Below are 144,179 nucleotides of genomic sequence, written 5' to 3'. Positions count from 1 at the left end.
TTCTAATCATTTTTTTAAATTCAAATAATATGGGACCTTAATGGAAAAAAAGAGAAAAATCCAGCCTTCAATACAAGTGTATTCATTCAGCGGGGAAAAAATCCCACAAAGAAAAAATTATTTGACATCAAATAATGTGTGTCACAATTATTAGCACCCCTTGTGTTAATACTTTGTACAACCCCTTTTTACCAACAAAACAAGGTCTGGGGACTGAGATGGCCATGGGAGGAGCTTGATTTTGTGTCTGGTGAACCATTTCTGTGTAGATTTGGCCATATGTTTAGGGTCATTGTCTTGCTGAAAGACCCAGTGACGACCCATCTTCAGCTTTCGGGCAAAGGGCAACAGATTTTGATTGAAAATGTCCTGGTATTTCAAAGCATTCATGATGCCATGCACCCTAACAAGGTTCCCAGGGTCTTTGGAAGCGAAACAGCCCCACAGCATTACTGACCCACCCCATACTTCACAGTGGGTATGAGGTGCTTTTCATCATGTGCATCTTTCGTGGCACGCCAGACCGACTTAGAGTGTTTGTTGCCAAAAAGCTCAATCTTGGTCTCATCTGACCAAAGCACACGGTCCCAGTTGAAGCCTGGGACCGTGTGTATTTTTGTGTGAAAAGTCACATCTGTTTTGTTTTCTCCTGGATTCTGGTAAGTTGGAGTTGTCAAATCATATTATTACCGTACCTATTGTCAGTTTACGGAAATGTTTTGAACTACCAATGTGCTATGCTTGTGCTGTGTTTCACCAGTCAGTAAAATGACATTTCTGTCATCTATACACGAGCTCTGTTTTCTTGTATTCTTCTATTTATTGGTGCTAAAATTAGGGTGCGCATTATACACGGGTACAATAATTTCCTCTAGATTTTACAAGTAAATTTGGGGTGCGCGTTATACACGGGTGCACCTTATATTTGGGAAATTACGGTAATTTATGTCTGGAAATTTGTGCATGCATACAGCTTTAATAAATAAAGATGCCACAAATGCTCCTGCAAATGTGAAGCAATTTCATGATACAAATTTGTAGCACGTGAATGTTGTCATGTTTTTGAAGGTTCCAAGAAGCTTAGTCCAGGTGGTAAAAAAGGAAAAAGTTTACGCTTATCATTGAAATGAAGATGGAAATGATAGAAAATTATGAGCGTGGGCTGCGCATCCATTAACTGGCTCAACAATAAGGCCGTAGAATGTCTACGATCTCAACAGTCCTCCTGACCTCCGTTCGCCAGTGTTCATAAGTTAAGGTGACAATTATAATTGTGGGTACTTCGCCAAAGAAATCGCCAGCTTTGTCAGGTTTTTATCATTAATTTCAGAACTTTTGCAACACAACAGGCCTACTATCCGCCCCAGTTGACAGCAACAAATATTAAAGGGAAAGTAAAATCTCAACCACATCTTTCTGTCAGTGCGGTGCGTTCAGGTGCAACACGCAAAACCCGTCCGCCACATTAGAAACCAATTCGTTACATTATTACTAGGGGTGTAACGGTACACAAAAATCTCGGTTCGGTACGTACCTCGGTTTTGAGGTCACGGTTCGGTTCATTTTCGGTACAGTAAGAAAACAAAATGCAAAAATATGCTAGTTGTTTATTACACACCTTTGTGCTTTCAACAATAGGAACATTAGCCTATACAAAGCTAGACTTCTGCTCAAAAAGTAGCGGGTATTTAAAGATAATCCAACAACAATTTGCCTTTCAGACCCCTCGTATTGGTCAGCTTTCTTTCTGAAAGAAAGAACAAAAAAGAATGAAAGGGATGCAGAAAGGACCCAAATGCTCGATAGTTGTGCTCAAACAAAAGTGTTTATTCTCCAGTTAGTAAAGTTCAAAAAATGTTAACAAAAATTCACAGCAACAGCTGGACATCAATCAACAAAAATTCACAGCAACAGCTGGACATCAATCAACTGAGTTACTTCCTCAAGAAACAAAAAGGAATGGGTTCAAAAACATGAATCGTGGTCAAAAAAAAAGAGCTTACACAAGGCTGTGGCGTAGGACGTGGCAGAATAGCAGACAAACCGACACTGGGCAAGTTTAGAAGCAGGCTATTTATGCAGAGGATCATAGGTGGACGCGATCAGCCTGATTGGCAAGGGCAGGAAGTAAAGTTAACTCTAGGAGGCACACAAAACATTAACAACTTCTGACTTCCGAAACATGACAAAGAAGTCCTGTGCTAAAGAGAAAAGCCATCCCAATGACAAAGATTTTAACATGTATTTTACAAATGAAATGCCTCAATGAATCATTTTTTTTCATATGAAATGGTTTTCAAAAGCTTTATTGGTGGCTTTTCTCAGGTTAAAGCGCCACACAGAAATTAATAAATGTAATTGTGTAAGCTGGATCTGTATTATTCTTATTATTTAATTACAGGTGTTTTAGCTCATTTCAATTTATTTTATTTAAATGGGCTATTATTTATATTATCATGTGTTTATATTTTACAAATGTGATGTAGTATTCATTTATATTGTATATTTTATGTTGTAAAACTTTAGTTGCTATGAGAATATTAGTTCCTTTTTGTTTTGTTGTGGTAGGAGGGTTTTGTATTGAACACAGGGCCGTGTTGGTTATTATTATAGCAGAGAAGACAGCAGTAAATCAACAAATACAAGTCAACTGTGCCCCGATCTACCACTCAAGAGATCTGATGGACTCAAAAAGTGGGTTACGATTGCATATTAGTTTGAAAATTGACCGGATCCACCATATTTTTACACGAGTGACTTCCGGTCTACCCGATCCTAGCTACCGGTAGTAGTATTGACGCAGGAGGGTCACGTCTTGCGTAGGGTGACCATATTTTGATTTCCAAAAAAGAGGATACACAGTCAATACACATACACACAGTAGGCAATGTGCCAACTAAACATTTTTATAAATTACTATCACGACAATTGTCCTTGACAAATTGTTATTCCCATTCAATTGATATTCTCTTTCAATGTTCTAGATTGCACACAAACAAAAACCAAAATAAACTGACAAACTATTCAACCAACATGTTTCCAAACGTAGCAGTTAAAAACTGCGTTTCCCATAATGCCTAGCGCGGTTTAGCTTACTGATAGCTAGCTGAGGCAAAAATCAAACTTTGCTATAAAAGTTTACAATCATCGGTAGTGCAACGATGCGACACCAAACGGGATTTTACAGTCAAAGCTCCGACAGAAGTCAATAATTGCCATTATATACGTATTTATCGTAAAAAACTTCAGGCGTTGTGGCCAAATCGTCAACCCAGTAGATGGCGGTAATGCCTCATGATAGGGGTAAACTGCCAACAAAAACAAGAACAACTCCTTCCCTCCCTACTACTAGGAGCCATGTCATCGCAGGCAGGCGCTGCCACCCAGCGGCCGGAGGGATTCTCTTCAAATCCCATGAAAAATCATAAAAACCGGACATTTTTATGAATTTATAAAACCCGCCCGGACCACGAGGATACTACGTGAAAGTAGGACTTGTCCGAGCAAAAGAGGACGTTTGGTCACCCTAGTCTTGCGTAAAATAATAAACTCTGCCGTTCTTTTCGCGTGCGTCGTGTTGAGCCGCTTCTGGGACGCATCTAACACGCGGCCGCACTGCGACTGGTGTGCATTGGCTGATTGACTTTAACGCCCGCGTTTCACTGTGTTCTCGCCACATTGTCGTGCCGTTGACGTTTCTGGATTATACTGTCCTACCATGTTGGTCCTCATTAGAGTAGAGAAGACGGAGTAAATATAATCTACACAAAGAAACTGTAACTTGATCGACTCACAGCCAAGTAAGGGTTACATTACGTCAGATACTCGTTCGGTACGCCTCCGTTCCGAACCAAGCACCACGTACCGAAACGGTTCAATACAAATTCATGTACCGTTACACCCTTAATTATTACAGGAATTATTATTATTGTTATTTTATTATTCCAGTTTTTATTAATAATTTATTTGTTTTGCTATGTGTACTTGCCTTTTGTAATAGTACCAGCAGTATTTATTAAAGATTTAATTTAGATGTTCAGGCTGTGGAACGAATTAATGGAATTATAATTATTTTTATGGGAAAATCCTACTCGACATATGACCATTACGACTTACAAACAAGGTCCTGGAACGAATTAACTTCATCTCTAGAGGTACCACTGTATATTGTAAGACAAGGGTCCTCTACAGGGCACAACTGGAGAATTTAGAGTCCCCTGTGCCAAACCAGCAAAAATACAGTAGCCGAGTTAAAGCAGTGTAACTAAAGATGAGAAATGGCCTTCTGAATGCAGAACAACTAGTCAAGCCATTATCCAGGTGAAAGTTTATGCACACAGTAAAAGACACATTAATATACTACTCATTAATTTGGGGTTTTATCACTTCCCAACTCTCTCTCTGAGATAGTGCTGAGGGAGAAAAGGGGTTTGGCGCAGTAGTGATAAACAAATGTCTGCACTAAAAAAGCAATAATATCACAGCCATACACCAGATGCTGTCACGGCGACAGTGATGGGTTTACATCTTCCACCTTCTTCAAAGTTGTCCATGTCTAATAACTTTTGAAATTGTTTTGTGCATCATAGTTTTGGCATTCAAACACATGTACACATTTCAATTTGCTTACCATGTCAAAATAAATGATGAGGATGCTATTCTCTGTATACCCTGAATGTGTTCACGCTGAGAAAATGCCGATAGCACTGTCAGGTTGTTGTTTTGATGTAGCTTGTGATTTTACCACCATCCAGACCAACGGTTTTCTGAACTCTGCACACGAGGCACTGGCAGATAGATACGCAGCTCAGCTGCGTGATGTCCATATCATAAATAAGTGAACGGTTTGCATTAGGAGTGGGAACCTCTTGGTATCTCACGATACGATACGATACGATTTGCGATACAAAGCTCACGATAACAATGATCTGACGATATGGCGATACAACGATTATCGATACATTGGTCAGGAACTCATTCTAGGATATTCTACAGACAACTAATAAACAGAAAAACAAGCTTCTGCTGTGAATTGGAATGAGTTTATCAGTAGTACGTCTATGGTCGTCAGTGGCAGCCAATGCCAGGCAATGAGGTCATTTTGGGCCATTTAAGGTCATTTACCTGTTGATGTTCAGTTGCTTCCTGTTGATTTTGGGGTATTTTATGGGTCACTTCTTGTTTATTTTGAGTTACAGAACAGGAAATGACCTGGGAATCACCCAAATGGATAGGCAGTGACTCAAACTCAACCGGAAATGACCTGTAAATGCCCTAAAATGAACCGAAAGTAACCTGTAAATGCCCTGAAAATCGAACAGAATGACTGTGAATGCGCTGGTTTTGAATGAATGAACGTTCCCAGTCTAAATGGATAGGGCGTTGTGCACCTTCAATGCTGCCTTAGAGTTAACTGAGACACTATTATGGTGGAAGATTTTGTTAGCAACCTGTTGGTTCCTTTTTATTTTTTTAGACATTGACACCTTTTTAAAACGATATCTCGATTCCCTTGTGGGATAAAAAGTATCACGATATATCACCATTTCGATATTTTGTCACACCCCTAGTTTGCATGGGAAACTAAATCGTTTTAGAAATCTGCTAATTTAACACCCATTTATTTTCATCAATATTATATTACATGGTGGTATGTTACTTGACTGGTTAGACCGCCACCGCACATATTTGAGATCAAGGGTTCAATACTATTATTTGGAGTACCATTTTGGTAACGCTCAGTTCAAATTGTTCTTGGAACAGTGCCATCCTTACCAAGTTTTATAATGTACAGTAATAGTGTATGTATTATTTTGTATTGGAAATGTATCCTTGGGGTTAAATTGCCTGACTTTCTCATAGGTCATTCAGTGGAATCGGAACAGTATTGTTCATAACGGCGTTAGAGTATAACAGTGTTATTTTTCTCAGATGGAAGCCGTGCTCTTAATCTTACTTTTAAAAAGTAATTAATTAGTTACAAATTACTCCTCCCAAAAAGTAATTAATTTAGTAACTCAGTTACCTCATTGTAAAAGTAATTAGTTACTCGGCAAAGTAACTGATGTTACTTTTCATGTTTTACATCAAACATGTTTATATTAACTGATTGGAGAATAAAAACACTATATACAGTATCTTAGAATATTTGGTATTTATTTGGAACTGAAACTGTAAGCAGATGAATAACAGAACACTATCCTGAAATATAGTAAATTGTTAAATTAACAATATTAATTATTGATTAATTATTGCTGTCACACCCATGAAACTTGTTATGGGCTGTCCAGATATTTGCTGTGGTTGAAATGTACTCCAGTTTCTTAAAAAACTTTTTAAGCTCAATCTTCATTTTTTTGTATTCACTGTCTATGAATTTTGCAAAGGTTTGTCAGCAAGGGACAATACCCCTTTCTCCTACACATATTGGTATTTTAGCGATTATGCACCGAATGTCTCAGATTCCACAGTCGACAGGGGTAACATGTTTTCAACTGTGTACCTGGCAATCAGTGTGTTCAGGTCAGCCTTGGCGATCATCTGTTGCTGACATGAAAAATCGAGCATTACTTGTTTCAACACAGTGGCTCCATCTCCTTCGCTGGCTGCATTTGGACTTGGGGCTGGCAACAGCGACAGATTTGGTGTTGGCGTGTTTTAATGTGAGGTGCTTCATAAGGTTAAAGTTGCATTAGAAAGACATGGATAAAGTCTTTTTTCCAAGACACAGCGTGCATGTTACATAAACATTCTTGCGTTTACTTTCTAAGTGCGAGAAGTAGTGTCGGTACTCCCAGTCTGAGATACCTGGCTCATTGCCATTACCGCTGTTTTGTTTTGTTGCCACAGCATGCAGTGAGACAACATTAGCCAGTCATCATCATGTTTGTAATCACGTCAATACTCCCTTCCCTCCCTCCTCCTTTTACCGCTGTGCTCTGTTCAGTCTCTATTATTCAACCAAATTGTGGTAACGGAAGGCTTCATATCCTCAGTAACAGTAACGGTGTTGCAAAGATGGGAAAAGTAATTAATTCGATTACTCACTCCCAGTGTTGTTAATAACGTCGTCAGAATATAACGACGTTACTAACGGCGTTATTTTCTTCAGTAGTGAGGAATCTAATCAATTATTTTTCTCATCATGGCAACACCGTTACCGTTACTGAGGCGGGAAAGGCGTGCGTTACTATGCGTTACGATGTTGGTTGACTGACATGAGAAAAATCTGAAAAAGACGGACTCACGGAGACAAGAGAGCAGAGCAGGAGTGGGGAGGAGGCAAGGAAGTGTGACGCCGTAGCAAACGCAATGCTACTATGCAAGGTGGCTCCAATAATACCTGACTGTAGCCGATAGCCTACAAACTACGCCCACATGATGCTTCGGTAGATATCACATATATACAGATCTAGATGCAAATGAGAGACACGGCCGCATTAGCAACATGTATAATAAAGAACTAGATGCGTTAGTAAACAGCCGCCATCTTAAAGCAGTAGATTTCTCTGGAAGGCTCTGTTGTAGAGAACCTTCCTAGCGAACCTATGTAACTTTTTATCTAAAATGCTCCTAAATTGGCAAAACCTAACTTAAATCTATCTTTAAATGATGAAACAGTTTTAAAATAGACAGAAGGGAACTAATGCAATAACGGGAGCAATTTTAACAACTTTAACGGTTGATTCACAACATTAAATGACTTCCACACATATCAAAGGTTACTATCTAGTTATCACAATATCCGCAATGCCCCTGTGTCTAGTTAAGTTTACGGTAAAGAAATGGGCTTGGGCCAATTGTCCCAAAACCCTTTTAAACTTCACATTGTGTGACCTGTTGTTTTTTTCTCAAAAAAAAAAAAAAAAATTAAATTAAAAAAATTAAAATGATCACCAATTACTTTTCCAAGTAACTAATTACGTTTACATTCAGGTAACTGAGTTACTAACGCAATTACTTTTTGGGAGAAGTCATTTGTAACTGTAATTAATTACTTTTTTAAAGTACGATTAACAACACTGCTCACTACTGACAAAAGTAACGCCATTATACTCTAACACTGTTATTAACGACACTGGTAGTAAGTAATCTAATTAATTACTTTTCCCATCTTTGCAATGCCGTTACCGCCACTCAGGGTGAAGGCGCACGTTACTACAATTTGGTTGAATGACAAGGGAGACATGGAAAGAGCAGAGCAGGGGGAGCAAAGGGGGTCGTGACACCGTTGCAAACATAATGCTAGGTGGCTCGGAGCGTTAGCATAGCATTCGCGTTCTCGCCAACATTAGCCTTTAGCGTGGCGAGCGTCATCTTCTACAGTTTGTGGCATTCAGGTGGGTACAATTAATTGAAAATAATGGACTTTTTACCTGTTGAGTATGCATTATCGTCACCAAGTGGGTGTTGTACTTGTAGATGCTACAATATAAAAATATATGTATATATTTTTCATTACCAAAAATAGTCACTTGCCCTAAACTTTTCTTGAATGACGTATCCATACACCTTACATAGGAGAGGGAAGAGATTCCGAGCCTCACCTGCATATTGAATTATATATCTACAGTATATATATTAGGGGTGTGACGGTACACACAAGTCACGGTTCAGTACATACCTCGGTAAGGGAGTCACACTTTGGTGCGGGTTCAGTACAACAGGAAAAACAAAAAGGTTTCTTTCTCACATCATTTGCAAGTTTAAGTTTGTACAACATTACACTCTTATATAGGTGGAATTTTAAAAATGTAAAAAGTGTGACCTTATATAAAAGACATTTCAATTCAATCAGTTAATATAAACATATCTGATGTGAAAGACTTTATGAATGGATCATGTAATAAAGTGCAGAAAATGAAAAGTAACGTCAGTGTCAAGACGTGGGAGCGTGGTGGACCCAAAAGCAGGGAAAATAACAAAGGAGGCAAGACAGGGCAGCGGTAAACACACAAACGATTTAATGTTAGTTGACCAAGAACCAAACAAACAAAAAAAGTGAGGATAAAAAAAAAAAAAAAAGACCAGGAATTGTAACTTACTTGGGAATATGAACACGAGGGCCTTAATAGGATATCGACAACACTGGGATAGACAGCACATGGGGAACTTAAATACAGACATGGGGTAAAGAGACAATGAGACAAAGGTGGTTGATACAAGAAGCAGCATATTGGTCAAGACCAGTGTTGGGAGTAACGCCATTATACATAACGCCGTTACGTAACGGCGTTATTTTTTCAGTAACGGGGTAATCTAACTAATTACTTTTTCCACCGTTACAACGCCGTTACTGTTACTGACGGTCAAAAGCGGTGCGTTACTTACTCTGAATAAATTAAAGAAACTACCAGCCGTGTTGAGTCGAGACTCTGCTCTGTTGATTTGTCATCCAAGACTTCGTTCAGGTTGGAGAATAGCGCACGTACTTCTGACTCCAAGCTGTTTGTCCCTGCTCATTCAATTAGACAATGCTTTCCAAAGTTTGGTAACGTTTCTGTGTTTGCTACAACTGATGCTAGCCTCGTTCCCATCTCCCACTGTCAGCCAGCAATAATTCTGCTTCCATCTTGAGGACGGCAGACGCTTTGAAGGTGACGTGAATTGTCGGGAAACGGGCCTACCTGAATGCAGCCCCTCGAGAGATGCGATGGAATTGATTGTGATTGGCTGAGGGTTAGAGTCATGTGTCTTGGTAAGCCAATCAGAGCCGGTGATTTCACAAGCAACCCGGAACAGCGCGTGCGGCAAACACACACACGCAAAACAGATGCACAGGGTCGGGATGGCAGAGCATTCAGAAGAAAAATTGTCCTTTAAGAGGTGGAGATATAGGCACTATTTCAAGTTTGTCGAAATTAAAAGAAAGAACCTGCATGTAATGTGTAATTTATGTCCCGGGGCAAAGCTTTTGTCGACATCTGTGGTAAGCAATTCAAATCTGCTGAAGCACCAAACAAGTTAACTACCTGTTTGTTCTTCTCTATTCCACTGACTCGAATACTGCTCAGAAAATTTAAAATTCTTTGACATACAACAAGTTCTTTTTAAAGTAACGGAAATAGTTACTTTCCTTGGTAACTAGTTACTTTTACTATAGAGTAATTCAGTTACTAACTCAGTTTATTTTTGGAAGAAGTAGTGAGTAATGTAACTAATTACTTTTTTAAAGTCACGTGCCCAACACTGGTCAAGACACAAGGAGCAGGCCACAAAAGGTAAAATCAATGGATAATCACATGACAAGATATACATAGGCACAAACCTAACATAACTCAAGGCAAATGGCAAGCAATTCGTTGGAGGAGATTGCTGAAAATACTGGCCTGAAAGTAAGCCAGCGATTGAATTTAATTAAAAAAAAAAGAAAAAAAAAAGGGAAGAACCACCGAGACAAGTATGTGTGTTCGGAATCGAATGGCCACACGAAGCGGTGACCCAGTACGCCAAAAACTGCCAGCTTTTTATCACTTTATGTCATATATTTGGTCGGTGCACTTCATCATTTATTGTGTACATATGTCTGCTGTGAGTCTGTGACTTATTTACGTGACACACTTCAAGCATATGAAGAATAAAGCACAGGTTTGGTGTCAAAAGAGTTGTTTTGATGTTTAATTTTGAACAACAGTTCACACTTAATACATCATCACTGATTGAGAGTGCCTCGGTGCTTTTATGATAACGTTAACATCAAGGCTTCCAATGCAGTTTGGGAAGTTCCATAGCCGCCAGAAATCTGCCATGGCTTCCCACTGACTGGTTGTAGGACACGTAAAACAAATCGGGCTGGAGGGCTTTACAGATCTCGGACAAAACGCTGGACGCAGTGCTCAACGCCAGTTTGAAGCTAGTCGCCACAGCTTGCTGGTTTCTACCCGAGGCTAGAACTCTCTGTACGGCATCAAAAGTCGGACAGACCACCTCGAAACCTTCTTCTGCATTGCCTGCGCCTCAACATTTGTATGATCAACATTTATTCAATGTTGATGAGCTGAAGATCCATATTCAAGCCTTGTTTCTTGCATTGTTTATTTATTTTTTCTCCGTTAAACTACACTAGAGGAAGTCAACAAGCATGCCCCAAAACCGTGCAAACATAAAGCCACACCCCTCTAGTGGCTTCGTGGTGAATTACAGAGCAACGCGTCCCCTTACCGCAGAACTATCGAATGCTCATTGACGCCGTAGTCACTTCCCCGTCACTGCAACGCAGGAGCATAACTCATGCTTAAGACAGAAAAAGAGAATATACAGCTAATCTAATTTGTCCATAAAAGTTGAGATGACAAATTATAAAAAAATATATTTAACAAATCTCCAATTTAAGCTCCAAACAAGCATTCTACATGCAATTGTAGGGCAAATATGGTAGATGTACAAGACAAATGAGACTTCAAACCTATCAGGGCAGAGAGGGTGACGAGACAAAAGTTGAACAAAAGATTGATGTGAGGTTGGAGGAGAAAAGAACAGGCGTTAGTTGGTTTCTGGTGGCTTTGGGGGAGAAAGTGTGAATCTATTGGATATCGGATGTCCTGGCCAAGCCAGTGTAGGGCACGAGGATGGATTGGCCACCACGGACCGACTTGGAAAGCCAGAACAAGAGAGGGAAAGATGGGATGATGGAGGTGTGGAGGAAAACAGGGGAGTAAAGAGAATATCAATGGCCAGACAGAGATGCGTATAGATTTCTCTTCAGTCTCCTCAGTGCAGAACTTTACAGCTGCACAGGAGTGGATCGAATTAGAAGGGAGAAAAAGACGGCCTCCTCATCCTCCTCTGAGAAATCAGCACTTATGCATGAAAAGCAGCTTTGACAGTTTAACTGAGTCCCCCTGCTTATTTTTTAATAGAAAATCACCCTGTCCCAATGTTTACAAGTCGACACAATAAAAGAATCTTTAGGTGGTGAGAAAATGATGACCATCACATATATTAAGCATTAAAAAGCACGATCATGTGTAGATTTGTTATCGTGATTTTAAAAAAAAAAGAAACATTTGAAGTACAAAGTATAGCCTTGTGACTATTTGCATAATTCCAATTATTCCACATTGCCACATTTCCTTCCTGACATGATTTGTGCTGAGTGTTAATACGATCAGCACAAACAAAATATTTCCCGTTGATTCTCTACCTGAGTCAATTTGCGTATATGTGCACTTTTTGGGGATAAAATAAATGATTCGGAAAGATAGCTTGAACAGGAAAGAAAGGAATCGTAGCTAATGAACAGATACAGGTAAAATTGAACTTTTATTGGTTGGTTCTGTGTTAAAGAGCCTGTGACAGCATTAAAAGAAATCTTAAATAGTATTATTATGTGAATTAAAATCAATATTTTGAGACGATTCGACTATATACAACAATATGGCAAAGCGCAGATGACAACAAATTAGTTTTTTAATCACGCCTGTCATTATAGCGCTCTAGCGTCCCCAGCTGGAGGATGACATCAGCAGAGTCACGATTTCATCTGATTTAGAATTCAGCCCATTGAGGGGGAATTATTCAGAACGAGGAAAATACAACGAAGTGAGCCGCAAAATGTCATTGTTTCAATCTCTCTCCTCCAATATTTTTACAGGATATTCTTTTTTATCTTTGAAATTTTATCTTTTATTCTTTTAGGTATTTTTCCACAATTGCTAAATAAATGGTATGGTCATGACAAATAAGTCTTATTCAGTACAACATGGCAAAATTATTCTATAATGGTCAAAACTGTCGACTTGTTGCACCTCCTGGACGATATATTATGCCACTGGAGATAGTCCGGCTTTTGTAATTTACCTGCCCTGGGTTCGGAGAGCGTAAACAAACCAGGAGACGTGACAGCTAGCCGACGTACGAACCCTAACCGAGCGGCGTTTCCAAGTCTTCTTGCCTTTCGAAGTGAAAATTCACACAAACTACACTGGCCATGTCAGATGGCGGCGGGGTTGTCGATTGTCTTCACCGATCGGAATCTCCCCCGGCGGCGAGCAAGTTACAGCTCGTCGTTCCCCTGCTGCGGGCACAAGTGCTGTTGCTGGGGAAGCAGCTGGAGAATGACCACCGGACAAACTGGCCAACGTCGGAGGAGCGCTTAGCTGCCCGAGCCCAACTAGTCCAACTAGTCTTTCGTGTGCCCCAATAGTGGTCTATTGCTGGGCACACGAAGAGAGAGAGGCAGAGGGGGCTGGTAGTCTGGACAATATGGAGAACCGCACGAGCATAAACCGAGTATAGCTCTCCCCCAAGAGGACTGAGTGGCGTGTGCGACAAAGCGCCGGTGGTCGGCCAAGTGGCATTCTCGGTGGACAAGGAGCATTGTCAGCCACAAAATGCAAGCCACCTCCATATTAAAACGTGTGCCATGATCCCAGTATTTGACATGCCGTAATCTCCCGAATATAAGGCGCACCCATGTATAATGCGCACCCTAACTTTACCTGTAAAATCTAGGGAAAATTCTTGTACCTGTGTATAAAGCGCACCCTAATTTTAGCACCAATTAATATGAGTCTCGTGTCTCGAACTTTTATAAAGTACGCGGTTGCAGCATTTTTTAATCCTTTTGTCAATTTTTTTTTTTTTTAAATAGAATATTAATTTTCTGTGGTAAAATTGCTCACAGTATACGATAATATTTTCACAACGTAAGGAGTTGTAGCGAGTTTTAACAGAATTCACCAGCGGAACTAATGTTGGCAAGTTGTGTAGTTCCCGGGGGGAAGAGTTTAGTTAAGGGAACAGCCGGAAGTAAACAAATGTCCCGCGATTTGCGTGCAAGACGTACGTTGTTACTTTGTGAGTTTCAATGTAAATAAAACAACGCGGCTTGGCTCAGTGGTTCGACACTCTTCCTCAGACTCCTGTCCTAGCTCGCCACACGGTCAATATTTATACGAAACGGATCGCCGTATACGTTCTCTTCAAGACAACGTCGCCGTATGCCGGCATGGTGCAGTAGTACAAAAAAAAAAACATTTTAATTTTATTAGATGTGAAAAATATCATGAAAACAATTATTTACCACATGAAACTTGATTATTATATCACTGTCATTCGGATTAGGTAATATTGTGCTGGTCCTTGCTTACAATGGAACATGAATCATGATGATTTTTTTCTGTCTCCGTCCCTGTACCCGTGAATAACGCGCACCCATGATTTTACGAGTAAATTTTGGGAAAAAAAGTGCGCGTTATATTCGGGAAATTACGGTAATAAAAAAAAAAAAAATGTTTACTCACTTCCTCGTAAGTCCAATGGTCCCACAGTTGCCGGACTTGTTTTGGCCAATCCCGGGGGGAGGGTTTTTAAAAACCTAAAAAGGCTCACACGGCTCTCCCTGGTGCAACAAAACCCTGCAGCACATTTGGCTGGCGTGGTGCGAAAAATAAACAATTTAATCCGCAAAATCAGCTGAATCCGCAGTCCATCCGCATACTTTAAAGCAATTCTGTACTTTGGGATCCTGACCCGGGTGACGTCACATTCATATTCCTCCTCAAAACAGGAAGTTATTGATTTTCATGGTGCGGGAAATGAAAATTAAAAAATAATAATAATAATTTAATGAATAAAACGATCGCCTCCACACACATCCAAGCGGTTCATTTCATTCAGGAGCATAAAATACCACGTGAAATATGAAATAAACATATTTGCTGTCATAGACACTTTAAGGAAGCCAAAGAACAATATTTTATGGACCTTGAACACAAGTGTCAAAATTGTCCAATGTAGCTGGTACCGAAGGGGTTGTCTTGTAAAAAATGGCTAGGACTGAATGAGTTGATTAGGTTTTATGTCATGCAATGTTGTGGCTTATTATTTCCAAAAAGAATGGATACAATTCTAACAAGTGAACAGTTTGTATGATAACAATACCAAAACAGGAGCCAGAGTTGGGGAAAAAAAAGCCAAGGCTGACTGGCAAGGATTTACACCATTCTCTGTAGTTTAGTACCATTTTCAGTGAGAATTGCTGACAAGCTCACAATTGGGAGGAAACTTTTTTTTTTTTTTTTTTTGCTGTGATGGAGCTTAACCACCCGCTGTCTTCCCTGTGGGCATTCACAAAACTAACCTATTTTGATTTTTAATTACTGAACACAAACAACAGGGCCAAATTCAAGAAGAAGTGTTTCCTTCTTCACTTTTGACTTTTCATTTTCACAGTCCAACATGAATGCACGATTGTGATCATGCTTTAACCGAGCTATGCGCGAGTGGGTGTGCTTTTATAAATTCACCATCAACAGCTTTTTATCAGTACAGTAAACCATTGAAAAAAAATAGCCTTACCAAAATTCACTTTGCCTTTTTCTTTGTCAACAATAATTTATCCATCATTGGTACTGTTGTAGCTCAAAATGAATGTTAAAATGTTCCTACTGAGAGTTGACATCACTCTTGCAGTGGCTTACATTGCACATGACATTATACAAATTGCACTTGCTGAGTTAATCTTTTCTACTCACTAAACATACACTTCATAATTGTATTGGCGGGTCACCTCCACTGCACAATGCCTTCAAGTAGGGGGCTGTCCTACAGTCTGCTTTAGTTATTCGCAGTCGGTCGCTAGTCAACACATGCAGGGATCCAACGCCGGATTAAGGTTGAAAAAGTATGAAAGCTGTACCGCATAGAAACAGAAAGGATTGTCTCAGGAGTGATTTGTTTGAGGATTCAAGGTAATATTATATTTTTCGTCCCATGCATGCATTTTGAAACATTGTGAAAAAAAAATCAATGGGAGAAATTGATCCGCTGATTGAGAAATTGAGCCGCTACAGCATTTACATTATACTTCGCAATATGTACGTAAAATAACAGCTAACTGTACGGTGTTTTTTTTGCTTTTAACCAAGAGTCGAGACTGTTTTACATCCATATCTATAAATAATTCAGGGATTTAAGCATTTTTTCACAAGAATTTTGAACGGAAAATGTTCTTTGTTTACATATGGCAGCCATTAATTTCCTTACTGACTAGCCTCATAGTTCGCAATAGTTCCGTAAAATACCAAGAGTCAAGACTGTTTTACATCCATATCTATAAATAATTCAGGGATTTAAGCATTTTTTCACAAGAATTTAGAACGGAAAATGTTCTTTGTTTACATATGGCAGCCGTTAATTTCCTTACTGTCTAGCCTCATAGTTCGCAATAGTTCCGTAAAATAAATACTACCTGCACGATTTTTTTGCTTTTAACCAAGAATCGAGACTGTTTTATGTCCATAGCTACAAAGAATTCAGGGATTTAAGCATTATTAACAAGAATCTTCAACGGAAAAAGCTCTTTATTTACACATGGCAGCCGCTTAATTCCTTACTGACTAGCCTCATAGTTCACAATATTTACGTAAAATAAATGCTACCTGCACGTTTTTTTTTTTACTTTTAACTAAGAATCGAAACTATTTTGGGTGGCGTGGCTCAGTGGTGGAGCAGTTGTCCTCCAAGATACAGGTTGTGGGTTCGATTCTCCACCCTGATGAACTCGTCTAAGTGTCCTTGAGCAAGATACTGAACCCCACGTTGCTCCTGGTGCTGCGTCACCAGTAGGTAGATGGCGAGATAGTGTAAAGCGCTTTGAGCGCCTTGAAAGGTGGAAAAGCGCTATATAAGTATAACACCATTTACCATTACCATTTTACATCCATATCTATAAAGAATTCAGGGATTTAAGAATTATTCACAAGAACTTTCAATGGAAAAAGCTCTTTGTTTACATATGGCAGCCGCTAATTTCCTTACTGGCTAGCCTCATAGTTCGCAATATTAACGTACGATAACTGGTACCTGCATTTTTTTTTTTTTTTTTTTTTTTTTTTTTGCTTTTAACCAAGAATCGAGACTGTTTTACAGCCATATAAAGAATTCAGGGATTTAAGCATTATTCACAATAATTTTCAACGGAAAAAGCTCTTTGTTTACCCATGGCGGCCACTAATTTCCTTACTGACTAGCCTCATAGTTCACATTATTTACACAAAATAATGCGAACTCTTTGTCTGTGTTTCCACTTGGTCAGCTTTGACGAAGATAGGTCCCCTATGAATCGGCCCCGCGCTCCGTGTCTCGTCAATGCATTATGAAGTATATGCACTAAACCTGAATTTTACAAGATTTGCAGAAGATTTTGATTCACTTGATTTTCTTTGCTTGATGTTGTCTCCTATTATTTCTTTAAGCATTTGAAGATTTTTTTTTTTTTTTTTGTGCATTTCAACTGAAAACTCAAAGGGAAACTCATTCAAGCACATAGAAATCAGCTACTACGAAAGATACAGATACTGAGGTAACAAATTATGATATTGAGTTCATCAAAAACATTTAAATACCACTTGCGAGCATGACAGCCAGTCATTATATTCATTTATGTTCATAGAAATGTTGTAACATGTCAAGTAGTACAAAGTAAATATGCTGTCAGCACAATTCAGATAATATTTTTTGTGATGTGATCCTTTGTAAGGTTTGCTGTGATCAAGAACTCTTTTGCAACAGAAGAGAAAGGAGTGGAGCGATGTCCTGTGATTCCCAACAGAAGGATCGCCTGTGAAGAAGATAATGAGTAAATCAATGAGACTGGTTGTAAGACTCAGGCGAAGTCATGCCTGCTCGGTTGGGGGTAAGCTGTGTCTTACTATCAGGCCTCCAGCATCATCTAAAACTAAATGTCTTCTATGCTTTAGAGTCTCGCACATGGAGTTTCTCAGCTTGTGTCGCCGTGTGCATCCAAATGTGTATATTTTCAGCAAGTGTTATCAAAGGCATTCAGATGAGAAGAATATTTATGGGTGAATGCTTCCTCTGCCATATTCTGGCTGAGAAACATAAAAGCCACTCAAGTGATAGCATAAAAATGGGTATTTTGTGTCATTCATATGTGGGAAATGTGTGTTTGAATAAGTCATATTTACACTCTTTTACTTTGTACCTGCATTGAGAAGAGTTTTTCTTTAATTTGCCAATAGCCAGGTGAGGATGTTTAGCATTATGTTCACTTTATTTGAATAAATTATTTTATTTTTATTATTTTTATTTTTTTTAAACTTTTTGGATGTATTATGCTCCAGCTTCTCCACCACCATGAAAATGTTCTAAACCCCACACAATGTCCAATTAGCAACACTATAATGTAGCAAACATACTGTGGAAAACCTATAATAATGTACTTTTTTTTAGTTGAGGTGAGAATAAAACCTACAACTTTTTCAAAAACCATAAAAGCTACATCTTTTCCCAAAATTCTATTACATGCACCGGTAAGCAATTTAATACCCTTTGTACAGAAGTATGCTATCGGTAACCATTTAGAGTTGCTTAATTTACACCAAAATGATCGATACGTTTCTTTTGTTGGTCCTGCAATTAATCTTTATACTATTATTGCAGACACAGCACGGACACTGTCTTGCCTTCTTGCGCTTGCCTTTACATTGTGTTGCCTTTAGGCTTTGCCTTCATCACAGCTCTGACATCTTGTCTGATGTGCTCAGGAGAGTTTGTCAAATACACCATTGAGCCCAGCTGTATTGTTTTCATCTGCTGTAGTAGCTGGAGCCCAGCTGTATTGTTTTCATCTGCTGTAGTAGCTGGTGGGTAACAACAGGCTGCCAAGGAGACTACACAATAGCATATTGAAGCTGGTTAACTCTCGTGATATTGTACTGGTTCTACGTGACACTGTCCTGACAAATGAGTGATTGGATTTGGTGTGTCGTCCATACATGACAGGGAGGAAATTACCGAAAGCTTTGTTGTGTGTGGCTGTGTCTGTATGGCAAAATATTTGAAATGTCATTGCTGCTTTGAGTGATAATCTTTGTGCTAATTCGTGTTTATGCAATGTCTCCCATTTATTGATGTAGTAGGGAATGCTTAAGTCAATAGCTCTGGCTACTTTTTCTTTTTAATTATTATTATTGATAATATTTTAACAAAATATGTTTATGTTGATATACAGTGTATCACAAAAGTGAGTACACCCCTTGCATTTCTGCAGATATTTAAGTATATCTCCTCATGGGACAACACTGACAAAATGACACTCTGACACAATGAAAAGTAGTCAGTGGTCAGGTCAGCTTATATAATGGAGTTGATTTATTTTCCCCTCAAAATAATTCAAAATACAGCCATTAATATCTAAACCCCTGGCAACAAAAGTGAGTACACTCCTTAGTGAAAGTTGTCAATATTAACATACAACATGTCAACTGTCAATATTTTGTGTGGCCACCACTATTATCCAGAACTGCCTTTACTCTCCTGAGCATGGACTTGACCAGAGCTTCACAGATTGCCAAAGGAATGCTCTTCCACTCCTCCATGACGACATTGCGGAGCTGCCGGATATTTGAGACTTTGCGCACCTCCACTTTCCGCTTGAGGATCCCCCAAAGATGTTCTATTGGGTTCAAGTCTGGAGACATGATTGGCCAGTCCATCACCTTTACCCCAAGCTGCTTCAGTAAAGCAGTGGTCATCTTGGAGGTGTGTTTGGGGTCATTGTAATGCCTGAACACTGCCCTTGACCCAGTTTCTGGAGGGAGGGGATCATGCTGTGCTGCAGTATTTCACATTACATGTTGGAGTTCATGTTTCCCTCAATGGAATGCAACTCTCCAACACCTGCAGCACTCATGCAGCCCCAGACCATGACATTTCCACCACCATGCTTGACTGTAGGCATGACACACTTATCTTTGTACTCCTCACTTGGTCGCCGCCACACATGCTTGAGGCCATCGGAACCAAACAAATTAATCTTCGTCTCATCAGAGCATAGGACATGGTTCCAGTAATCCATGTGCTTTGTTGACATGTCTTCAGCAAACTGTTTTCGGGCTTTCTTGTGTACCGTCTTGAGAAGAGGCTTCCTCCTGGGGTGACAGCCATGCAGACTGATTTGATGTAGAGTGCTGCGTATGGTCTGAGCACTAACAGGCTGACCCGCCACCTCTTGAATCTCTGCAGCAATGCTGACAGCACTCCTGCGACAATCTTTCAAAGAAAGCGTTTGGATGTGACGCTCAGCACATGCGCTCAGCTTCTTTGGACGACCAACCCGAGGCCTGTTCTGAGTGGACCCAGCTCTTTTAAAATGCTGGATGATCATTGCCACTGTCCTGCAGCTTAGTTTCAGGGTGTTGGCAATACGTATTTTAAGATCCTCAGAGAGTTCTTTGCCATGTGGTGCCATGTTGGAACTTTCAGTGAAGAGTATGAGAGAGTGTGAGAGCTACAAATTTGAACACACCTGCTCCCTATCCACACCTGGACGTAGTAACACTAATGAGTAAGGGTGTAACGGTACATGTATTGAGCCGTTTCGGTAAGTAGTGCTCGATTCGGAACGGACGCGTACCAAATGAGTTTTTGACGTAATATAACCCTTACTTTTCGAGGCTGTGAGTCGATCGGGTTAGAGTTTCTTTGTGTAGGTTATATTTACTCCGTCTTCTCTATTATAATGAGGACAAACACGGACAGTATAACCCAGAAACGTCAACGGCGCGACAACGTGGCGAGAACACAGTGAAATGCGCGCGTTAGAGTCAATCAGCCAATGCACACCAGTCGCAGTGCGGCCGCGTGTTAAATGCGTCCCAGAAGCGACTCAAAGTGACACACGCGAAAAGAACGGCAGAGTTTATTATTTAATGTGAGACTCTACTACCGGTAGCTAGGATCGGGCAGACCGGAAGTCCACCGTGTAAAAATACGGTGGATCCGGTCGATTTTCAAATTAATATGCAATCGTAACCTACTTTTTCAGTCCATCAGATCTCTTGAGTGGTGGATCGGGGCACAGTTGACTTGTCTTTGTTGATTTACTGCTGTCTTCTCTGCTATAATAATAACCAACACGGCCCCGTGTTCGATACAAAACCCTCCTTCCACAACAAAACAAGTAGGAACTAATATTCACATAGGAACTAAAGTTATACAATATAAAATATACAATATAAATGAATACTACATCACATTTGTAAAATATAAACACTTAAAAAAAAAAAAAAAACAATAGCCCATTTAAATAAAAGAAATTTAAATGAGCTAAAACACCTGTAATTAAATAATAAGAATAATACACACATCCTGCTTACACAATTAAATTTATTAATTTGTGTGTGGCGCTTTAACTTGAGAAAATCCACCAATATAGCTTCTGAAAACCGTTCCTAAGAAAAAAAGTTTCATTGAGGCATTTCATTTGTAAAACACATGTTAAAATCTTTGTCATTGGGATTGCTTTTCTCTTTAGCACACGATTTATTTTTTCTTCTTCTCTTTCAGAAAGAAAGCTGACCAATACGCGGGGTCTGAAAGGCAAATTGTTGTTGGATTATCTTCGTATAGGCTAATGTTTCTATTGTTAAAAGCACAAAAGTGTGTAATAAACAACTAGCACATTTATATTTTGCTTTTTTTTTCATACTGTTCTGAAAATGAACCGAACCGTGACCTCAAAACTGAGGTACGTACCGAATCGAGATTTTTGTGTCGCGTTACACCCCTACTAATGAGTCACATGACATTTTGGAGGGAAAATGACAAGCAATACTCAATTTGGACATTTAGGGATGTTGTTTCTAAGGGGTGTACTCACTTTTGTTGCCAGGGGTTTAGATATTAATGGCTATATTTTTAGTTATTTTGAGGGGGAAAACGAATTAACTCTATTATATAAGCTGCACACTGACTACTTTTCATTGTGTCCTTTGTCAGTGTTGCCCATGAAAAGATATTCTTAAATATCTGCAGAAATGCAAGGGGTGTACTCACTTTTGTGATACACTGTAAGTGGTGGACGTACTGTACCTGTACTTGTCAACAAGCATAGCCAAAAGGTACTTGAATTAAATCAGATTAATCCCTCTGTGTTTTGTACACAGTAGCTCAAACATTAGGCTGTTTCAATCTGGTTGAATGTGACATTAATTTAATTGGAACCTGCCAGTCCTCAAGTACGAAATCTATGTAATACATGATTGAGCTCATTTCAATTGAGTGGGCTAATTTCTGCAGAATTCATGTTAACCAAATATGTGTGTTTGGCACTTTAATCACGCGGCTGACAGAAAATTAGATGAAAATAAAAAAGTATTCATACACACAAATGAAAATGTAAATTAGGCAGATGTCTGTCTGAAATCAAAATCAACAATAACACATGTCAAACAAAGAACTAACAGGCACAATTAAGAATATTATACATTGTAAATTTGATGAATGTTTTATTTTCTAATCCATTACAAAAACCACAGTGAATGACAGTTTCTAATGAAGGTTAAATCAAAGTAGTTTTGCACCTGAACTAGTTCAATGAAATTTCTGAAAAAGCTCGTATTTTTGAACACAGTGCATCTTGGCTTTATAAATAAATGTGCTAATGCATTGATTCTGGTGCCAATGAAAGAATTTTGAACTGTAGTTTTTCTTGCTGATGTTTGTTTGAATTTTGGATTAAGTGCTGTTAAACAGCTACAAAAGGGAAATGAAAAATAATTATTTGCTGCTTCTGGAACTGCAGTACTCTAGCGATGAACGTATCACATGATGTCACCCATGAGGTTGGTTACGTGCCAAAATTCTGCACATTTTAAAAGGCATATTTAACCGGAAAAAAATTAATATGTTTGGCTTTTGGGGCAATTCACCCAACAAGTTCGACCCTCCTTAAGTTGATCTTATAATATATACCGTAATTTTCGGACTATAAACCGCTACTTTTTTCCCCCTCTGTTTTAATCCTGCGGCTTATTGTCCAGAGCGGCAACAGGAGAAAAAAAGTCCTAAATAGCATTATTATGAGAATTAGAATCATATTTTGAGACGATTCGACTACATACAACAATTTAGCAAAGCGCAGATAACGAGAAATTAGTCTTTTAATCTGCCGTTTAGCCACGCCTACTATTATAGGGCTCTAGCATCCCCAAAAAATGGATGATGTCAGCAGAGTAAGGATTTCATCTGATTTCGTATGCAGCCCATTGAGGGGGAATTATTCAGAACGAGGAAAACGCGACGAAGAGAGCCGTAAAATGTCATTGTTTCAGTCTCTCTACTCCAATATTTTTACAGGATATTCTTTTTACCCAAGTAATTTCCCCAATAGCTAAATAAATGGCATGGTCATGACAAATAACAGTCTTGTGCTAAATGGAATATGAAATAATAAAAATGCATTTATTCAGGACGACATGGCAAAATTACTCCATAATGGTCAAAACTGTCGACTTCACCTTTACTGTTGCACCTCCCTAACGATATTTTATGCCACCAAACTCGGGCTTATGTCATTTCCCTTCCCTGGCTTCGGAGAATGTAAACAAACCAAGAGGCGTGACAGCTAGCCGACATGCCATCCCGAATCGAGTGATGTTTCAAAGTCTTCGAAGCGGAAAATCACACATAACTAGCCCGGATCATTTCACATGACGGCTGGGTTGTTGATTGCTTCGCCGATCGGCAACCCAACCGGCGGCGAACAAGTTAGAGCTCATCGTTCCCCTGCTGAGGGCAGAGGGCTCGTTTGCGGGGAAGCAGCTGGACAATGACCGCCGGACAAACTGGCCGACGAATATGGCAAAATAATGCTTTACTACACAACGAAGTCGTAAACAGCGAGAGACTCATACGAGGGCGGCTGCAGTTGTAATGCAGCTAACATGCCCATCAATGGTCAAATGCAAGTAGTCCTTTGTTTAAAGAAGGTTTGTAGTGTTTACTTTGTAATCGCTGTATTGGCGGCTATTTTTAACACAAAATTGCAATTTCTGATCGGTTGGAAAATTTGACAGAACACCGGGCACATGAGGAGGGCAATAAGCCGAGTATCGTGCTCTCCCAGCAGGGGGGACGTGCGACAAGCCATCGGCCGAGGGGACAAGGAGCATGTCAGCCACAAAATGCAAGCCACCAACATATTAAAATGATCCCAGAATTTGACATAACACAATATACGATGTTTACTCACTTCCTCGTAAGTCCCATGGTCCCACAGTTGTCGGGCTTTTTTAGCCAATATCCACCGGTGAATGGGAACCTTTTGAAACCCCAAAAAGGCTCACACGTACTCTCAAGTACAGCAAGATTTTTCTGCAGCCGTTTGGCTGGTATGATGCGAAAAATAAACGAATTCATCGGCAAAATCAGCTGAATCCTTAGTCCTTCTCATACAAGAGTACGGCTGTATAGTGAAGAGGACTCCTTCCCCCGTACACGTCACAGCACCCTCTTCCTCAATGCAATACCGAAGCCGGAAGTCTGTCATTTTCGTTGCGGGGATTAAAAAATTTTAATAAATATATCGATCGCTTCTTCACACATCCAAGTGGTCCATACCATTCAGGAGCATAAAATACTATTATTATGAAATAAACATACTTTTTCGTGTCACATGCACTTTATTAATGTCCCATAATCCAATGAGGGCAGCTGTGGCTTATTGTCAGGTGCACCTTATAGTCCGAAAATTACGGTACATGTTTTTTGGCAATAGACAGAATTGTAAAAACTATTTTGCAGTATTCATTTTGATCCCTATTACTCATGTCAACTTAGTTCTCTACACATGCATGGCAAAGATTCTCTTTGTTAAGCTCCTAATTACCAGCAAACAAGAGGACCTATCGCATTAAAATTCATAGCATAAAAAAAGGCTTCAGATGATGAGAGGCACTGTGTTACTACAACATTGAAGAAATAAATTGATAGTACAATGTAAAATTCATTCCATCAGTATGATGATAACGTGATGCTGTTTGATCAACTGTTCTGTTTGATAATGTGTTCATTGCAAGTGTACGTATTTGATGCTACTGTATTCTTTGAATTAAAGAAGTATAGTAGGAAATGAGCTTTGAATGGATTCTCCTGGACATTTTTGACGCGTAAATATTATGTATGCTTTGACATAGATTATCTATTTCAATACACATAGCGCTAAAAAAGCCAAAGAGGTATCTATTTGAATTTGATGATTTTATTCTACCATTTTATTTCTTTTTGGTGTAGAGAAGATAGAAGAAGGGGACATTGGTTTGGTTATATATTCAGGACGGTGCTTTGGCCTAATCCACATACACTCCAGCTCGGTCCCCCTTGTGTGCCCTGCCCTTAAGAAGGCAAACAATGGATATTCTTCAGTCTCCTTCAGATCACCTCTTTCAACACATTACCCTTCATCAGTTGTGCCATAGTCAATCTTCTTCTCTCTCACACGCTCTCTCTCCTTCACTATTTAACTCTGAATTTTAATGTAAAGCAAAGCTATGCTAAAATTTGCCCTTTGCAAAACATTTCCACATATGATAGATTTTATGCACACAAAAAATGGATCACGTTCCATGTGTATCGAAAGGGATTTTTAGTTAAGCCCAATTTAACACTCAGTCAGTTTAAACAAGGTGCTCTACACTTTCTATTCTGCAGCATAAACACTCAATATATGCTAAGCCTCATTCTCTTGGTACGCATAATGTTGCCCAGATCTCTCCGAGCTCCCATGGACCCGCACACTGGGCCCCATCCTCCTTACTTCTTCTGCCAATAGCTGTCAAGGAAAATCAATAATGTCAATTCACATCGCAAATGTTGGGTCTTGACTTTGCAAGGTGATGTCTGCTTGTCTCTGCAATCTTGCTCTTAACTCAATTCAATTTGATTTATGCCGTACATTGTCACAAATCAAACACTTGTCTTGGTAGGTTTCATATTCTTTACAATTTACTATAAGACACCTATTAGAAATATGATTTCCTGAACGCAAACACATTAAAATCCTGAATGTTTAAATATCCCAAAAGTTGTGTACTTGTGAATGCAACTGTCAGACAGAAATTTGAACGGACATTGGCCTGCTGCACAATGACCAATATTTGCGATTTTATATGTCGAGGAGCTCATTATAAACAGAACTTTTACCCGGCAAGCGAATATGTTGCTAACACACTATTCCTATTGTTTGATGATTGTAAAATAGCAAAATAAGCATTCCTGTGACAAGGCAGAAGAAGCATTAGATCCAAGATGCCAGCAATTATACTTTCAGCAACTGCAGCGGCAATTAGCTGAACTTGAATGGGATATTATCAGCAGATTAATTGATGAAGAGCCTCACAAAGGTTGACCATTGTGTAATTGTGCATGACAATGTGCCTGGCATGGCTGCCAAATTGTCAAAACAAGGATTCAATTCAAGCCAGAAAGAAAAAAATGGCTTGAAGGGTCTTTGTACAGAAATTTGTATTTGCTTTTCAGTGTTTTAACAGCTTGAATAATTCCATAAGTATACTCATTATCATGTGTATGTTAGGGGTGTGCCATCTCAGGCACCCCACAATTTGATTCGATTACGATTCAGGGGGTTACGATTCGATTCTTGAACTTTGATCACGGTATTGACGATGATCACGGTTATCACGATTAGCTATGCATCATAAATTTCTAATTAATATAGTAGACAAACAAATTGTTGTCTATTATTTATTTAAAATATCCTAATAATTCAACAGGAACGATGGAAACATGCCCATACAACAAAAACCTGCCCTTAAGCTGCTTTTTAATTTATTTATTTTTACAATAAAGTGCCAAAACATTAACCATGTTAAAGGGAGTACTTATTTCACTCAACAGTAGGGTTGCCACCTGTCCCTTAAAATAAGGAATGATCCGAAATTCGGAATTAAATGCTGCCTTCCGTATTGAACTAATACGGAATATAAATGAATAGATACATTTCTATACATTTTAGGAGTTCTGGGGATATCTCTTTTTTTCTCTGCCTGTACAGCTTTGGGCGCGAGAGGGGCGTCCCATATTTCTTATTTCTGAAAGGTGGTAACCCTACTCAACAGTACAATAAAATTTACACAGGTGGAATGAATTCCACATTTTCTGGAAACAAAGTTTCTTTAGAAATAAGCCTTCTTTGAAACCAGTATACTTTGTTTTCACAGATTTCTGTACTATTTCGCATGTTTGTAGTGTTACCGCTGTACTTAATCATGGTGTACACGAATTAGCGAATTAGCTAATTAGCTTAGCGCTCGGCGCTAACTATTAAAAACAACAACAATTAAGGCTAAACAGTACAAGAGGGTTCGTGTACTCACCTCTTGTAGACGCACACGGGTCTTAGCAACACACTCAGGACATTTTTCAATTGACATGACTTGAAACTACAGATGGACATCTGAAAGACGAGGAGCAACGAACTATTTCCTTCCCCTCTTGCTCTGAAAAATAACGTGCTCACAGATGTGCCTGCCTGTCTCATACACAAATTTATTTTCCAGTCTTTTGAAAAAGAGTAAATCTCTCACTCAGTTACAGGCAGCATCCATTATAACGTGCGTGCGTCCGTTAAAGGTGTCGGGGCAACAGACGTGTCTTAAATTTCGTTCCGCTACTACTGTCATGAAGTTTTGGGAGAAAATCATTGTTTTTGAGCCTTTATGAATCGTAATCAAATCGTCACCTGTCGAATCGCGATGCATGTAATAATCGATTTTTTGGAACTCCTCTAGTGTATGTTGAACTTTTCCTCTGTGTTCTTTTTACCAGCCCAGAATGGTCTACACAAAAACTCCTTTATTTGCTTGATAAAACAGCAGGAAAAGAGAGGGAACTACAAGGACATTTTGTATCCATTCATCCAGCAAAAAGATTTTTGCAAAACTTTTGTGCGAACAGGGTTTGAGCCAGCTCTCATTTGGGATTTAAACCCAGAGATTTCATCTTCGTATCAAGGATTTATCTAAAGGCCCAACTGTATGCAAGTGTGGTGCTAAAAGGAATACAAGTAAAAGTCGGAGTAAGAAAACAGGGCTCAGCAAAATGAGCCTAGAGACCTCTCTCTCTCCAACAGATTGCTGCTACTCTAAAAACCCTCAGTTAATCCCGTCTGACGTCCATACATCCACATACGTACATGACAATGTACGTATGCAAACATAATGTAGCTTAAGTATGTATACTAGGGTGACCAAATGTCCTTTTTGCCTGGATATGTCCACTTTTCATCCTGTCCGTGGCGTCCGGCGATGTTTTTTAATTCATGAAAATGTCCGGTTTTCATTATTTTTCACAGGACCAATTAGCGTGTGTTGAAATTGATTGACACACTCTGGACAGAATACTATGGTACTGTGCTGCCTGTGACGTGTTCCCAGAGAGCCTGCCCAGTTGGTTAGACTTTTAAAATCAATAGGTATACTAGTCCTTCTCAAAAAATTAGCATATTGTGATAAAGTTCATTATTTTCTGTAATGTACTGATCAACATTAGACTTTTATATATTTTAGATACATTACACACAACTGAAGTAGTTCAAGCCTTTTATTGTTTTAATATTGATGATTTTGGCTAATAAGCCAAGAAAAACCAAAAATCCCTGTCTGAAAAAATGTGCATATCATGAAAAGGTACTCTAAAGAAGCTACTAACCTAATTATCTGAATAAACAAATTAACTCAAAACCCCTGCGAAAGATTCCTGAGGCTTTTAAAAACTCCCAGCCTGGTTCATTACTCAAAACCGCAATCATGGGCAAGACTGCCGACCTGATTGCTGTCTAGAAGGCCATCATTGACACCCTCAAGCAAGAGGCTAAGACACAGAAAGAAATTTCTGAGCGAATAGGCTGTTCCCAGAGTGCTGTATCAAGGCACCTCAGTGGGAAATCTTTGGGAAGGAAAAAGTGTGGCAGGAAACGCTGTACAACCAGAAGAGGTGACCGCACCCTGAGAAAGATTGTGGAGCAGGGCCAATTCCAGACCTTGGGGGATCTGCAGAAACAGTGGATTGAGTCTGGAGGAGAAACATCCAGAGCCACCATGCACAGGCGTGTGCTGGAAATGGGCTACAGGTGCCGCATTCTCCAGGTCAAGCCACTTTTGAACCTGAAACAGCGGCAGAAGCGCCTGAGCTTCAAAGAAGCAGCACTGGACTGTTGCTCAGTGGTCCAAAGTACTTTTTTCAGATGAAAGCAAATTGTGCATGTCATTCAGAAATCAAGGTGCCACAGTTTGGATAAGGACTGGGGAGAAGAAAATGCCATAATGCCTGAAGTCCAGTGTCAAGTACCCACAGTCAGTGATGGTCTGGGGTGCCATGTCAGCTGCTGGTGTTGGTCTCCTGTGTTTTATCAAGGGCAGGGTCAATGCAGCTAGCTATCAGGAGATTTTGGAGCACTTCATGCTTCCATCTGCTGAAAAGCTTTATGGAGATGAAGATTTCATTTTTCAGCACGACCTGGCACCTGCTCACAGTGCCAAAACCACTGGTAAATGGTTTACTGACCATGGCATTACTGTGCTCCATTGGCCTGCCAACTCTCCTGACCTGAACCCCATAGAGAATCTGTGGGATATTGCGAAGAGGAAGTTGAGAGACACCAGACCCAACACTGTGTGTGAGCTTAATGCTGCTGTCGAAGCATCCTGGGCATCCATAACACCTCAGCAGTGCCACAGGCTGATTGCCTCCATGCCACGCCGCATTGAAGAAGTCATTTCTGCAAAAGAATTCCCGACCAAGTATTGAGTGCATAGCTAAAATAATTAATTGAAGGTTGACTTTTTTTTGTATTAAAAAAAACACTTTTTTGTATTGGTCGGATGAAACATGGTAATTGTTTTGAGATAGGGATTTTTGTTTTTTTGTGACTTTTTTGCCAAAATCATGAATATTAAAACAATAAAAGGCTTGAACTACTTTAGTTGTGTGTAATGAATCTAAAATATATCAAAATCTAATGTTTATCAGTACATTACAGAAAATAATTAACTTTATCACAATATGCTTTTTTTTTAGAAGGACTAGGATAATCAAATGCTCATGTACCCAAAAGAGTAATTAAATTGAAAATATATTCTACTTCGGATGATTTATCATGGTGTCATTCCTAAACAAACCTTCATCACGCCAGGAGCTCACAGCTTATCGTTTTGTGCACTTGCTAAATTTACCGTTCGACAACTGTTGACTTCTGTTGAAGCCACTTACTGGTGTGATCTGTAAAATCCCGTTTGGTGTTGCATCATTGCGCTGCCAAAGATTGTAAACTTTTATAGCAATGTCCCATTTTTGCCTCAGCTACAGGTGCTCGCTAATAGGGTAGTTGTCCATGAGCAAAGCTGCGCTAGGCATTTGGGGAAATGTAGTTTTGAACTGCTGCATTTGGAAACATGCTGGTTAGATTGTTTGTAGATTATTTTGGCTATTGTTTGCGTGCAATCTAGAACATTTAATGAGGATAATTGAGTGGGAATAACAATTTGTCAACAACAAATGTATTGGTAGCAATTTCTAAAAATGTTTGGTTGTCACATAGCCTACTGCGTGTGTGTATTGACTGAACTACACTTCCATGGGTCTGCATTATATTCATCAAATATTTAGCTATGTTTTTTAACAACTTCTGTGAAATGATGACGTTGCTGACTGATTATATTAGGTAGATTTCTGTCTTTATTATTCAACCCCCCCCCCCCCCCCCCCAAAAAAAAAAAATTCAAAGAAAAAAAGAAAAAATAAAACAGAATTTTATTTACGGAGGAGGTACACTTTTAAATATATTAGTCTTAAGGCATCTTTGAGTGAATTTCAAGTAAAATTTAGATGTCTTGAGGCCGAGCAGAGTGTCCTCTATTTTTGGAAATCAAAATATGGTCACCCTAATATACACGCAACCAAAGAGTGACTATTGCATAAAATGACAGAATTTCCAGGAGCATGCTAACCTCCTATGGTAGAATTTGAGAGTTTTGAGGACGAAATCTGGAATAATGGATAATAATTGTCACACATTAGAGAATTTTCTTCGTATGCACAAGATCCCACAAGCATCTTGCGGCCGAGTAGGCGGAGGAGTCTATTAAAGCTCATGATGAAAAGAGGTGTCCCATTTTTTCATGGGAAAGTACCAGAAGCGGGATTTCTGCAATACAGTGTTGTAACTTTTTCATGTTCAGTCAATTTACTAGAAAATCTAAATATGGCTTCTTCTCTTTTTTTTTTTAATTAGCTTTCATTTGTGCATTTCAAATAGGTACATGCTGCCTCTGCAGTTATCTGCGCTCATGAATCTGACAATGAGCTCCTCACATAGACTTCCCAGAGCCTTCTCATATTTTATTTAGTTTTAATTTTCTATCATCAAGCAGAGGAGGCATGAAGGCTAGTTCCAGCTGTCATTTCTGAGAGTTTCATGAATAGAGATATACCAAAGAAGACACTAACAAAGTCTGAAGCCCGTCAAGGTTGCTGTCTCTCCAGGGAATGAGTCTCAGCCACTCTCACCAACTTGTTCTTCTTTGATCCAGTCTGAACCCTACAGATCAGTAATTTTGCTGCAATAGGTAACTCATGAAGAAAGAGATAGTGAATAAATGAGTTGATGCCATGTGAGTATCTTTATAGACGCAAGGGCTACAATATATATATATATATATATATATATATATATATATATAGTACAGTATAAAATTTGAAAAATAACATGTCATTTTGTCACTTGTCTCCAGTGTTGGGCACGTTACTAAAGTAATCAGTAAAGTAATTAGTTATAGTTACTCACTACTTCTTCCAAAAGTGAGTTAGTAACTGAATTACTCTATAGTAAAAGTAACTAGTTACCAGGGAAAGTAACTATTTCCGTTACTTTAAATAGAAGTTGTTGTAAGTCAAAGAATTTGAAATTTTCCGAGCAGTATTCGAGTCAGTTGAATAGAGAAGAACAGACAGGTAGTTGTGTTATAGAACCTTGTAATATTTATTGCACCTCACCAGCAACAGATTTATCCTACACTTGAAGTGCAACAAAAATAAACAGTAAACAATATAATAAAATAATCTGCAGTAAACAATATAAAGTGAGTTTAATAAATTAAATATAACTCTCACAACCTGAGACAACTAGTCAAGTAGACTTAGCCTACTGTACTTCAAGTATGTTGACTTGAAATAGTGTTTATATTTCCACCTCGTAAAGGACAAATTTTCCTCTGAATGCTCTGCCATCATATCCCTCTGCATCTGTTTTGCGTGTGTGTGTTTTTGCCGCACGTGCTGTTTCAGTTTGTGTGTGAAAACACCGGCTCTGATTGGCTTACCATGACACATGACTCTAACCCTCAGCCAATCACAATGGCTTCCATCGCATCTATCCAGGGGGTGCATTCAGGTAGCCTCGTCCCCCTACTCCTCCCGTCACCCTCAAAGCGTCTGCCGTCCTTAAGATGGAAGCAGCATTCTTACTGGCTGACAGTGGGGGATAGGAACGAGGCTAGCATTCAGGTGTAGCAAACAAAGAAACGTTAGCAAGCTTTGGAAAGCATTGTCTAACTGAATGAGCAAGGACAAACAGCCTGGAGTCATAAGAAGTACTTGTTGTAATATTCTGATACAGAATTATCCGAGGGACCCTAAAGTGCACACGGTGCCATTATTGTTTTGCTCACACGATGCGGGAGTGAGTTAGAGACACGGCCTGCTGAGAGCCGTACGTTTGTGTTAATGTTGAAGTTATATGTGCTATTAAAGAAACAGAGTGCCAGCACGTACTGTGTGGTATATCTTTGCTAAGAATAAACACAAAACAAAACACGTGCGCTATTCTCGAACCTGAACGCACCCCAAGTCTTGGATGAAAAATAAACAGAGCAGAGTAGACTCGCTGCGGCTGGTAGTTTCTTCAATGTATTCAGAGTAAGTAACGCACCGCTTTTGACCGTCAGTAGCGGTAACGGCATTGTAACGTTGGAAAAAAAATAATTAGTTAGATTACCTCGTTAGTTAGATTATCCCGTTATGTAACGGCGTTATTTATAACGGCGTTATTCCCAACCATGCTTGTCTCATCTTTTTAGTTATCTTGCCTATAATTCAATTACCTCTAAATAAAAATATTGGGAAAAGTTGGTTAATTACTGTGGAGTCTGACATGGTCACGCACTCGGTCATTTGAAAAGTAGCTCACAAAGAAAAAATTGTGGGCACCCCTCATCTATCATAGTCATCATTGTGTGTTCGGTGTGCAATGTTGTTGCTCGGCACTCATAATATATTGCTTACTGTACAGTGACACGTACAAATATACTGTATACCAGCCAGTCAGTGACCACAAACACAACGTTCTGTGCAGTTGCCATGGGGCAAACGGTGAGCAGTCAAAGATTGAGTGATATGGACCCAAATGCATGGAATAAGACAAAGCAGGTGAGCAGGATAGTTAAACAAAACCAGGAATGGAAGAAGAGGAAGGGAACAGAAAGAAAACATGTTGTGACATTGACAATGACCTGACAAGGACTGAACTGAAACAGGGAGCATAAATACACAGGTGGTGACACACAAAAAGTTAACGGGAAAGCTGAATGGTCAGACATAGGAGCAGGCAAACAACAGGTGACGTGAATGCGGCAATCACAAGGTCAAGACAACAAAACAAGGAACCAAACCAAAACCATACTAAACAAACAGACAGCGATAATAGTAGTAATGCAGTAACATCTACCGTTGTATTTTGTAATTTTAAAATAAAATCGTTTTTATACTGTAGCTGAAGAAGTATTCAGATAGGCTGCCCCCAAAAAATAAAGTCTTTATGCTGCAAATTTCCATTTGCGCGCCTCCCCCGACCATCTTACAATGTAATTTCCTGTTCCTGCCTTTTAATTCAGCCTTACCTTTCTCATCAGGAAACTATAGGATCCAATTTAACAGTATGGTTTGCTGGGGAAATGGGGAGTCGTGAATCAGCAAAGCATAGAATCTGTCTGTACGGGTGTTGAATGACATAAATAATGAATCTCGGAGCTTGTCTGTTTCAGGTCCAAACCATTTAAAAATAAAATTGCATTGCTAATATGTGATGATAATATCCAACATTAATTATCACAAATACTGAAGGATATAAAAATGGTAAAGACAAACAAAACGCTTGGGATCAAAATTTACTCTCACAGGAACAAGACAAGATGTGACAGTGGCAAAGAAAATGAACTGACAAGGACTGAAAGAAAGCAGAGAAAGAAATAAACATAACTAGACATCAAGAAAAACTAACACAGGACTCGAGTGGCTAAAGGAAGCTGATTGGATAAAACACAAGGAAGTAGATGACGAGCACACGTGGAAAAAGAAAACTGAATCAGCATCAGGCACGCAGTTTGGAAACAAGACCTACAACCCAGTTTTAGTTTAAAACAACACAGACGCACGCCGTGACTCTCCGCTAGAAGCAGGGGTCTATCAGTGCAAGTAATTGCAATGGGAAGGATAACAGCGCACTTTATTCATGGCCAATCAACGCAACTCTTCTCATTTCTTCTAAATGTGGTGCACTTGTCCCATAATGACAAAACAAAAACACCAACGGATGGAGCATATGAAGTTGGTATGGAAGGTAGGAACAGTCTTCATACAGCTCACATAGGGGCTGTTTACATGGCGACTGCGACACGAAGACGCAATGACTGAGTAGCGGAATAGCCTCACGTGCATATGGTGTCGGCGAAGACGAAAAATTCTGAATCCTGCCTCCAAAGTGGAAGAATTCGGTTACGGGGGTCGTAGCGCATTCAAATGAATGGAAACCGCCTTCGCTTCGATGACGTAAGCACTCGCGCACGTCACATGGGCGTGAGTCATATTAAACATTAAAACACATGGAACTCCTTCACCACAAGAGTAATATGTTACTTCAATTGGTTGTCTCTTTCATATGCTTTTCCTTAATTTTTCAACTCCAAAGTGCATCAGTGGGTTGAGCAATTATGGGAAGAAAACAAGGGAATTTAACTCATTTTAAGGAGGTGTATTCTTGCAGTGTACTCGAGTTTTGCAGGTTAACAAGTTCACAAAGTTTAATGCTATGCTAGCTTTAATGCAGGTCAGACTTTCAGTAGCAAAATTAAGGGCGTGTTTGCCACCATCCTCAATATTGACGTCTTTTTACATTACTTACAGTGGCTGCTGCTGCTAGTGGCCGAAAATGACTTCTAATATCTCTCCTTTTTGAAACGGGAGGAGGAGGCGGCATGTATTTCCGTCCAGGTTGGGTGTGTGCATTTGTGTTGGGAGGGGGAGTAAGGGGGGGTCTAGTCATCAGCCAATCAAACGTGTGTTTGATGGGGGGAAAATGGACCGGTACATTCAGCAAGAAAAATCTGAACATAATGAAAATAATTTATTTAATAATAGTCAATTCTATCCATACAAAATAGGAAAAGACAATCTAAATGACCTATATAACACATCAATATATCATGCAAATAAGATTGCTTAAAAGTTGGTAGGGACAATTTGAGCCTCCTGAAAAGTTGGTAGTGTTTTGTCCCTACCGTCCCTATGCAAACCTACGTCCTTGATCTATTTATACCATCCATCAATAGGCTCTCCATTTAATAAAATTCTCATCCTCATCTTTATTGCAATTAAGCAACCTGTAACACAATGTATTGTCCATGCAGGCATTGTCAAAACACAGATGACCATGACAATTCTCCTCTAAAAGACCCAGGTCTCTGAAATCCAACGGATTGACTTCAGCACCACTGTCACACTTAGTTGATGATTATATAATGATATATTGTCACAGTGAAGCCAACCTGACAACACACAAACATGCAATACGCAGTTTGGCCGTTGTACAGGCCGAGGATAAATCAACATTGAGTGTGCACCAACACTGTGAAAATATTTATCCCGGGGAACAAACAATGTGTGTGACAAAGCAGCCATATTTGGAGAAGCAAATAAGGCAGATTAACTGTTCTGGTGTTCTGGTGATCTTCTGTTCTCAGACTTGTTCTTCTGGGACAGATGGAGGCAATGAAACATGGAAACCTCATTGTTATCACAGAATGAGCATAGGCACATAAGGATTAATCAAACAAAGTAAGAGTGAAGATCATTACTCGACATGAGTGGTTTTTGCTCACAAGTGGGGTTGGATTCCACCCCTTATTTAACACAGATGAATGTTGTATATTTTACCACGGCATTTCGGAGGAACTGTATATCTAAGTTTGTGAGAATAACTTTGGCAAGGTTCTTTTATCTTTTAACGTAACTCTGCCTCATTGCACAAAGCAAGTCTTTTAAAACAATTCTTGGTGTCAAGGAACAAAAATGAGAGTCTTGACTTCAACTCCATTAATGATCTTTAGGGTGAACAAGAACAACATTTTTGAGCCAGGCGTCGTTGTGCAACTGTTCCAAAAAAAAAAAATCTGATATACTGTCATCCTGTACAAAGAGCATAAGCAGTTACAGCCACACAAGGATGATCAGCATCTACAGTACTTTCAATTCTGTAGCTGTAATAGCCATGTTTCCGCATACTTAAATTGAGCAACAATAATCACAGTTTTTTGATGTCAGACATTTAATTTCTTCACTCTTATTAAACTTTTTATTTATTGTTTAATATATTCCACAACCGATATTTAAACACTGCAATTACATGTACTTTACACTAAGGGGAAAAACACGTATACACCTTGTTATCAGAGTAAAAGACCGAAGGGATGTAAAGAGATGGCACAACAGTGTACAGTTTGCTCTAAAACTGTTATAATCACTATCTACCATTTTTACACCATTACATCCTATAATCTCCCTTACTTAGCACAAGTGAGGTAGGATTTTTGTATGGAGCTAGAGCAATGCTGTTGACCTTCTGCCCCTTGTCACTCAACCCACGGAATACGCCCAGAAACAAAGTGATCAATGATCTCCGCAAGGCTGTATTTGCATTCTGAAAGAGAGAACAAGTTTTGGAGTAGCATAAATCGATATTAGCAAGTATGAAATTAACTGTGCATGTGTCTGTCATCCATGACAGATTTCATGCTTCATGATGTCACAGCAAAACATTGCTGAAACCATAGACTTCATAATATTTTGACGGGACATGGGCGCAGGGTCGATTCATTGGTGGCCTATCTCAGTCGAAGCTTACCGAGTGGAAACACAGACAAAGAGCTTTTTACGTTGAAAATTCTTGTGAATAAATGGTTAATTCCCTGAATTCTTCTTAGATATTGATGTACAACAGTCTCGATTCTTGGTTAAAGGCGAAAAAAAAAAAAAAAAAACGCAATTGACATTTATTTTACATGAATATGTCGAATGTGCTGCTAGTCTTTCAGCCACTGTGGCGTCGCCTTGTCACCACAAAGAGCTTTTTAAGTTGAAAATTCATGTGAATAAATGCTTAAATCCATGAATTCTTTATAGATATGGACATAAAACAGTCTCTATTCTTGGTTAAAAGCAAAAAACTGAGCAGTTAGCATTTATTTAACCTAAATATTGCGAATTATAACGCCAATGATGTAGCTGGTAATTTCTTCCATTTATTTATTTTTTTTCACGTTTCAAAATGCATGCATGGTACGAAATAAATAATAATTACTTTGAATCCTCGAACAAATCACTCCTGAGACAATCCTTACTGTTTGTATGCGGTACAGCTTTCGTACTTTTTCAACCTAAATCCGGCGTTAGATCGCTGCGTGCGTGTGTTTGAGAATAACTCCTCTTGATGCTGGGTGTGGGCAGGCCCCCTACTTGAAGGTGTGATGCAATGTAATTATGAAATCAATAGCTAAAACAATCTGAAAAATAAGATGAACTATGTTTAAAGATACATATTAATTTATAGCACTTCATTATGCCAAAGCTCTTTCATTTGTTAAATATCAAACTTCATTTGCTGCAAACATATTAAGCTTTACATAACATCTTATCTGGGCATCATTAGTGTCTCATAGAGAAAATATTTGACTCTTTTGCAAATTTTATTTCTCTGATTAAAATCTGTCTTGGGACATGTCTTTCTCTCAGACCAAGGGTCTGCAACCTGTTACTCCGGAGTGCGGCTCTTTGAATCCTCTGATGTAGTTAAATAAATAAATGAATAGCTAATTAAAACTTATTCTGCCTCCAATAAGATTTCAAAAAGTAGTTTAACTTCCCTTTAGAATGCAGATCAGGTCAAAGCTCTCTGTGTTATGTGTTTGTTAACAGGACACTCATGCAGGTCATGAATTCACTAAAACTATGTAAAGTTATGGTTGCAACTTGGAAGGTTTACCCAGAAGTATTTGAGCCCTTCACAGGTGAAATTATGACCTGCAAGAGTGAAATATGTAAATAGTGTGTAGAATATGAGCACTTATTCTGCTTGCTAAACGGAGGTTAAATTCCTTCGTTAAGTCAAATATGCACCACTGGATATATATAGATGGTGGAAAACACTCAGGTGAGATGAAGTTCCGCTCTGAGACCCCCGATTTGACCAAATTTCAAAATTGTCCTAAATGCATGTGTGAAACACCATTGGAAAGCTTAAAACCTCTATTTTCTAGGGGAAGAAAAATTTTGAAAAGGAGGGCATTTAAATAATTTTTAAAAATGTTTTTTAAACAGTAAAACCCAATCTGGAGGTGAGAGCACGCGAGAGCAGAATTACAGACGCCATGACTTTACCGAGATATTATCGCGTACTTACCTATTTTTGATCCAAAAGCTCCATGTAGCCTGTATCACTGTGTGTCAAGACACAGCTGTGAATGGCCACAGCTGGATTTTGGGGGGATTTTATGGGGGAAACGTGGTAAAATAACAAGGGTCGCGATGCAGAAATCGCAGACATCAAGGAGTGGTGGAGATTTTCTTTTTCATATATTTACCCTTTTAAATGTTTTTTTTTCCCTTTTTTTTTTTTTTTTTTTATGTTTGGATCGATTGTTTATCATCTAACATATCGGAAAAATGCGACAGTAACAAAAAAAAATACAATTAAGCGATAGTTTTTTTTTTTTTTTTTTTTTTTTTAACAAGATATGCGACATCAATTAATGATTCTAAGCTAAAAACTACAGACATTTTGAAAATTTAATATAATTAATTACCTTCGTTTTATGGCTTGGTTAAAACAAAAGCGGTTGCGCGAAGTCTGAAAACGGGCGTTTTCAGGGTAAAACGGACAAATTAAAAATAGTTTGGGGGCTTAATGTGCCATGAATCTGCTATTGCAGCATATAGACATATTGTTCTATCAAACACAACAGTTATTTTGGCTTAAAATACAGCAGTTTCTTTTAAAGAGGAGTGCAAGAGCAGAAACTGCTTTTTCAGTCTTGTCTGTGTTTTCCGCCATATATATATATATATACAGTATATACACACACACACATACACACATATGTAGGTGACACAATCATTTCAAATATCGATATATGTGTGTGGCTCCCAATTTTGTCTTTTCTGTGGAAACTGGGCCGAAATGGCTCATTCAGTTATACAGGTTGCTGACCCCTGTCTTGGACTAAATAGTCAGTCACAAACGTCTAGCTGAGCAAAGGAAATAAAACATTTTCTGTATCCCTTTTGAAAGGCAAGCCACCCACATGTAACACTCTGAGCTACAATATCAATCGTGATGAAAAGCCAGATAGCGATATTTCATCTGAGAAAATATCATTCTTTCCCTCATGATGTTGACGCTTCTGTTCATCAATGTTGAGAGTCGTGTAGTGGTTTAAAAGGAATATTTTTGCTTTAAGAATTATCCAAATGAAAATGTTGGAAAGAAGAGGATGACATTTGCTTTTTAGATATTATTTTATTGACTCTTGCATAGCTTCAAAATATGACAAATAATAAAATGCCATATTATTTTCAGGGTGTGTATTCTATACTAGTATTCGAAAACAATGTTTGTAGCTAATCAGATCAGTGCCAGGGTCTGAGAATTCATTTCACTCTCAATATCAGTACGCTGACACCACATAGTTTACTTTTTCTGTCTATCTTCCGGCCTTGCTTATTTACACTGCATAATCAATGTGAGCAGACCAGGTGATGCAATTGCAATGATATTATTACCATAAAAACAATTCCTGTGTGTAGCCACATACCAGAGGGACCCATTTAATTGAATCTATTTCCTTTGCAAATGATGGATTCACCTCCTGTCATGGTGGATGTTGTCTGATTTCCACAGTCTCATTTTGTGGCTTATCTCTGCCGTTTTTACCTCATCTACCATCGGGTACCCTTCTATCTGTGTGATGCTCCAGCTAACGTGACCAACGCCAGCAGGAAAATGATGGTAATTGGCCATTTTTGGCTCAGACAGCTGCTAACATGAAGGTGACAGGCTTTAGCTTGGAGTGCTGAAAAATATTCTGCCACAATCTTTCCTCTAATAGTCACATTTTCTCTTTTCACCCATATACTGTATGTGAAGCTACACTCAGGGAATATGATTAAAAGGTGGAAACCTGAAGTATCACCTCAATGATGAGACCTTGTCTTGACTGATAGGAAAAGAGAGATGCGACAGATGTATGTCTCCCATATACACAGATTAAAAGAGGCTGTTATCTCTCCTCTTAAAGCCTTTAGCAGAGATGATATGCTTCACTGAAAAATAAATGAGAAAGTTCCACTTGACTTGTAGCTTTTAATTTAGACCAAGTCATTACCTTACTTGCATCAATTAACTATTATCAGATTTTGTTAGATTTGCCGGTAAAACTTTGAGATTAATACCCCTCTACCCCCCATTAAAAAAAAAAAAAAATCATTTTAGCAAATGTGCAAGGAAATGTATAATGAAAGACTGCGACAGTTAAAATAACAGGAGTAAACATCAGCAACAGCAGTTTTTTTTTTTTTTTTAAACAAATGGAGGTGCTATAATCAATGTCAGTGGCTTTCATCACATTTAATTTAAACAAAGACACATCCACTCGGTCCAATTATTTAATTAACTTACTTGTAACTACATTTCAGCTCAAGAAGTGTTTTGAACATACAGTACACACACACACACACATATATACACGCATACATGCTATGCTATTTCACAGTTTACAATATACAACAATCATAATCCACTGAATGATAGATAGGTCTCAGTGGAGAGCATTCCTATTCCCACATATGGTTAGCTGCCTAGAATTATTGCATATGTACCCATGCAACTACACCCTCATTACAAGGAGGTGATCCGGGATGTTCTTTCATTCATGTATGGCAGATTTCTGAAGCAGAATGGTGTGATGTTGACAATCCATGGCCTTTATCAAGTTTGGGGGCAGTGGCTTATTCGAATCCTGTAACACTAACCAATAATTTAATGAAAGAATGAACAGAATTTATTCAAGCAAGCAGTTAATTAAAATACAAAGCGCAAACTCGGCCTATATCATTTCATCATATTAGATTAATTCAGTGTATCTGTGCAAATCCCACAGAAACCAGAATGTGCCTTTGTTATGTGGCTTTTGAAAAAATAATATTCTCAAATCAAGTGTGGACTCTATCTGATTTGCAATAATGAATGATCGCATTGCAACACGGACAACTTTTATTCATATTGAAGACCTACAGCGCTACCATGTGGCGAGAACCTTTCACTACATCCATCTTTATTGTAGGACACGGCATAAAATGTTCAGGCTTTGTTGTAGATAGAGACGATAACGACGGTAAAACAGATGGATACAAAAGATACTTGTTATTTATTGTTTTTATTTATATCAACCTATTGCTCCCTACCCTTACATTATTTTTGTTTTGTCATTATGTTTTCATTAACATGGTGGTTCCAGTAGATACCTGTAGATGTCTCCCTCCATACATGTTTAATCTTTTAGCCTCTCCTAAAAGCTTTTCTGCGCGGTAATTTGCACCATAACAGTAAAGAAACACGCCGTCCTAATTTTGCGTCAATGAGAAGCTGCGTGCAGCCTGCGTATTGTGCAAATGTGACCACCAGGTCCTTGTTCATCACAAGACAGTTTAGATTACTAGTCTAGATATAGAGGATACTTAGTTTGAAGACATGTAATTTAAAACCATTTAGTAGTTTATACACCACAATCTTTTCAACTTCTTTATGGCACAATTAAATCAGGGTCACGACCCCAACGCCATTCCAACGTCCCAACCCCTCTTCTGTCCTTTCCTTCGTACTAAAAACAATGTATAAATAAATGTGATTGCAGCAAATGCATATTGCTCAAATTGTGTCATTGTAAAAGGAACACTGGATAAGAAAGGGATGGGATCACATCTCATTGTGATACAATAATGTCGCTTTGCCAACTGAACTAGAAAGTGGAGAGAAAAAATCCTGAGGTCAGAGGTCAGCATTCATCACAGAGATAAAACCGACATCTCTTAATAGGCATTCCTAACAATCACTGAAAGGAATGCAAGCAGGGGCGTTGGGGGGGGGGGGGGGGGGGTTTGCAGGTGTGGGCAGTGCCCACCCACGGACACGCTCTGCCCACCTAAAGAAAACTGGATGTAGTTATTAACGGCAGTCTGGCCACCGCGTATGGTATCCCATTCATATAGTACTGATGTGTTCTAAGTTTTAACCTTTGCATTGTTACCTCCTCTTTCACCCTAAAAAAAATTAAATGAAATGTTGGTTTTGTTCCTAGGAGTCGCTACACACATTCACGCAGATTTTTTGTTTTTTTTTTTTTTTTTTTTTTTGTTTTTGTTTTTTACATTTAATCAAATTATTCACCAGTGTTCACCTGGCTGTTGAGTTTGGTGAGTTTCGAAGCATTCTGAGGGGGTCAAAGTAGGGCTCAAAGCCCAAAGTGTATTTGGAATTTATCTTTACACAGTATCAAAAATTTGCAACTGCACCTGCCTGCCGATTTTGGTGCATTTTGAAGCATTCTAAGGGGGTCAATTTGAGCTCAAAGGGGCTGAGGAACAAAGAATAACTATAATAATCATAATAAAACTGAGGAACCACAATAGGTTACCTAAAAAAAACATTATCACTTGCATGTCCCTACTGTTCAGTTATGGATTAGCCTGGCACGGCCAGACTGTTCTACCTGTATTTTTCAAACACTGTGAGAATAGTCTGGGACCCAGCCCATTAATGGCCTCTCGGTACAAGAACAAAATCAACCGTCCAATCAGATTCGTTTATTTGCGTGACGTGTTCTTAATGAGCAATGTCACTCTTCCGTGTCGGAAGTCGTCTCCACAACACAGATGGCGAACAGGAGAGCCGAGAATATGTTCCAATCCAAGGTAAAATCAGTTTTAAATTACCAAAAACACATCGACACAAGTCATTGACAACAGTGTCTCGCACTAGCCATGTTGAATAAACTCCGCTCTCCTCGTATGTTTACTTTCGCGCGCAAGTCCCTCGTCGCTTTATTAACGTCACGTCCGCCCGTCACTGATTGGTCCACTCCGCTGTCTGTCTCGCTGGTGTGACCCCCCATCCCCCCAGCCACACTAAGCCACATGGTTGCTAACTGCATTCATAACCTTATTACTACTCATTATTCACACAGCCACTGGAAACAGAAATGTTGTTTAATCCATCTGCAGGCGATTGGATATTGATTTTTGATTAATTGATGATTTTATGACACTGTACGGGTGTAAGCTGGTCCTCATGTGAAACACAGTCTTCCTTCAGGCAAAACACTACCGCTTTTGTCCACCGGCATCGCTAAAATCGACCAAAACTGAAAAGTTACCAAGTGTTGCTTTAATAAATGGGTTTTAAGCACTGCAAATGTAATAATTATGACATAAATAAGATATATACAGAAGAAAACTATGATTTGTACATGTACACATGTATAAATGTTATCATTTTTAAATAAAATACTTTTAGTTTGAAGCGCGAAGTAGCGAGGGATCACTTTATTGTGTTACAGTATTAAGACAAGTTATTAATTTATTTTTCTTCTGCGTTACAGTAAGAAGCCCTGCTTTCCAAAGAATTGGATGTACTCCAAAGACCAGAACATTTTTTGTGCACCAGCCTGCCTTTCTGTCTTTACTTGTGACCCACAATTGAAGCCAAGGCCAGCTCAGCCCAAGGCTTCTGGAGGAACACCAGATAAACAAGAAACAGGTTGCGGTTTATGGGAAATCTGCTAAGCTTGAGTTCTGTTATGTAAATCCGAAAACATAAAAAGTCAACAAAGATCAAACATAAGAAGAGACAAATGGACAGAAAAAACAGACAAGTATGACTCATGAATGCTAATTATGGGCACAAGCACATTTTAACTGAGGAACATAGAGTTCAGATTTAAATTCCTAAAAAATCTGCTGTTTCCTTTCTTGCTCCTGAAACAGGAAGTAGTGCTGTGGTTGTCTTCCGTTCGCCTTGTTTATTGCAACCCGCCTTCCTGTTTTGATTCACCCTGATAAAGACTAAAAGTCCCCAGTTTAAGGCCCCCATGCTTTCAACACTTTTTTTTTGTTAACATCTTTTATATCTACAGTCTATTTTGTTTAATAACACTTTCCATCACTTAATGACTTAGAAACCTGTCCTCTTTGATATCCATTTTAATTTTACTTGGAGTGTCTCATATACTTTACTGTGGAAAAAGACTAGTATCCCATAAGGAGATGCATTTTCCCAACAAAAAAAAAAACAAAAAAAATGAGAAGAGTGACTCTGTGGGGGTCACAGAAAATCATGTGTGTGAGGGGATGGGGGTTTGAGAGTGTACATGTGTGGCAATGATAGTGCCATGTAATGACTGGTCAGGGTAGAATGCAGGTCAGCAGAGAGGGAATGTCTGGAATGTTAGGATCATTCAAACTCTTTTTGAAATCAGAAAAAAACTTCTACCTGTGCCTGTTTAATGCAAAAAACAAAAAATTGCCAGTGGTGTTAATCATTTCACACAAATATTTCAAATGAATTGGCTGTGCATTGAATACACGCACACAGCATTCTTTCTCCAGGCCTTTTCAACTCAGCTATCCAGGCTACTTAAAAATACATGTTCCCTGACAGCCATTCTGAAAAAAAAGTACGGAACTCCCAGCTGTTTTCACAAAAGATACACACCTCTTGAATCAAGTTCCCATGCTTTGATAAGCCTCCTATTTGATATCACCACATATCTAGCGCTATACACCCGCCACCATTGACCCAGTCTGGCCAGCTTTTTTCACGGCGGCCTGTTTTCACTCAACAGCTTTGACAAAGACTGGTGAAATAATTACAGCCGGGCTAAACTCAGTTAGTGTTTGTGTACCGTAATCTCCACCAGTGAGGACTGTGTCATAGGAAGAGGAGGAAGAGGTTGATTGTTCTGACAATGCGAAGTCAATGACATCATTTCTATGCGCTCTCTTAAACTATTCAGAGTGTTCAACACTTGTGATAAATTGGCTACTGGCAGTAATGTACACGACTAAAACATCAACACAACTTATCATTTCGATCACAAAACCAGCTGTCTAAAGGTCCATATACCTCTAATGCTTCTCTATCGTAATGCATTTCTATCAAAATACAGTACATTATGATTTAAAAACAAAACAAAACAAAACAAAAAAAACCACACGTCATTTTATACATTAATATATTTCAAATACTGGTTATTATTTTATGTGTGCATGTGCCAGTAAACTACTTAGGTCAGGATGTCTTATGAGGGGAGGGGACAGCAGGAAGACATCTTGGGGTTCAGAGGAAGTGACTGAGTTTGTGGAGAGAGGGAAGGGAGGGATTGGAAGCGAGTAATGAGAGGAAACTAACAGCACAAAGACGAAAACGACAAACATTAATGCTCAGCGTATGTACTGCATGAGAAGTGAAGGATTATCATTTATAGATAAGGCTGCTGTAATTCTGTGTGACCCTTGTTGGCTGGGTTATGACAGAGTATACCATGTAAATCACCATGTGCTCACAGCAATTTCAGAACCAGGGAGTAAAGTGCAGCTCCATGGGCAGCAAGGGAAGCATGGACACATAGAGATATTTACATACAGTCAGACAGACTTCCTGGCATTGTCAGCCTGAGAGCATTGATGTCAGATCCACTCCTTCCTGTGCAGAAGGGAGAACTCTGTGCAATGACAATGGGCCCAAAACAGGACAGAGAGGAAATGTTTAAATTTAGGTCCCTTCTTCCACCATCTCCTCTTTCTATCGGCTATGGAGCGGTGGAGCTGTTTAGGTTTTGTGAATTCCTTTAGTTCCCCGACCCCCCAAGCTCCCTCTCCCCATTGTGTCCTTTCAATGGAAGGATTTTCACATTCAAGGCAAATCCCAAAGGAGGATCAGCTAGTGAGACCAGAGTGCAGTCAATTACTTGTTTTCACTGGCAAATGTGCATTAGTGTACGTAAATCTGTCTCACAAATAGGCATAAAGACAATCTTGGTAGAAAAGTTGACTTAGGTGTTTTAAGATTAAAATAATAGAGGAAATGCTTTTAACAGATACATTGTTTGTTGCTGGGGGAAAAAACACACTAAATGGTATCTTACAGTGCTTTACTGTACATGTACCTGAACAATATCTATTATATTAACAAAAAATCCTTCTTTGTTAATATAATGTTTGTTTTTTGTTTGTTTACTCAAAAAAGAAAATAATAATAAAGTCTCTGATGGCTTGGTGGTACAGTACATTTGCCTGACATCACTGAATTGGTGCAGGCAGTCTCGCTCGGTTCAGTCCCCCCCTTGGCAACAGGGTAAAAGTGACTCTGAATGGCTGTCGCTACATATCCCTGCAAATGACTGATGGCCAATTCAGGGCAATGTCCGCCTTTTGCCCTAAATCAGTTGGGATAGGCTCTTGCACCCCATCACCTGTAATAGTACACAATGTGTTGAGAACGGTTGGATAGTATTACATGTTTAATATTCTATTATTTATCATACGTTATATTTTATTTCAAGCTGAAAAGAAAAGAAGAAGTTATTTGTTGCTTACGCCCCTCCAAAAGGAATATACTATAGTAATGCAAATTATTAATTTTAAAACATTATAGCAATATTTGCAATTTGAACAGTGAAAAAAGTAATTGTTGAATGTTTACTATTTTCCGGTGAATTCAAATGGAAATTTTCCGTTTCCTTTCAAAAATATGTAAGTGTGTACATTAATTGAGTCCACATAAAAGTATATTAAGATGCTTGATGGACAAATAGGCATGATTTAAAAACATAACAACAACAACAACTGTCATTTGCAACGTCATCCTAAACGTGGTCTTTCAGACATTACAAAGAAGTTGAAGATGACTGTATGTACAGAAATTAACATCTTGGCTTCGATCTCTCTCTTTATTTATTTATTTTTTTAAATACAGAATTAAACTATAGATACCGGTAGTCTGGCTCGTTTTTCAGGAAATCATGGTTCGGTAATTTTAAAATTTTATCTGCCTGTTTGCGTCCCATTTTTGGCTCCCAATCTGTCAGTTGAGCACTTCTGCTCAATAGCATATCAATTTAAGGCTTGTGTCTTTTCGAGTACTGCCATTGTCATGAACCCATTACTTTGATACCAAGAGGACTTGATTACCACCCTTTACAAACTAAAAACAAATGACTTGTGCGACTTGTAAACAGCGTGTCCGACTGTCTATTTTATGGGTTAAGAATGTGAAGGAGGCATTAAAGGGATCCACGGAGAGAGACTTGCAGTTCTTAAAAGATAAACGTTATTACGAGTTAAAATAATTTGGTATTGAAACGCCTCTTGATGTTCTTGTTTATATACAATTTGTAAAATAGTTTAACTAGTACATCGCCATTGTTGTTGATGTCGCAGGGTGGTTACGTCACATGGTTACGCTGCTGGTCTTCCAGAGTATGACATGAACATTAATGAGCATGACAGCACTGTCAATATTTCACAAGACGAGCAGCAAACGCAAAATGATCAGGAAAGACGGGATGAGGCGAGACTAGAGTAGGGAAAAAAACAGTGTGCTGCCAAAATGTTACACCGTTGAAATGTCCTACATACATGAGATGAATTTGGCACTCAAAAGTACTACCGTGCGCTATCAGCTTGTTTTGTTTAGATGCATACAGACAGAACATACTAAAGATGCCTTAAGAAAATACTTTAACTTAGTAATAACAAATAACGTTGGTTTAAATATGCTAGGTGACTAATGTGGTCAACAGATCAACAATCTGCTTTAAATCTACGACAACAAAACACAATGCTTAAAAGCATAAGAGGGAAACACATGCAAAAAATATTTTGAGGCAATGAAAAGGTAATAAAAGAGTCAATAAAAACACAAATAGTAAGTACTTGCCTTTTTGAACTGATGAGCGCATGTGTTGAGCGTCTCGCCGCGTTGAAGGAATGGCGTACTACAAGCAACACGTCACTTATGCTCATTAATATTCATGACGTTAGCAATTGTGGCTAGGCGGGTCAACCTCTCGTTTGTCCTTAATAGTAAATGAATGGAAATAGTGTACGAAGAAGATGTTTACTGAGCTAAACCTAGCATTTCTGTCTGAAAAGGATATCCCTGGTGCCAAATTCACTGCTAAAGATGTGGAAGAACATACAAATGTTCAGTTAAAGAGATGGCTTGAGTGTCGAGGGCTGAAAAAGACGGGAAAAAGAGCCGACCGGATCCACAGTTAGCTTTTTATTGACACCTTTTTCTTGTGTGCATTGCCTTACGCCACTGACAATGACATTCTCCTGTTTCAACAATTTATGCTTTACCACCATATGCCCTGTCTTTCTTATATATTATATCCTCTGGTTGTCCTACGTCTCTGACCGTTCTTGGGGGCAAATTACATTGCTATTTTTGTGTAGCGATCGCAAATGCTACTCAGTGACAGCCAACGAACACGTATAATTTTTTAATTAATAACAAATCTTAATTCTATGATTTATTTACACTTTCCCCTTACTAAAGTTTTTTTTTTTTTTTTTTTTTTTTACAACAGAAAAAGTAACAGTGGCAGTCAGATATCATTTTAATTTTTTTCAGGTCATTCATTCTCAGACAGACGCAGCACGGCAAAACGCCAGGCTAAAAAATAAGTAGAAATATCAAAATGGCTAACGTCTTCGTCCTCTGTTGGACCATGGCTCCCAACAGAATGTTTACTGCATATGAAATGTGAATGGCTTCACCTTGCTGGCGTTAAATTGTTTTTTTGGATGTCCGCGCAAGTTGATCCATTCTTAACATTTTTTCCTCCAGGTTTTTGGTTTCGGGAAACATATGAAGAAAACATCCTTCACATGTCGTAATGTCTAGAGTCGTTTCTACAAATTCCGTAGCAGCAGTGTTTGATCGGCATGTTCGTTTTTGAAAGATTACCGAAGAAAACAAGCAGAAATAACATGGTTTGTATGCGTGGGCGCGTCAATAATGTCCCACTTCCGCGTTACGATGGCGACGTCACGGTCTAAAAATAGCATTCGTGCAGTACGCTATTGTAATAACCCGGTAGTATTCGTCGAGTGACAGTGACAAACTACGTCATCACTCCCAGCGTCCATTGCAGGTATAAAAACATGGCGCCCTCCATAAGTCAAAACATGTTCTAAATATTATAGATTTTTAAATCAATGGCAACATTTTATGTGTTTTGAATAACATATTTCGGTAAAAGAGAACATTTGTGGCTTATTAGAGCCTACAAGTCTTTTAAGTCCGAGGTTCCCTTTAATATGAGTTTGCCAGTAGCCTACTGTGTAGTTCTCGTGTGCGCGCACAGTTCTGAAATCACTTTGTCGGTGGGTGCGCGTGCTCGCAGGCCAATAGTTCACCGGTGTGTGGTTTAACTTACACTGCTGCTTTGGTCAGACTACATCGGGCGAGGTTTTGTTGTGTAAACCGAGCAGGAAAGGATCTTGTGGGGGAATGTCCGTCCGCCCTCCCGCCGGACCGCCTCTGAACTGCTGCTTCGCTCATGGATGGCAGCTAAGCCTCCGGATAACGTTGAGCTTTTGTGTGAAAGTTTGGAGTTTTTGTGACTTAAGGACTCAAGTGACAATGGCATCTCCAACAGCGACTGGAAAGTAAGCTAACGACTTTATCGTCTACTTTTAAAACTCATTGTCCTTCATGTTTTGTTTGAGATGGCAGTGTTTAAGAACCTGCGTCTTTTAAGTAGTCGCCCATTGTCACATTTAATCCGGGGAGTGTCACGCGTTTGACAAGTTGCTCATATTGCTTAAATGACTGTATGTATGTTGAATGGAAGTAATGTGCAAAAGTTAAGTCATGATTTTTTTTTTTTTTTAAACAACAAAAAATAAACCGCACATAAAAATGGCCAACAAGATACTCAACAATAAATCAATAATTAAATGTGTACCTATAATGAATCCTAATTTATGTAAGGCTAACATTGCCTACATGATTAAATCAGGAACTTAATCAATTGGGAAAATTGCTCAAAACTACCTATGTTACACATGAGTCTCATTTCTTCAGTTCACTTGGTCAACATGTTATCTGAAGCAGTTTTATGATGTCTAGCTTCAAATAACAACACGGCTATCTTGAGGGTTTCCATGACAACACTGTCTCCTGGTTTAAGTGGATAAGTCTGGACAAGCACGAGAGACGCAAGTGTCAAATTCTTATAGTTATTAACATTTTGTTGTTGTTTATCCTTGTAGGTGTAGATGAGAGCGCCGACCAAGACATGATGGTTATTGGATCTAGCAGCTGACGTTGTGGAATGAGAGATGATGGAGCAAACAGAAAATTCTGTCCCCGAGAGTAACGACCCTAATGGGTTTGTCAACCGAGTGTTTAATGTTTCTCTGGATGTAGAGAATGAGACCAGCAGTGTTTGTATTGAGAGAGAGACAGTGTCAGGGCCTCTGGAATTGCAGGGTGATGGCCAGGCTTCATCGTTTCAGACCCCTGTCAAGGACAAGCAGGAGGTCAACCGAAGGCAGCGTGCCACCGGGGGCATCTGGAAGATCTTAAACCGGAAAAGAGCCGTCTCAGAACTGGAACGAAGGCCACACTCCATGATCCTCCTCGGGGAAGCGTCCATCCCTAAACTCTCATTTGCTGATAAGGTTCGCTCCTTTAAAAAACTTAAATCCCCGTCTGTGTTCAGAGGGAAGGCTGGAAAATTGTCTAGTACCAAGCTTAGCAGCTCATTGGTTGATGAGGGCTCTTTCTGCAGAGACATTGGCACTCCACAGCAATCCAGCAGGGGCACACTTAAACATCGTGGCAAAAGACATTCATATGCTGGCTACACAGCAGACTTTGACTGTTCATTCGAAGACATTGACCTCCCAGCTCCGGTGGACGACAATCAACCCACTGCGGTGCCAGAAATTTCTCTTCAGAATGGCTGTAAAACATCAGAAAAGGTTTCATACTCAAAAAAACCAAACAGCAATCCAACGAACTGTAACAAAACTATAGTTTGTGAGGAATCTTGTGCTAAAGCCAGCAAAAGTACCACACAGGGCGCAGGACGGCGACACAAAGACGTTTGGAGTTACCTAAGGAGGATCTCTCTTTTAGGAAAGGCCAATCCTGTCTATTCAGAGAGAAGTTTTGATTCTGAGCTTCACTCTCTTGACAAGACTATTGACTCTGATTATGGTTCTGTAGACCTTGAGAATGTCAAAGACTCCCAAACACCTCCTCAAAAAACTTCAGACATGAAAGGCCATTTTGGTGGACTGTTTAAATTTTTTAATAATGTAGCAGAAACAGCCAGAAAATGGCGGACAACATCCCGGTCCTTCTCCCCTCCCGAGGAAGAGAAGACCCCAATTAGCTCGCCTCAGGCTACTCAGCACACAGTACGCAAAGTTCACAGCATGTCTCTAACACTCCACAGTGGAGTACTTCCAGAAAGTCAGAATTCACCATCCTCATCACTGACCACTAAATCCTCAAAATCCAGTAGCTATGACCGTGAGGCCTCCGCACCTGTGACATGTGGGGCATTCCCTGAAGCTTTTCGGCCATCATCGTGCTCAGTGTCTGGAAGTCCCAATGGCTTTCTAAGTTCAGCGTGTACAGGTAAACATATATACACATCAACAAACGCATCCGCCGTTGTAGAGAATCATATTCCTCACTCGGTTACAAACACTGAGACTGGTGATGAGCATAAAATGGATCCTTTAAAACACCTGCACCTTGGAGAAATGGTAAAGGAAGACACAGGAAATGAGGAAGATTCCAAGGATGCTCCACCTGACTCAGAGCAGATACAGGAAGTGAATATTCAATTACAAAAAAATTTTAAACCGAGCATGACCCATAGCATACCATCGTCATCTGATTCCACAGAAGAGATATTTAAGGTAATGTATGCCATTTTAAAAGTATGTTCTTAACAATTATGTCCATGAACAACATTTCACTTACTGTGTAGTAAGTCAATAATGTTTCGCAGTGATGTCATAACCACATTCCATCGCAGACCTTTTCTCATCATTAACTCTGCCGAAGGCATGCCATGACTGTTTATGTTCAAAAGATGGTCCATGTAACATACATATTAACCAGTACATTTCCTGTAACAGCAAGAGAGTAAAAAAATAGGATCAATGATGTAATTTCCCTATGGTTTCGGTCATCTGTAGGAGTGGTATAAATATTGGGAATAATAATAATTAGGGGGGAAGCATATAGTTCACCCAAATTGGGCTGACATTAATATAGCACATATTGTAGAGTTGTCCTTTAGCACCATCTGTTGGTGAAGAGGCGGTAATAATAGCATTGGTAGACAACTTTAAACGAGGTTATTTTTCCACTTTCCTGCACTATCAGCCTCGCCTAGCTTTTAAGGACAGCTGTATTCCCGTGAAGCTTGTTGTATGAAAGACCAAAAAACACAGTAATATCGATGTTTTATGGTGGCTATCCTTTTTTTTTTTTTCTGGCACTCTCGTGAAAGTATTAGTCATGTCGCTGGCAGTCACACTGAGTCAAGACACCAAACCTATTGACAAAATGAGATATGACATTGCAGTACTCAGCACACAATCATAAGGCTTTGTTATGCAAAGGTATGTGCTGTGAATCTTCGTTGTTGCATTGCTAAAAGAGTTAAGTTAAAATAGGCACCCATACAAATGCTTCCAGTTGAATTTGCATGTGCAATTTCTCCTCTCCGATATGTCTGAGGGCAATTCCACCTAATGTATTTCCTGTTTCTCACAGTTCTTTGATTAAAAAAAGCTTTTTTAAAATGAAATGTTTTAATCTAATGCAATCTACTGTACAGTACTGTCCATTCATCAGTCACAAAATTAGATACTCCTGAGATCAGTTTGAACAAAAAAGTGTTTCTTTTGCAAAAAAAAAAAAAAAAAGGTAATTTTTTTATGCATAATTCTGATAATAGCATCCACATGAATGACAAACACAAGGATAATAGAAAAATAAAAAGCCACTCATCAATTGTCCTTTGCTTATCCCAGGGGTATCAGACTCTAGTTCACAGGTCACAGTTACCGTAATCTGATCTAAAAAAAAAAATGTTTTCATCATGTTAATCTAATGTAATCAAACCATACAAACTGAAGTTGGAACTTTTACTTGGTTTGTGTAAGACATGGTGCTAAAACTCTGAATAGATGAAATTAGTCCTAATAAGAATATTGAACTTATTATACTATACTTAACGGTACGTATAATTGATCCACAACTCATGTGACAGGCAGTACAATCCACAACCCTGAGAATGAAAGCCATGACAGGCTGGTTCTGGCCCTCAAATTGAACATTTGAGAGCCCTGTGTAGGTGACCATGATGAGCCTAACCTAGTTGACTGCAGGCAACAGACTAACCCCTTAAAGGTTGCCAGTCTAAGAAGGTGATTCTCATTAAAGCTATGCGTTATGGTAATGAAAGACATTTACCTATGCTAGCTTAAAATAGTAGAATGCAATGATAACTCAGTAATTTCTTTATAATCAAGTTTGAGCTTCCTAATATTTTATGTGCAGTAAAATATCTAATTGATGTCTAAAAACATGTAATATTATTATTATTAATATCAATTGGTAATGATTAGGGGGGAATATGTTGGTACCTCACGATACGATACAATTTGCGATACAAAGCTCACGATATTGATGATTGATGATCAACAATTATCCATACATTAGACAGGATATTCTACAAAACATCTAATGAACAGAGAAAAAAGCTACATTGAGCCTTCTGCTGTAAGTTTATCACTAGTAGATGTCCAATCCATTTGAACTGGGAGGGTGGCAGTGAATGAACATTTCCTACTTCAAATGTGCCCCGCCCACTTCTATGGCCATCAATAGCAGCCAATGCCAGGCAACAAGGTAGTTTTGGGCTATTTCTGGTCATTATCTATTGATTTTCAGTCACTTTCTCTTGATTTTGGAACTTTCTGTGGGTCACCTTCTGTTGATTTTGTGGTTACAGAACAGGAAGTGACCCGGGAATACCCCAAATAAATAGGCAGTGACTCAAACTCAAGAGGAAGTGATGTGTAAATGCCCTGAAATGAACAGAAAGTGACCTGTAACTGCCCCGAAAATCGGAATGAGTGACTGTGAATGGTCTGGTTTCGAATGAACGAGCGTTCATTCACCCTTTCCAGTCTTAATTAATTTGCCGTTGAGCGCCGTCAATGGCAGCCATAGAGTTGACTGAGACACTATTATGATGTTGCTAGAAACTTGTTGGTTCCTTTTTTTTGTTTATTTATTTATTTTTTTAAACATTGACACCTTTTCAAAACGATATCTTGATTCTAGGAATGAGCGTATTGTATAACCTTTTGGGATGCAAAATATCAGGATATATCACCATTTCGATATTTTGTCACACCCCTAGCTAGTAATGATCAGCTATGGTGGGGAAAGAGGCATATATTAAAAAAATCATACTTGACTATTAACAATATCAAAACAGGCCAAGCAATCTTACCTTCTATCTTTTGTGTAGCTTTCTTTGTGGTAAATTATGGATCAGAATAGCTTTTATTTATTTAAAAAAAAAAAAAAAAAAAACCTTATTGTGACGAAACCATGAACACAGAGCAACAGTAAAGAAAGCTGCATGCTTAGACACTAGAATTTTTCTTAAACATTTTATTATGAAAAGTAAGAAACCATTATGTTTTTCATAATTTGCTAAAATTTTATAGCTGTAAACTAATTTATATATGGTGGAAAACACTCTAAGACCCTCCAAATTGGCCAAATTTAAAAATTGTCACATGTGCACGTGTGGCACATCATTGGAAAACTTACAATCTCAATATTCTGTGGGAAGAAACATTTTGAACAGAGGTGCATTTAAAAAAGTGATAATTTTTTTACCTCCTAAACCCTACTCTTGGTGAGAGCATGAGAGAGCATAATTAAAGACACCATGATTTTAACGAGGTATTATCGCGTACTTACCTTGTTTCGATCCAGAAACTGTGTAGCATGTCTCACCGAGTATCAAGACACAGCTGTGCATGGCCACAGCCGGAATTTTGGGAGATTTAATGGGTGCAAAAAGCTAATATAACAAGGATCGCAATGAAGAAATCACAGACGTCAAGGAGTGGTTGAGATTTTCTTTTTTAAATTTAGCCTTTTTAAACGCTTTATTTATTTAGTTATTTATTTTTGGATTGATTATTTATCATCTAAAATATTAGGGAAAATGACACAGTAACAAAAAAATATACAACTTAGCAATAGGTATGAGGTAGATATCCGTGACCTATTTACAGACACTAATTTTTTCATTGTGACGTAATTTGTTTAAAAGTTTAAAATATGCCAGTGAATAATTTTATAAAGTCATTTTTTAAACTAAATATGAAACATCAATTAATGATTGTAAGCTAAAAATGATAGAAAGTTCGAATAATAAATATAACCGGTACTTTATTTCTTTTTCTGGCTGGGTTGAAACAAACGCTGTTGCGTGCTATCTGTAATCTCCAGGGTAAAACTGAGATTTAAAATAGTAAGGGGCCTTAATGCGCCATGAAAGTGCTATGGCAGCATATAGACATATTGTCCTATCAAACACAAGTTATTTTGGCTTAAAATACAGCAATTTATTTTAAAGAGGGTTTCAAGAGCAGAAACTGCTTTTTCAGCCTTGTCTGTGTTTTTCGCCATATTTCTTTTCAAGAAATTAAATATTTATGATGCTATATTGAGGTGAAAACATCAAAGCTTTTCTTTGACACATTACAATAATAAATTTTATACTTTAAAATCAGTTCAAAAACATACAAAATTCTATTTTTGTAACAAATAGTGTGGTGGGCCACACAATAAATAGAAATGAACTATTTCTGGTTTTCATGACTATATCTCTAAAATCGTCAAAGACATAGATGAGATTAGGTTAATGAGAGTCACCCAATAAGGCGCACAGAGAAATGTAACACTTGACGCCCATATTCACACCGACAGTCACTAAGCGGGAATCAATCCCATGCTGGCTGCACAAAAGTCAGTCGTGTGTACCGTTACACTACCATTGACCTGAACTAAATAGATTTGTTTATGGTCGAACCTACAGTACCTACCTTAATGTTTGCTGAAATCTAAACAATGTTGTTGTTGTTCACTAATGAGGTACAGATCCTTAAGATTGTTAAAATACTGTAATACAGTTTCTGCTCTCAATCGAAATGTTTGTTAAAAACTCGGTGTTGTTCTGGGCCTCATTTTATTTCAACCTGAAATTTTCAGGTGTAGGTATACCCAATGTAGTGTCCTGGAAGCATTTATTGTTGCACCGTGTGTCTGGGCCAAGCCTCTGAGAATCTTTGCCAATCCCAGCTGTGTGAGCAGATTGCAAGCCAGACAGGCTGCAGTGCAAGACTGCCAGGCCCAGCCTTAACCCACTCTAACACAGAGGGGACCTCTGTACCTCAAAAGCTGCTGCACCCTTGTCCTCGCCTGGTATCAGCTGGACTGGATCCGTGGAGGCCAAATCCAAATCGAGATCTCCACAACGATTATAGTGAGTTTGGCTCACTATGCCGACGGAGGCGCAGACCTAATATCGCTATGCAGCACTCACTGGGGCTGCCTGCTCGTCCCAGGCCCTGCTCTGTCATTGGAGCCGGTGTTATGAATGAGATGCAGTCCATGGAGTTGCACCGCAGAGTAAGATGTTAAATTACCACTAAGGCATTTTTGCATCCGTTAACGACTTCTGGTATCAATATTTCAATGTCTTATCAGTATTTCTCCCCTAAACACAGTAAAAATTGAAATAGCCCACATCCGAAAAGAGTCCTAATTGTGGTCTTCTCCACCTCACTCATAAGTTTAGCACATGGCCATAATGAATGAACCCACTCCAGATGCTGAAGGCCAACTTGTTCCTAACCCAATATTTATACACCACTCTGTGTTAGATTCAACAATGCAAGCATGCGCTTCCCCATTTATAAAGGAAGGCTTTTATTTTGACCAGCTCACATCCCATTTCACTCATGCCTTTGTCACTCATTTTTTTGTCTACAATCGTATCCAATTTTCTGCCTCATTGCTCCCATAAGTTCTTCTCCTTGGCCTAACTCAAAGTCAGTGTCTATTAACTTTTGAGGCTGCTTTACTTGCTTGATGTGCTGTATAGTCTGACAGTTTGCAGCCAGGCAAGCAACACTAACACACCACATTTGGCATGCTGGATGTGAAATACTTTGAATTCACTGAACAAACAGAGAAGCAGGATTTTTCCTTGATATGTGTACATTGAGTCTGACTATATATCAAAGCAGCCCTGTATGGAATATAAGAATTCCACTAACTCCTGGGTACCCTTTAGGCCTTGTCTCGCCCTGCGGGGGTGTCGCCATTAGAGCCGCCCCTAAGGGCTTCTCTGCAGCGTTGCCGCTCCCTACCTCTGCCCCCCAGCACTTTAACTGCCCTGGCTCTTCTCCTGCCCCATTCAGGTACTAGATTACGCATTTAATTTTCTATAATTAAATATTTTTGTTTGATTAAATCATGTCATCTGTTGCCCACCATTATACCTATACTTATTCAACAGATGCAGGTAAATCATCATCATCAGTACGTCTGCGGCCTGGAGGCAGTAGCTGCCGGAGAAAGAGACTGCTACGACCCGGGTCAGAACCATTGCAGGTCAACATTGTAAGTCGAGCGTTTTCTAGCATTGAAGCTCACAAGTTTCTTGTCTCCTAGCTTTTGAAGGGCCTTAGATATATAGAACACCTTTAGAGTGAAACTCCAAAAGCTAAGCACAAAGGCAGCTTATTTTATTTCAAATTGTTTTGCCATGGGAATAATTGAAGTGATCTCTCTTAAGTTTTGGATGAATACCCTTTCACCATCTTTTGTAATATGGAGTTGACACAGGTACAGTCAGTACATTATCATAAATATATGATATGATGCATGTGGATTGATTTACTTCAACCCCAAAGCCCTTGCTCATTTGGAACTAGATAAATGGAAAGATATTAAATGATAGCTTCACACTCACGTATGCATCTGCAAGAATGCACTTGAAATTTTCTGTTTTAACCTACTGTCGCTTTTTGAGTAATTTCAGTTTTCATGTAGGTAGATAAATGATGGAGCTTTTAAAAGTTCGTAAACAGCAACTACTCATTACTGACATGAAGAATGAATTATTAGTTCAATTTACTGAACCAAGTAGATAAAAGTTTTGAGCCTATAGACGAGTTTCCCGAGTGAAAATAGAGCTGCGCAATCTTTGACATTTTCTGCTACGGACTTCTGGTTTAGACAGAATGCCATGAATTGCGGTTGAAGTAGACAAAGTTTTAAACTGCCAAATCAAACCAGAGGGACCCACGGAATCTCCAAAAATGGATTCAGCACGACGTAGTTAAGACTCCAGGACCTTCTATGCTGTGCTTGGTTGTGGGAACTACTGGAAGCGCCTATATATATGTTTGGAAGTGGAATGTTTTGAACAGTGTCCAGCTTCAAAGCGCCAGTGTGGATCTACCTCGCCATACGCCTTAAGTCGAAACTTGCAGCTATAACCCTGAATGATCCACCTAAAAGATTGCATGTTTGTTTTTATTAATTCGTTGATCGTTCGTGGACAAAATTCTAACCATCTGTTCAGCCTGTGTTAACATGAGGTGTAGATTGATACGCTGGCCACTTGAGTGAACAAAATGAGATGAAAATACAAATAATTTAACAGCTGAATGCAGAAGGTCTGACATGGATTTTGTTGTTGCAAGGAAGTACTATAAGGTCCCACATGTACATATAAACACAAATAGTATGTCATTCTTTTTTTTATTGCAGATATTGATCACAATAAAACTTTCGGGCATGATTCTATTTCTTGTTTTATTTAAAACAATTGGTGAATCTGCAAAACAGATCAATAAATCACAATTTATGAAATTATTAGAAAAATATTAATGAAGGTGGCGCATAAATCAAGCGTTCCATCATCAAATTAGAATGTACGTATTCTCGATATATGTCCATCAACGTAAGTGTTGTTGTGAGGCACATCAAGTTCTCATCCCTTGTCTAACAGCGTTTCCATCCAGTGCCGTTAAATCAATAGATTACAAAACTATTTTGGTTGTGGCGACTCCTAGCCATTTCCTCATGTTGTCCTACCCTTTCGTTATGATGGCAGATGGATGCAGCATTTCCAAATTGTCTTTTATTAGGGATTTTGATGAGTAATGCCACTCCAGCTCCACCATGCGAAAGTAAAGCGGAAGTACCTCGGAAACTTGTCTATAGTTTTATGATTGATGTGAAATTATTGTATCACTTTGGCAATATTGTCCATCTCGCTAGTGATCTGCTCAAGTCTTTATTACTCTAATAGAATTACATTAGAGAAATACAATCAGATAGCATAATTATGAGAAAAGGTCTTTTGATGTGAAGGTGGCCTTGGTGGAATTCTTGATATAGTGGCTATATGGTACATAAGAGAGCGGGTGTGTTGTTAAAAATGATTTGCCATTATTTGTTCGGGAAGCCCTATCATTCAAATTCAGTGACCTAAATTTGATTTCTTTTAAGAAGTCTCTAGATAATTAAGCATTTGAAGCACTCCATGCTAAATGGTGTTTGCAAACCACTGCACGATGTTGCCATGACACTGGCTGTCTCGCGTTCGTCTACTTGTTTCTATCTTTAGGCAGCCTTTTTAAGCGATGGCTAAAAGAAGGCAGTGTGTGGGTGAGAGGAGAAAAGGGGGTGGAAGAGAAGAAGAGAGGGTGAGGGAATGAGACATGTTTCCTTTTTTTTGTGTGCATGTGTCTTAGGCTGCCTGCCTTAGGGTAGGGACAGGCACCGCTGGAAAGGTCGCTGAATGGTGAGAGACATTTATGTGAAGCATTCACAGATGTTACACATTTTTCTTGTCTTTTCATGCCAGTATGGTACATGGATTGGGGCTTTGGTGGAAATATTTGAGGTACACTGCAGTATGTGGTACTGTTCCTATTAGGATGACTACTCGCCTGTAGGCCGCAGGCAGAAAGAAGGCATTCTCACTGCAGTGGATTAACTGCTAATGCTGACGCCTCTCTTCTTCATTTCATTTAAATGGATTTCTCCTCCAGTCACTGCCCCCTCTCCTCTTCTCGCCTATGTTAATTCTTCTGAGATTGAGGGGACATTTTGCTGTGGTTTGACACTGTTGCTGTGATAACATCTGTACTGACTAGTTGCGAGAAAGGCAAACTTATTTAGGGCTTCATGCAGATTAAAGCTGAAATCAGAAATTTTACATGATTAAGTGTAAGACCAACGGGTATGTGCGGTCATAATCATATTACGCAACGCTATCTATTAATTATGAATGCATGAGTCAGCAGGCAGTGGTTAGTTGGGCAACGAGTGGGCCAGCAATGAAATGTGCTACTTGTGCACGCAACTGTAGAACATGCTGGGGTACCAGTTCTCATATGTTGGCATCACTTCTTCAATGAACATTATTTAGATTACTGTGTTTACGATACTTGCTAATGAGTCCTCAGCTTCAGTGATGCGTCTGAAGCAAAAAATAAATAAATGAACTCGATAGGGGTTAACTTTTTTTTCTGATGTATTAAAAAAATCACTGGGTTGTTATGTGTTCGTCAAATGCTATCATGGGTATAACAGTGAAGAACTGCCAACATCTCCACTCCGAACCCCTGGAACCAGCCATGTGTGTTTATTCAGCACCGCTGCTCTACCAAGGTGCAAACCCATATGCAGGGTGACATCCTGGAGCCACCAGCTGTAACAGTTCTGATAAATTGCTGCTGATGGAATCTAAGCAGGTGGTTGTGTCACAGCCTCCTGAGGTTGTTTCTTCTACCGACTCAGTTTGTGCCTGTCAGGTGTGTGCGTCCGTGCATGCATGTGTGTTTGGAAGACGAAGAGGCTCAGGGCCTTTTTCTTACATAATTGTCGAGAGAGTTTCCTTTGCTCCCTATAAAAGCCATTCCCACTTTTATTTAATGTGGCTGCATGTTCCCGGAGACTGTGGTAATACCCTGATCTGACTCACTGGAGTAGCCTGATTTACTGTAATGCTGTTATGATTATTCTCATTATCAATGCAGATATCTTGTGTGTGCTATATTGTTGCCCTTTTTGTTATATACTTCCAGAGGGCTATTTTTTTTTTCTCCAGTATCATCTCTGAAGCGATCATATGTTCATGTCATATCAGGACAGTGAGGACATTTTGGTAGATGATGTGACAAATGTGTTATGTAATGTTTCTTTTGGGATAGCTTTAGCCCATGCAGTACTTCTCATCCCTCATCAGATTATATCTGTCATCATTTTGCCTGTTTGATTAGGTAATTTATCTCCACAATTATACTGTGAAGCGCCTTCTTGACTGACTTCGGTTGCATTGTACCCTCCTTGTCTCCTACTTACCAGTCATAAGGACAATTCATGTGCTTTCAGTTGTGTGAGAACAGATTGAAAATGGCCCTTTTTTGTAACAGCATACAGTAATGATGCCTAAATGCACAAATAAATGTCGAAAATGCTTGTATGGATGTATTAGGAGAACTGTCGAAAGGTTGGCCAGATATCCTCATATTTTCCAAGTAGTGGTAAATGGTAAATGGTGTTATACTTATATAGCGCTTTTCCACCTTTCAAGGCGCTCAAAGCGCTTTACACTATCTCGCCATTCACCTACTGGTGACACAGCGCCAGTAGTGGCATATTAACCCCCCTAATTTTTAAACAATTACATATTAATTGCAAACAAATTGTAAAATGAAGTAGTCACTATTGTAGCACTGGTCGTGCCAATGTTAAGAGCACATGCAAGTTGTCTTCAAATAAAATCTTTTCATTTTATGGACTCTGCACAAAGTACTTGGTACTTGACATTTCGGTTGCTGCCTCAGCTCTCTCTGTGGTCACCCTTGGGCCAAGATCCTACACACTGTAACTTTACCCTATTGACAACTTGCCATTTGCGCTTAAAATGCAAAGTAAGCTAATTGTGGGACATGATTAGCAGTTAATAAAATACACAACTGATGTAATTTCTAAACTTAATACCAATTCTTGTAGAACTGAAGTATATTGAGTCCTTGTTGGGATGGATTAGCAAATATAATTAACAAATATTAACAAAAATAATAATAATTAAAAAAAAAAAAAAAACTAAAACAAAACATGTGTTATCCAGGCTTAAACTCTTAATGTACCTATGCAATTTATGACATCTTGCAAACATGGATAGGAGAAACTATATATGTATTAAAATCACTTAAATAAGAAGCATCACCAAAGAGTGTAGGATTTTCCTCACAATTTTTTCGGATGGTCTGATCACTCCTCCCAACTCTATGTTCATCTGCTTTATTACAGTTTACACACATATACAATGCAAATGCACTTCAGTCCTGAAGTGATCCCATTAAAGCATGACTGTAAAAAGTAATTCATTATTTAAACCTCCCACTCGAATACTTAAGTAGAGTCTATAATTGTGACAAACTCTTGTATAACAAATAAACAGTTTGGGCCAGAAGTGGTTAGTTAACTGTCTTCAGTTAAAGGACAGTATTTTTTTTATTTTTTATTATTATTATCAATACATGTATTAAAGACTGCAACTGCTTTGCTTGTTTTTACATACTCTATATAGTATCATATAACCTTAGTAAAGATGTTGGCCATAAAGAAAATACATGTAATAAGTTTGGGTTGAAGGAGCCATATCATACGCTCTGTCTTTGACCTAACAGCGGTGTCAGAGAAAGTCCTCCATCACATACACGGAGAGTGTTATGCAATCCCTTCACTCAGCAACCCAGTATTTCTTTTTCACTCTGCCTCTTCCTAGTCTTTAGTCCTGACTTAGAAGCTAGATCTCAATCACTGGCATCCGTTCCCTCTCCCTTTACTCACATCGTCTTGATTTTGACTCCCCAATGTTTATTTTTCATGTGCTCACCTATTTGCATTCTCCCCATGTGGTCCTTCCCTGCAGGCATATGAGTGTTCAGTACCCACTTTCTGGGTGCTTTTCTATTTTCTTGTGGGGTTGTGAGAATGATAGCATGTTTTAATTTAGTTTGCTTTTTCTCTTTATTTTTCAGTACAACACAATATTTAGTCTGCTAAGCATGTGATGGTTAAAAATATTCCTGTATTGCAATGCCTTTGTTTTGGGTGGAACTGTGTTTAGCATGTTAGGAAGCACTTGTATGTTTTTTTTTGTGTCATAGGTGTTCAGTCAGCTTTACTATTTTACGTGCTGTAGTGACTTTCAGAAGCTATCACTTGTAACGGTGGTTAGATTGATTAACATTTGTGAAGAAATACTAGAGACCTAAATGAAAAATATCATATAATGACACATTTTCTGTATCAATACACATGAGCGTTAACCTACACTCAATTTTTTTTTTTTTTTTTTTTTTTGTATGACTGTGCACTCATATCAAGGCAGAAGTTTGAAATATTAAGTGTCATTAAAAATGTCAAAGAGTGACAGTCCTTTCGTTGTCAACACCACTTATCCTATTCAGGATCGTGGGGAGAGTGGCCATCATTGGTCTTCTGGTTAACAGGGGAACATAGCTATAACTCACTGGTATAAAAACATTGTATTTGTGAGCAGACCAGACTGGCAGGCCCGGAGTAAATATGGGCAGTTGAAACTGCCTGATCTTGGGCCTCAGTTGTGCATGCTATTGAGTTAAGTGTGTGAGAAGACTGCTTAATGTCAGTTATAATTAGTGCAGCAATGATTAATTGATTAACTCGAGTATTCGATTAGGAAAAAAATATTCGAATGAATTTTTATTGATTTGAGTATTCGTTTACTTAAAGTGGTGTTGTAATGGTTTATTTTGAAAGTGTTTGCATTTAGTTTTATTGATTAGGGTGGATACACTACCCTCTGGTCTGCCTCATTTCACATGGCTGAATTCAACTGCTCCCTGTTAAGACCAACCTAAGCTAAGTTTTTGTTTGAGCTAATGTTTTTTTATGCATTCATAATTTAGTTCTTAGGCATATTTATTTTGTGGGAATATGTGTCTGAACCATTTGTTAAGAGCATTTTAAAAGTTAGCATTTTATAGCATTTAAGCTAGCGGACTTTTGCTATTTAAGTTAGCCAATTGTTCTTTTGTTGTACAAAGATCCTCATTCTTTTTAATACCATTTGAGGCTCAGCTCAGGTATTTTAATTTTTCATGTTCCTTATTCGATTAATCGAACTAACTAGTTCATCGATTAATCGACTACTAAAATAATCGATAGCTGCAGCCCTAATTATAATATATATATAGACCAGATGTGGTAAACGTAGGGATCTCACTTTTCTGTTCTAAAGTTGACATCTTACAAAATCTAACAGACATTGCATGCAAAAAGAGAGCCAGCAACCACAAAACACAGGCAGGATTCCAATGTTTAAGGCCCCAGGTAGCTGCCAGTGCACTGATGAGTTGTGACAATAGTAAACACACTCATAACTGGCACAATGCGAGTGCAGTAGTATAGCACTCGCCTGCAACAAATCAAAGCTGAAACAGCTATTTTGGTCGGGGTGTTCTACTCACAGATACATATGCAAGCTCAAATATTTTTACATACAGGAGGATAAAAGTGTTCACATTGTCTATAGTAAATGCTGATTAAGATCAAACGCATAGTAGTATATACACTAGGAAAAGATTGTAAAAGACAGGAAATATATTTCAATCACTATTTGCAACTATTTCTAACCAACCAATTGCTCATAAAGTAGTACAATTTATCTGACCCAAACAACTGGATGCTGAAAAACAGCGAAAGACCTGGGTTGAAGAAAACACATATTTTTAGGTATCCTGTGGTCTGGAAGAAAGCTGGAAATTAGTGTGGTTGCCGTGGGGATGGGAGTGAAACAAAAGAACAGGAGCAGACTGGGTGGGAAATATGGGTGTGGTGGTGGCCATTGCCTCAATAGGCCAAATGCCCTCCGGCCACAAAGAATTTGATCACACAGAAATTCTTTATTCGGAGAGAAACATTCTAAAAATGTTTGTGGTCTCATGCAGACTGACTCCAGAAAAGAAAAATCCAGGGTTAGATTAAAACATAAATCTTTTCATCTATTTTCTGCCACTTCTTTCTTACCGATTATGAAATTTACATTCGAATAACATAGTTTGTTCATTTATAGGCTAGAACACATGACAGTTCTATTGACTCTTAGTGAGGAATGTAGAAGTTTTGACCATTCAAACTTATGTTTTCAACATTGACGATTGCTCTAAGACTGCAAGGGTAGCTCAGCTTCCTCCAAAATGTCAAAAAAATATATGTGATCAAATATACTGTTGTGTGTTCATGTTATTGACTAAATATGAACTACAACACACTCAACTTTTGTTCAGAATTGGCTACTTATCACTGCTACGATGTGGCTTGCTTTTCATTCATTCATTTAAACCAGGGGTGTCCAAACCGCCACTCAAGGGCCACTGTGGGTCCTGCTTTTTGTTCCTACCAATCGAGCACAGATTGTTTAAGCAATAATGTTTCTTCTAAAACAAGCAGCACTTGACTGAAAATAACTGATTACACTTGTAAAGGTGTCGTCTTGTTTTGTCGGAATGAAATCCAGCACCCACTGCGGCCCTATGTGGAATAGTTTGGACACCCCTGCTTTAAACAGTGCGGAAGCTGTGCTTCAGTTGAGAGTGCATTGCTCCACTACAACGAAACAAGACAAGTCATTGGATAAAGGCTAGATTTATCTCGCCAATCAGAAGCTTTGCGTCTTTGGGGGTCTATGGGCAGCGGGCGGGGCTCGGCTTGCCCGGACGCTCTCCTTCTCTGCATGATGATTAGGTGAGCTGTCTGAGGTGGAATCATTTTTTGATTGACAGAGAAATGAGTAAATCAGTGATCTTATTGTATTAACATCCACAGGGTCATTTTTCAATAGTCGTTCCTTTGTTCTGAGTTGAACCGGAGACTTTAATAATCATCCTAGCGACATTTGCGTTGTTAAAAATGGCTAGCAACAAATTGAGCTTCTATTTCTGGTAGTTTATTTTTATTGAAGCTGCTTGTGTTTGGAGACTTCTGGCAGTTTCGTTCCTTCCTGAGCATTGGGTGCCGCTGATCTCCTCCTGAGCTTCCCCTCATTGAAAGACCAGCATTCGGTTTGGGGGGTAGCGAACTCAGTCCATTAGATGGGAGGTACGTGCATTAGTCCACTATTGTAGGTGGTCGGGAACAATACCAATATCATTAATATTGCAAATGGTATGGTCAACATTGATGTGTAGACTGCTGTATATAAGTGTTTTTTTTTTTTTTTTTAATATTCTTTGTAAAAATGTTGAGCGCTAGGTACACTCCAGTCATGTTTTTGCACCTTGTTTGACTTTAAATTAGGTCACTAAAATTGGCTACCTTTTTTTTTTATTCAGCTGTCTCAACATGACAGCTTTGTATACAGATAAATGTCAGCAGTTGGTCAAATCAAGCAAATAAACATTTTTTAAACATTTTTTTTAATACTTTTGAAATTAAAGGTACTATATAGAATTTTTTGTGCTGATTTAAAATACTTTTCTACTCCATGCATGCTCCACCAATGCTCTGATGAGTACACAGAGCCCTGACATTTTAACTGCGACTGCTCCAAAAGTGTTCGGGTCAGACACTCTGGGCGAACATGTGCTTACGTACTTTCACATGCATCCCAGCGGCAGCAACATTGTTTCACAAATCCTCCACCTAGTCTCCACATAGCAATAACACTTTTCTAACCCACTTAAGACGTGCTACTAACAGTAAACAGTCATGTTTGCATTTGCATTTGTATTTATGTATCTGTTGCTGATTTAATGTACCAAACATTCATTGCTTTATATTCGTACTCATAAAGGCATGCGGGCCATGCACGAGCTTAACACAGACTGCAGCTTAGCTTGGCCGGAGCAGTGTTGTTCTCGGCATCCCTTCTAATTTTCATCTTAGTCTTTAGTATGAAAATACATATTAGTCATATTTTAGTTATTTCAAAATGTGTTCGTCTTCGTCTCGTTTTTGTTGACAAATGCTTCTTTCCGTCTGCAAAATTAAAAAGTTTTAGTCTAAAAATAAATAAATAAAGGTTTTCAACAATTTGGAACAAACATTGACAGGCGAGCACAAATTGTAGCGTCTACAACACAGGTGTCAAACCAATTCCAGAAAGGGCCTAGTGGGTGCAGGTTTGCTTTCCAACCAATGAAGAGGACACCTTTTCACCAATTAGATCTTTTACATGTGTAATCAGTTAAACTTTGTCAGGTGCTGCTTGTTTCAGCAGGAAGTTCATTGGTTAAACTCTCTGCGCGTTATCGGTTGGAACAAAATCCAGCACCCACTAGGCCCTTTCTGGAATCGGTTTGACACCTGTGGTCTACAAGGACAACTTCGTAATGATAATACACACTCAGCAGGAAAACAGTACATTATTTCCAATTAATTGTACCCACTTGGATGCCACAGACGGTATGTAAAAGAATTTGCCGAGAGTTTAAGATGACGCTCCCCATGCTAAATGCTAATGCTAACTAGATCGCGAATGCTATGCTAACGCGCCGATTTATGTTTAGTATGTGATGATCACTCAGCACAGAACTTTAAAGGCTCTAGCAACATTGCATATTCTCTCTTGCCAAGATTAGAAAACAAATCTTACCATGTGTTTCAAGTTAAGAAAGCCTGGAGTCTGGAGAGGACACCGGTGAGTTGGGGTGGGTGTAGCACGTCACATGATTGACACAACCAAACACTGCTGCAATGCAGGCTAACTACACATACAATTAGAAAATATCTAACATTGTGAACATATGACAGAGGCTGTGGCGCATTTTCATCTGTTTGTCGTGTTGTCAGACGAATACTGGTATTCGTCGTGTTATGTTTTATTCTGTCTAGACACGTTTTAAGCTTGTTATAGCCTCGTCATCGTCATGAAAAAAAATGTCCGTAAATGAAATATTTTCGTTATCGTCTTTGTTGACGAAAACAACAATGGGCCGGACCTGGTAGTCACAACCATAAAAAAGGGACAAACTCCACATAGCACCTTTAAGAATATTTAAAAGTGTGATCTTTTTCCGCTCTTGCCAGTTAACTGAAAGCCACTTGACCCCAATTTCTGATGTAAATGCATCATGACATCTCGGTCAAGGTCTGGAGAAATTTCAGTTTGATTTGCCACTTTTGTTTTCCGATGTGTTTTTAGACAACACGAAACATAGTCATTTTAATAACAGTTGATAGTGGTTGCGTTCAGAATGACTTAAATTACCAAATAAAAGAAAAGAGCTATCAATTTGTCATTATCTATTTTTGTCCGTTGTTGCAAATTTAATGATTGACTGGTGAGTGGATTTTCAACAAAAATGAATTCTTTATCTAATTTCCTTATTCTTTGTAACCTAAATGTAATTAAACTCATAGTTAAGCAATAGCTTCTGCTTAGGGGAGACCAATGAATGTACAGTACTATGTTCATGTCGAGGCAAGTCTTGTTTGTTGCAGGAGTTGTTTTCTAAAAACTCTTAATTCATGCAGACACATTTGTGGACATACAATCACGGGCATGGACAAATGCACTTTTTCCTTGTTTGACTTGTATGTTGGAGTACTAAAATGAGGGGGAAACCGTGGGGTGTCCATGTGTGTTTCTTGGATGCAGAACTTTGCAAATAAAGATTATTGTTAAACTCAATGTAGCAATTTAAAATTAAGTCCATAATCAGCAGTTTATAAAATACCTTAGTTATACTTTTTTGCAAGTTATGTTCTTAACTAATATATAACATTTTCTTTAAATGATAAACAGGTTCATCAAGTTTTAAGTAGGGTAGAAATGTGTCTGTACAAGATGAGGGCTAGGTCATTCAAAGAGAAGAACATGCAGGGTCAGGTTTCAATAAAAGTTCATGTAAAAAAAAGGAAGGCTCAGCATTTTATCAGATACAATACCATGCACAATTTTAGGGTTTTCACAAAGCAAATCTCTTCTGTATATGTATTAGTAAATTAGCATTGGTGTCTGTGCAAATTTAGACTTTCAGATGTGACCTTTGTTGTCTAAATGTCAGGGAGATTGGAGAGTGAGCCCACAGTGGAAGGGCATGCTTATGTAATATGCACACTCCCCCCTGCCTGTGTGCGCACACACAAGCACAGAGCAGGCTCTTGTTTGAGAAGGGAACTTGTCATATCTTAGCTGTGATGCTTTGTACAGCTCTTTGCAATTCACTGAAAGCCTCACTTTCATGATCCTTCACTTTTATCTGAACGTATGTGCAGAGAGTGCTCTGGAAATTATTTATGGCTTTAAAAATACTGGTGCACTCCTTTTTGGTGTTATTCTTTCAAACACATTCTTAGATCTTTGATCGAATACCAAAGCTCTACGTGAAGTTGTGTTGAGTGCTTGATTAGATTACTGGTTTGGTAATATGACTGAACTGAACCTAAATCAGCCCATCAAATTATTTATGATCACAGTGAGCTTCCGTCATAATCTTCACAACAAAGAGGGTATAAATACCAGAAAAATACCGACCGTTCATCATGCCCAAGATAATGTTAAGCTAGTTTTGAGTTTTAGAGGATAGCAGCATTCTGTACTAGCTGCGGCTTCCTGACTGATTTTTTTTTATTAAGACCTGTAAATATAACGTTGCGATAGTCCAATCCACTGAAAATGCATGCATGCATGCATGATTTTTTTCCATGTTTTGTTTAGTCAGAAACCCCTTAATTATGGCTACATTTTTAGGTTGTAATTGGCAGATTTAGGGACGAACATTAGATGGCTATAAGGTCAGAGTCAATAATTACGCCAAGATTTCTGACTTGATTTGTAGCTGTAAGTGACATTGCACCAAGTTGTGCGTGTTTATCTTTGACCTTTCTTTTTTTGGCCCAAAAATGATCAGTGAGTACAGTGTAGACAGATGTAAACTTGATGAACCCCAGCAGAAATAAATAACCTAATAATCCTGCGCAGTTGACAGCTTGGATTACTTAAGCAATATAAAATTTAGCTTTTAATCCTCCAAGGTTAGAAACTTTGAAACATTTTGAAGAAAAATGTGTTAGTGCATACATCTTTCAGAGGTCCAAAGCAACCAGTACTTTAGGCTGGGCTCTAGAATGGGGACATTTCGCCCCTAAAGCCTGACACCATGCAAGTAAACACATCAGAGAGGAATATGGCGCAGTTGGTGCTATTGGCCGTGGTGTAGAAAAGTGGGTTTTCATTTTGCAAAAAAATTCAATAAATGGTGAATAAGTAATTATGTGTCAATTTTGTCTCGTTTTAATTGATAACTACCAATCCTCAGATTAGAATGATTAATTTCGCTTGTACAACAGATCCACATTTTTTCTGCTAAACTGCTAAATTTTTCTACTCAAACACCAGAACAAAGTGAATTTTTTTGGTCGTGTATATTTCATGCTTTTGTTGGTTATTTTTTATCTTAATGTTCATTTGTTTTTGATGAGGAATGAGCACTTTACATTATCCTTTTTGAAGTTGCGTTTGATCAGCCATTTTCAAAAAGCAAAAATTGCCAAGAGGGCGTGCCAAATCTCCTGATTTGATTTCGATGGGTAGATTTTCATCCAACTCCAATCATCTCTCAGAAGTGGCAATAGCAACTAAATTCATTGTACTTATTGGTTTAGAGACGCAAACGCGTCATGTCCTTCAGCAGCATGCTTACGTCTGAAGGGGTTAAACTAGTAAATTTTCCCTCAATGGCACAATTAACCCCATAGCAGGAAGTTATGCCACAAAACATTTTTTTTCCTAAAGCTATATTTCACTGTTGATTTCAGATCAAATGACAGTGTTTCCAAAGATGCGCCACATTCTAAACTAGGAATTACTGTCATCCTCTTGCCTTAAAGACAATTTTAAGTAAAAACTGGACCAAGTCACCCCACTCCTCCCCAACTAGTCTTTTTGTTTCAAGCCTAATTTATTGGCCCAATGTCAGGAGTTCTGCTCAAGGTACACATGACTTTCTCGTGGCCGAAATTGCAGCTTATAGGACTTTATATTCACATGAAAAAGGAATCAGCAATTGTGAGCATTAAATTTGTTACACAGGAACATTTTCACAAAGGAAAGAGCGCTCGAAAGATTGATACAGTGATCCCTCACTACTTTGCCCTTCAAACTTCGCACCCTCAGTCCATCGCGGATTTTTCTTCAATTAAAAAGATAAAATAAAACTAGAAACTGCAATTTCGGGAGAAATTACACACCTTGGTCTTTCCTCTGTGGAGATACAAATCTTAGCCCCACTCAGGTCTATCAATAGAATGGACCATAATGCCAGTCATTGGCACTAAACAAAGTTAAAGCCATTAGAAAAGATTGGGAGAATTGGACGTCCATGTCCGTCAATGGCAGCACCCTCCATAATTGTTAATGGAATCGGGGAAGTTTGGGGGACACGTCCTATTGATATCTAGTCATTTTCTGTTGATTTGGGAAAAAAAAAAAATTCCCATTGAAAATGAATGGGAAAAATTTTGGACGTCCATGGACGTCAATGGTATCAACTTACATAAGCGTCAATGGAATCCAAGTACATTGGCATCAATAAAATGAACAAACATGAAGAAATGCCATTGGAAATGAATGGGAAGTTTGGACGTCCATGAACGTCAATGGCATCACCCTCCATAAGCGGCAATGCAATCGGGGACATTTGGGGGACACGTCCTAATGATATCTAGTCATTTTCTGTTGATTTGGGAAAAAAAAAAAAATCCCATTGAAAATGAATGGGAAAAATTTTGGACGTCCATGGACGTCAATGGTATCAACTTACATAAGCGTCAATGGAATCCAAGTACATTGGCATCAATAAAATGAACAAACATGAAGAAATGCCATTGGAAATGAATGGGAAGTTTGGACGTCCATGAACGTCAATGGCATCACCCTCCATAAGCGGCAATGCAATCGGGGACATTTGGGGGAAACGTCCTGTTGATATCTAGTCATTTTCTGTTGATTTGGGGAAAAAAAAAAAAATTCCCATTGAAAATGAATGGGAAAAATTTTGGACGTCCATGGACGTCAATGGTATCAACGTACATAAGCGTCAATGGAATCCAAGTACATTGGCATCAAAAGAATGAACAAACATGAAGAAATGCCATTGGAAATGAATGGGAAGTTTGGACGTCCCTGGACGTCAATGGCATCACCCTCCATAAGCAGCAATGCAATCGGGGACATTTGGGGGACAGGTCCTATTGATATCTAGTCATTTTCTGTTGATTTGGGGAAAAAAAAAAAAATTCCCATTGAAAATGAATGGGTAAAATTTTGGACGTCTATGGACGTCAATGGCAGCACCCCCCATAAGCGTCAATGGAATTGGGGACGTTTGGGATATACGTCCTATTGATATCTGGTCATTTTCTGTTGATTTGGAGAAATTTAGTTTTTTCCCCATTGAAAATGAATGGGAAAAATTTTGGACGTCCATGTAAGTCAATGGCGGCACCCTTCATAAGCGTCAATGGAATTGGGGAAGTTTGGGGGACACGTCCTATGGATATCTGGTTATTTTCTGTTGATTTGGGGTAATTTTGTTTTTTCCCCATTGAAAATGAATGGGAAAAATTTTGGACGTCCATGGCCGTCAATGGCATCGACATCCATATAGTCAATTGAATCCAAGTACATTGGCATCAGTAGATTCGACATGCATGGCCGTCAATGGCATCAATGCAATGTAAATTCCATTGGAAATCCCATTGGAAGTGAATGGGACTTTTCCTATTTGAAATGAATGGGATAGTTTTTGGCAAATTTCCGAGGAAGCGTAATTTTTTTCCAAATTCTGTATACAACTTTTATGCCCCTCACCGTCCCGGAATTTTTGATGCCCAAATTGTGTGATTTGGTCAAAAATTGTAGGACTAGATACATTTTGAAACTTTTTTTTTTTTCCGGAAAATTGCCGTTTACGGGCGAAGGGAAAAGTTTTCGGGTCCGTTTGAAAAATTCCCATCGTTGCGCGAAAATTCCGGTCGTGCCGATATTTGAACGGTGCCGATCGGTCAAACGGTTCGGGCTGTGCAGCGTGCGTTTTTTTTTCATTCAAAATGAATAGGAAAGTTTTTGGCAAATTTCCGGGGAGCCGTAAATTTTTGCCAAATTCTGTATACAACTTTTATGCCCCTCATCGTCCCGGAATTTTTGATACCCAAATTATGTGATTTGGTCAAAAATTGTAGGACTAGATACATTTTTTAACTTTTTTTTTTTTCCGGAAAATTGCCGTTTACGGGCGAACGGAAAATTTTTCGGGGGATTTTGAAAAAGTCCCTGCGTCGCGCAAAAAATCCGGTCGTGCCGATACTTCAACGGTGCCGATCGGTGGTATGGTTCGGGCTGCGCGGCGCGCCGAAAAAACGCGGAGAATAAGATGAAGATATAATAAATAATAATAATAAGGCGAATAAAGTTGCAGAATAACAATACCTTGTTCTTTCCATAGGAAAGACCAAGGTAATAAATACAGCTGAGCTGTCCCGAGCCGATCGCGCTGTCTCACGCTCGCTCCCTCCCTCTCCCTACTCTTTGTTCGTCAGAAAGTGAAGTGCAGTTGCTTATTAAGGCTGAGTTATGCTTCTGCGGCAGACCTACGCCTCCAAGGCAGACGCGATTTATGACTCTTCGCCGTAGCCTGACGTGCATCTCCACAATTTTCTGACTTTGTGTCACGTCAACGCGAGAAGACGTGACGCAAATGGACTGTGATTGGTCAGCAAAGACTGTTGTTTCCGGTTCAGCGCGATATCACTGCTATTTTCAAACCTTGTTGTGCTACACGCAAAAATAGACCAAACCAACGAGCGTATCATCAAAGACGTCCGCAAGTACAACAACCTCTACAATGTCTAGTCAAGACATTATAAAGATTGCCAAATGGCAGACAAAAATACTCAGTTGGCATTGTTGTGTAAAACTAGAGGAAGTCGACAAGAGTCCCTCAAAACCCAAATTACAGAGCAACGCGTTCACTTGCCGCAGAACTATCAAATGCTCATTGACGCTGTCATCGGTACGCCATTACCGCAACGCAGAAGCATAACTCAGGCTACAAAGCAAACGATGATTGACAGCCGGTTAAGCTTTGATCTTTCCCGAGACTCGACCTACAAAGCGCCTCTTGCTACAATCATGATTTAACTTGTTAGACAGTTGCTGTGACAACTCATTGTGTGTAAGTGAGCAGCTGGAACGAATTTCAGTGGACATTCAGTGAAGCATTTAATAAAGACAAGCATTTTTTTTTTTTTTACTTTTTTTGGGCATCTACTTTTTTTGTTGTTTAAAAATAATTCTGTGGAACAGTAAATGTGTTTAAAACTTATCATAATTATTACATTTAAAGTGATTAAAAACATTTATTTAAATATATATGGCGGAAAACCCTCAGGTGACTTGAAGTTCCACTCTGAGACCCCCAATTTGGCCAAATTTCAAAATTGTCCGATATGCACGTGTGATTCATCATTAGATACAGAAATCGCAGCCATCGAGGAGTGGTCAAAATGTTTCTTTTTCATATATTTACACTTTTAAACTTTTTTTTTCTCTTTGTTTGGATCGATTGATTATCATCTAACACAGTGTTTTTCAACCTTTTTTGACTCACTGCACGTTTTACATTGGAAAAAATCTCGCGGCACACCACAAACCAAAAATGTTCCAAAATTATTTTCTGTGCAGTATATTCATTCATTCATTCATTTTCCATGCCACTTTTCCTGACAAGGGTTGCATTATAAAATAATTTCTCAGTATGTATACTTACTCAGTGTGAAACTTGATCCTGTTTAGATGTATACAAAGTCGATATCCTTATTCTTCAACATCTTTCAGTCTTTGTTTTCATTTTTTATTTTTTAAAATAGCAGTTAGGCTTGAAAAAGCTCAGAATTATCAGACGGGGACTTGAGCAATGTCTTTAACCACATCAGGGCTGAGCATCTCGCAGACAATGGCTTTGTAGGCATGTAGTAATAATGTCTCTCTCACGGTGTCGGACTTTTTGGATTTAGCAACAGGGTAACTGGCTTTTAGGGCTTTCTCATTTTCCTTCGTAGGTTTTATATTGCAAAAAAAGTTGCCTTTTTCTCTGTGTTTTCACGTAGGCGAACAAAATAGTCCATCGACTTGTTTTGAAGGGACAGTGTTCGGCCATTCCTTACTACGCGGCGAAACGTCCTACACAACGCTCAGCGCGCTTGCGCATGCATCCACACACATGCGCACATGGGTTAGAAGCGGCGAGTACTCACTATTTTTGTTTGTATTTAGTTATTTAGAACCTTTTCACTGCCTCAAAGATACTTTATGCAGGTATTACCCTCTCATACTTTTAACCATTGTGTTTTTTGTGTTAGCTTTGAAGCAGTTGACCACATTAGTCAGGTAGCATATTTAAACCGTCCTTATTTGATATGACTACATTTAAGTGTTTTCTGCAGGCATTTTTTTAGTATGTTATTCCTGTATGCATCTAAACAAAACAAGTTTAGAGCGCACGGTAGTACTTTGGATGTCAAATTCGACTAATGTAGACGTTTCGCCGATGTAGCAGATTTTGGCAGAACAATGGGTGTTTCGTTTGGAGAGGACGTTTAAACTTGCTTGGCACCATGGCGCTGTGCTTCTCGTGTCGCGTTCAAGAACTGCTTGGATTTTTAGACATTAGCCACCTTGCTGTTGTCAACAATGTGTTGTAATATAACACAGGGGGAAGATTGACGGTCATCACATATGGATAAAATAGAAAGGACATTTTCGAGTATATCGACACATGACGAGTCTAACCAAATAATGTGCAATAGACCTGTTGGGATCCACATTGTCGCGGACAGCACGGTTGTTGATGGCTAGAAATCCGAGCAGTTTTTGAACGCGACACAAGCAAACTTCGCTGCACATGACCGAGAACTTTCTACCTACTACTTTTCTACCAACTCCGCCCGACGTCGTAAAAAAAAATATTTTAATAGCCCCGAATGGGGAAGTAGAAAGGAGAGGAGTCAGTGATGACTTTCCCACTTTATTGAGGCAACAATGGAAAATAATAAACAAAATAACAGCGGCATCCGCAACATGCGACCGCTAACTTGCTCTCACGCCGTTCTCCCTCCCTACTTGCTTGCTTCCTGCTACGTCACCACTCTGCAGTCTGATGGCCCCTTCATGGGCCCGCACAGTTACGGACATTACAATATATACAGTATATATATATATATATATATATATATATATATATATATGCGACATTAGATAATTTCTCGCGGCACACCAGACGATCTCTCACGGCACACCGGTTGAAAAACACTGCATTAGATAATTTCTCGCAGCACACCTGACGATCTCTTATGGCACACTAGTGTGCCGCGGCACACTGTTTGAAAAACACTGATCTAACAAATCAGGGAAAATGCGACAGTAACAAAGAAAAAATACGATTAAGCGATAGTTATAAGGTATATATCCGTGACTTATAGTCAGACACCATTGTTTTTTATTGTGACGTAATCTGTTTAAAAGTTTAAAATATGCGAGTAAATAAATTTTTTAAGTCGTTTTTTTTAAATGAAATATTTGACATAAATTAATGATTCTAAGCTAAAAATGACATTTTAAATACGGTAATAAATACAATTACTTACCTTCTTTTTAAGGCTGTGTTGAAACAAAAGCGGTTGCCCGACATCTGTAAACGGGTTTCCAGGCTAAAACGGACAAATTAAAAATGGTTCAGGGCTGCTATGGCAGCATATAGACATACAATATTATAAACAGTTATTTTGGCTTAAAATACAGCAGTTTATTGTTAAGACTAGTGCAAGAGCAGAAACTGCTTTTTCAGCCTTTCTGTGTTTTCCTGTAATATATATATATATATATATATATATGTATACATATGTATGAGGGCTGTCAAAATTATCATGTTAACGGGCAGTAATTATTTTTTTAAATTAATCGCGTTAAAATATTTGACACATTTAACGCATATGCCCGACTCAAACAGATTAAAATGACAGCACAGTGTAATGTCCACTTGTTACTTGTGTTTTTCGGTGCTGATTTTATGGGTTTCAGCACCACATGAGCATTGTGTAATTATTGACATCAACAATGGCGAGCTACTAGTTTATTTTTTGATTGAAAATTTTACAAATTTTATTAAAACGAAAACATTAAGAGGGGTTTTAATACAAAATTTCTATAACTTACACCAACATTTATCTTTTAAGAACTACAAGTCTTTCTATCCATGGATTACTTTAACAGAATGTTAAAAATGTTAATGCCATCTTGTTGATTTATTGCTATAATAAACAAATACAGTACTTATGTACCGTATGTTGAATGTATATATCCGTCTTGTCTTATCTTTCCATTCCAAGAATAATTTACAGAAAAATATGGCATATTTTATAGATGGTTTGAATTGTGATTAATTACGATTAATTAATTTTTAAGCTGTAATTAACTCGATTAAACGTTTTAATATACATAAACATTTTTTGGATTACACTTTGGGGGAAAAAAGGTTTAAAAAAAAAAAAAAAAAAAAAAACATGTTTTATATGTATGTCTTTCCAATGATAGATCTGAATAAATACATTGAACAAAAAAAAATGTTAGGGGGGTGGCACTATATACATCGCGGTTTTTCACGTATCGTGGCGGGTTTTACTCCCCATTAACCGCGAAAAACGAGGGCTCACGGTATTGTGGATGATGTGAACATTAAGAGTGGGCTCTAATACCGGATAGCCACACCAGCCTCGGACATTAAAATGGAAAATGCTGACATCATAGCAGAGAACAATGTGTCCAAGACTTCAAATAAGATGCACAGTTTTTCCTGAAATCCTCCCATAAGATGTGACCAATAAATGATAGAGCTCGGCTGAAGGATATTGTTTGAAATGGCTGGTGGAAAGAAAGGTTGTGATATTAGCCTCGGTGGTCAATGAAGTCAGCGAGGGGCTCGTCGTGCCCCTCCCTCCACGCCTGGTGTGATGTCTGACGCCGGTAGTCTAGCAGTGGAGGCTGATGAGTATTAATTCAGGAACGCCTCTCAAAGCCTGAGCCCTACTCTGCCCGGTCCCTGTTCACCGGAAAGAAGGCAGCACCGCTGCTGCGAACAGCCTGCGCATCGGCTCTCCCCCGCTTGCTTTAATCTGCAGCCCGGAGAGTCGTTCGCTCGCTTGCTCGCTCGAAGAGGGGAAGAGGCATAACACCGTCAGGTGTTGACCAGCAGGGAGAAGTCGCTGTGCAGACTGATGACGATGATGATGGTGAGGATGATGCATCCCTTCCTGTGCCATTATGAATTACAAGACGCAGTGTGAAGAGGCGTATCGGCGTCTTTTTTCCACGTTCTGCCGAAGCGTAAAGGTGGATTACATGCTTGCCTGGGGTCTTCGCAGCTGAATACCACCCGACTGAGAACGCTTCTGACGGCCCGCAGTGCTGCGCCATGGCCTTGGATGTCCAGACTTGCGCGGTGTTTACGGTGATCGCGTTGCTGGTGCTTGTGAACGTGCTGTTGATGTTCATCCTCGGTACTCGTTAATGGATCTGCGATCGGGGCCCGGTTTGCAGCGCACCTCGCTGTCACACAGGAGAGGAGAGACAGGCGGTGCTCGCTGGTTAAGAGCGGGGACACCCGGCGCTCCATCACGGCTACGCGTTGAAATGAATGACGTTGGTACAACATCATGTATTTGTGTAACCCGACTCCTCGTTGTGTATTGTGTCCTCTCACCGTTCGTTTGTGATAGATGATGTTGTTTGCTGGTGGACACACTAAATCTGTCATGCTCTAACCTTTTTTTCCTCTGTGGTCACTAGTATTGCATATAGACATGTCCCCTTCGTTGATTTCCTCTCTTCTCTCTCCTCCATGTTGTATTCCATGGTTTATGAGCATGAGAGTGATTTAACTATGTCATTATGTTATTATTAGACTGAAACGAGTGATCATTTTTAACCTCATAATGCTACTGCATGATCTTTTGTAATTGTTAGCTTATTCATAACATGGCAGTGGATAGATGCTTTCCCTACTGAAGGCAACGTTATATTCGTAGCAAATGGGGTGTCAAGTGTGGTGTGTGCTGCATACGCTGCAAGATCATGGTCTCTGAACAGTAATCTGTTGTGGACAAGGCTAGGCCTAATAAAGGAGGGCCTCCACCTTAGGTTTCCCCTATTTTAGATGGAGTTAAATGTGACTCCCCTTTCTATTCCTAGAATATTCACACTTTTCCAATGCACATGTTTATGGGGCTCACAGCTCTCTGACCAGTGCAAAATGTATTGAAATAGGTGCACTTATTTTTATCCGCCAAGTGGAAAGGCTTGTTTCAGAGGAATTGCCCATTTCATTTCTTCCACATGAGCCAATAAAGGATGGGAGGCAGGTGTCATAAATGTTTAATGAATGTCATAAATAGATATGCTAAAAGCCCATCTCACAGTTGTCCATGACATTCCTATTATTAGTTATAGTAGGACGGCTAGCTTGCTTTGTCTTCATATATATTGATATATAGATAGATGCAAGCGCTTTCTTTCGCTGTGGGCTAAGTAATATGTGTTTGTTTAGTGAAGGTTGAAAGATTTCACTGCATGTGTGGACAAATACTTGGCAGCCACGTTTTACCTGGGAAGGTAACGCTCACTTGTCATGGCTTGTAGGTAAATAGTATATTCACTGTAGAGCAATGCTTGAGTTTACCTCTATATAATAGTCACAGGACAGTAAGCATTATATTAGTGCGTTGTATTCTGTAGTGAGTCTGGCACTGGTTGAAGAATGCACAGCACATGTTGACATATTAGCAAGTCCTGCAGTGTTATGGTTTTGTGGCTGTAATATAACCTGTTTCGACCACATTTTTTCTCTTTTATTGAATTGGAAGCCATGCACGTCTTCCACAATTTGTCTTCCTTCCAAGGCTGATGCCTTCTTTTAGAGTTCTGTTAAATGTTGTGCAAACACGAGTGTCAATGCGTGAATGGTGCGTGAAAGTGAGAAAACCATGTGTGTGAAGGATGTGCTGCTATTTCTCACTGGTTTGAGAAAGAGCTATTTCTGATTGGCTCCCAGACTCGGGGTATATGTGTATTACATAACAACATTGGCAGACGCAGGGAGGAAGGACCGCGAGACTCACTCTGTGCGTCAGAAAGAGAAACCTCTTTCTGGAATATAGCTCCATGTTAATCAACAGCTCAGTCACCGCTCTCGTGAACAACCATTATTTTGAGCTAATTTGCCAGGGATCATCTATCATGATCATATGAGCCGGACTTCTCCATGCATACGCTCTCCTTACAGATAAATGCTACAAACATGGTAAGGCTTTTTTGAAACATATGCATCTGCTTCGGAACGCTGCCGGTGCATTGGTGCAGCTATGCTAGAACTACAAATAGTGGGAGAATGCAGTGGGGCTGCTAGTGCAAGGAATGCTGATGCGTTGTGGTGCAAAGATAGAATTACTCAAACCATTGTTCATGGTTTGTATTTCTTGTAGGTATATTTTTTATATTAAATCTGGCATATATATGCTATGTCCACACTAGTTAGTCATTCCTCTGCCTTTATATGCTTTGACCTAAATACAGATCTTGCAGTTTGAGGAGGATCCTCTGATCTTTAACGGTGCAATGTGACATACTGTATAGGTCATTACAGCTGTCAGACACACGGTCATCAGTGTTTGTATGTCTGTACTTTCTGATGTTATGTGATGTTATATTGTTGTGCTTAGCCAAGAGGGGGAAGTTTTTAGGATTATGTAAAAGCTTTTAATCTATTCAGACAGGTAGGAAAAAGAATGTACTCGACAGTACTGATGTCATTAAGGAGATGGGATGAGGAAAATGAGAGAATTGAATATTGGAACAGCAGTATAGTGAATGGATTGCTATCTCCCCCTTTTTCATGCTTGTTGCCTGTATTACAGTTGAGTAATAGGAACTGCACTGTAGCGAATTGGGCAGAAGATGGTGTAGTGCAGTGATGAGGACCTGATAAGTAATGGGGAGGGGGGGCATCAAGGCTGACCTTTGTTCTGTATGTGCTGGCCCAGTCAGGTAGAAATCTCCTCTATCAGTTCGCCGATGAATTTCTGCATTTCAGTCATTCCAGTTGGAAAGATATAAATCTAATTTCTCTTCCTGAATGAACAAAGATTTTTAATCTTTTTGAGCAGCCTCCAACCGTGCTGTTTCCATGGCAGCGTGACACATGTTTTTGCAGTAATCCTCCTCTCTTCCTGAAGTGAAGAGCTTTGAGATATAGGCTGGAACTATTGTTGCAGCAGCTCACAGCCCTGTGTGATTGCCGGTGTAATCAACCTACTCAGTGACATCTTTCATCAAAAGCATGCATGCTCAAATCAGTGCTTTTGCATGACATGCAAGGTAGAATTCATGTACATTTTTAAGTTATCATTCTTTAGTGTAACGATTATTTGATAACTAAACTCATCGGACCCTTCGGATCCAACATGATGCAGTATGTGTCCTGGAAAAGGAATGTAATATTTTCAATGCATACTCTAAAGTGTGTGTTCTAGCATTAAACACGTGTCATCATACGTTCCCTTTTACTGTTAATGCTAACTTTACCTAAACAAATAAACTATTTATGATCTTGAGCAAACACAAAACAGAGGATTACTCCTTGCAAACATTCTTCTTTATGCTTTTTAGCACAGTGCCATATGTCTATTTCCTATTTTATCCCGTCTTCCATCGAGGGTTCCTGCGTCGTCTGAAGAAGTCTTAAACGAATTCATGAATTGGAAATAATACCGTAAAAAGTCTTGAAAAAGTCTTGAATTTTCATATCTGGGCCTTAAAATTTATGATGTATGTAACTTCTCCATGTCTCATTTCTCCTCAGAAGTGTCATTTGTCATTTTAATTAAATAACGTAGTCTAAATAAATAAACGGGACAGAACAGAAAATCAATGAGAACGCAACGCTGATCCTAGTCAAAATTAGTGACGAGATTTGTCGTTCACTTGAGTAAACGAATCCATTCCGGTTCGTTCAGTAAAAAGATTCGTTCAAACAAATCGTTCAACGAATCGTTCGCCCCCCTCATCTCCCTCCCCGCCCAAACGAATCGTTCGGTTACTGAACGGGAAGTGACGTTGCCGAACGAATCACCAAAGACCGCTTCGCAGTATAACTGAACGGGAAGTGACATTGCTTGGTCCCTCCCTCTCTTCCACATTGACCACTCGTCGTAGTTTCAGAAATGAGTGACAGGCGGTATCATTCTGCTTTCACAGACAGCCTCGTCTCCCTCCTGCTGCTGCAAAAGCGAGGGAGAACTTCCGCGTCGTCTGTCCTAGTTCTATGGGCTCAAAGTCATGGCTCGTGCTTGCATTTCGATTTAGGACACGGTTAAACATTTTCCTTTTGTGAGGGGAGTAGGGGGCGGGGGCGCACGGACTTTCTTTAGCAGGTTCTTGATCACACATACAATCACATATACAGCATGTTTGCTGTCACGAAAACAAAAATACATCGAAAGTTTAATTTCTGAATATGGAACGACCAACACATCATATTTACATCTCGCTCTGTTGTATTTTTGTTTTTTAGTATTAAGATGATCGTGTTGAATTTTTGCACTGGTATTAATAAATAAAATAATCCGGTCAGCTCCCCTGTCGTCCCCGCATCTCAGATCGTCAAATGCTGACGAGAAATAATTGTTTGCTCTTTACGATGTCGCCTTTCTACTCTCATTAGTCTGTTAAGAAAAATGTAGACATATTGCGACATCTCCCGTGTCCGCGTGCTTTGTTTTTGGGCGCTTGAGTAGCACATGATGGACGGATTGACATAATTTGTCAAACCAACCAACACCTGACACGAAAAAAAAAAAACACTCGGAAAAAAATTACATGTATATACAGTTTCATTGCAAATCAGTATTATGGTGATCATATTGTTTTGGTGCACTGGTATTAATAAATAAAATAATCCGGTCAGCTCCCCTGTCATCCCCGCATCTCAGATCGTCAAATGCTGACGAGAAATAATTGTTAGCTCTTTACGATGTCGCCTTTCTACTCTCATTAGTCTGTTAAGAAAAATGTAGACATATTGCGACATCTCCCGTGTCTGCGTGCGTTGTTTTGGGCGCTTGAGTAGCACATGATGGACGGATTGACATAATTTGTCAAACCAACCAACACCCGACACGCTGACACGAAAAAAAAAATAAAACACTCGGGAAAAAAATTGACATGTATATACAGTTTCATTGCAAATCAGTATTATGGTGATCATACTAAATATTTTTTTCTGTGCACATATGAGGTAAATATCGCTGCCATGAAGCCTCCATATAGTGACAGTTCTCTGCCCGCTTCACTGCCGTCACGCGACCGCAGCTCAGCTTTTGCTTGCCTCGTAGCTACCCGTGTTTTAAATTACTATAAATTTGATAGTATGTCGTCATAGGCAGTCACGAGTTTGTTGAGAAAAGTACTACTCTAAACAATGCTCGCTAGATTTGTGTGGTGTTTTTGTCTGTTTGAGCAGCATTTGATAGGTTCCACGTTAACAAATATGTGACAAAGTCATTTCCTTTCATTTTCTGATTCGTTCACCGCATAGTCATTACTGGAAAATCAAGTTAGCAGCAAGCTAGGTCAGGAACCGGAGGACCGAGTCACTGAACGGGAAGTGACAAAACTCAGTCTTGCCCCCTGCCTGCACGCTGGCTGCTTATTGGCCACACGTGGACGTGAGTGACAAACGCCCTGATTCTGTTTCCGCTCCCTCCCCTGCCCGCGATGAGGCTGGCGTCTGGTTGGTCGTGTGCGATGTCAGAAGACGCTGCCGCTTGCTCAACGCCCTCCCACGCAGCGAACAAGCACCACCTACATAGAACGAATCAGTGCAGATGATGATTAGTTCGGTCTCGTTCACCAAAACAATTCGTTCAAAAAGAACGAATCGTTCGCGACGGATACAACACTAGTCAAAATCCCGTCCCGCGGCATTGCCACGTGAATCCCATGTCAAGACAGGAGTCCCGACAAAAAGTTAAGCTCTACACTACACAGATTTTCTTTTTACACCTAGCCAAACATTTCATATTAGAGAGATGGGGAAATTTAAATTTAACGAAGCGTGGTTGAGGAAACAATCCTTCGCCCTTGGCTCAAACCAGTGGATAGCAGTGTGTTCAAGGCTTTTTGCTTCGTATGCAAAAAAAAGATTCAGCTGGGTACAATGGGCATGAATGTGATCGAGTCCTATGCTAAATCGTCCAAGCACATAACATCCCTGAAAGGAAAGAAACAAACTCCCTCCATTACTGGCGTTTTTCCGTCTGCCTGTATAAGACAGCCAGCTGCTCACGAGCCTGAAGAGACAGAAACTAAAGCCAGCCAGCAAGTTGCTAATGTAAGCAAAGTGGCAACAGCTAAAACTAGCCAGCTAGCTGCTAGTGCTGCATCCCCCCCTGCATCCCTGCCCAGCAACGAATGCCTGTGGATTTGCGAGAGTGGATCTACACACATTGTTTGGGTCCACGGCAAACATGAAAACAGAGTTGTTATGTTTGCCCAAGAGTTTAAGATGACGCTCGCCACGCTAAATGCTAATGCTAATGAGAATGCCCCTACTTGGCCTGTGGTCTGTGTCTGCACTGTGGTGGTGTCGCGTGAGTAGCCGATTCAATACTATGCATTGTTACATCCTGCACGCATTTCCACTTTCGAGAAATAAATTAACACAAATTCACAGATTTGTTTTTTTTCTTTGTCGATATGGCTGTAAAATAGATTTATAATATATTAGAGATGCACGATAATATCGGTCACCGATAATTATCGGCCGATAATGGCAATTATGACGTCACACAGATAATCCAGATAAAACGAAATTCAACCGATAATGGAATCCGATAAATATATACTTGATTTAGCCTCCAAATGTGCGCAATCAACAGTTTTGTCCAATTCTGCTAGTTTTAAGGAGGTGTTTTTGCAGTGTAGTAATGTGATATATGTTAGGAATGGCTTACTTTTAAAGGCATTTTTGTGCAACTTGGGTGTTTACTCTCTAAGTAATTGTTGCCAAAAGTGTACCATTACACAATGTCATTGTTTAGATGTTGGAATTTACAACTTGTTCACATTTGATGTGGAAAAAAAATAGCACTAAATTACATTTTTGCACAGTAACATTTGATCTTTGTGTACTTTAAAAGTTTAAATACATATTTGAATAGAATTATCGGCGTGACGTTATCGGTTATCGGGTGGAAGGGGCAGGAAATTAGCGGTTATCGATATCGGTTGAAAAATGTATTATCGTGCATCACTATAATATATATAATATTTATAATAAAAGTTTTTTAAAATGCTCTTGATTAGGTCTTTAAAAGTCTTAAATTTAACTTGAGGAAACCTGTAGGAACCCTGTCCATCAGTTCTAGTTCAGATATCGCTTGTTTCCAAACCACGACTGGCCCATATGTTGCTTTTAAGAAATGTGGATTATTCTGTTGAAGGAAAATGACAAAATATATTGTAAATGTAATAATGAATACAATAAAAGCAATGTTAGAATTTGTTTTCAAGAAAAACAAATTATTCCAAAGTAAATTTTTAAAAGTTTAAATGTCACATATTTACAATAGTTTTTACTTTTAAACTCTTTCCCCACAGCCAAAGCAGCTCTTTAATGGCTTGGATGGAACTTATGTGCTGCCCCAAATTGATTACATGGTTATATTATGACTGGAACATTTTGATGAAGAGACCTGGAATGGAAGAGAAATAAATCACCAGACAATAATACGTAGCTTTTCCAAACATTCAAAGATACACACCTTTAATGTGGACATGATGCTTGTAAAGATGGCAGTGTGGTATGAAGAGCATTGCTGTGCAGTAAATGGATGATTTCAGATCTCAGTCCCACTTAGAACAAATGTTGCTGTCTCGTCCTTTTAACGAAACAACTTTTGGCTGCCTGCATCCCTGAAAGAATGACAATCAGCTCACAGGCCATGATCCCTCTATTGACCTATGCATGTGTGAATAATGTGTTGTTTCTTCTGTCATAGCCCTTTTTGTGTTAGTGAACTTTGTTGTATTGTGCTGTGGTTTATGTTAGCAACCGTGTAATGTTACCTGTTGGCTTTGATGGTTTGTTTTTGCATCCATTAGTAGTCTGAGAGGTGTCAACAAACAGAAGTATTGCAGTTGCTTTCACATTTACATTGTATTCATTATAATCTTTCAATTCAATAACATAATTTGAAAAGTAGTTGTAATTTAGAAGATATAGAGACCAAAGTTACAGAAAAGAAAACTCCACTAAGCACATAAACTGGCAACAGATTGTGATATAATATACAGAGTGTAGTTCTCTGTTCAGAAGAAACAGAGTTTATTTTCTTTTCACAATGTTGTTTTAGGCTTGAACTGTGTTGACACCACTATTTTAATGATCTTAAAACTGAGATGTACTCTCTTTTCTTGCCTATTTTCTAGTTGATAAGTGGAGGGTCAATCGTCAACGCTGAGGCAGTATGGGACCATGTGACCATGGCGGACCGGGAATTGGCGTTTAAAGCCGGTGACGTCATAAAGGTGCTGGATGCCTCCAACAAGGACTGGTGGTGGGGCCAGATTGATGAGGAGGAGGGATGGTTCCCTGCCAGCTTTGTGCGGGTGAGTCTGATGCAGCCGCAGCTGGCCAACAACTACAGTCACAACATACACCCACCCACACAACCACACACACAGAAATGAAGGGACATGAACATATGCAAGGAAACATTGATGTCTTGGCGCTACACACATATATACAAAGGGAATAATTCTGAATAATAGATAATGCTCTACTATAAGTAAATGCTGACTTTGTCCCTTTTCTTTCTCACATAAATGCACTCAACACATAATGATTTTACATTGTTATTATATAACTACCCCCATATGAACAGAACTAACTCAACTCTGTTTGAACTAATGTTCAAATTGAAGCTACTGTGTGTTATTACCTTGAGGGCTCACTAAAGGAAGATTTAGCATCTTTGTAGGTGGAGGCTCTAAGCATAATCCAACCCCCTCTCTCTCAGACACCCCTCATTGCCATTCCCGCCTGTCCACCTTTCCATTGTCACTCCCAAGAGGGCAGGACTGTCTACCAAAAAGTATCTTTCTGTTGTGTCATTCTTTCTCTCTAAGGTGGAACCCCACCCTCCTCAGCCCCAAACAAAACAGGTTTTCTATATCAACCCCATAGCAACTCCACGGTTCCAAAACACTACGTCAAAGGTGCGTTTTTTTCCAGCCTCATCCACCCATCCAGCCTGCCCCACCCTCCACGCAACGCACCTCATTACTAGACATTAACCTCATCCAGTCACCCTCGACAGGTGTCATAGTTGGGTAGTAATGATGAGTCAAAAGTAAAGATCTTAATTTTGTTCCTCAATACTTTTACCTAAAATGTTTTAAAGATCAGGCAGTTTAAGTGACAACTTCTATTCATCTTTTAAAACATCAATTAATATTCATGCTTGTTTCTATTTTAAAAAAATATAAAATATTATATATTATTATATATTATTCATTATATGAAATATTTTTTCTGTTGTTCTTTTACTGTTGACTCTGACAATTTTTGAATTTTAAGGCTGCGCTACTGGTTCTCGTCACTGCAGTCAGTGCTCTACCACCAGTCACTCTGCTTGTGTGTGGTGCTGCTTTTCTCATCTTGTGTTTGGCATTTTACCTGTCGGTTCTTCAATGTTATATTGGTAAAATAATGTGTGCTGTCAGGTGTTGATTGCTGGTCATTTAAAATTGCGCTAGCATAGCACTATCCTTTTTAGCGAATGTTCAGTGTGTGAAGCTGCAAATATGAATGTTCAGGAGCAGATGTGCATACAGTATGAGGATGTTTTTATGTTCTACAGTGGGTATAGAATGGAAACCACCACCCTTAAAAAATGCCACCAAGATATACCCATTTACAATTTTTCTACCTAAGGCCATAACAAGTGTTTTTGTATCGTTGCACACGTTTACGCGTAATGAAAATTCAAAGTTGCACCACGATTAAAATGACGATGGTGATGCTTCCTTAGATGTATAGTCCAATGAATGACTGCGCAGCAAAATATTTTCTTCCTTGGGTGCTTCGCACGGAGCTGTTTATTGTGACACTTTGTTGACAGCCTTGAGGATAATATCTACAGGGAGCTGCTGTTGCTTCTTCTTCATGGTGATGGATGGTTGTTTTATTACACCTCTATCATATTGTCAACAGCATTCCAGAATTTAATGGACGCCCTTACAGTACTCTCATTCACACCTTAATGGTAGAATACTCTTAACACAATTTGCCCGTATTTGTGCTTACCTTGAATGTTTACCTTCTCGTCAATTGTCATTACTTTTGTAATGAAACTTCCACTGTTTGCTGGAAGCCTGAAAAGTAGCATGGCCTTTGGGCTACAGTTGCTTAAGATAGACTAATAAATACATGTTCTATAATAGTTGTCTGATAATTTTGGCCGATAAAAGCATTTAAAATGCCTTAATTGATTTTGCACCTTTATATACTCGTCCTTTTAAAAAAATTGCATATAGTGATAAAGTTCAATATTTTCTGTAATGTACTGATAAACATTAGACTTTGATATATTTTGGATTCATTACACACAACTGAAGTAGTTCAAGCCTTTTATTGTTTTAATATTGATGATTTTGGCAAAAAAGTCAAGAAAAAAAACAAAAATCTCACAAAACTAGCATATATAATCCGACCAATACAAAAAAGTGTTTTTTTAATACAAAAAAAGTCAACCTTCAATTAATTATATCAGCTATGCACTCAATACTTGGTCGGGAATCCTCTTGCAGAAATGACTGCTTCGATGCGGCGTGGCATGGAGGCAATCAGTCTGTGGCACTACTGAGGTGTTATGGAGACCCAGGATGCTTCGATAGCGACCTTAAGCTCATCCACAGTGTTGGGTCTGGTGTCTCTCAACTTCCTCTTCACAATGTCCCACAGATTCTCTACGGGGTTCAGGTCAGGAGAGTTGGCAGGCCAATTGAGCACAGTAATGCCATGGTCAGTAAACCATTTAACAGTGGTTTTGGCACTGTGAGCAGGTGCCAGGTCGTGCTGAAAAATGAAATCTTTATCTCTATAAAGATTTTCAGCAGATGGAAGCATGAAGTGCTCCAAAATCTCCTGATTGCTAGCTGCATTGACCCTGCTCTTGATAAAACACAGTAGACCAACACCAGCAGCTGACATGGCAACCCAGACCATCACTGACTGTGGGTACTTGACACTGGATTTCAGGCATTTTGGCATTTCCTTCTCCCCAGTCTTCCTCCAAACTCTGGCACCTTGATTTCCGAATGACATGCAAAATTTGCTTTCATCTGAAAAAAGTACTTTGGACCGCTGAGCAACAGTCCAGTGCTGCTTCTCTGTAGCCCAGGTCAGGCGCTTCTGCCGCTGTTTCAGGTTCAAAAGTGGCTCCAGCACACGCCTGTGCTCGGTGGCTCTGGATGTTTCTACTCCAGACTCAGTCCGCTGTTTCTGCAGATCCCCTAAGGTCTGGATTTGGCCCTTCTCTACAATCTTTCTCAGGGTGCGGTCACCTCTTCTGGTTGTGCAGCGTTCCCTGCCATACTTTTTCCTTCCCACAGACTTCCCACTGGGGTGCCTTGATACAGCACTCTGGGAGGAGCCTATTCGCTCAGAAATTTCTTTCTGTGTCTTAGCCTTTTGCTTGAGGGTGTCAATGATGGCCTTCTGGACAGCAGTCAGGTTGGCAGTTTTGCCCATGATTGCGGTTTTGAGTAATGAACCAGGCTGGGAGTTTTTAAAAGCCTCAAGAATCTTTCGCTGGGGTTTTGCTTTAATTTGTTGATTCAGATTATTAGGTTAGTAGCTTCTTTAGAGTACTTTTCATGATATGGTGATTTTTTGAGATGGGGATTTTTGGTTTTTCTTGACTTTTTAGCCAAAATCATCAACATTAAAACAATAAATCTACAATGAACTATGATAGTAATGAATCTTAAATATATGAAAGTCTAATGTTTACCAGTACTATACAGAAATTAACACTTTATCAAAGTATACAATTTTTTTGAGAAGGACTTGTACAGTATGCTGGTTTATAGGGTAATGAACAAGCATGCAGCATTTGCGCATGGATTGGTCACACTTTAGTACAGAAATTGCGTATAACGTGATCCCTACATAACTTCAAATTATGATGCTTGGGCCATATTAACTGAGGGAAAGACAGTAATCACTCATGGTGCACAAATAAATTTGACATTAGGTAAAAAATAATGAATTATAAACTCATCACATATAACTACTGCATCACCAGAAACAAATAAAGAAAAGTCATAAAAACACATAAGTATAATTAAAAATCAGTGCAAAAGCCCAGCAAAATGCCTCTTGGGAATTGTCATTGCATTGGAACGTCCTATGATTGCCTGCCTGTATATGTAATGCTTTGTCACCGCCGAGTGGCTTTGTGGGGTAACTAGTATAAACATATTTTTTTTGTGAATTATTCCTTTTATTTGATACCGGAAATTTTGGTGTTTTAAATTTGTTATTCATATGGGGCATTATTTTGGCACTTTTTCTATAACTTTAAAGTGGTTCCTTTATTTTTCACAGAATGTTTATTTCGAAAACCTTGAAGTTGTAACCTTTTATCATTATTAAAGCATCCAGTGGGGAATAGCAATACAATTAGCAATAACATGTTAAGTCCTTGACCGCTTATATCGGTATCAGTTAGAGATCGGTTTTGGATTTTTGGAGTTAAACAACATCTGGATAACAGTTACAGTTATCGGTTAAAAAGTCATGATTGAACAACTCTACACTGTAATGTTACGATTATCGGTTAAAAAGTCATGATTGAACAACTCTGTACTGTAATGTATCAAGTGCAAGAATCGGTCAGAATGTCACAAAGAAAAACACATATTTTACATAGATTTCTTTCTCTCTAAAGTATGTGTCTGTTCAGTTATTATTGTTAAATATTTGTAACATAATGACTACAGAATCTCAACATTATTATTATTATTATTTTTTTTGCAATGACAATGTTTGGGTTTAAAAGAATATTGAATCGTTTTGCAGAGCCCCAAGTAGGAGAAGTTTTCAGCATATACTGTAGTTAGGACAAACAACGATATACAGTAGATATAAACGTGGTGTGGTCACCTCTAGTCTATATCCACTGTATATGTGTGCATATGTGAAGGGGAAAGTCTGGGAGTAAGTTTTAAAAGTGCTATGGAGTGTGTTCTAGTGTCTGTGACTGATGTGTGAGTTTTATTGGTCTCAGTGCCATTAGATTTTTAAATTAAGGTTTCCTACTTTGATTTGCTTGTGAATATATTTTCACCAATGGATTTAACTCACAATTTGCCAAGTCCTCACTTGTACATGTCTGTGCATGTGAATGTATTTTTCTTTAGTTATGGGTCAATCAAGAAGATGGAGGAGGGGAACCAGCTGAAGGGACCAGCGATGTTCAAAATGGGCACCTGGACCCAGCCAATGACTGTTTGTGTCTAGGCTCGCCTCTCCAGAACCGTGACCAGATGAGAGCTAACGTCATCAATGAGATCATGAGCACAGAGAGACATTACATCAAGCACCTCAAGGACATCTGTGAGGTATCAAATGGATATAGGCTACAGATTGGTTATTAGATATCATGTATTGCTGTTAGCCAGCTTTGATAACATTATTGAACTTTAACCCTTTCCTTTGCAGGGTTATCTGCGCCAGTGCAGGAAGCGTGTGGACATGTTCAATGATGACCAACTGAAGGTCATCTTTGGGAACATTGAGGACATCTATCGCTTCCAAATGGGATTTGTCAGGGACTTGGAAAAACAGTACAACACAGAGGAGCCTCACCTTTCTGAAATTGGACCATGTTTTTTGGAACATGTGAGTTCACTGTGCACTTTTCAAAGATAATGTTTTAAGTATCACATTTGCAAACGTAAGCATGCACGACCAGTCTGAAAACTACTTTTACCTAAGCCTTTTAACTGTTAACGCGGACATACAGGCTCGCATCCCACTCTGTTCACGATATGCAACGCATAAGCATGATTTTGGGTCAAGATGGAAATGTGTGGCCTGGTGCTAGCTGTGTGCTGGATAGCTGGAGCGAACACTTGAATTGAGAGGGATAGGAAAAGTAGAAGAAGCAATTGTGGTAGCCTAGTACTGTAAGTAACAAAACAAAATTAAAAATGTATTTTTTTTGCGTGTCAAATATAAATATGGATGCAGCATATTTTAGATGCATCACATCACCACACAGATAAAGATTCAGTTCACGTGATCTCACAAAAAAACAAACGCTGGATAGAAATTTCAATTTATAAGACAGTCTTTGCCAAGTGTTCCTAAAGGAACGGGACAAGGGAGCGGTGTAGAATGGCGGTATTCTCAGAAAAATACGTCTTGATTTGGAAACTGCTCCATGCTGTCTTGGGAACCCATTTTATGAAAGAATACAGCATTGGTTAAGACCTGCTTGTTTTCATTCACAGCAGTTTTCTTGTTTGTCTTTCGGGATGTTTCTTTGATTAGCTTTATTTTGTTCCTCATTCCATCTCATGGTGTCTTGCATCGGGAGATGTCGTTATTCCCCGCAAACATTAACATTTTTGGTCATATTCAATATGTGCAATTATTAAAACTGTTTCCCTTGACGTACTTCAGACATGGCCTGGACGATATATCGTTTGAACATCGTCATCGCGATGTGCGGATGCGCAATACTCGCATAGCAAGGACGTGCGATGTATATATATTGTTTTGAACACGCAAACTTGTTTTTCTGCTTCATGCTCGTACAGCGCCACAAATTCACTAACGCTTTGACAGTTAAGCTGCCAAGAACAGCCTCTCACTTACACAATGAATGAGTTGTCTTTGATTTTAGCACCACCGAGTCGTCTATGGCCAGATCAAAGCTACAAACCTGTCGGTCATTGTTAACTTTAATTAACAAACGACAGCTGCACTGGTGACCACAAGAAAACGGTTTCGTCGCACTGCTTGGCAGGAGGGAGATGTGAGAGGCCGAGTGGACTCACTCAATGAAGCGTTACATAAAGACAAGCATTTTTCTATTAGTTATTCTTGTTTAAAAACACATTATGAAGGCGGCACGGTGGCACAGTGGTTAGCAGGTCCACGTTACAGCTCTGGGATTGTGGGTTCAATCTCGGCTCTGGCCTTCGTTTGTGGAGTTTGCATGTTCTTTCCATGCCTGCATGGGTTTTTTTCGGGGATCCTGCTGATTGAACACTCCAAATTGTCCGTAGGTTTGAGTGTGTGCGTGAATGATTGTGTGTCTATATGTGCCCTGCGGCTGGGTGGCAACCTGTTCAGTGTGTACCCTGCATTCTGCCTGGAGTTAGTTGTGATTGGCCCCAGCAACTGTGCGACCCTCGTGAGGAAGGTGAATGAATGAATGAATTATATGAATGTTATGGTGAGTGATTAATAGTATGGCGTTAAAGGTGATGCAATGAAAAATGTGTGTCCGCCTACGTTCTGTGCTGGTGCACCTTATGAAAAACGTTAGGCGCACCAGTCCAACCAATGCAAAAAGTAAGTGTAAGAGCAAGTAATTTTTCCTAATATCATTCAAGCTTATCCCAAACAGAGCTATTCATGTGATCTGGTGAAAATTCTTCTAATTTTAATATCACAATATAATATTGCAATATATCGCAAACCCCCCAAAAATCCCAATGATAGTTTTTACCACTATCGTTCAAGCCTTACTATTTTCCCTGTATTTTTCAAACACTGTGAGAAGAGTCTGGGACCCATCTGCTAATTGACCTCTCGAGCCCGAACGAAATCATCCGTGCAATCAGATTTGTTTATTTGCGTGACGTCTTCTTAACGAGCAACGTCACTCTTGCGCGTTTGAAGTCGTCTCTAAAACAACACAGATGGCGAACGAGAAAGCCAAGAATATGTTCCAATCCGCGGTAAATACAGTTTTAAATGACCAAAAACACATCGAGTCGCTAAAACCAACAGTCTGTCTCGCGCTAGACATGCTGAATAAACTTCTCTGTTCTCAGCTATCCTCGTATGTTTATTCCCTCGCGCTAGTTTCTTGTCGCTTTATCAACGGCGCGTCCACCTGTCGCTGATTGGTCCACTCCGCTGTCTGTTTGCTGTAGCTTGCTCCGCCCTGGGAATTTGATCCGCCGAATGGTCGCCAGACTCTATAGTGAGTCTGGCGACTCACCAGGCAAGTTCAGGCCTACTTCAGACACTATTATACTTTAAACCACTTTAAAGCAACTCAAGTATGAATACAACCTTATTAAATTATCTTATCAGAATAAGATTGTCTGGCATTTGACATTGTCGGTCAGGAAGGAGCAATATTGGGATAAGTATATTCGCATTGTCTTTTTGGATACCTGTCTTTAAATGGGAAAAAAAATCTGCATGCTGTAAAGACACAAGCTGAAAGAAAAAGAATAAATATTTTTGAATTGCATGCTAAGTTTGAGTGATGATCATTTAAAAATTTTAATTTGATATCACTACTCTTCTAACATTACAGCAAGATGGTTTCTGGATCTATTCAGAGTACTGTAATAACCACTTGGACGCCTGCATGGAGCTGAGCAAGTTGATGAGGGATGGCAGGTACCAGCACTTCTTTGAGGCCTGTCGACTCCTCCAGCAAATGATTGACATTGCCATAGACGGCTTCTTGCTCACACCTGTCCAGAAGATCTGCAAATATCCCCTCCAGTTGGCAGAGCTTCTCAAATACACTGCACAAGAGCACAGGTATGACACACTGTAGAACATTGAATTAGTAGTAATTATTCCCTAAAGGGAGAGTCTATGGTGAATTCCTCTTCTGTTCCATTGCCTATGGAAATTTGGGATATGTTCAGGATGATACTTCAGTAACTCTTTTCTAAAGTAACTGGGAAATACAGATGTGCATGCATCCATGCAAACACAGTGTAAGAGATTTAGCATAACTCAGCCAGCTGCAGGTCATTCACAAACCAGGCGCTCTCAGCCAGATAAGGACAGGTGCCAACTCTGCCAATGAGGCCTGCCAATTCGCAGTGTTTGACTGGAGAGATTGTGCCAGCTGTAGGCCACTCCTCCCTCTGTCAAACCCAAACACTATATTTGGATCAATTTCAATCAGAAGCCATGAGGAAAAACATTCCACTCAGATAGCATGGACGTAGTCATACAGTAATTTAGCCGATAAAGTGGCTAATTGGAATTCAAAAGTGACTTGCTATTTAGAGGTTAGTCCAGTATACTTGCCTCTGTTACTTTACTCCAGTAAGCAGCCTATGTCTAATGAAGTAGACTATATCTTTTATTACTGCAACATCACCAGATTTTTTAAAAGAGTAGCCAGATTTCAAAGACCTTAACTTGGCCGTTTAATTCCCCAAGAGTCATTATGTGTGCGCTGTTTCTGTAGCGACTATCGATACGTGGCAGCAGCCCTGGCAGTAATGCGAAACGTCACCCAGCAGATCAATGAGAGGAAGAGGAGGCTAGAAAACATTGACAAAATTGCCCAGTGGCAAGCATCTGTTTTGGACTGGGAGGTAGGTACGTGTGCGTGTGTGCATGAATGTGGGTGAGTGCAGTGTAAATGTCTTCTCCCTGGATTATAAAAGCAAACGCATGTGCCATGTCATCTTCCCATACTATTTATAAAGATGTTTGAATGATGCAATATATAAAACAATGATCTGATTTTTAACCCTGTGGTTTTAAAGAGAATGGCTGATGAGCTTCCTTCTCTAAGGCTTAGAACAATCAATTTTAACAAAACAAGCCTGCTGAAATCTATGTGACTGATATTTTCATGTATTGTCAAAAAATACTTTGAGACAATATTAGCAACAATTAGGCTTACTGTTTCCGAATAATGCAGAAAGAGGTGACTATTTTTGACAGTCCTGTGACGTTTTGAGCATTCTAGATCATTGTTCTTAAAGGGAACCTCGACCTTAAAGACTTGTAGGCTATAATAAGCCACAATTGTTCTCTTTTACTATAATATGTTATTAGAAACACATAAAATATTGCCATTGATTAAAAAACTATAATATTTAGTACATGTTTTGACCTACAGAGTCCACCATGTTTTGAGCGCTCAATGGACGCTCGGGATGATGACGTAGATTCACTGTCACTCGACGAATACTAACGGGTTACTGCAATTCCTTCTGTGTGACGAGACGTCCACATGCGCCCATCGGTTAAAAGCAGCAAGTACTTACTATTTGTGTTTTTATTGAGTATTTTATTACCTTTTCATTGTCTCAAAATACTTTTTGCATGTGTTTCCCTCTAATACTTTTAGGCATTGTGTTTTCTTGTGGTAGCTTTAAAGCAGATTCCTAACCACATTTATCATGTAAATGCTAAATGGTGTTATACTTATATAGCGCTTTTCCACCTTTAGCTCAGGGGTCAGCAACCCTGGTCCTCGAGTGCCACTATCTAGCTTGTTTTCCATGTGTCCCTCCTTTAACACAGCTGAATCAAATAATCATGATCGTTATCAGGCTCCTGCAGAGCTTGCTGATGAGCTGATCATTTGATTGATGTAGCATATTGATGTAGCATATTTAAACCACCCTAAATTGATATTACTACGTTAAAGTGTTTTCTTAAGGCATCTTTAGAATGTTCTGTTTGTATGCATCTAAACAAAACAAGCTGAAAGCGCACGGTAATTCTTTGGGTGTCAAAGGAGGCCGTTTCGCCAGTGTAGAACATTTTGGCAAAACGCTTTTTTTTTTCCTACTCTTGTCTCATCCCGTCTTTCCTGCTCATTCTGCTTTTGCTGCTTGTTTTCTGAAATATCAACAGTGTTGTCATGCTCATTAATGTTCCTCTCGAGTTCAAATTGAAATGATTGAACAGATGACATGTTTATGTCACTAGAGTCATAACCATGTGACGTCACCACCCTGCGATGTCCACAACAATGGCGACCTACTAGTTAAACTAATTTTACAAATTGTATAAAAACAAGAAGATCAAGAGGGGTTTTAAAGTGCGTACAACAGGGTTAAAAAAAATCTTAGATAGCATTATCATGTAAATGAGAATCATATTTTGAGACGATTCGAAGATATACAACAATTTGGCAAAGCGCAGATGACGAGAAATTTGTGTTTTAATCCGCCGTCTAGCCACACCTACCATTATAGGGCTCTAGCGTCCCCAACAGATGGATGACGTCAGCACGAGAATGGTTTCATCTGATTTAGTAGACAGCCCATTGAGGGGTAATTATTCATAACGAGGAAAATGCGATGGAGAGAGCTGCAAAATGTTATTGTTTCAGTCTCTGTATTCCAATATTTTTAAAGGATATTCTTTTTATCAAAGTATTTTTCCCAATTGCTAAACAAATGGTATGGTCATGACAAATAACAATCTTGTGCTAATTGGAATATGAAATAATAAAAACGCATTTATTCAGTACGACATGGCAAAATTACTCCAAAATGGTCAAAACTGTCCACTTCACCTTTACTGTCGCACCTCCCGAATGCTGTATTATGCCGCCGTAGTTAGTCAGGCTTTTGAAATTTCCCGCCCCCCCCCGGCTCCGGAGAATGTAAACAAACCAAGAGACGTGACAGCTAGCCGAAATGCTAACCCGAACCGAGTGACGTCTCAGTGTCTTATTTTTCGCTTTTCGAAGCGAAAAATCACACAAAACTAGCCCGGATCATGTCACACTGCCGCAGGGTTGTCAATTGTCTTTGCCGATTGGCAACCCGCCCGGCGGAGAGCAGGTTACAGCTTGTTCCCCTGCTACTATGGACAGGAGAGCTCGCCAGGGAAGCAGTTGGACAATGACCGCCGAACAAACTGGCCGACGTCGGAGGAGCGTGTAGCTGCCAAATGGTCAACACGAATATGGCAAAATAATGCTTTACTACACGGCGAAGACGTAAACAGCGAGAGTCATACGAGAGCGGCTGCAGTTGTTGTGCAGCTAACGTGACAATGTGTATGAGGAGAGCTTTTTACAGTACGTGCTCATCCATGATCAAACGGAAGTAGTCCTTTTTTTAAAAGAAAGTTTGTAGTGTTTACTTTGTAATCGCTGTATTCGCAGCTATTTTTAAACACAAAGTTTCAATTTCTGATTGGGTGGAAAATTTGACAGAACACCAGGCACATGAAGAGAGCAACAAGCCGAGTATAGTGCTCTCCCGACGGGGGGATGTGCGACAAGCCGCTGGTGTCGTCCCCGAGTCGACAAGGAGCATGTCAGCCACAAAATGCAAGCCACCTACGTATTAAAATGATCCCAGTATTTGACATACTGTAATACAAAGCACGAGGTTTACTCTCTTCCTCGTAAGTTCAATGGTCCCACAGAAGTAGGGCTTGTTTTGGCCAATATCCACAGGTGAATGGGAACCTTTTGAAACCCCAAAAAGGCTCACACGCCTCTCCCTGGTGCAGAAATTTTTTTCTGCAGCCGTTTGGCTGGCGTGATACGAAAAATAAACGAATTAATCCACAAAATCAGCTGAATCCTTAGTCCTTCTCATACAACAGTACGGCTGGACAGTGAAGAGGACTCCTTCTACCGTACATGCCAAATCGCCCTCTGTCTCAACTCGAGACTGGAGCCTGAAGTCACTCATTTTCATAGCGCGGGATTTAAAAAAACTAAATAAATATAGCGATCACTTCAACACACATCCAAGCGGTCCATTTCATTGAGGAGCATAAAATACTGCGGAAAATATGAAAAAAAACATGCCTATTGCTGTCATAGGCACTTTAATATCATTATCACCCTAACCCTTAACTCATAATAACTTTCATCTTTTAAGAAATACAAGTCTTTCTATCTGTGGTTCCCTTTAAGACAAAATGGTAAATGGTGTTATACTTATATAGCGCTTTTCAGTAGACATTGCTTATTAAGTTCAAGGTTATTGTCATATGCATTAAATACAGTTAATGCTGTTCCGTTTGTCATACATCCTGAATTTCCCTGACTCAAAGTGACGCTAGTCAAAAAATATATGTATGTATTATACTGTGGGTAAGTCTCAAATGTATGTCTTCTGCTATTTGTCTTTGCTAAGTAGTAAAATACAGTCACTAATATTACTATAGCAACAAAAGAAACGCAAACATCAAGAGGGGTTTCAATATCAAATTATTTTAACTCATAATAACGTTTATCTCATAAGAACTACAAGTCTTTCTATCCGTGGATCCCTTTAAGCAACTTAACCAATTGAAGTCCATTTAGCTGACAGGGGCTTTTAGTCCTATACTTAATATATTCTTTATGCTGTAGTTGGAAAGCAAATATTACTTCTGGATTAACAATATTTAGGAAAAGAACAAACATATATACATATAGATATTTATATATTTAACTTATAGCCTTTGATGTATTGATTTTTGTATCCGTTTTAATGTCTCTAGGGGGATGATATCTTGGACAGAAGCTCAGAGCTCATCTACACTGGGGAGCTGTCTTGGATCTATCAGCCATATGGGCGCAGCCAGCAGCGAATCTTCTTCCTCTTTGATCACCAGCTGGTTCTCTGTAAGAAGGTAGAATGTCTTTATCTTTGTTCACTTTCCTCCTTTCATTTTGATTCCTGTTTGCTTGAGAAGCAGCTGATAGAGAGAATTACAAACCCAGACCGCTCCTTGAAAGTTGTGCATCCCATGCTGACGATGGAAATGCTTGAAGGCAATGCGACTCACTTAAGTTCAAATGCTCAGCACATTTCTGAAAATGTAGCTGCAGTAGTTTGGGCTTCCATGCACCGAGGCTGTGCTCCCCTGTCAGACGAATGTTTATGCTTGGCTACACTTGGCTATATGTGCACACAAAGACACAGTCACGACTGCAGCGAGACGCTTGCACACAGTCTCACCAAGGCAAAGACAATGCGTCCTCACACAAATCCAAATTTGAACTGAAAACAATTATCTCACCATTTAGGCTACGTTTACACTAGGACGAATAATTGTCTTAAAAGTTCAATTTATTATACTATACGGCATGTCGGCTACACAAATGTACCGCTTGTCCGGATATATTATTACACGGGCTAGAGATCCAGATAATTTCTTAAACTCCGGATACACGGGCTAGTGTAGCCGTCAGCTATCCATGTAAAATCAGAGCCAACAGAAGTGACGTCATGGAGCGTGCCATCGCTATTTTTTGTGTGGCGGCATCGTAAACAATGTAGGAGAATGGTACCAACGTAGCTTTCTTGCTCCCCTTTTTACAACTGCAAGAGCTTGTAAATTTATTCTTGAATACTTCCGGAGAAGACAACAATGCCGAAAAATTATGAGTTTCCTGTTCAAAGGTGACCCGTACGGATGATGACGTCAAACACGGCTGCTCTTTTTTGCGGAGGCGTCGTTTGCAGGAGTTTGGCGTTTATAAACGCACCTTAAACATAGTGCAGACAGGTCTCAAATATTGTCCAAATTACAAGGCAAAAAAATGATCCGTCTAATTATCCTTAGAATAGGGTCCGTTTACATGGTGACACTACGACACTAAGACGCAACGATAGTTGCGGAATGGCCCCGCCTTTACACGAGACAGCGAAAACGGAAGATGAAGATGAACTTTTGATTCCAGCCTCCAAAGCAGAATGATTGAATTGGGGGGATTGCTCCGCAACCATATGAATGGAATGCTCTCGCGCCGATGACGTCAACACTCGAACACATCACTTTAAGCAAGCGCAATCGCTGTTAGTAAACATTAGAAAATGGTGGAACGTCGGCTTTAATGGCGTACCGCAAGCAACACGTCACTTCCGCTTATTAATATATATGCATTAGCTACTGTTGCTAAGGAGGGACACGTGTAGCATGTATACCACGCGGAATTGCGACATTGTTTGAATAGAGAAGGGACCAAGATGGAACCATGTAAATGCAAACATGTAATGTGTCGTATTCTTGGAGCGTTAGCATGTAAATGGCCCTTCAGACACCCAGTGCGCTTCATGTATGTATTACATGCTGTTAGTCAATGTTCCCTCTAAGCTACACGTGTGTGCAATTGCACAGTGCTTACACATACTCAGCGCACAAGAAAATCCATCCAGTGCACAAAATAAAATTGAACAGAAACGTAATGTAGCATCAATAGATCTAATGTCTGTTAGCGCCGCTGTGATCTGTCAGAGCGACACTCCTATTGGTGCGTTCGATATGGCAACGCGACGCTCCTATTGGTGCATTCGATATGGCAACGCGACGCTCCTATTGGTGCGTTCGATATGGCAATGCGACGCTCCTATTGGTGCGTTCGATATGGCAACGCGACGCTCCTATTGGTGCGTTCGATACGTCAACGCGACTAGGACAATTGTCGCTGCCGCTGTGATGTTTCAACTAGGGCTGTCCCAAACGACTAATTTTCTCCCGATTAGTCAGCTGACTATTTTTACGATTAGATGACTAATCTAATAATTTTTAAAAAATGTTTTTTTTTTCTTTTTACTAATTTGGCAATGAAATTTTTGTTGACGCTTATCAATTCACAAAAATATATTGGAACACTTAAATAATTTATTAAAGTACAAATAAACATGTAAATAACAATAATAAATCACAAATAAACAATGAGTTCAAATGCTGATAGAATTAACTAGTGCAAAAGAATGGAATGTAACCAGATTCAGAACACTGACTTCGGCTTTCCAACATGATTCAAAACAGTTCTTAAGAAAAAACACCTAGCATTAATATTATAGTATAGTACTATATATAATAGTATTATAATAATTATAATAATTATTCATTGCCACCAGATTTTTCATAAAGGGTGTCATTTGAAAGGTATTCTTAGTGTGGAATCTGAATTCTGAAGTATGTGGGATTAACTCCAGAAATCGCTATTTATATGATGAACATGACATGCTTTTTTTTTTTTAAATGTTCACCGGAAGTACATTCGCTAAACCGCTAACTTCAGCTTTACACTCCGCAAAAAAGCACTTTTTGTCATTGCATGCACTGTCAGTAATAGATTTTTTGTGGTCATTTTTTTCGTTTGCAAATGCTGTTAACCAGCGATTTTTCATGTTTGAAGTGTCACCTTTTAACCGCAAGTTTGCTTTCACGAGACGACTGCCAATGTTTTATAGCAGGTTGCCTTTTTCCCCCCATTCACCTCAGTGTAGCAGTGCTAACGTTACAGTGTTTAATATAGATGTATTTTCTTATTATGTATGTCTGAACTTTAATTCTACAGCGTGTTGATAAGAGAAAGGAACTGGAGTCTCATATGCCATCAGCACGCACGCACCAATGTATGCACGCACGCGCGCACCGATAAAAGGTAGCCGTGAAAATTACCGCTCTCATTTTTATTTGCCGTGCGATAAATGGACTCATTGCATATCGTGACAGGCTTAGCAACTTCAATAAAACATGTCGTTAGTTAGTCAGATGGACTTACAAACTGGGTGACGACGCTTGAGGTGTTTATTCACGGCCGACGTGCAGCCAAGCTTGGCATTGAAGAGACAGGACACAAGAGTGTACCCTCCTTTGTTTCTTTGAAATAAGTCAATGTTTTGGACACTCTGGTCTGGTGCGCTTTTTTGGCTTTGTGCCGCTTTCCCGGCTTGCATGCAGAGCGTCCGACATTCTGAACTTACCACACATATATTTTTTTAACCCTTCATTAACCGTCGGCGGGATGTTGTGCTCGTCGACGGATTTACGTCATCGATGACGTCGACTATGTCGACTAGTCGGGACAGCTCTAGTTTCAGCGTGACACTCCTATTGGTGCGTTCGATAAGACAACGCGATTAGGACAACCGTCGGTGCCGCTGTGATGTTTCAGCGCGAAAGTCCTATTGGTGCGTTCGATACGGCAACGCGAAGCTCCTATTGGTGGGTTCAATACGGCAACGTGACGCTCCCATTGGTGGGGTAAAGTTAGCTTGACTCCAGTGCTGATTTACTGAAGCAACATTACGCTGCCAATCTTTGCAAACGCTACAGTATTAATTATTATCATTTTTAGAACTGATATAATCTAGTTACCGTATTGGCCCGAATATAAGACGGCCCTGATTATAAGACGAACTCCTGTTTTTCAAGACTCAAGTTTGAAAAAAGACTTTTTGAACACCAAATTAAATTTTTATACAGAAAATAATTGCAGTACATCCGAAACAAATGATTATAACAATATATTTTAGAGGAAAAGCATGTTATTTTGCCTCATTAAAATCTTAATATCTGAACATTTAAATATGTAAACTAAAGTGCAATCACATTCGTAAATGAATGGCTTCTGGTTTTTGAAATGTAGATAAACCAATCTATTGTGATAAAACAACAAAATTGCAATAACTGCATTAACCATCAAAGTGAAGTCTAACTGTAACTGTAGTCTTGAAACAAATCAAGGAATAAGGAAAAACATTGCAATAAAATAATGCAAACTGGTTAAACTTGAGAGTAGCTGAGATCTGTCATGACAGAACATTGCTTCAATGATATCTGGCGCCATCTAGCGTCGTGAGTGGGAATAATATCTATACCGCGAATATGAGACGACCCCTGTTTTTCAGTGTTATTTCAATGCAAAAAACACCATCTTATATTCGGGGCCAAAACGGTAATTAGACCGACAAAATTGTTTTCTGTACCATTTTGCAATGTAACTCAATGAGCAACAGGTGTCTAGAAAAATTTGGTTTCAAATAATGTTTTGAACAATATCTATTCTTGAATTAAGAACATTTATTACCTTGCAAAACTTTAAAGGTTAAATATACTAATATATTGCTTAAAATAAGTCTTTAAAGCTTATTTTCAGCTGGCGATTTTTCTTAAAATAAAAGTAAAATTTACTTGAAGCACTGACAGATCATTTCACTTATTTCAAGTAGATTTACAGTGAAAACAAGGGAATTTAACTAGTTTTAAGGAGGTGTGTTTTTGCAGTGTGGCTGCTCAGACGCGGAGAATAGGAATCTTGAGCATCCTTATTGTCTGAACAGTTTTAACGTGGGAGTTTGATATACTGTACTCCCATTGTGGTTGTTCATTATGTTTTATTTATTAACTCACCCATGCCACAACTGCAGGCCAAAGCGGGACTCTTCCTATGGTTAAAGCAAGACTCTCACATATAACATAGTACACATCTCATGAACAACGACAGTTTGATCTTTTTCATTTTAAGTGGGCCAAATCAATTATATTGAAAGTAAACTAATGAAAATCGCTGCTGTAATTTAATTGTTTTTAATAAGCCATGTACCTTTGATCCAAGTTTTTGAACACGCGTGATACTGGCGTGCGGCCACCGTTTACACAATTGATGTTGCTCACCATGGTCCGCAGTGTGCTCAGGGAGCTTGTGTGTCTGCTCGGACACATGAAAAATTAGAGGGAATATTGCTGTTAGTGCTGTGTTCAATCATTTCTTCACCTCATCCATCCTTTAGCACAGCTGATCATTTCTAGCATCACAAATCAATTCAAGAATTGTGCAGATCTCAGTTTTTTGCACTGCCACAGAAAGAAGCTCAAGGATACGCTGAATTATACATTTCAGTCTTTTTTTTCCTCCCATACTTCTCTCGCATTCTTGATCCAGCGACAGGCCTCTAGGGCGTTAGCCCTCTATCGTTCCCTCTCATATTGTTCTTATCACCGCTATACATGGATGCTTACTTTATCTTTGCATGCTTATTAAAGGTTCTGTCTCTTTTACCCCTGCTGACCTGATCATGTGACTGTGTGTTGTTTGTGCCTAAGGCAGTAGTGTTATTATGTGGCAGTTACATTTTATGTGAATAGTACATTGAAGTAAATACATTGCATTGGCTAAGGTTATTTGTGCTGGATGCACTGGGCTGTTGTCATGGTCAGATTTTGCAACATGCCTTTTGGGAAATTGTGAATGTGTGTAATTTAAAGCTCTATACAGTAGATTTAAAAAAAACAAACAAACAAACAAAAAACGACACCCTACATATGTACACGAAGGTACCGTTGTGTCGTAGCCTTGTAGAAAAACAGCTTTTGAAATATTGAAATAAATTTAGGGTTAGCTGGGACTAATCAGGTGTCAATGCAGTTCTTTTACACTTGTGCCTCCTGTGCTTCTATGTTTTAAGCATGGTCATCAAGGTCGCAGTTGGAGTACTAAATATTTTTGGGATAGTACAGTAATTTCCCGAATATAAGGCGCACCCGTGTATAACGCACACCCCAAATTTACTTGTAAAACCTGGGGAAAATTATTGTACCCGTTTATAACACGTACCCAAATTTTAGCACCAATGAATAGAAGAATACAAGAAAACAGAGCTCGTGTACAGATACACAAATGTCATTTTACTGACTGGTGAAACACAGCACAGGCATAGCACATTGGTAATTCAAAACATTACCATAAACTGACAATATTTACGGTAATAATATGATTTGACAACTTCTCCAACTTACCAGAATCTAGGAGAAAACAAAACAGATTTGACTTTTCTTTTAAAGGCTGCTGTATAACTTGCTCGTTTCATCATGATGAATACATGTTTCTTCCATGGATTGATACGGTAAAATGAAAGTGAGAACGTAAGTCGGAAATCCGTGAGAGCTCATCGCTGTCAACCCAACAGTAACAATAGGAACTATTGTTATTTGGGTTTGAGTTTCCCGAGGGACCGGTATAGTTGACGGACACAGGAAGTGCGTGTGCTTACGTTTGTTATGGTCCGAGTTGCGGAGCTGCAATAAACGTCGATTCAAATGAGTTCAATAAACTAAATTTTTCTTTATGAAGAGTGAAAAAAGCAGAATTTAACACAGACGAAATCATTCGGCCGATTAGAGTGACGTATTACCGAAACAAAATGGTGACGTCACTAGGGATGGGAATTGATAGGATTTTTACGATTCCGATTCCATTATCGATATTGCTTAACGATTCGATTCTTTATCGATTCTCATATCGATTCTAATTTGGGGGAAAAGAAGAACAAACGTTTTGATTGGCATCGAGTTTGTTTAATCAGAAGTCACAACCTTACAAACTCACAACGAGATCAAAAGAGGTCCAAAGCCTCAATGTTAACTGTGGCAATAAGTGGCAAATACACAAGAATGTGTAAAATTTTACTGAAACATTTATCTAATAGAAATAAAAAATATTGATATATATTGGCAGATAGGTTTTTGTCCTGCCTTTGGCAATATGTGTTAAAGCAGGGGTCCCCAAACTTTTTCCTGTGAGGGCCACATAACTTTTCCCTTCTCTGATGAGGGGCCGGGGTCAGTTTGTAACAGAAAAAGTGTGACGATTGCAGAAGTACATAAATGTAAAAAATTATTGTTTTTCAGAAAGCCACAATCAAATAACCCTTTCTGGATTCTTTATAATAATAATAATAATAATAATAATTAATAATAAAAACACTATTAACTAAATAGATAATAACCAGATAACCCTCTCTGAATTCTTCAAGGAAAAGGCCCAAAAAATAAATAACATGATTGAGAAAAAAAAAAATTCAAAATGGCCGGATCAAATGTGGAGGCGGGCCGTATTTGGGCCGCGGGCCGCAGTTTGGGGACTAAAATCCAGTTGTGTAGTGGTTTGAACGATGTGCTAATGCTAGCGAACGAATGCTAACCATACTGTTATTAGCAGCTAATCATCGCTGATTTACGTTGTTGCAAACCTGTTTGTTATTTGGGAAGAATTTGATTTGTTTCATTTCTATTCTTAGTTTCACCCTTCAAGTGATGGTTGAATAAAGTCAGCAAATTATACCAACGTCTTCTGCATCGTCATTTGGGAGTTTAGCTAGCTGTATAGCCAGGACTGAGCCTTAGCCTCTCTGTGATGACAGCGCAGTCGTATTCCCTCCCGATGCAGTTATCTCCACCTTGCAATGACTGCAAGTCGCTTTGTTGTAATTTTTCCTCGTGAAGTGAAGACACACTTTCGAGCGTTTGAACCTACGTGCTGTCATTGTTATGTTTATGGCTGCAATGCTCGTGCTTACCCGTCGTAACCTTTCATTTTCACACTCTTTCCTGGTGAAGTGTAGTCAAACTTTGGAGCGGGTGGTTCTTGGCGCCATGCTAGTTTGATGCGTCTGGACAACAGCACACGTCACGACGCAATACGCGTCTTTAGGAATCGTTAAAGGGATCGTTAAGGCTTTTTCATTGTGATGTCGAGGCCTCGAAACACTTGGAACCGGTTCCGAATTGGAATCGGATTTCGATTCCCATCCCTAGACGTCACGTACCGTAATGGTCGGCAACGGGTCGCCGCATACGTTTCTTCAACACAACGTGGTCGTGTCCATAAAAAAAAAAAAATCGGTGTATATATATATGTAATATTTATATATTTCTGTCTCCATCCATGTACCCGTTAATAATTCGCACCATGATTTTATAAGTTGATTTGGGGGGAAAAAAGTGCGCATTATATTTGGGAAATTACGGTACTTAGTGTAAAAAGTTTAGCCAACCGCTGCCATTTACATCATAAATGCGCTTACACGCATTACCAATTGTGTCCTGGTTTTGTCTGCTTCAAAAACATCCTAACATTAACACACATGAAGTAAACAAAGTACTTGTGTTTCTGATGCTGAATCTGTCTTAAAACAGTCAGTTGAGGTAGGTTTTTATGGCATATGTATGTTTTTTGGGGTAGGAAGGTCACAAAAAAGTGAAACAAAACTAAATAACCGTACTACCCAGCTATTAGCTGCTTTTAATATTTAGTACATTAGTTACAAAAATAATACAAAAATCCTCACAGGCTTAAATAAACTACTATTTCAGTATCACGTTAGCAGTTCAAAACAGTAACGGTAAATAAAATACTCAAGTCTCCATTCTGTATCAGCAGCTTTAAACTCCATTCAATCTTCAACAGAATAAATCATAGCATTTTGCCGAAATATAATATTTTTTTCAATTCAAAGTGAATCAAGTATAAATGAAAGAATGTGCACTATTACTTCAATACAAATGGCTCAAAAAAGTGCTTTTCTGCTGTAAGTTGTGTAAACATGAACATGCAAACATTAACGGGTTTCCCTGAGGTACAAATAGTTTAAAAAATAAACCTCAAGTCCTTATGCATCCGAACCTAACAATATGCAGGACAGGTCAAGTGTGCTTAGCTACTGAGAAAATTCCTTGTTCTTGTGTGCTGTGCACTGACTCCTGCAGATGAAAAAACATGGTTCAGCGTGTGGGCGTAGCATGTCAGATGGCTAAAGTTCCCCAGCTGGACAGCGACAATCATAATAGCTGTGTTGTCTGTAACAACAGAAACGTCATTTTTTTGCGATGTTCCATTCATTTACAGCACCGCTTAGCGGCACAACATAAGCGGATTTTAAGGGGGGTGGAGGCCCCCCTGGTGGCCGAAAAGTGTTATTGCATGTTATTGACTTTCCCATGTATAAAAGTTGTAAAGCAATAAAACTGCAACAAAAATAAATGAAATGAAAAAATATATATATTTTTATAATGAATCAAAGTTATTTTTCGAACAGATTAGGTGGCTAGCAACTTAGACGGTCATTTGCTTTGCATATAATTTTCAACAACATTTTTTTTTCCCCCAAATGATTTTTTTTCTATGATTTAATTTTTTATTTTTTTTTTCGATTTTAGCAACTTTTGGGGGCATTAAGTGATTTAGACACAAATGTGCTACCCATTATATGGCCCAAACACAAAAAGGATTGCTTCAATCAAAGAAAACTTTTTCGATGAAAAATTAAGTCTTCAAATGCAAATTTTCCAATCTCAAATATTTTTTCGCATTCAAAAACTTTTTCCATTATTGAAATTTGTCTTTTTTATGAATTAAGTGATTTTTCTTTTTGAAAATATATATATTTTTCAAGCAACTTATTTTTTGATTGAATAATAAAGACAAAAATGTCCTAGCCAAAATGTGGACCAAACACAAATCAACATTACTTCACTCAAAAAAGTTGCTTCAATCAAAAAAAAACTTGACTTCAATCAAAAAAAAAGAAAAAAAAGGAAAGAAATCAAAGAAAAATAGCTTTCACATGCATTTTTTGAGTTTCAAATTTATTTTTGCATTCAAACACATTTTTTTTTTTTGATTGAAGCAACGTTTTTTTTTTTTGATTGAATAATAAAGACAAAAATGTCCTAGCCAAAATGTGGACCAAACACAAATCAACATTACTTCACTCAAAAAAGTTGCTTCAATCAAAAAAAAACTTGACTTCAATCAAAAAAAAAAAGGAAAGAAATAAAAGAAAAATAGCTTTCACATGCATTTTTTGAGTTTCAAATTTATTTTTGCATTCAAACACATTTTTTTTTGATTGAAGCAACTTTTTTTTCATGAATAATAAAGACACAAATCTCCATATGGCTCCACCCAGGGGATACAATTTTTGACTGAGGTAACTACATTGGCACGACACCGTCGGGCGTGCCATATTCAACTGTTGACGATCTTGGCGAAAAGTATTGCCTAACCAGCCTGCCTGATTTAGAATTCCCCTCAAGAATGTTGGGAAACAAAAAAAAAAAAAAATGCTAATTGTTAACTTATTATTACAATTATTCTTGGAAGTTAATTTTATTGCTGACACTGCATTTCGGGGTCATCAACATGTTGTGCCCCCCCTGCCCCAAAAGTCAAACTCCACCTGTACGGCACAACCATATTAGCAACCTTGTTCATCACTCTTTTTTGAAGCACATGTGCTTTCAGCTCCCACTCATCGGTTATGAAATAAGCTGTTACTGTAACAAACAATTCGGGGGCTACATATGTCCATGCATCACACGTAACGGCGACTCTGTCTACATTCGACAGCGATGACGTGATTTCTACTTTCGTCTACTTGAAGGGAGCCGGCACGGCGTCCAGATGGGGTGACGTACCACGGCTTGCTAGCAACATTCTTCGAAATCCCCTATTTTCTAGAAGAGTATTTTCTCGTAGAGTCCAAAATAATTCCACAGGTCTGCTTTTAAATTTATGGGAGCAGGTCTGATCTCACGAAGTTGGTTGGTTAGGTCAGTCATGCTTGTATGGATGTTTTGTATCTAGCAGAATGAGTTCTGGATGTGTAGGCAATGTGTAGGCGATGTGTACTCTCGGTCTGTTCCTCATTGTGTCCCGAAGACCGCGCTGACTGTGTTTTAGTTCCGCTTTACTTGGCATATTTAAATAATCGGAATATGGATGTTCGTTAATCGTTCTTGAATCTTCCACAGCCGAGTCGAGAATAATCTAAGAATCGGAAATTTCACGTATCTTTACTTACAGTATTTAAGCCAGGTACAAAATAGTGTTGATAAGCATATTTTCTGGAAAAAAAAAGCCTGGCACCCTTCTATGTGCAAAGGGAGTGTTAGTATATTTGGGCAGCAGATGGAAAGAGTTACATAAGACAAGCTGTTTTATATCAATTGAAGGTTGCTTGTTCACACGTCAGAAATATTTAAACACACGCACATACACATACACACCATATACAGGTATTTGCACTGTACACAACACGTTCCTCTCTGTATTTCAACAGGATCTGATACGACGAGACATTCTGTACTATAAGGGTCGCATCGACATGGATCGCTACGAGGTGCGGGACGCCATTGATGGGAGGGATGATGACTTCAATGTAAGTGTGAAGAACGCCTTCAAATTGTGCAACAAAGACAGCGACGAGATCCACATCTTCCTGGCCAAGAAGCCGGAGGAGAAGATTCGCTGGCTCAGGGCTTTCCATGAAGAGAGGAAAATGGTGCAGGAGGATGAGAAAATAGGTTAGTCACATTTTTGGACAGCCTTTGCTTCATTCACAGTGGCAAAAGTTGCTTCAGTCATTCTTCATATGTAATAAGGCTATTTATCATATACTGTGCATACAGATGTTATAGGTTTAAAGGCCATGTTGAAGTGTAGGATGTACAGTGGGGCAAATAAGTATTTAGTCAACCACTAATAGTGCAAGTTCTCCCACTTGAAAATATTAGAGAGGCCTGTAATTTTCAACATGGGTAAACCTCAACCATGAGAGACAGAATGTGGAAAAAACCCTAGAAAAATCACATTGTTTGGTTTTTAAAGAATTCATTTGCAAATCATGGTGGAAAATAAGTATTTGGTCATTACCAAAAGTTCATCTCAATACTTTGTTATGTACCCTTTGTTGGCAATAACGGAGGCCAAACGTTTTCTGTAAGGCTTCACAAGCTTTTCACACACTGTTGCTGGTATTTTGGCCCATTCCTCCATGCATATCTCCTCTAGAGCAGTGGTGTTTTGGGGCTGTCGTTGGGCAACACAGACTTTCAACCCCCTCATAGATTTTCTATGGGGTTGAGAGCTGGAGACTGGCTAGGCCACTCCAGGACCTTGAAATGCTTCTTACGAAGCCACTCATTTGTTGCCCTGGCTGTGTGTTTGGGATCATTGTCATGCTGAAAGACCCAGCCACATCTCATCTTCAATGCCCTTTTCACTCAAAATATCTCGATACATGGCCCTATTCATTCTTTCCTTTACACAGATCAGTCGTCCTGGTCCCTTTGCAGAAAAACAGCCCCAAAGCATGATGTTTCCACCCCCATGCTTCACAGTGTGTATGGTGCTCTTCGGATGCAATTCAGCATTCTTTCTCCTCCAAACACGAGAACCTGTGTTTCTACCAAAATGTTCTATTTTGGTTTCATATGACCATAACACATTCTCCCAGGCCTCTTCTGGATCATCCAAAGGCTCTCTAGCGAACCGCAGACGGGCCTGGACATCTACTGGCTTCAGCAGGGGGACACGTCGGGCAGTGCAGGATTTGAGTCACTGGCGGCGCATTGTATTACTGATATTAGCCTTTGTTACTGTGGTCCCAGCTCTCTGTAGGTCATTCACTAGGTCCCCCCGTGTGGTTCTGGGATTTTTGCTCACCATTCTTGTTATCATTTTGACGCCACGGGGTGAGATCTTGCATGGAGCCCCAGATCGAGGGATATTATCAGTGGTCTTGTATGTCTTCCATTTTCTAATAATGGCTCCCACAGTTGATTTCTTTACACCAAGCGACGAGTGAAGAGTTACAGAAAACCTCCGTAATTGCCAACAAAGGGTACATAACAAAGTATTGAGATGAAATTTTGGTATTGACCAAATACTTATTTTCCACCATGATTTGCAAATAAATTCTTTAAAAATCAAACAATGTGATTTTCTGTTTTTTCTTTCACATTCTGTCTCTCATGGTTGAGGTTTACCCATGTTGACAATTACAAGCCTCTCTAATCTTTTCAAGTCGGAGAACTTGCACAATTGGTGGTTGACTAAATACTTATTTGCCCCACTGTATTTTACATCTTCTTTGCAAAATGATTCATGCAACTCTCAACGTTTTGTCTTTTTTATCATTTGTGTGGAAGCTGAGAAATCAAGCTTTTCACCAATAGCTAACATTGCACTATAGATTGGAATCCAATGAAATTCGTACTATTTTTCTGAGCATAAAAAAATATCCATTCGAAAATCTTTTTCCCAAGGAAATAAGAGGGACGGAACCATTGATTTAAGGGGAAAAAAAGTGATGCCAATTGTTCAGATGTTATCTCTGCAGCCTCAATGTTGTCAATAATGTTGACTTGACTTTATAATATGATCTAGTACTTATCAATTAAGTTTTTTTCCACTTATCTGAATTACTACTTCTTCAGTGTAGCCGCTTATCTTTCAGAACCTACTGTACTGTGTTTTGTTCTAATTAGGTTTTGAGATCTCAGAGTACCAGAAGCGACAGGCAGCCATGACAGTGAGAAAAGTGACCAAACAGAAAGGTGAGGCAACAAGAAGATATCAGGTGATTTCCATTTTCTTTTCACTGCTTGTGTGCTCTGTCTTCTCATCGTTGTTTACTGTTCTTTCAACCTGCTTTCATATTTCCTTTCATCAACTTTTCTTTAACGCAAAAACATGCATTTTGTGAAAGGGTGCACTGAGCAAATTGAAAAAGAAGGTGAAGAATTTCTTAAGTCTTTCATTTGGGTTAAATGTGTGTCTGCTCACATCAAGATGACTCGCCACGTGTACTAAAAGCAGCTGTTAAGCATCAATGAAAAGACAGAGGGACTGTTTGCATGAAGTTTTGAGTTTTAAAGATGGCACCCGTTTTATGGGACATGGATCCTAGATTTCTACTGCTAGCAAATATTTGGGTTAGGCTTGCCAACATATAGTAATGTATTTTTTTGTGTGGAGCCAAGGCAAACGTGGGTTGGTTTTGACTTCAGTTTATTATCCAATGTTTTATCATGTACTTCAGCTGTCTCTATATTTTAAGTATGCTTCACCAGGAGCCTGTGCAATCGGACAATTAATTAAATGATTAATCGGATAAAGAATAAGGAGGAGGCGGACTGTAAGAATTTTTTTTTTTTTTTTTTAAATCGAACACTTATTCATGAATACAATCCAAATCCAATTTCAAAGCACACTCTGTTCTATGAAAATGTATAGTTTGAATGGGAGTTTGTGTTGAAAGGAGACTAAGATGTTATGTGTAGGGTGTCTTTATAAAAAACAGAAATGAGACAACTTCACAAGCTAACAAAAACCCAAGTGCTAATATGCCAAATAATATGCTAATATCCAAAACACAATTCAAACGGATACTTAAGACACTGATTAGCATTATGGCTAACTAGCTTAGCGCTGCGTGGTAAGTAGTAACGTCTCATCAACAAAGAATACAAACAATACAATTGGATTAATTTTTTCACCTCTGACTGAGTCACACTTGATCTAACACAAAGGACAATCTAACTCTTGGCACTTCGTAATATTATTGATTCAGCAACCCAACCTGAGTGTCACAGTGAACTCTCTCTCTCTCTTTTTAATCACCGGCGCGCGTGCGCAGCTTCACATTACGCACAAACAAGAACCCAAACGGGACTGTTAGTAGCTGCCGGCAAAAATCAATTCACAACTAATTTATTAATCGATTTAATCAAGTAGTTGTTGCAGCCTTACTGTGTAGGGTTAAAACCGGATTTTGGCATACCGTATTTTTCAGACTATAAATGAAAAATCAATGAACTAGTTAAGTCCCACCTGATTATATGTTGCATCAGTGTGCTGCATTTATTCTCCATCTTTTAACATTGTAATTACCTTTTTATATATAAATGTTTTTATTTTATGTGTTTGTGTTTTTATGGGTTTGATAATTGATCTTGAGCACTTTACTGGGGCAGTGTAATACAGTTATGCTCCAACAAAATAGGTTCATGGTCATTAAGAACAACAACAATTAATGCATAAGGTGCACTAACTTATAAGGCACACTGTCAATTTTTTAAAATTTTTTATTTGGGGGGTGCTGAAAGTCTTATAGTCTGAAATATACTGTAATCTGATAGAGGCTGGGCACAGGAAGTTTGTAACAGTCTTTCAGATTTTTATTCTATCACATAATAGTGGAAATTGATAATCAGGTTAAAGTGACTGAGGTAAAAGTTTGTCGTTCCCACCCTGTGCTGCTTGTAATTATCTACATTCTTCAACCATTAAAGGTTATATCCTCTCTAAAACAGAATAATTTTGTTCTTTTTGAAACAACATGGTTATCTGTGACGGTTTTCCACTTGACATCGTGCAACTTAGTCACTAGTCAAACCCAACCACGTTATAAACTAAGTGAAGGAAAAAGATATTTCATATTTGTTTTTTAGATGCTAAAATTCATTCAAACACTGGGCCCACATGTCACAATTTCTGGTGTCATCCTTTGCATCTTAGCCATTTTAGTCTGAGTCTCAATGTTTGTTTGATTTTTCTTCACCGTGATTAATGTCTTCGCTTTCCATTTGCACAATAGCATAATCGATCATCTATCAAAGAATGAATTAACCAATGAACACTTCTGAATGTTCTCTCTGGCGTCAACTCTCCTAGATCACAAGTAAATGTTGTGTATGTGCTGTATGTGTACAAGGCTGGCACAAGGTGAAGTACTCTCTTGAATTTCAGATTCATTTATAGATTTCATCTTGAGAAAGAGAGCCATGTTGTATGGACATGGTTTGAAAATGATAAAGGTATATGCAAAAAAAAAAAAAAGTTCTCCTTAGTTCTCCTTACAATAAGATGCCATGGCAACTGCTAAAACAGCACTGGGAGGTGTTGTCATTATCGTTGGCACTGGAGCATGCAGTCACTGTCCAATGTGCTGATAAGCATTATCACATGCAGTATCTCAGAGAAACAGCTTCCTCTATCACAAATAGATCAAACCCTTCTCACTGCTGCTAAAACAGTGTTTGGCAAAATACCTGTAACAAAGCGCACTCTTTGCCATCCTTTTATGTGTATTTCTGAGATGCCATGGCAACTTTGGAATCTTTCATCTCCAAATCTACTAGTTTGTAACTACTCCAGCATACTTGTGATGCTTGTAGACTAGCTAAATGACATGGTAGAATTTAGTTAAATGCATATTAGCAGCTTTCTGTTTGGCTTTATTTTCACCACCCTTGTGTTCTCCTCAAGCGTTGAGGGTGCTATTCAAACAAATATGCTGTCAACAAACACGGAGCAACAATTTCTCATGTTGCAGCATTGTATGGGATGGCATGTGGCGGTTCTCTGGTTTGCATGGAACAGACTTTGCTTGAATAGCATCTCGAGTCATCATTACTGCTGAATTCCACTACCCATCCTCTTCAACACTCATCTGGCGATCATATTTCAGGTTTTACACGCAGGAATGTAACTATCAGAATCTCATTTTTATGCGTGCGCTTGTGTGCTGTGGCAGCATGAATTGATGTTGTGTTGTCAAGTAGTTCAGCAACAATACTGACCATTGTTTTCTCTTTGCTGTGTGCCTACGCTGCCTCCTTATCCCCTACCCCTTTCTTGCTTTTCTGCACCCACTGCTTTTCTAGGTGTAAACAGGTGCACGCCCCCCTCGTATCCGCCCCCCCAGGAACCCCTCAGTGCGGGGCAGTATGAGGTAACAGAGGACATGGCACAAGGAGAGGTTTTTGAATTCAGTCAATCCAAAAGAGGCCAGGCTCCTTTCTGGCAGAATTTTAGTAGATTAGCTCCATTTAAGAAATAGAGACTCTTCTGAAGGACCAGCTAATTTTTTCTTAGAAGCACTAAACACTGGATGATCTTGTCCCACAATGAAGAAAATACAAAAACACACTGACTTGAGACTTTCAATGTTAAGGACCAATGTCAATATTGGGTGTGGTTGAAAGCAGCAAGAGGACTGAGGACTTTCACAGAATAGAGGGAGGAGAACAAAACCTAACAATTCATACATTTTGAAAACCTTCTTAGTTATCATGCTTCTACAGCAGAGTCAGCCGTCACTTGCGCTCTCACTCAGATACTACAACATTTACCTGTATCATCACACCATCTGAATGTCCTGGAATTCTTAGAGATTGTTGTCTTATTCCTCTTTAAAAGACACACCAGTCAGCGCCAGGTTGTTGTTTGATTGTGTCCAAGAGCTTTCTGTGCTGCTATGTGAGGTTGAGTCTTACATTCTTGTGAATGTGTGGCCAAATAACGACAGGTCAATTCCACTCACCAAGGCTCGACTTGGTTGGGTGGCACCTCTTCCACCGATAATGGCAGACCACTTTTGCTCAACTCACGTCCGCATTTGGATCCCATTTCTATTCATTCTTTAGTAGCCCCCTGGTCACGATGTCGCCCTCTCACTGTCATCCTACCTTCTTTATCTCTTTGCCCACCTGCTCAGCCCATATGAGTCAGAGGAAGCATTTCAATCCTTTAGAAACCTGCCACAGGCCATGATATGACGGCTGCAGTAACAAATCAATAGTGGGAATGTCATAGGTATAGTGTATTAACATTATTTCACCAAGCAGTTTTGACAGGGTATTCATATCCCATCACCCATAAGGTCGAGTGCTGTGGGTTGTGGAGAGCTTGCCACTCAGATGAACCTGCTGGGAGCAGGAGATAGGCAGGCTACGCTGCATCCGCCTAGTGCCAGAGCCCTTCCCTTCTCTCCCCAGAGACCACCTCTGTCGCACTGTGCTGGCAGCTCACGGACTGTTTGGAAAGAACATGGCCCACCTATGGAAATTTACCAGGAGGTAGCAATGAGGTTGATCTCTATTTTTTTTTTTTTTTTTTTTTTTTTTTATGTCTGTCAACATTGTTTTTTTCTTTTACTTGATGTCAGGGGTGAAAGTGGGCCAGAACGGTCAGGAACGCAGTTCCGGTATAAGAATCAGGGCTGGAATGCTGTTCCGGTACACTGTGCTTTGATTCCGAAAATATGACGGCAACTGTCAAAACGCTATGTAAAAATTTTTTTTAAAAAAACCTAAGCTGCCACACATGCATTTCAACTCCAAGAAGAAAACAATCTACCAACATCAGATTTGCAAGCATGATAAAGTGCTTGTGTAGCGTAATCCGTTTCCACCAATATACCGTATTGGCCCGAATATAAGATGGTGTTTTTTGCAATGAAATAAGACCGAAAAAGTGGGGTCGTCTTATATTCAGGGTCTAGACATTATAACCATTCACAACGCTAGATGGCGCCAGATATCATTGAAGCGAATGCTGAACTTGACTCCCTAGCCAAAGCGAACCCCTGACACGAAGAAGAATCTCAGCCACTCTCAAGTTTAACAAGTTTGCATTATTTTATTGCAATGTTTTTCCTAACTCAGATTTGTTTCAACAGTTACAGTTAGACTTCACTGTGATGGTTAATGCAGTTATTGCAATTTAGTTGTTTTATCACAATAGATTGGTTTATTTACATTTCAAAAATCAGAAGCCATTCATTTACGAATGTGATTGCACTTTAGTTTACATATTTAAATGTTCAGATATTAAGATTTGAATGAGTCAAAATAACATGCTTTTTCTCTCAAATATATTGTTATAATAATTTGTTTCGGATGTACTGTAATTATTTTCTGTATAAAAATTAATTTGGTGTTCAAAAAGTCTTTTTTCAAACTTGAGTCTTGAAAAAGAGGGGGGCGTCATATAAACAGGGCTGTCTTATATTCGGGCCAATGCGGTATTTTTTTTTATAATTAAAAAAAAACAAAACTTCAATTTTAATATACATCCTATCTTCTTAAGTAGTGATTGAGATTTGGCATTTAGTATGTGAGGAAATGAGGTAAAATGAAAATTAGGAGATGGAGTTTGGGGTTATTGCTGTTTTTGTTAAATTTTATTTTGTAAATCATTAAAAAAAAAATCACTTTTAAATGAAAATCAGTTTTTGTATGTGTGATAGAAATAACTTTGCTAAAACAGTTTTCTCTGCATTTCAGTAGTTTAAGAGGTTTGACCCCCCCCCAAAACAAAACAAAACAAAACAAAATTTCTGGCTCCATGGTGACCTTCACGTCGGGGAGTTCCGGCAAGAAATTCTAGCCACTTTCACCCCTGCTTGATGTGTATTGCGCAAGACGGCTGAGTACTTTTTTTGTGGAAAACTGATTTACACGGATGACTGTATTAAAATAAGGTAGACCCCTCACCACCTCAAGGTAAAAAAAAGTGTAGAAAAGTGCAATATGAGTATGGAAGGATGAAGGAATTTTCTAATTGGAATTTAAGCATCATTCTTCACAGACTTCAAATCTTGGTATCACCACTCAACCACCTCATGTTGTTTATTCAAATCTGATCCATGTTCTGGCACATTGTATTAACATAATCTCCGAAGGCTGTGGCCTGATCTGATGGATTTGTACAACCCACAATGAACAAGATGCTTCTTGAGATATACATGTTTGAGAGAAGGCATGTGTTTGTCGCCACAGTTGGAATGTAAGCAAAACATCAGTCCAAGGTGTGTGAGCATATGTTGACCTTGATTCAAATGACCCTACATTTCAATTTCTGATCAATGTGCCATGACATTTACTGTAATACTCAAGATGAAAGCGTTACTCGGTATATTCTTCTATGTAATTTGTTTGCCTTCAAATAGGCCTTATGACTTCCAAGGAAAACACCTCAGAATTTATTTGTATGTTGTAAAATTTGTGTTTTATTTAAATTAAGAAAGTTGGGACATGGACGAGCGGTGTCGCTCCCAGTCGGATTGTTCTGGAAGAGAATTCCCTTCACCACCGACATACGGTTCCTAGACCATGATAACCTCAGGTCCAGTGCTGCGCCCACCACACCTCCTCGCCCCCGCAGATGCAAACGCACACAGAGACATACAATCATGCATACTTACTGGCCCGTTGTGCTGCGGAGAAGAGAGATGCTATCTAACAGTGCCTTCCAGCATTCCACTAGTGATTATCTATTCAGTTTCACAGGCAGATTTGAATTCGTCACGTATTTTCCCTTCAGTGTGGGACTGGCAACGGTCCCCTCCTTTCTCTCATACGAGATCCACTCGGGCAGATAGCGCTTCCACAGGAGTCTTTTCTGTCTACACGGCACACTCAAAACACTTATTTTGTTACAAAGTCACTCCTGCATAGCTGCAAATATCTTGCACAAATATAAGTTATTCTTATTTCAGATGCATTATATAGAAATGACATAGAATTCCTTTATTGTCGAAAGCAGATTTCTTTGGAATATATATTAGAAAGAATTAGTTTTGCTTAGTCGAGTTAGAGTATACTGTTCAAAGAATATTATAAGCAATGAGTTATGAATTAAATAAGACAAAGTCATCTATTTTAACTTTATCAGCTACACACTGTATATACTGTAAAAAGAACAGATCATATATTTGGATATTGGTATTTTGCGTTGGAGACGAATGTTGTTCCAGTTCTAGCGTATGGTAGAGCTCAGTACCAGGTAAATGCATGCTTGTGGCATCCAATACTTTGCATGAGACTTAAAACCACTCTTTACGGTTTGTTTAGTTTCATTCCACTTCAGATGGGATTTTTCCACCGTGAAGCATTCGGTTGTGAACCCACTGCCATTTCGCCGGAGGGAGTTGTGGTCTCTGTCCACCTGTCTCTTGCCTGTGTCACGTTTACACTTTTGTTCTTATTCCATGTCAGGAAGAGTAGAGGGACTTAACTGTCTCCTCATGCAGAGTCAGAGTGAGCTTTCAATGGGTCAAATGAAAGGCACTGACATTGTGGTTGCCAAATATTAGATGTTCTCTTTTTTTAATCCAATCTACACTGGCACAGCTCTAATCACTGGATATTTATAGATACCAGTAACTGCTGAGCTTCAGATTCTGCGGGAAAAAAAAAAAAAAACGGGTATCATTTTTCTATGACAACCAAATAGGAGTTAGTGCTACATACGTAGATATCGTGTATAGGTTTTGAATCCATCAGAAGAGTTGGATCCAAATGAACTCTTTGGGGTTGTGCTAAAAATAATCATAATCCTGAAAACACCCACAGAGTACTTCATTACGATTCATGTCATATTCTTGTTACAAAACAATGCTCTGAAGTACAAGAGTCTGATGGTAAAGATTTTCTCATTTGTATTTATTTCAGTAGAACCCGGTATCAAATGTTGTAATTTGAGGGCCAAATTGTTCAAACAATGTATATCTTGTTTTTGTCGATCTTATACGAGTAGCATTCAGAACTTTTTATTCAAGGCCCAGAGGACGGCCTTCAGTGCTGATAAAGCTCACGAGTGTTTTTCAATCATGATATGGAATCTCTAAGTTGACAAACAGAATGCATAGGCTGCTTATAGTCACCCTTTTTATTAAGTGTATACAAAGCACTTGCATGGAGCATGGCGACACCAACACTACAGATTCCTTCGTTACATCTGAACAGTCAGGGTACCACAGAGTCCAATGAGCCATATTTGATGTGGTTTTCAATGACAGCAATGTGAGCTGAAGACTGGCATCCCGCTTTAAGAAACACACTGTTCATTGTATAATACCATACAGTATAGTCCAAGGTCTCGGTTTTGTCTACCACAGAAAATCCTTTGTCTCCATATGCAAACATTTGTCATTTTTGTTCTTGCTGACATTTTGAGTTTCATTATTTGATGTAGAAATGAAAAATAATGCCTATTCAATCCAGAAACTGTGAATGGGAGAATGGAGATGTCAACTCTATGTACATTCTATGTTTTGGTGTATTCAGAAGCACTGGGAATATGTTGTACTTCGCTGTAAAAAAACAAAAAAAGACAAACAAACAAAAAAAAAAGGAATCCATATCTGATTATAGCTGTACTTTTGTTGACAATAAAACCTCTGCAGAAAAATGTGTTCGTGAGTGAATTGTGTTAAAATTCCAGTTGTGGGACATGATTCCATTGTATTTCATTGGAATTCAACACAGCGAAATGTTATTGATGAACTTGAATAGTTTTCGGTGGGATAAGAAAATGATAACCGGTAGCATAGTCCAGGGGTTTTCAACCCAGTCCTCAAGGCACACTGTGGGTCCTGGTTTTTGTTCCAGCCGATCCAGCAGAGACAGTTGAACCAATGAGGCTTCTGCTAAAACAAGCCACACCTGACTGCAATCAACTGATTGCACTTGTAAAACACCAGATTGGGGAAAAAGTGTTGTCATCTTGTTTGGTAAGAATGAAATCCTGCACCCACAGTGTGCCTTAGTGGAATAGGTTGGGAACCCCTGGCATAGTCAACGTGAAAATCTGTCCCTGCACTCTAGATCAGGGGTCTGCAACCCAAAATGTTGAAAGAGCCATATTGGACCAAAAAAACATGTCTGGAAAAAATTAAAAACCTTAAATAAGCCTAATGATAAAAAGTAGACAACACATGCCTTATGTATCTGTATTAGCTATATTAGCCTACTATCAAAATAACTTAAGTTGGCTAAAAATAATGAGCCTTCATGATTTAATGTTTATTTTCCCTGCAGTGCATTCATCACCAAGTGACTACTCTGTTGTATGATGCCACCTCAAGTTTAACTTTATTACAATATTAACAAATTGTTCCATTGTTTTTATGAAATTGAAGAAACGCAAAAAAAGAAATCCGATTTTTGATGCATTTTTTATTTTGAGGTTTCGAAAAACAACTAGATGGAACGTGCATAACATGCCCCTTATCTGGGCACGTCTTTGATTTTCATTATTATCTCGGTTTAGTTTTTGAAGTCTGCAAATAGGTGTTCTGATATGTTGATGGAATGTCTCCTTCATGTACTTACCATCTGTGAACTAGGAGTGGGAACCTCTTGGTACCTCAAGATATCCCTCCCACTTCAAACGGATTGAACGTTTATGGCCGGTAGAGGCAGCCAATGCCAGGCATTGATGTAATTTTGGGCAATTTAAGGTCAATTTCCTGTTGATTTTCATTTATTTCCTGTTGATTCGGGGGTATTTTATGGGTCTCTTCCTGTTTAGTTTGAGTTACAGAACAGGAAGTGACCTGGGAATCACCCAAAAGAATAGGCAGTGACTCAAACTCAACAGAAAATGACCTGTAAATGCCCTAAAATGAACAGCAAGTGACTTTTAAATGCCCTGAAAATCGGAAAGAATGACTGTGAATGCTCTGGTTTCGCATGAACAAACGTTCCCAGTCTAAATAGATTGGGCGTTGAGCACCGTCAATGCAGTCCCAGAGTTAACCGAGACACTATTATGGTGGAAGATTTTGGTAGCAACTTGTTGGTTCATTTTTAATTTTTTTTAGACATTGACACCATTTAAAAACAATATCTTGATTCTTGGCTGGAGCATATCGATAACCTTTTGGGATACAAAGTATCACGATATATCACCATTTCGATATTTTGTCACACCCCTACTGTGAACAGTTTTCCACGCTTAATTATCTCCTGAGTTGCAACAAAACTTGCAGCAGTAGTGGAGTTTGGCGACGCAATCCACTTCTTAAATCTATTTTTGTTGTAATGTAATGCAATCGAACTTTTTTTCTCTTACTCCCAACTGGGTACTCGGCTTCAAATATAGCATGCCTTCGCTTTCCGTCTTTCCACATGACTCTTTTTGTTGTTTGACAACTTCTCGCCACAGAGTAAACATTCAGGCCATTCAGGTCCAAGAAACGTTGAATCCTCTGTTCCTAGTTATTTTTCTTTTACCTTTCGGATCCATGGCCCATCGAACAGCCGCCGGTTTGTTTTACAATAGCCACCTGCCTGGCATCCCGCCCTGCTGATAGAAACGTGTATCGCAGGCTATGACTCAAATCTTCGTTGGCAGAAATGTTGAAATTTATATTTTCCACACATTTTTATAGCATTGGAAAACGTTAAGAATGTTTGTGTCATTTTTGTCCTCCTATAGACACCAGATCAAAAAATATATATATTTCCCTCAACCACCTTTTTCCATTTTCAAACATTTTTGAAAATGCTCCATGGAGCCACTAGGGCAGAGCCAAAGAGCCGCTTGCGGCTCTCAAAACACGGGTTGCCGAACCCCACTCTAGATTCAATAAGAAACCTGATGCTAATACTATAAATATTTGTTACCGATAGTAAAAAACTAACCCAATCCAAATGTCTCAGAAAATTGTTTCACACTACAAGTCTGTTTTTAAATGTGTTGGGGAAAAAATATATTTTTTTTATTAATACTTTTTTGAAATTGATGGTTTTATCCATCAACATTTTTATGTGAGTGAATTGATTTTAACTTGTACTATATCTCCGTGTTCATTTACACTTATTCTGGTTATGTTTATCAAAGTCTCATCATTTGCTTGTCAAGGTTTTGGTAGGAATTAATAATAATAATAATAATGATAATAATACATTTTATTTCTAGAGCGCTTTTCCAATTAGAGGATTTTTAGATTTTATCTTTTTATTCATTTTGGGAATTGCTCATGTCAGAAGAATGACAAATATGTTGCTCAGTTTTCCAGCTGTCCATGATTGTCTTGTATTTATTCTGAAATGTTGGCCTTTCCCAGGTTGGTAAGAAATCTGACTTCATTAGGGTGGTGCTGCCAAAGAAAAAAAATAATGCTCACAAAAATGAATTTCCAGAATGTAACTATGCTGCTATAAATAAGTAATGAGACTTATGCAAACACATCTCTCAGTTGACTGCTGCTCTTCCTCATATTTTCAAACCCATACGGATGCAAGACTGCATTTCAAGCGAGATATTAAGACTTCCGGTTGTGATGTGATGTGGATGTCTGTTCTTGAGAGGTTTGGCTCCAGCTGTGAAAATGTATCAATTGGAATACAGCTGTTTATGTCAGAGAAGAAAATCAGGAGATGTGGCTAAGGGTGTCTGAAGATGAAAATAGATCAGCTCAACTGCCTTTGGCACGGCCCAAGAGTGGGTCAGATCAATGAGTAGCACAACTGAGACCTCTATTGCTCATCAATGGTGCTACACTTCACAAGGACATGAATCATTTTGTTCCAGTTTCTCAACCTTTATTTAGCTAAGGCATTGATCTAAACAATATTGCATGAAAATTTCAAGGGCGTTGGTTTGCACAGGGACAGTAGGGACAGAACACTATCAAATTTTCAGGATGCTCAAATTGTCCCCACCAACTTTTAAGCAATCTTATATGCATTTTACAATGACTTCAGTTATATAGGTCATTTAGATTGTCTTCCTATAGACCTTATTATTGTATAATTATTTTAATTTTGTTTAGATTTACATTGACCCCTTTTCACTTGCTGAATGTGCCAGTCCATTTTTTCCCCTCAAGCGCACTTTGATTGGCTAATGACTTGAAGCTTAACAGACTTAAGTAAAAAGTTTACATTTTTAATGTTATAAGAAAACGTGTTTGTCAGAAATGTTCTTAATTCGAGAATAGATATTGTTCAAAATAATTTTTGAAAGCATTTTTTTCTAGATTTAGGTGAAAAATGACCCACTTTAGATGTATGGGCTTAATAAGAACAGTAATATTATATATTTTAAGTATATAGTAATATTTACTTAAAGTAAGTGGAATAATCTGACGCATTAATCTGTTAACTAGCCTTTAACACACAAAACAAGGAGAAAATTAGTCGACTAGGTTTAAGAAAAATGATCAGATTAGGTCATTATAAATTTGCAGTGTGAAAGTTAGTATAAATCAGTACAAATTTTTGCATTAATCATTTAGCCTATCAGTTAATTAGGTTCATATTGGTGAGAAATGTAGACTTGACCCCTGTTTACCCTATCTGTTTGGTTTTATTAATGTCCCGTCCCCAGCGAAAAGTGTGCATGCAGGTTATAATGTTATATCGTCCCTACCACTATTGGGAACAAACCTACGCCCTTGGAAAATTTAAATATAAAATTAGCATGCCTGACACTGTATATATTATTGCTGGTAACTAAAAAAAAATTCTGACAAATTGAGTGAAATTAGACTCTCTCCCAAGGAAATGAGTCATTGCACTATTGGGAAATCTTTGGGGCTTTAACAGCAAATGGAGGTAGAAAACAAAAAACATGGTATTGGCATTTGCACTCACTAATAATAGTGTCAACCCTTCTGGAATTGACAGTGGCCCATTTAACCGTAAAAGCACTTTATTTGACAAGCAGGCTTGCTTCACAATTCGTCCCATGGGTTTGAGAATCCGGTCCTCTTGGGTTCCTCAATACCAAACACATCAAACCATTGCATTATGGGCCTTGTTGTGCGCTGGGACAAAATAAAAAGACTGTACCAGTCAAGCATTTCCCCACGGGTAAAACAAAAAACAATATAAATCCAGTTTAGGAGGGTCCTGCCAACCCGAGATTCTAACTGGAGCAGCCCTTGAGCTCTTTGATGTTGTGCTTCAGGTAATTCTTCAGAACAAGAGGAATGTCCAAACTGTCAATGGCTGGGTCTTTGTTGGCAAAATGAAGGTATCTGCGGATTGCCAGCCGAGTCTGTGACATCAGAGGTTTGGGGCAAACTAAGGCAGACAGAAAAAGGACAAAATTAGTGACTGAGTTTAAATTGTGGGTGACTAAATGCCAGCCGTTCCACAGAAACTGGATGTTTCTCGCACCATATCAAATTTGACACATTCTAGGCACAATGTACAGTGGGGCAAATAAGTATTTAGTCAACCACTAATTTTGCAAGTTCTCCCACTTATTAGAGAGGCCTGTAATTGTCAACATGGGTAAACCTCAACCATGAGAGACAGAATGTGAAAAACAAACAGAAAATCACATTGTTTGATTTTTAAAGAATTTATTTGCAAATAATGGTGGAAAATAAGTATTTGGTCAATACCAAAAGTTTATTCCAATACTTTGTTATGTACCGTTTGTTAGCAATAACGGAGGCCAAACGTTTTCTGTAACTCTTCACAAGCTTTTCACACACTGTTGCTGGTATTTTGGCCCATTCCTCCACGCAACTCTCCTCGAGAGCAGTGATGTTTTGGGGCTGTCGTTGGGCAAGACGGACTTTCAACTCCCTCCACAGATTTTCTATGGGGTTGAGATCTGGAGACTGGCTAGTCCACTCCGGGACCTTGAAATGCTTCTTACGAAGCCACTCCTTTGTTGCCCTGGCTGTGTGTTTGGGATCATAGTCATGCTGAAAGACCCAGCCACGTCTCATCTTCAATGCCCTTGCTGATGGAAGGATATTTTCACTCCAAATCTCTCGATAAATGACCCCATTCATTCTTTCCTTTACTTAGATCAGTTGTCCTGGTCTCTTTCCAGAAAATCAGCTCCAAAGCATGATGTTTCCACCCCCATGCTTCACAGTGGGTATGGTGTTCTTTCTTTCTCCTCCAAACACGAGAACCTGTGTTTCTACCAAAAAGTTCTATTTTGGTTTCATCTGACCGTAACACATTCTCCCAGTCCTCTTCTGGGTCAACCAAATGCTCTCTAGCGAACCGCAGAGGGGCCTGGACGTGTATTTTCTTGAGCAGGGGGACACGTCTGGCGGCACATTGTGTTGCTGATAGTAGCCTTTGTTACTGTGGTCCCAGCTCTCTGTAGGTCATTCACTAGGTCCCCCTGTGTGGTTCTGGGATTTTTGCTCACCCTTCTTGTTATCATTTTGACGCCACGGGGTGAGAGCTTGCATTGAGCCCAAGTTTGAGGGAGATTATCAGTGGTCTTGTATGTCTTCCATTTTGTAATAATTGCTCCCACAGTTGATTTCTTTACACCAAGCATTTTACCTATTGCAGATTCAGTCTTCTCAGCCTGGTGCAGGTCTACAGTTTTGTGTCTGGTGTCCTTCGACAGCTCTTTGGTCTTGGCCATATTGGAGTTTGGAGTGTGACTGACTGAGTTTGTAGACAGGTGTCTTTTATACCGATAATGAAACAGGTTAAAACAGGTGCCATTACTACAAGTAACGAGTGGAGCCTCGTTAGACCTCGTTAGAAAAAGTTAGACCTCTTTGACAGCCAGAAATCTTGCTTGTTTGTAGGTGACCAAATACTTATTTTCCACTCTAATTTGGAAATAAATTCATTAAAAATTAAACAATGTGATTTTCTAGTTTTTTTCCCACATTCTGTCTCTCATGGTTGAGGTTTACCCATGTTGACAATTACAGGCCTCTCTAATCTTTTCAAGTAGGAGAACTTGCACAATTGGTGGTTGACTAAATACTTATTTGCCCCACTGTATGTTGTAAGATATATTTTAAATGACGGACGAATTAACTCGTTTTTGACTCAAGTTTCTGGTTTTAGAGAAATGGCTCACAAATTTATCATTTAGGTCTTACCCCTTTCCTTGAGCAGCAGAGCCAAAGCTTTGTTCTGTTTTGTAGTCTTGTCAACAATAAGTGTAGGCAGGTATACGTCTGCTCCGAAGTCTACGAGAAGTTGGATGTACTCCACTCCACAACCGTAACGCAAACAAACCTCCAGCACAGTCTCTGGCTGCTTTATTCGGGCCAGCATCTTTTCATCCGTGCAGTTATAGTTAGGGTTAGTTCCATGGAGAAGGAGGAGTTTGAAGCAGTCCAAATGTCCGTACACTGCTGCAATATAAAGAGGCCCTTTGCACACTGTAGCATTAGATGCCCATTGCGGTACTTTTGGTCGAACGTCCACCTCTGCTCCAAAGCGGAGCAGCTCCCGGAGAATGTCCACATCCCCTTCCCGGGCAGCCGTCAACACCGGTGAGCAGTTGTTGTGCAGGCTACCATTTGGGTTGGCTCCGGCCTTCAGCAGAGCCAGCACGCAGTCTAGATGTTTGCCACTAACGGCCGTGAACAATGGCGTCTGGGCCTTCACGTCCAGGCTGTCTATCTGGACATGGGCACACCAACAAACAAAGCTTAACAATGAACATGTAATACTTATTCAAACATTTAAATCCTACAAAAAAAACCAAACTTTCTGGACATCAAATCGACAGATTAGTGACAGTCAGTAAAATCAGATTATCATAATTTTGATTGACACAAAAAAATATTTACGCTCAGATCTTTACTGTGTAGGTTTGTTTTCACTTTGTGCGGGCTGTGTTTTCAGTAATTACTGTATAATACCTACCAGCTAATCGTACAGGTTTTCCACGGCCCGCAAAGGAAGCCCCCACTTCAGTTTCCCGCAATTCAATTTAAATTGAATGTAACCTTTCTTCAGTGTCAGAAAAAGGGTATCTCTACATCTTAAAATCACAATGGCATCATTCATCTATTACACTGGAGTGGAGTAAATTTTCACAGGATATGACAAATACATTTTTTCCCATGTTTAAAAATTGATAAATGATGTTATCAGCTTGAAAACATTAAAAAACTTATTATTTTCATCGAAATGTTGAAAACAATTTTACCCAAATTTATTTGATTCAACCTTTGGTAACCATTTTTAAAATGCAATTAAATGGGTACCATTTGATCAGAAGTGGCAATGATATACAATTACAACCAAATGTACGAATCGATTTAAACAGCATCTCCAAATCTGAGACCATGGTCCTCAGTCGGAAAAGGGTGGCGTGCCCTCTCCAGGTCTGGGATGAGATCCTGCCCCAAGTGGAGGAGTTCAAGTATCTTGGGGTCTTGCTCACGAGTGAGTGTAGGAGGGAGCGGGAGATCGACAGGCGGATCGGTGCAACGTCTGCAGTGATGCGGACTCTGCACTGGTCCAAAGTGGTGAAGAAGGAGCTGAGCCGAAATGAGAAGCTCTCGATTTACCAGTCAATCTACGTTACTACCCTCACCTATGGTCACGAGCTGTGGGTTGTGACCGAAAGAACAAGATCCCGGATACAAGCAGCCAAAATGAGTGTCCTCCGAAGGGTACCTGGGCTCTCACTTAGAGATAGGGTGAGGAGCTCGGTCATCCAGGAGGGACATGGTGTCGAGCCGCTAATCCTCCGCGTTGAGAGGAGCCAGTTGAGTTGGCTTAGGCTTCTGGTTCGGATGCCTTCTGGACGCCTTCCTGGAGAGGCGTTCCGTGGATGTCCCACCGCCCCCGGGGACGACCCAGGACATGCTGGAGAGATTACATCTCTCGGCTGGCCTGGGAACACATTGGGATCCCGTCAGAGGAGCTGGTTGAAGTGGCTGGGGAGAGGGAAGTAAGGGCTTTCCTGCTAAAGCTGCTGCCTCCGTGACCAGACCCCGGACTAAGTTATGGATGGATGGATGGATTTAAAAACTTAAAGTGTTGCTTGTCAGAAGAGCTAAAGTCGAAAATGACAATGTAAGAAAAGAAATCACTCCATTTGAAAGGTTCTTGAATTTTACACAGTTAAAATGTTTATTATTATTACTTCATATTTTATTCTATCATTTCCTTGCTTTGTCTTGTTTCCCAGTAAATTGTTTTCTTTTTGTATTGTCTTCAGATCAGTACAGTAGTTCCACTGGTTGCCTGTCTTCCCTTGTATTAACCATTCACTTCGCTTCCTCTAGTGTCGTGTGCAGGTGTTCTTCATTGTCTTGTCACTTCTTTCTTCAGTACATGTCGGTCCTTGTCACTGTGAGATCTGTGTATATGTCCCCTTCACTACATCCCATCATGAGTTTTGTCCAGCAGAGTTTTTGCTGTCCTTTGTAAATATTTTGTTTTTATTATGCACCTGCGTCCCTGTCTTGTCTCTGTGCTTCCCGCAAAGGATCCACACTACACCACGCAAACCCTCACCCGAGACAGTGATAGAACTGCACTTTACTGTATATTTGTTACAAATGTTTTGTTTTTTTCTAATGTAAAAAAAAAAAAATTACAGTGCAATTTTCCTTTAAAAAAAAAAATACTGCAGTTATTTTTAGAGATATGCCGATTGATTGGGTCCGATCACGTCATTTTCAAAGTATCGGAATTGGCAAAAAAATATCGGCCATGCCTTTTTTAAAAATATATATATTTTTTTTTTTTATTATTAAATCGTTTTCTAATTGTATTTAACGTTACAGACATAATATGTTACACTCAACCAGAGTGTTTAGTTTAGGCTTAAGGTAGGGTTATCAAATTTATCCCGATAACGGTGGTAAATAATTTTTTTTTAAATGTAACACGTTAAAATATTTAACGCAATTAATGCATGCGCCGCACGACCCACTCACGCATTGTCGTGCTCAATCTGTAGTGGCGCTGTTTTACCTATATAGAGAGATCAAAGGCAGCGTAAAATGAGTAGAGTGAATTTTAGCAGCCTTTGGAGCCTTTTTTTAATTGGCTAAAGCCTTACAATTCCTTTCCCTACGATTAGAAATATTATGGGAAGCAATGTGGGGAAGTAAGGTAGCAATTGCTCTTTTTCTTAACACGTTATGTTACTTCCCAACGCAGAGAAGATATATCAATGGATAGCACTACGCACAGACATGGTTCCACTTCCCATCATGCATTTGGGCATGGCTACAGTATCATTTACTGAAAGCTCAACAAATACACTAGATGGCAATATTTAGTCACAATATACAAAGTCACAAGTCTTTCTATCCGTGGATCCCTCTCACAGAAAGAATTTTAATAATGTAAATGCCATCTTGAGGATTTATTGTCATAATAAACAAATACAGTACTTATGTACTGTATGTTGAATGTATATATTCGTCCGAGTTTTATTCATTTTTTTCTTAATGCATTGCCAAAATGTATATGATCGGGAAAAATTATCGGGAATGATTGGAAATGAATCGGGAGCAAAAAAAGCAATCGGATCGGGAAATATCGGGATCGGCAGATACTAAAACGGAATCGGATCGGGAGCAAAAAAACCATTATCGGAACAACCGTAGTTATTTTTTCTCTCAATATAACGTTTTTTCACCAATGTACTCAAGAAACATAAATTTTCCTTACTGCTTATCCCCCAAAATAAGGTTATAATTCTACAATATAGTAGTAGCTGAAATAAACTGTATGTGCAAGTTCTTATGAAAAAGTTAGCTTTTTATATACAGTAGTTAAATTGTTTTATTGTATGTGTTACTTCGGTCGAAATCAGTCTGTTTTTGTCCATGTCGATGATAATGAAGTAAGATCAGTAAGGAAGAGTGTTTCAAGCTCAGTGAAGCTGATCTGATTTAACATGAAAGGCGATGTTCAGTAATTATGCAGCTTTAATGCATAATATGTTAAACAGGTGTAAAATGCTGAAGGCTAAATATGTTTTGATTTGAATCTGAGTACCAGAACAGTCACACGTGCCCTCTCTTCCTTTAAATAGCTGCTTGGTGTCTCACCTCTGCTCCATGCTCCAGGAGGAGCTCCAAGCACTTCAGGTGTCCCAAAGCAGCAGCAGTCCGTAAGGGTGTGACAGGAACCCCCCACCCGCTCCGAGTGTTTATTGACCTCCTGTACCTCTCCTGAGAAAGAAGCTCAGTGAGGAGAAGGACATTATCGCCTCTCACGGCGTTGTTCAAGGCTTGGCTCAGTTCATTATCCTCATCTTCCTCTTTGGGCTGCAGCAGGGAGAAGATCTTGGAAATGTCCATCAAAGTCATGTCAGCAGCCATATTTACCTCCAGGCTGCTGTGAAGCATCGCACTTCCATCTGCAAAGGCAGACGAAAGTATACAGAAAATATAACACCATCTGACAGCATTTTGTTTATTCATAGGAAAAACAATACCTCAATAGATGAGAACAGACAGTGTAATGTATGCTGTGCCTAAGTAATGAGTTTAAAGGACTTCTGGACTCATTTGGCCTCACCCAGTCTGTGAGTGCCCCAACTCATGAGCAAGGTCACACCCTGGATTTGGTGATTTCACTTGGGCTTTCAGTCTCCATCACAGAAATTGTGGATACTGCTATCTCGGACCACCTTCCCATCATTTTCGACTTTTCTGCCCTTTTTTCTGCCGGAAAGCCAATATCTCCAGCCTGCTACCGACGACGCATTACTCCATCCACATCAGGAGAGTTTGTGGCTGCTTTTGGAGACTTACAGCAGCATCCTGGCGCCGCGCTGCCTTCTCCTCTTTGCTCCGACAGTCTTCTCTCCATTTTCCATTCCACTTGCACTGCTGTCTTAGACTCCATTGCCCCTCTACGGCAAAAAAGCTCCAAACCCAAAGCCGCTCCATGGTTTAACGACAATACCCGCCTGCTCAGGCAAAAATGCAGGCGTGCTGAACGCCAGTGGAAAAAGGACAAACTCCATGTTTCTCTGGGATTGCTGAGGGACACCTTAGCTGCCTACCAGGAGGCCATAAAACAGGCCAAGTCTAGTTATTTATCTACCATTATAAATAACAGCTCCAGTCATCCAAGACTCCTTTTTAACACTATTGATTCTGTTTTGAACCCACAACCCACTGGTTTAACTGATGTGTCAGTTGCCAAATGTGAAGAGTTTCTCAACTTCTTTCAAAACAAGGTCTCTTCAGTTAGACAAAATGTCTGCAACTCTGGTTTCTCATCCGATAACGTACAGTGCTGCTCGAAAGTTTGTGAACCCCACAGCGATGGTCAGATTTTTTGTAAAAAAAACTAAAATAACCTTATTAAATGTTAAGTTATACCCAAATCCACAATACTGACATTCCAAATAATGGACTGAAACAAAAGAAATAGTTATATTGTCATTCTTTATTTAACAAAAGTGGTTGATTTAAGAAAAACTCAGATATCATGTGTGCAAAAGTATGTGAACCCCTTCAGTTAATAGGATATTGCGCCTCCTTTTGCAGAGATTACCTCAACCAAACGGTTTCTGTAGTGACTAATCAGCCTCTCACATCTACTTTGGGGGATTTTTGCCCATTCTTCCTTGCAGAACGCAGTCAGTTGAGAGAGGTTTGATGGGCGTCTGGCATGAACTGCTCGCTTCACGTCCCGCCACAGCATTTCAATGGGATTTAGGTCAGGACTTTGACTGGGCCAGTCCAGAACATGAATCTTCTTCTTTTTCAGCCATTCCTTGGTTGTATTGCTGGAATGCTTTGGATCATTATCATGTTGCATGATCCACCTTCTGCCAAGCTTTAACTTCAAAACAGATGGCGTCAGGTTATGTTCTAGGATTTGACAATATTCCTCAGAATTCATGATTCCCTGGACTATGTGGAGTTGTCCAGGTCCTGAGGATGAAAAGCAAGCCCAGATCTTGACATTCCCACCTCCATGCTTCACTGTTGGGAGAAGGTTCTTTTGGTGGTATGCAGTGTTGACTTTTCGCCAGACATGGCGGTTTTGGTTGTGACCAAACAGTTCAATTTTGCACCTACATCAGTTGATGAAAACTCTTTTTAATTTAGTCTCGACAACACAACTGTTAAAAAAACAAAAAAAAACTACTGAATTGATTGATTAGGAAATCAGGTTGAAATAATAGAAAATTCCAAAATGTTGAGGGGGTTCACAAACTTTCGAGCAGCACTGTACGTCCTTCAGAACTGCTCAATGCCTTTGAGCAATTTGAGCATATTTCATTGTCAACTCTCACCGAAATAGTTAGTGGCATGAAACCCACTAACTGTCCATTAGACGTAATACCAGCTAGCCTTCTAAAGGAAGTCTTTAGTTGCCTTGGATCAAGTCTGCTGTCCCTCATAAACACCTCTCTCAGTTCCGGTTCTGTCCCAGCTGCCTTCAAACAGGCTGTAGTCAGACCCCTTCTTAAAAAACCCCATCTCGACTCCTCTGTGCTGTCCAATTTTAGACCTGTCTCCCACTTGTCTTTCCTTTCCAAAGTTTTAGAAAAAGTTGTTTTTATTCAATTGCAAACCTTCTTAGAGACGAATTCCACCCTTGACAAGTTCCAATCAGGTTTTAGGTCCAGACACAGCACTGAGTCAGCATTGTTAAAAGTTCATAACGACATTGCTCTTTCTGTGGATAATGGAAACCCGGCTATCCTTGTTTTACTGGACCTCACAGCAGCATTCGATACAGTTGACCATTCAGTCCTTGTATCTCGTTTAGAACATTTCATAGGTATCCGTGGTAACGCTTTAAAATGGTTTAAATCGTATTTACAACATAGAACATTCTCGGTAATGATTGGGGAATTTTCCTCCTCACAATCTTCTCTGTCTTGCGGGGTACCGCAAGGCTCTATTTTAGGGCCTGTTCTTTTTGCGCTTTATCTCCTACCTTTAGGATCAATTATAAAAAAACATAATATCAATTTTCATTTTTATGCTGATGACCTGCAGCTTTATCTGCCCCTGAGACCTAACAAAAAACTGCTCTTGCTAAATTGATGGAGTGCATATCTGATGTGAAGCAGTGGCTTGCACAAAACATTTTACACCTTAACGAGAGCAAAACTGAATTTATTACTTTTGGCACACCTTCCATGATGAAAGCCCTTGAGCCCAACTCTGGTGCTCCGGCTGACATTTTTAAGACGCACGTTAAAAATCTCGGAGTGATATTCGATAGCAGGCTTAACTTTGAAAAGCAGATTAGTTCTGTTGTAAGAGCAAGTTTTTTCCAGCTCCGTCTCTTAGCCAAAGTGAAGCCTTTTCTTAGTCGCCACGACCTTGAAAAAGCAATTCACGCTTTTATAAGTTCAAGGCTGGACTACTGCAATGCACTTTATGTTGGCCTACCCAAGTCCTCGATTTCTCGGCTGCAACTTGTTCAAAATGCTGCTGCTCGATTTTTAACAGGTACACCTAGACGTGAGCATATTACCCCCGTGCTATCATCACTCCACTGGCTTCCAGTCCATTTTAGAATTGATTTCAAACTTTTACTGTTTGTTTTTAATTCTATTTATGGCCAGGCTCCATCATATCTATCGGAAATTTTAACTTTTCGTAACTCTGGCAGAACTCTTCGCTCGACCGGCCAGCTTTTTTTAGATGTTCCGAGGTCAAAACTTAAACAGTGGGGAGACCGATCCTTTGCGGTTGCTGCCCCCAGGCTGTGGAACAGCCTTCCCTCCGAAATCCGCACCACCACGGATGTAGGTCTTTTTAAGTCTCGGCTAAAAACGCACCTTTTTAGACTCGCCTTTTACAAAGATTAGGATAGCCTGGTTTTATTAGCTTAAGGACTTTTTTTTAATGTTTTTCGATTTTATCGGTTTTATTGTTTTACTTGCTGGACTTTTATTGTGATGCGCTCTTTGTTTTACTTTATTTTTTAAATGTCATTGTATAATATTTTCCTGCCTTTTATTTATCTTGAGCCATGTTTTGTTGTAAAGCACTTTGAGGGCCTTTCGGGTTTTTGTAAAGGGCTATATAAATAAATTTGATTGATTGATTGATTGAGTAATGCCAAAAACAGTTGTGATCACTATAGTTATAAAACCATAAATTGCGGAAAAAAGATTCATTATTTCAAATGAGACTCACCTTATTTGGCTGAGGTTATTTCCAGGTGAAAATGAAGTGATCTCATCCGATTTATGTTCAAGAAAGGAAACAGAAAATTCTCTGTGTGATTCACGTATAGACTTGTGAGTTGTGAAAGGTTCCTGATAGTGTGTTTGTTTGCATATGTTGAAGGGGCTAAAACTTCCTGGGTGGGGGGCTAAATTTAGGGCACAGATGGGCCTGGCTGAACTTCCATTCTTGGAGAATTGGAGCTCAGGTTTAAAATTAGAATAGTGATAGACCGGTGACACACAAAGAATGTGTGGGTGGGTGTGTGCGTGAGTGAGTCACTAATAATTAAATGTGTCAAACATATCCAAAGGGCAAAAGACATTTTTCACTAACAGAGAAACTACAGTTACAATGTATATTTGCCATTGTTACAGGACAATGAAAATGATGAGTGAGAGAATCCTGGCTGGCATCACTGCCATCATATTCTCTCTTTCTCAACCCCCAGTTTTCCCCACAGAAGCCAATTTAGCAAGTGTCAGCTGCATGACTGTGAGACGTTTCCAAGGAGAATCCAGCACTCAGCTGTTCTTTTGCCAAACCCAACCATGTCTTCATAGACTGTAACAACACATTCTTTCTGCAGATGGCAAATAGTCCAGATTGCTGGTGTTCTATGTATGCATGATGAGGAGTTCGATGTATTCAGTTGTTTGAGAAGACAAAAGCGAGTACACACGAAAGGTATTTTGTTATATCTTTTAATGGGACAAGACGAAAGAATTGTGACTGCTTCAATGTCAAGAACTCATTGTACACCTTGCATATAGGTCAGGGATTCTCAAAGTGTGAAACTAGAACAAAATAATTACCGTACTGCCAAGAGTACACTTTCGTTATTATACAACCCTAAGCAAAACGTATGGAATCGCCAGTCTCGGACGAGCACTCACTCAGACATTATATCATGTAGAACAAACTAAGATAAAAGCTTGAAAAAATAATGAATTAGTTCAAAGTGCAACTCTTTAGCATTCAGAAACACGAAAAGAAATGAGAATTTTGATGTCTTCTTCAGGCAGTCATCATTGTAAATCTCACTGGAACAGCAGCAAACAAAAGTTCCAGCATTATCACCTTGTCCAATGCAGATTCTTGACTCTTGACACCTTGTCCAATGCAAGATTCTTGACTCTTGACAAGGACCTATAAGTACTATAGATTAATTTTTTGTTGATTTCAAACATTAAAATTCATTTGTAATGTACACTTCATTTTAATTGATTATCAATATTTATGTGTGATTTTTTTGTTGTACCTTGAAAAGGTACGATATAATGTGAGGGTATATACAATGTGTGGATAGTTACAGTTTATCTTCCTCACAGTTCTGAGGTTTAGGTTGTGACTTCATCTCCAACCAGGGGCGCTGGAAGTCACTCACAGCAGGGGGTGCTGAGAATCTTATTTTTCCCATCCAAAAACAGCAATTTCGGTCCAAATTTGTAATACTCACATTTTTTCCCCCATACAAGGAGTGCACAATGGCAGTACACATGCATGCTGGACAGTTGACATACTACTACTAGAGAAAGACAGCATTCTATTTCACCTACAGTGTGTGTTGGAGTTTTTGTATTGGAAATAAAAGCGCCAATGTATTACCGTATTGGCCCGAATATAAGACTGCCCTGATTATAAGACGACCCCCTCTTTTTCAAGACTCAAGTTTGAAAAAAGACTTTTTGTACACCAAATTAATTTTAAACGGAAAATAATTACAGTACATCCAAAACAAATGATTATAAAAAAATATTTGAGAGAAAAAGCATGTTATTTTGCCTCATTCAAATCTTAATATCTGAACATTTAAATATGTAAACTAAAGTGCAATCACATTCGTAAATGAATGGCTTCTGGTTTTCTGGTCTTCATTTTCAACCTTGAATTGAATTTTGTAAAATTTTGTTGATTTAATAAAGGAAAAAAATGCCAATTCATTTTTGCGCCATGTTAATGCCTCCTGTGTTTAGAGTAAACTTTTCTGTTCCAATAGCACCTCATTCACCGTGACCTGGTAGCAAGCAAGGTGTCAGGTGGTGACCATGTTATTAACAAAAAAAAATAATAATAACTTTTTTCAACATACATATTTAATCCCCAGAGTTATAATATGCTAGTGTTCAATATGTTTTATGTATTGATTTATTTTTAACAAAAACAAAACAAGAATCAACCAAAACCTTTATTTCTCCCCAACAGCAGGGGGTGCTGCAGCACCCTCAGCACCCCACTTGCCGCGCCACTGTCTCCAACCCAGTATTGAGGTGTCTACATGCATGCATGCAGTTTGAGATTGACACACATTCCAATATTATTGCATATAATTAATATTTATAATTACTTATTACTATATATATATATATATATATATATATATATATATATATATATATATATATGGCGGAAAACACTCAGGTGACTAGAAGTTCCGCTCTGAGACCCCCAATCTGGCCAACTTTCAAAATTGTCCGATATGCATGTGTAATACATCATTGGAAAGCTTAAAATCTCAATTTTCTGGGGAAAGAAAAATTTTGAACAGGAGGGCATTAAATTTTTTTTTTTTTAAACAGCAAAACCCTATCTGGAGGTGAGAGCACGTGAGAGCAGAATTACAGACGCCATAACTTTAATGAGATATTATCGCGCACTTTCCTTGTTTCGATCCAAAAACTCCATGTATTGCTGAGTGTCGAGACACAGCTGGATTTTTGGAGAATTTTATGGGTGAAACATGGTAATATAACAAGGGTCGTGATGCAGAAATCGCAGACATCAAGGAGTGGTCGAGATTTTCTTTCATATATTTACCCTTTTAAACATTTTTTTTTCCCAATTTTTCTTTGTTTGGATCGATTATTTATCATCTAACATATCGTAGAAAATGCGACAGTAACAAAAAAAAAAAAATACAATTAAGCAATAATTATGAGGTAGATATATTTTTTACAGACGCCATTTTTTTCATTGTGATATAATTTGTTTAAAAGTTTCAAATATGCGAGTGAATAAATTTTTTAAGTCGTTTTTTTTTTTTTTTAAACGAAATATGAGACATCAGTTAATGATTCTAAGCTAAAAATCCATTCAAATTTAAACAGCAAAACCCTAACTGGAGGCGAGAGCACGTGAGAGCAGAATTAAAGACGCCATGATTTTAATGAGATCGCGTACTTACCTTGTTTTGATCCAAAAACTCCATGTAGCATGTATCATCGAGTGTCAAGAAACAGAAGTGAATGGCCACAGACGGATGTTTGGGGGATTTTGTGGGTGAAACATGGTAATATAACAAGGGTCGTGATGCAGAGATCGCAGACTTATGTGTGATTATTTATGGTCGGGTCGGGCCGGACTTCTCTCTCGCTAACTTTTTTTTTAATTATTAATATATATGGTCTTTTTCATATATCTACCCTTTTAAACGTTTTTTTTTTTCTTCTTTGTTTGGATCAATTATTTATCATCTAACATATTGAGGAAAATGTGACAGTAACAAAAAAATACAATTAATCGATAGTTGAGGTAGATATCCGTGACTTTTTTACAGACGCAATTTTTTTCATTGTGACGTAATTTGTTTACACTTTTAAAATATGCGAGTGAATCATTTTTTAAAGTCATTTTTTATTTATTTATTTTTTTAAACGAAATAGTAGACATCGATTAATGATCGTAAGCTAAAAACGACAGACATTTTGAATAATAAATATAACTTCCCTTGTTTTTATGGCTGGGTTGAAACAAAAGCGGTTGCGCGACGTCTGTAAACGGGGGTTTTCAGGGTAAAACGGACAAATTAAAAATTAGTTCGGAGGTTTAGTGCGCCATGAATCTGCTATGGCAGCATATAGACATATAGTTCTATCAAACACAACAGTTCTTTTGGCATAAAATACAGCAGTTAATTTTAAAGAGGGGTGCAAGAGCAGAAACCGCTTTCTCAGCCTTGTCTGTGTTTTCCGCCATATGCATATATACATATGTGTGTGTGTGTGTGGGGGGGGGGGGGGGGGGGGTACTGAAAGGCACAACGTGTATAACTTTAGCACCATTTAAAGGTAAATCTAGGGCGAAGGGTGTGCAAGTGATAATAAGTAGATAAAGTAATAATAAAAACATTTTTAAAAACCTGGATAATGATTCTTTTTTTCCTTTTATAATGATTATAATCTCGTTGTTTTGAATATGCAGCAGTCAAATTAAGCACCAAAATGTTTGCATTTGCATCCTTTTTTTCCTCCACTTGATGGCGATAGTGACACATTTTGTGTCACCGTTGAAACCAGAAATTAGTGATGAACAACAAAATAGATGTCATAAATGCATTTAATTTATTCAGCTCTCTTGAGTTTGCAGTGAAATCCCAAACCACTTCAACAAGGTTGGTCACACACATTTTGACATTTCAGTTGGGAGGGGAAGGAGGTAAGGTGACAATGATCTAAGTACAAACCCAATCACCTCCAGATAACACATCATTAGATTTAAGCCTTTTCTTTTTATTATGATAATCTAACCTGCTCACGGCCTCAAGAATCATGCTTCCCAATGTATTTTAAAACTATTAGTAATGTGCATGTTTCTTTCAGAAACTGGATTTGCAATCATCTAAAGTCATTGAAGTCATCCAAAAATAAACTCAGCATTTTTTCCATCATCTGATGGGTTGTCATGAGCAAAAGCTTCTGCAGCCAAGTTTGGATAAGTGAGCATTTATTAATCAACATATCTGGTGAGTCTGATATATTTTATTAATGTTTTATGCTTTTGTCAGGTTGTAAGATTAACATTTGATTCTGGATTCTCCCGATGATGAATATTGCACAGCTGTGAGCTGTTATGGAGCAGTTTATTAAGGGGTTGATGTTTTTTTTCTATGATTGTGACATGATAGTGGTGTATTAAGACATCGATTAAATCAGGTGAATCCACACTGAAATTCCTTGGTATCAAAAACACTGTTTTTATTTTTATGTCCTGAATCAACTCCACCAAAGGCCTCTGTGGAGTTGAGATTTAGCAGCCTCCACAAAATTTTCAAGTAAAGCCCACTCCGCCTTGGTTCCATTAACGTCTAGGGTCAAAACTCCCTTAGAGATGACAAGAAGCACATTCTGTATAGCACAATTGAAAGTAAATTAATTCGATTAGGCCTTTTCCTCAAGTTTTGTGTACTCTGGCTCATGTTCATGCTGTGTGTGTATGCTTCCTGTTTCCCACTGTGGTCAGTGTTAGGAGTAACAGGTTTCTGTGGCCTTGAAAACTTATCAGAACGAAGACACAATTGCAGTACCAGACAGTGCAAGGCAGACTAAATACACCCATGCGCTATATGGCCTTAATCCAAACATATCTAATATTGATGTCTCCTAGAAACATCAACATGTTTAATCTAATGCCATTGCCTTTTGAAAATTTTTTCCTGTTCTGAAACAAGCGCGTTAGCAGAGTGTCGAAAACGCCTCGTCGCCCTCCGATGCCCCTCTCTGGATTTGGGAGGAACTATTTTGTGGAAATATGCGGGTCACAGCAACCTGTGGTCTCCTTAGCAACTACGAAGGAACGTGGAGTTGCCCTGGCAACAGATGAAATGAGGGGTTACCGTGACAAAAACACTACAGGAACTCATTTAGCAGGACCTCGCTGTCCTTTTTCAGACAGATAGCAGCAGACATGACAGGCACAGCACTTGGACATTGTGAGGGACAATGTTAAGGTAGAGTCAAAATTGTTCCTATGGCTTTATATTAATTATGTTGGCCACACAAACCTGAAGTTCCAATAGTTTCATTTCATTCCCTTGTCATTCATGTGTTGCTGACTACAAACACTCACCGGAGGCCTCATTAGATAAACATGAGCACCTGTATTTTTTTTCAGATAAAAATTAAGTTGTGGTAATTAGACATGCGCCCATTACCGGTTTCCATATACAGTTGTGGTCAAAAGTTTACAAACACTTGCGAAGAACATAATGTCATAGCTCTCTTGAGTTTCCAGTTATTTCTACAACTCTGATTTTTCTCCGATAGAGTGATTGGAACGGATACTTCTTTGTCACAAAAAACATTCATGAAGTTTGGTTCTTTTATGACTTTATTATGGGTTAACAGAAAAAGTGATCAAATCTGCTGGGTCAAAAATATACATACATGGATCTGAAAAAGCGAATCATTGACTTGAACAAGTCAGGAAAGTCACTTGGAGCCATTTCAAAGCAGCTGCAGGTCCCAAGAGCAACAGTGCAAACAATTGTTTGTAACTATAAAGTGCATGGCACTGTTTTGTCACTGCCACGATCAGGAAGAAAACGCAAGCTATCACCTGCTGCTGAGAGAAAATAGGTCAGGAGGGTGAAGATTCAACCGAGAATCACCAAAAATCAGATCTGCCGAGAATTAGAAGCTGCTGGATCACAGGTGTCAGTGTCCACAGTCAAGCGTGTTTTGCATCTCCATGGACTGAGAGGCTGCCGTGCAAGAAGGAAGCCCTTGCTCCAAAAGCGGCACCTTAAGGCTCGACTGAAGTTTGCTGCTGATTACATGGACAAAGATAAGACCTTCTGGAGGAAAGTTCTGTGGTCAGACGAAACAAAAATCGAGCTGTTTGGCCACAATGCCCAGCAATATGTTTGGAGGAGAAAAGGTGAAGCCTTTAACCCCAAGTACACCATGCCTACCGTCAAGCACGGTGGTGGTAGTATTATGCTGTGGGGCTGTTTTGCTGCCAATGGAACTGGTGCTTTACAGAGGGTAAATGGGATAATGAAGAAGGAGGATGACCTTCAAATTCTTCAAGATAACCTAACGTCATCAGCCCGAAGATTGGGTCTTGGGCGCAGTTGGGTGTTCCAACAGGACAATGACCCCAAACACACATCAAAAGTGGTAATGGAATGGCTAAATCAGGCTAGAATTAAGGTTTTCGAATGGCCTTCCCAAAGTCCTGACTTAAACCCCATTGAGAACTTGTGGACAATGCTGAAGAAACAAGTCCATGTCAGAAAGCCATCAAATTTAACTGAACTGCACCAATTCTGTCAAGAGGAGTGGTCAAAGATTCAACCAGAAGCTTGCCAGAAGCTTGTGGATGGCTACCAAAAGCGCCTAATTGAAGTAAAAATTGCCAAGGGACATGTTACCAAATATTAGCGCTGCTGTATGTATATTTTTGACCCAGCAGATTTGATCACTTTTTTCTGTTCACCCATAATAAAGTCATAAAAGAACCAAACTTCATGAATGTTTTTTGTGACAAAGAAGTATCTGTTCCAATCACTCTATCGGAGAAAAATCAGAGTTGTAGAAATAACTGGAAACTCAAGAGAGCCATGACATTATGTTCTTCACAAGTGTATGTAAACTTTTGACAACAACTGTATACCGCGGTATGAAAACGTCACGGTTTCAAAACCACAAAACTTTTCCATCATACCTTCCCCTGAGGTATTAGCTATTTTTATTTTCCAAAAATGCAGGGAGAAATCCCTCGCTTGCAGCAGCAACGCTCAACCCTCCCGGCTGGTTGTTGCTCAGTGGCAATGAGTCAGCTGTGCTACACACGGCTGGAGAAGGTGAAACTCATGAACTTTTCCCCTCCATCGAAAAAAACTAAATCGCTGGTATGGGAATACTTTAGTTCCAGAAAAGTTTCAGACGGCAGCGGCTTAGAGGAGGAGGGCCAACCGACATATACAGTAAAACATGTTTGTGGAGAGTGGCTGCTGAGGAGGCAACAACACCAATATAATTTTGAATTTATACAAAATTAAAGGTTTTTAAACACTATCATGAATGTTTCCCACCAGCTGCGAGAGTTACTGAAGCTCCAGAGTGTTTTGTATGTCTAGCGGTGGTAAACTTTTTTTTTTTTTTTTGTCTGGCAACTGTCTGT

General features: G+C 39.1%; 2 protein-coding genes across 9 annotated transcripts; one reads left to right on the top strand and one right to left on the bottom strand.

The window, feature by feature from the left end:
- The first annotated feature begins 49,639 nt into the window (after window positions 1–49,639).
- LOC130923966 (rho guanine nucleotide exchange factor 9) lies at window positions 49,640–121,832 on the top strand. 8 transcript variants are annotated; one of them, XM_057850163.1, is made up of 14 exons: window positions 49,640–49,875; window positions 50,482–52,146; window positions 57,627–57,753; window positions 57,852–57,955; window positions 86,946–87,125; window positions 87,645–87,734; window positions 91,944–92,144; window positions 92,245–92,424; window positions 95,087–95,319; window positions 95,984–96,113; window positions 99,991–100,122; window positions 111,129–111,372; window positions 113,338–113,406; window positions 116,518–121,832. In XM_057850163.1, exons 2-14 carry the CDS (start codon window positions 50,551–50,553, stop codon window positions 116,691–116,693), a joined length of 3,462 nt encoding a protein of 1,153 aa, XP_057706146.1. In that variant the 5' UTR covers window positions 49,640–49,875; window positions 50,482–50,550; the 3' UTR covers window positions 116,694–121,832. The 8 variants fall into 8 exon arrangements, with proteins under 8 accessions (XP_057706146.1, XP_057706145.1, XP_057706150.1 ...); XM_057850162.1 differs by lacking the exons at window positions 49,640–49,875; window positions 50,482–52,146; window positions 87,645–87,734; XM_057850167.1 differs by lacking the exons at window positions 49,640–49,875; window positions 50,482–52,146; window positions 57,627–57,753; window positions 57,852–57,955 and adding an exon at window positions 78,422–78,694.
- A 3,220-nt stretch (window positions 121,833–125,052) lies between these two features.
- LOC130923610 (ankyrin repeat and SOCS box protein 12-like) lies at window positions 125,053–136,389 on the bottom strand. The gene is made up of 4 exons (XM_057849388.1): window positions 136,248–136,389; window positions 132,177–132,487; window positions 128,247–128,775; window positions 125,053–126,453 (listed from the first exon to the last, which is right to left on the bottom strand). The coding sequence occupies exons 2-4, from the start codon at window positions 132,474–132,476 to the stop codon at window positions 126,296–126,298; spliced, it is 987 nt and encodes a 328-aa protein (XP_057705371.1). The 5' UTR covers window positions 132,477–132,487; window positions 136,248–136,389; the 3' UTR covers window positions 125,053–126,295.
- Between the last annotated feature and the right edge of the window lie 7,790 nt (window positions 136,390–144,179).

This window comes from Corythoichthys intestinalis, chromosome 11 (assembly GCF_030265065.1).
Source record: "Corythoichthys intestinalis isolate RoL2023-P3 chromosome 11, ASM3026506v1, whole genome shotgun sequence".
NCBI classification, from domain to species: domain Eukaryota; kingdom Metazoa; phylum Chordata; class Actinopteri; order Syngnathiformes; family Syngnathidae; genus Corythoichthys; species Corythoichthys intestinalis.
The sequence above is the reverse complement of the archived record's forward strand: the minus strand, read 5'-3'. Positions and strand labels throughout refer to the sequence as shown.

Bases quoted from the DNA above. Each gene is read 5' to 3' on its own strand.
- LOC130923966 (XM_057850163.1), top strand. From the start codon at position 50,551: ATGATGGAGCAAACAGAAAATTCTGTCCCCGAGAGTAACGACCCTAAT. The intron at 57,956-86,945 runs GTAAGTCGAGCG...CCTATTTTCTAG, and splicing joins AACCATTGCAGGTCAACATT to TTGATAAGTGGAGGGTCAAT. The intron at 96,114-99,990 runs GTAGGTACGTGT...TAATGTCTCTAG, and splicing joins CATCTGTTTTGGACTGGGAG to GGGGATGATATCTTGGACAG.
- LOC130923610 (XM_057849388.1), bottom strand. From the start codon at position 132,476: ATGCTTCACAGCAGCCTGGAGGTAAATATGGCTGCTGACATGACTTTG. The intron at 128,776-132,176 runs GTGAGACACCAA...GCCCATGTCCAG, and splicing joins TCCTGGAGCATGGAGCAGAG to ATAGACAGCCTGGACGTGAA. The intron at 126,454-128,246 runs GTAAGACCTAAA...TGTCTGCCTTAG, and splicing joins TCTGCTGCTCAAGGAAAGGG to TTTGCCCCAAACCTCTGATG.